At 54.8% G+C, this 123,149-nt stretch overlaps 8 protein-coding genes and 1 gene segment (V, D, J or C); 6 read left to right on the top strand and 3 right to left on the bottom strand.

Annotated features, from left to right (window-relative positions):
• The window catches only part of LOC121171871, a 7,410-nt gene extending 3,610 nt beyond the window's left edge, over positions 1–3,800 (top strand). Inside the window, 1 exon segment of the C gene segment in view lies at positions 3,759–3,800. Within this exon segment, the coding sequence occupies positions 3,759–3,800 (42 nt within the window).
• A 25,713-nt stretch (positions 3,801–29,513) lies between these two features.
• Positions 29,514–31,118, bottom strand: VPREB3 (V-set pre-B cell surrogate light chain 3). Of its 2 annotated transcripts, none has more exons than XM_041003670.1 (2): positions 30,993–31,118; positions 29,514–29,986 (listed from the first exon to the last, which is right to left on the bottom strand). In XM_041003670.1, exons 1-2 carry the CDS (start codon positions 31,033–31,035, stop codon positions 29,670–29,672), a joined length of 360 nt encoding a protein of 119 aa, XP_040859604.1. In that variant the 5' UTR covers positions 31,036–31,118; the 3' UTR covers positions 29,514–29,669. The 2 variants fall into 2 exon arrangements, with proteins under 2 accessions (XP_040859604.1, XP_040859603.1); XM_041003669.1 differs by having other exon boundaries at positions 29,514–29,971; positions 30,990–31,117.
• Positions 31,119–33,444: 2,326 nt separating this feature from the next.
• Positions 33,445–34,864, top strand: CUNH22orf15 (chromosome unknown C22orf15 homolog). Of its 4 annotated transcripts, none has more exons than XM_041003621.1 (5): positions 33,445–33,469; positions 33,926–34,012; positions 34,097–34,234; positions 34,441–34,515; positions 34,600–34,864. In XM_041003621.1, exons 1-5 carry the CDS (start codon positions 33,445–33,447, stop codon positions 34,767–34,769), a joined length of 495 nt encoding a protein of 164 aa, XP_040859555.1. In that variant the 3' UTR covers positions 34,770–34,864. The 4 variants fall into 4 exon arrangements, with proteins under 4 accessions (XP_040859555.1, XP_040859557.1, XP_040859554.1 ...); XM_041003623.1 differs by having other exon boundaries at positions 34,097–34,238; positions 34,443–34,515; positions 34,600–34,747; XM_041003620.1 differs by having other exon boundaries at positions 34,097–34,243; positions 34,435–34,864.
• A 644-nt stretch (positions 34,865–35,508) lies between these two features.
• Positions 35,509–37,285, bottom strand: CHCHD10 (coiled-coil-helix-coiled-coil-helix domain containing 10). Its single transcript, XM_041003624.1, has 4 exons — positions 37,196–37,285; positions 36,686–36,899; positions 35,852–35,999; positions 35,509–35,726 (listed from the first exon to the last, which is right to left on the bottom strand). Exons 1-4 carry the CDS (start codon positions 37,234–37,236, stop codon positions 35,707–35,709), a joined length of 423 nt encoding a protein of 140 aa, XP_040859558.1. The 5' UTR covers positions 37,237–37,285; the 3' UTR covers positions 35,509–35,706.
• Positions 37,286–40,934: 3,649 nt separating this feature from the next.
• On the top strand, positions 40,935–49,821 carry MMP11 (matrix metallopeptidase 11). The gene is made up of 8 exons (XM_041003746.1): positions 40,935–41,056; positions 45,262–45,491; positions 46,250–46,393; positions 46,477–46,610; positions 46,731–46,972; positions 47,073–47,292; positions 47,955–48,212; positions 48,973–49,821. The coding sequence occupies exons 1-8, from the start codon at positions 40,949–40,951 to the stop codon at positions 49,104–49,106; spliced, it is 1,470 nt and encodes a 489-aa protein (XP_040859680.1). The 5' UTR covers positions 40,935–40,948; the 3' UTR covers positions 49,107–49,821.
• A 2,012-nt stretch (positions 49,822–51,833) lies between these two features.
• Positions 51,834–87,273, top strand: SMARCB1 (SWI/SNF related, matrix associated, actin dependent regulator of chromatin, subfamily b, member 1). 2 transcript variants are annotated; one of them, XM_041003530.1, is made up of 9 exons: positions 51,834–52,112; positions 56,695–56,806; positions 58,552–58,681; positions 62,684–62,821; positions 65,079–65,206; positions 75,319–75,485; positions 79,491–79,681; positions 86,526–86,657; positions 86,895–87,273. In XM_041003530.1, the coding sequence occupies exons 1-9, from the start codon at positions 52,020–52,022 to the stop codon at positions 86,932–86,934; spliced, it is 1,131 nt and encodes a 376-aa protein (XP_040859464.1). In that variant the 5' UTR covers positions 51,834–52,019; the 3' UTR covers positions 86,935–87,273. The 2 variants fall into 2 exon arrangements, with proteins under 2 accessions (XP_040859464.1, XP_040859463.1); XM_041003529.1 differs by having other exon boundaries at positions 51,876–52,112; positions 56,695–56,833.
• A 325-nt stretch (positions 87,274–87,598) lies between these two features.
• Positions 87,599–90,445, bottom strand: DERL3 (derlin 3). 4 transcript variants are annotated; one of them, XM_041003531.1, is made up of 7 exons: positions 90,297–90,445; positions 90,125–90,190; positions 89,966–90,039; positions 89,754–89,847; positions 89,284–89,479; positions 89,076–89,166; positions 87,599–88,978 (listed from the first exon to the last, which is right to left on the bottom strand). In XM_041003531.1, the coding sequence occupies exons 1-7, from the start codon at positions 90,387–90,389 to the stop codon at positions 88,879–88,881; spliced, it is 714 nt and encodes a 237-aa protein (XP_040859465.1). In that variant the 5' UTR covers positions 90,390–90,445; the 3' UTR covers positions 87,599–88,878. The 4 variants fall into 4 exon arrangements, with proteins under 4 accessions (XP_040859465.1, XP_040859468.1, XP_040859466.1 ...); XM_041003534.1 differs by having other exon boundaries at positions 89,284–89,356; XM_041003532.1 differs by having other exon boundaries at positions 90,125–90,187.
• A 6,987-nt stretch (positions 90,446–97,432) lies between these two features.
• SLC2A11 (solute carrier family 2 member 11) lies at positions 97,433–109,488 on the top strand. Of its 2 annotated transcripts, none has more exons than XM_041003666.1 (12): positions 97,433–97,657; positions 99,127–99,219; positions 100,601–100,761; positions 102,534–102,658; positions 104,640–104,769; positions 105,227–105,375; positions 107,219–107,406; positions 107,483–107,593; positions 107,850–107,951; positions 108,043–108,118; positions 108,285–108,412; positions 108,594–109,488. In XM_041003666.1, the coding sequence occupies exons 1-12, from the start codon at positions 97,616–97,618 to the stop codon at positions 108,792–108,794; spliced, it is 1,506 nt and encodes a 501-aa protein (XP_040859600.1). In that variant the 5' UTR covers positions 97,433–97,615; the 3' UTR covers positions 108,795–109,488. The 2 variants fall into 2 exon arrangements, with proteins under 2 accessions (XP_040859600.1, XP_040859601.1); XM_041003667.1 differs by having other exon boundaries at positions 97,433–97,663.
• Positions 109,489–117,418: 7,930 nt separating this feature from the next.
• MIF (macrophage migration inhibitory factor) lies at positions 117,419–118,229 on the top strand. Its single transcript, XM_041003668.1, has 3 exons — positions 117,419–117,634; positions 117,806–117,978; positions 118,056–118,229. The coding sequence occupies exons 1-3, from the start codon at positions 117,527–117,529 to the stop codon at positions 118,120–118,122; spliced, it is 348 nt and encodes a 115-aa protein (XP_040859602.1). The 5' UTR covers positions 117,419–117,526; the 3' UTR covers positions 118,123–118,229.
• Positions 118,230–123,149: the final 4,920 nt, after the last annotated feature.

Here is a 123,149-nt window from a genome sequence, read left to right as displayed (position 1 = left end):
GGCAGGCAGGTGCAGGTATCTCTGCAGACCACAACTTCTCTCCCACAAAGGTCATGGACAGACCCTCTGGTGATGTGACACTAGGCAGAGGATACCAAGAAAGACTGTAAGATAAGAAAAAGCCACGGTCAGACAGACAGACTACACTCCTCCAAAGGCCCTACCATCACAAGAGAGGCTCTAGACTCAGTTTGGGTGCAAATGGAACCTGGCGGGAAGGGAGGCCTCCTCATACTCAGAGTAGGGGGTGAACCAACAGCACAGCAGTGCTTGAGACGTAGGCTGAGGGACCCCGAATATGTCAGGAGGAGGCAAAACTAGAGTGTGGCTCAGCTGTCTGTGTGGAACACCAAGACCCAGAGGAGCAGGGATGGGAAGGGTGCAGGCTCAGCAGTGAGCAGGACGCTTGGCAGCTGTGTGAGGCACAGCAAGCCTCCTTGTCATCTCTTCATAGACATTCAAACTCAGAGAAGCCCTGCCCAGGCCGTACCTCACACAGAGAGGCCAAGGGCACCCAGGAAGACACTAAGCCCTTGACCTACTGCCACATCTGCCACCTCACCAGTCAGCTCCCAGTTGCCTCCTCGGTCACTGTGTTCCTGCCCTCGTCTAAGGAGGTCAAAGCTGACAGGGCCACCATGATGTGTCTCATCAACGACTTCTGACCGGGGCAGGTGACAGTGGCCTGGATGGCACCACCATCACCCAGGGTGTGGATACCACCAGGCCTTCCAAACAGAGCAACTGCAAGTACACAGCCAGCAGCTTCCTAACTCTGTGAGATGCTCAGTGGAAATCCTACAGCAGTGTCACCCTCTAGGTCAGGCATGAGGATCAAGTCTGAGGGAAGAGCGCAGCCCCCACACAAAATACTTAGAGCCCCCACCCCGGTCCAGCCCCGGGGACCAGGAGCTGCAGGATCTGAGCAGGGTCTCACCTTGTACCTTCCCTACTCCTGAAATCCTGCCATTCCCTCTGCACCCAATAAACTCTCAATAAATATCCTCACATCAATCAGAAAAATGGTCTTGGTTCTCATTTATTCATGTGCTTTCCATTCTGAATTTCACCATGTAGACAAACATGGTGAAACATGACCCAAACATGTCTTCTGGTTTTTCCCCCCTCTAAATCACTCCATCTCAATTTCCTTGCCTACCTACAAGTGCAGTGACCAGGTCCATGGAAGCACCCAGAAGTTTGTTCTAAAACAAAAAAATAGAACCGACAACCATGCTGGCACACTGGTATTCTTAATAATAATAATAAAAAAAAAAACTTGGCATTTACCAAGCCCAGAATGCCCACCAGCTATTGGCTGTTTTTCTCCCAGCAGTATAACACTTGCGTACTACAAGGCAACCTAGGGCAACATGGCTCCTATGCTAGGAATGAGACTGTGCAGGCAGGGATGTCTCAGGGCTGGCCCAGATGCCATCCTGGGCCACTTAGGACATGTCACAGTGCTGGTGACCCTCATGATCCATGAGAAGGGCTTGGCCTGGTCCCAACCCTGTCTCATCATATGCCCTGGGCTGAGGCAGGTATCTGAATCAGATGGGGGAGGGACTGTGGCTTCCTCGACCAGAAAACTAGAGCCCAGAATAGCCATGGGTGCACAGGGTGCTAGGGCCCCGGGGGAGGGGCAAGTGGCTGTCTGAGGCCCTGGAACCTCCTAGACAGTAAGGTGGCTGCTAGGGCCCTGGGGGAGGGACAAGTGGCTGCTTCAGGCCCTGGAATTTCCCAGACAACATGATGGCTGCTAGGGCCCTGGGGGAGGAGAGGAGCTGGAACATCTTACTGAGCTGAGCTTGTAACTCTACCATCTGGCCTAGCCTCCGTAGGAGTGCCTGGGCAGGGGACCTCCTCATCCTTCACTCCACAGCATTCACTAAGCCGCAATAGCAGTGGGGAGGGAAGCTCTAGCCCTAGTCTGTACTTCCCGATGTCAAGGTCCAAAACTAAGTTGTTTATCCAGCTAGGAAACACATGCTTTGGGGTACAAATGGCATTGTCATAGTCTACTACAGTGCCCACAGGCTTAGTGACATGGCTAGATGACAGTCACATCACTCAGGGTGGACTCTCCTTCACCCCTCGCTCCTGACACACCAACTCCTTCTCCAGGGTGTGTCCCCCTGAGCCCAGTCCCATGTCCCCTTGCCCCATCTCCAGAGCACAGAATCCTCAGTGTCTCACCTGAATCCTTGGCTCTCCCCACAATATACCAGAGGCCCTGAAGGAGCCACATGCCGTGGCTCCTGAAAGAGATAAGTGCGTGCAAGGGTTTAAAATGTATTTATTTGACTAAAGGGCAGACAGAGAGACAGACTGAAGCTAGCAGTCACCATGGGGATCCTGATCTCATATGATTCCATTCGGAAACCCCAGGAATGAGCTGACTCATCCCATCTCACAGAGGTCATTTCTCACTCAGCAATAGCAGGGTGTGCAGGGGATCGTGGAAGTGCAGGGTTCTGGGAAGCCCTTGCCCCTGGGGAAAATACAGGTACTAGGGACAGTGTCTCGGTACCATCAGGAAGGAAACCAGGGAGTGGGCGACTCTGTAGCAGTATCCCAGAACTGGAGTCATCAGAGGTCCCCATGTCTACCCTGGGGACAAGCCAGCAGATGGTTAAGATGATGTCCGCCACCCTACCCAAAGAACCTCCAGCTGGTCCCACAAAGGCTACCCCTGTGGTAGTGACCCCTCTTCCTGTGGTTGCATCAGCAATCACCCAATCTCATCTGCAAATCCCTCTTCCTCCTTGTCCCAGACAATGTCTCCCAGACATCCACTGTATCAGATGCTGTGTGAGATCCTGTGGTTCCCACAGGTGCTCCCAGCCAGGGCAGTCTCCGCCTGCACAGGGAAAATCTGGGCCTTCTGACCAAAGAAATCATAGAGGAGAAAGTGGCCATCTGGCCCTAGTCACAGGTCACATGGGGCACTTAGAGCCTCAGATACACCATTTTCTGAACCCACCACTCCTCCCCTGGAGAAAAGGAAAAGCAAAGGCCAGGCTGTGATCTGGGCTCCCAACAGAGGCTGAAAGGGCTGTGTGGCCCCAGACAGCCAAGCAGCTCCCAAGCAGTGGCTTCTGGGCCTGAGGATCGGGTAGGACAGCTGCAGGTACAGAGGACCCAGACCAGTCAGGTTAGCCCATGATCAGATCAATTCAGTCCCAGTATAGACCACGACCTAGAATGGCTGGACCCCAGTACACATGCTGCCTAGAGCAAAGTCACAGGTTCAGACCTCTTTCCTAAACAAATGCTACAGGCTGGCTATATGGTGTGGCTGACAGGGCAGGCACAGCCCAGACGGGAGCACTGGCAGTCTGTGAGAATGAAGAACTTCTGGCCAGGAGGCCATGGTCTAGCAGCTGCAGACAGCTGGGGGCCAAGAACCATGACTCTAGGACAGGACCTGGGGGATGCTGAAATTCAGCCTCAGTTTACCCCCTGTGCAGCCATTCCCTGGACAGCAAGGAGGTCCAGGCACACAGAAAATGAAGACTTGGTTAATCACTGTTGACATTGGTCTATTCCAGCCACAGGTGGCCTCAGGTCAGTCTCTAAACCCTACAACCTTCTTCCTGCAAGCCCTGGCACCCTTGCCCCAGTGCAGCTGGCTGGGTGAAACCAAAAGTCCTTGAGGCCAGAAACAGCTGGGGAAGTCCCACTTGGTCCCAAGCCTAGCACCAGGTGCATCCCTCTCCCTCTGTTTCCTGAAGTTTCCATGAGCTCAGCTGGAGAAAGAGTCCTTGTGCCAGTATCAAGGCTACTCAAGCCCCTAAGCCCAGACCTTTGCCAAACAAAGTCTTGAGGTCATGATCAATGGGCAATTTGTTCATGACCCTGTTTCAGCACTCTCCAGGAACTGTTCTAAATGCTGTCAATCACCTCATGCTACCAGGCGTTTGGAGCTTGGAGGAGCCCTAGGGGACAGGAAGCAACCCTGTGGGTTCCACCCAACCTGTTGCTCCCAGATCTTACTCTTCTGGGGGAAGGAGGAGGGTATAAAGAGACCCTCATTATTGTTGCCCTGGAGAACAAGAAGACTAGATATACAGCTGTCCGCCAGGAGTTCCCTCCCTACCAGGGGACCCATCCCACTTGGGAACTCATGCACCCATTCTTCCAGGAGGCCTGGCCCAGACAGGGCCCTTAACTTCCTGAGTGCCACGTCAAGCAGGACTGGCCCAACCATGGCCACCACAAGGCCTGGAACCTGCCTGTTTCTTCACTGTGGGAAGAGGCAGAGGGGAAGATTGACACTGGGATATCTTGACTCAAGGTGGATCAAGATACTGAGGCCAAAGGGAAGGAAAGAGTCGTAAAGGGCAGGGCAACACAGTGAGATATGCTGTCCCTGCCCACTGGGTGGCCAGATTCCCCTGTCACCTCCCTCTACTCACACCCTATCCTCCACTGAGAATAAAAGGTCCCAGGATATTCCTGGGCTCTGGGTCCCAATGGGAGTTGAAGGGGCAAGCAGGTATCAGACACTGGGCATCATTGTACGTGACAAGTCCCTTCCTCCTGGTGAGACTTTACCAGCTCACTCTCAGGGACACCAGTCCATAGCTTCCCCTAGCCATTTTGGGAGCTCTGGTCTGATCTGACCTGCCATACATGACCATCGCACAAGTCACCTGGTTTGTGAGATGGCAAGTGTCACACGCACATGCTAAGACAAGGTCCTCCCCTCCACCTTCCCCCCCGCCCACCTTCCTCCCTACACGCCCACCTGTGGGCCTGGACTTGCCATGGTGAGTGAACTTCCTATTACTGTTGGCCAGTGAGTGCACACAACCTCAGCCCAAGCCAGGTGCCAGGATAAGGCCAGCTTGGGGGAGGCTTACCCCTGCCCAGTTCAGAGCTCAATGCTGCAGATGGGATCGAAGACAAAGATGAAGATCTGGAGGTTTCTGCATGACTGGCAAACGTGTCCAACAGGGCCAGGAGCTGGCAGCAAGCAGAGGCAGCAAGGAGATTCGCAGGGGTTCAGCAAGAGAAAAGGCACAGAGAAGTAACTACAGCAAGCCTTCTCTGCACAAGGCTGCAGCCAGGGCACTCAGGCCCCCATTAATGCAGCTAACTCTTCTGCCTCCAAGACCCCAGACTCCTGTCTCTCACAACACCTGGCCTGTCCTGATGCCCCCTCAGAGTGGGCAGTGGTTCATGCCGTGGTTGGACACCGCTTGGGACACTCACACCCCATGTTGAACACCTGGGTTTAAGTACCAGCTCCAGTTTCAGCCCCCTGCCAATGCATGGCCTGTGAAGTAACAGTAAAGGCTTAAGTCCATGAGGTTCTGCCACACACATGAGAGACACAGATCAGGTTCCAGGCTCCAGCTTCAGCCTAACCCAGCCCTGGCCTGTTACAGATCTCATTTGGAAAACGAACCAGAGAATCCCAATCTCTCTCTCTCTCTCTCTCTCTCTCTCTCTCTCTGACTTTCAAATAAACAGATACATGTATATATACTTTCAAAAGTCCTTAGACTCTTGTCTGTGGGTAGGGCCTGCTGTGAGCCCGACCTCTGCCAGGCAGAAGACAAGAGAGGAGGAAGTCGGGACCTGCTGTGGGGAAGAAGATTTAAAGACAGCAGAGCTGAGGGAAGAAGAGAGGACACTGGGAGGCAGGCCCGGGCAAGGGCCTAGAGGACGTCCTGGAGCTCTCCAGGCCATGGCAGTGCACACAGGCTGAGCTGGGTCAGTGAGTCTCAGTATCCCAAGACCAGGGACTCAGCAAAGAGGGCAGGACAGGACAGGGCCCAGTGAGTGTAAGGTCAAGAGTAGTGGCTCCAAAGGCCTCCAAACTGGCCAGATCTGAGATTCCTGTGATGGGACACTACTGAGTGACCTTATTTTTATACCTTTTATCAAATATGAGGATGTATGTGATTGTTCCATTTTACAGGTAAGGAAAAGAGAGGCTCATAGCAGTTAAACACCAGAAAGCAAGAGAAAGCCAGCTGCTGAGTGTCAGGACTCACAGCCCAGAGCTTCCTACTGAAGAATGGGACAAACTGAGGCCAGGAGAGGACAGAACCCACATGAGCTCACATGGGGTTCACCTAACTTGAAACACAGGGCTCCCCACCGGGTGCTGAACAAGCTCATGTGAAGAGACCTCCCACCATCCTTTCATAGGTACATAGAGGTACAAAAGGAAGCCCCAAAGACATACATCATACAGAGCCAGGACTACAAACTCAGGGCAACCACTTCCCAGGGCAGCCATGGGGTGAGCACCCAGCCAAGGGTTGGTGACAGGGCAGGAGTATCCAGAGTGTTGTCCTTCCTGGAGGAGAGTCTGCTGTGGAAGCCCAGACCTCAGGGTCAGATGGGGAAGGTCCCCACCCACACCCAGCCAGTACAGGCTTTGACCTTGGGTGATGAATTCCCCTCTCTGGGCCTCAGTTACTCCTCTGCACAAGAGGGTGATGGCACCAACTGCTCCCCGACAGGGTGAGTTTTGGGTTAGTTGAAATGATATCTACGGTGTGCCTGGCCCATGAGGACCCCCAGCATCCACACCTGGCCAGCCTGCCTAGGGACCTGTCTTGTGATTCTGGGCAATTCCCGTCCGCTCTCTGCATACCAAGGAGAAGCTGTGTGAAGAGCCCCAAGGGTCCATCACCTGGGAAATCACAGGCTTCCTGGAAGACAGAGCTTACCAAGGAAGTCTGGGTGGCCATCAAGGTCTGGGGTGGTGGTAGGATGGGGGCGATTCCAGGGGAAGGAGTCTCCTCCCCCAGCTCTGGTGGGTCCGCCTACAGCTGGCAGCCCCTGGAAATCCCCAGGCTAAAGTTAGCCCCAAGTTGGCTGAAACCAAAACCTGGGGTGACAAAAGTAGAGCATGAAGGGGAAGAGAAACCAAGTCCAAGGCCACTAGGGCGTGTGGGACGGGTCACAAACAGGACCAGGTGTGACTTGCAACGGGGCAGGGGCAGTTTCAGGGCTGAAATCGGATGTTTGTGCAGCTCACAGGTGGGGACAGCAGAGCCCCACCCTTGTCCCATCCCACCTCTCCCCAGCCCTGGGTCTGTGCCTGATGCTGCCCCCTAGCTGCCTCCCGGCCCTTTGAGTGCTAGCCTAGGTCCTGGTATCCCAGAAGGCCCCACCTGCAGGAATCTCAGTGGGGCCGGTGTTGTGAACCATATCACAGTGCCCGATTGCAAGCAGGTCCCCAGGAAGGGGGGCCCAGACTCACAACCTTGTCTTGGCAGAAAGGAAGGGCATGGGTGAGTTAGCAAAGGCACCCTCCCCTTCTGAGACCTGTGAAGCTGAGGGGCCTCAAGAAAATATGGTCGAGCCTTCCAGACATTCCTGCATTTGTCCTTTGTCTACTGTCTGGGAAGATATTTCCTTTTGACCCAGAAACACTGCTCATAGAAAGTGACTGTGGTTTGGTGCGTGTGGGTGCATGGCCAGCATACAAGTCCAGAGGTTACACGGTTACTAGAATCCACACATCTCCAAGCTGCCTTCCATAAGGGCGACAATCAGATATCCACATTAGGGGACAGTGGGACACAGGCAGGTGACAAGAGACGAATCCATCCTTACATAAGGGCATGATTCCATGCAGATAAAAGTCGGGAAGAATCCACACGAACCCTCCAACAAGGATTCACTCCTGTGGTGTGAGATCAATATTTGCTTTACATTCTTGATGCCTTTGTATGTCTTCTGATTTTTTCAGAAGAGCTATATTAGTTTTAAAAACATAAAAATAATAAACTGATGAAAGACACAAGATCTGGAATAAGCACCATGGCACACAAGCTAATCCTTTGCCTACAGCACTGACATTCCATATGGGCCCTAGTTCATGTCCTGGCTTCTACACTTCCCATCCAGTTCCCTTCTTGTTTCTGGGAAAGCAGCAGAGGACGGCTCAAGTCCTTGGGACCCTGCACCCGTGTGGGAGACCCAGAAGAAGTTCTTGGCTCTTGGATTTGAATGGGCTCTGCTCCAGCCATTGTGGCCATTTGGGGAGTGAGCCGGCGGATGGAAAATTTCTGTCTTTCCTTTTGTCTATATATCTGCCTTTCAAATAGAAGTAAATAAATCTTTGGAAAGAAAAGACACAGATGCTGGGGTAGACACTGTGAGGAGAGTACCTGGGATTGAGTCCCATCTCTGTCCCGGATTCCCATCTCCCTGTTCATATGCCAGGGTTGGCAGCAGATGGTGGCTCAGGCACTGAGCTCCTTCCACCCATGTGGGAAACCCTGATGCAGCTCCTGGTTCCTGGCTCCAGGCTGCTCAGTTCCAATGACTGGCATTTGAGAGCAAACCCAAGGACAGAAATGAAAAATCTGTGTGTGTGTGTGTCCCTCCCTCCCTGTCTTTCAAATATTTTTGAAGAGGAAAGAAAGACATGCAAGGCCCTCAAAATGCAGTGGCTAAGAAAACGTGCATGGCATTTAACAAGGCTAGGAAAGGATTTATCCCAAAGAGCTCACGGGGCAAGAGGTGACACGTGATGCTACCATGTAGTTCAGCAGTTAAGATCTCACTGGGGACACTTGCATCCCATACTGGAGTTTCTGGTTCAAGTCCCAGTTCCTTCCCTTTTGATCCAGCTTCCTGTTAATGCACACCTTGGGAGGCTGAGGAAGATAGGCCCAGTACTTGGGTGCCTGCCACCCACACAGGAAATCCAGATTAACCCTTGGGCTCCTGGTTTCAACGCAGCCACCCAGCCTTGGCTGTTTCAGGAATCTGGGGAGTAAATAAACAGATGGAAGATCTCCTCTCTTTTTCTTTCTTTCTCTCTCCCTACCACCCCTAAACTCTCTCTCATTCCCTCTCTCTCTCCCTTTCTTCCCTCTGTGTAACTCTTTCAAATAAATAAATCTTTACCAAAAAAAAAAAAAAATTAATCTGGTACCTAATCTCTGTTCTCCTGTTCTGATGTTGCTAATATTAAAAGCAACCTCACAAGTTTTGCTAAAATGAATTGTTGATATGTGGTCTGACCTTGAAGTGCATGTATTGGGACCGGGCTCCTCGGCTGCTGATGCCAGTGGACCAGCACACCCAGGTGCACACAGGGAACATGACGGCCAGCCAGTTCAGCTAGGCCAGCAGGGGACATCAACTGCCTCTTCAGAGGATAAAGGGCAAAACAGTTTGGGCAATTCTCCCGGCCAAACTTTGCAGCATGTCCCTGGGTCTGTGGACGTATTAAGGCAGTCTTGGTCAGCCAACAGACCTTGGAAAGAATGACGAAACTAACAATATCTCAGAACTATCAAAACCACTCAAGTAGCAGCACTCTCAGTACATTCTTCTCCGAATCAGGGTCTCTAAGGTGTCATCAAATGACCGTCCCAACCCCGCGTGCTGTGTAGTTTGAGAGCAAGGGGTAGCCCCATCTCCCTCCTCCCCTGCAGACACAGGAAGAAAAAAGAAACTGAAGCATTTGTCTCACCCACCTTCCTGGGTACCTGAACTTCCCCACCCTTGCCAGAGGCCTCCTCTCAATATTTTAAAAAAGAAAATTAACATTTTTAAATAAAATAAAATTGAAAAAAAAAGGAGGAATTCCTGAGAAAATCGCAGCAATTCCTGCAATGACCAGGAAATCACTCTATATGGACCTTTTGCGTATTATAATTGCTCATTATACAGTGACTTGTATGCACAAGGATAATTCCAAAGGTTTTCCTAAACGTGGAGTTAAAACATAAACTTATTTTGATGCCAAAAAAAGTTGAAATCCACACCATTATAAAAAAAAATCCTCAAAAGGCTCATGAAAAACACATATTATGAAAAAATGCATGGCTTTCAACATTCTTGCACTAGTATACTTGTCTTCTAATTCCATTTTTCTACAACTGCTTGAAGCACCCTTGTAGCCATCATTGCTTATGATCATAAAAATTCTGATTTACGGGTACTCTGCATCTGTGGTTACTACTACATATTTCTTCTACGAGCAATGTGAAGACACTGCGCCTTGCTTGTTCACCTCTCACCTTCTCCTCAGAAAAACCTAAGTCTGTAACCTAATTCTGAGTGTCTGACACCAAACCTAGAAGGGCAGGTACTCACCAGCCACCCCCTCAGTCTGGTTGCCTCCTACCCTCCTCGCCCCTCCAAGACCCTCCTTAACAAAGGAAAAGCTGGAGGGAGGACAGGCAGCTCAATTGCCTAATCCTCCCCTTGCAAGTGCCAGGATCCCATATGAGTACAGGTTCATGTCCTGGCTGCTACATTTCCCATCCAGCAGCTCCCTGCTGGTCCTGCTTGTGGCCTGGGAAAGCAACAGAGGACGGCCCAAAGCCTTGGGACCCTGCCCGCACGGGAGATTCAAAGGAGCTCCTGGCTCCTGGCTTTGGATCCACTCAGCTCTAGCTGTTTTTGCCACCTGGGGAGTGAACCAGCAGATGGAAGGTCTTTCTGTATCTCCTTCACTCCGTAAATCTAACCTGCATTTCCAATAAAAATTAATGCAACTTCAAAAAAATAAATAAATAAAAGGAAGAGTTGTGGCTGGGGCAGTGGCTCAACAGGCTTGCAGCATCCCATATGTGTGCCAGGACAGGAAACCAATAGGGACCGCCATTTGAATGGAACATGTGGATTGAGGAGGGTGGATTTCAATTTCAACTTTTACACTTTCCAGTGTTGTTATAAGAGGATTTTAATGATAGCTTGGGGAAACAAAGAGGTCATAGCTAGGCACAAAAACATTTCTACCTATTCTCCCAAGAGACCTGCAGCTGTGGAACTTGTAAGCTTGTGTTAACACCACCACCACCACCAACAACAACAACAAAAAGCCCAAACACAAGTGTGACATGGAGTCAGCCGCAAAAGGGATTGCTGAGTCCGGGAAAGAGTGACCTCCTGCCTCAGGGCCGTCCTGCCAAAGAGGGTCTCGATGCTTCTAAGGTGCCCACACTCCTGGCACGGGAGGGGAGGGCAGGGCGTTAGGGGAGATGATGTGGCTACGGGCTTGAGCTCAGGGTAAAGGAAGATCACCTTGTTTGTTGTCTGACTTCCTTTTAAAATATTGTTTATTGGTCTTGGTCTGTTGCTTCAAAATAATAACTGCTCGCTGTAAACAACGTGAAAAGTACAGAAAAACAAACAGGAGGGAAGCGACGCACCTCTCATCCTTCACTGCTTATAACCTAAGAGGTTTCCTCCTAGCTCAGATGCAAACTGTGAAAAGTACACAGATTGCATGTTTGAAAAACAGCAACAGCAGCAGCAATAGTTGCACAACACTGTAAGTACACCAAGTGCCACAGAACCACATGCTTTCAAATGGTGAATTCGGCTGCATGTGAATGTTACCCCACTGACTCCCAGGCCATGGGCGCGACCAGGACCTCGGGAACCCCTCAAAGCATCGTGGTTTTCCTCTTCCTTCTCGTCCTGCCTCCACTGTGTGTGCCCTTAGCCTGTTTTTTAAGGTAGCCTGGCTGTGAACTTCATGGAGACCTCGGTACTTTCTCCACTCAGTGCCCCTGGTGATGGCTTACACTGCTCCTCCTCCCCGCCAGTCAACAGGTTCACCGTGTGGAAGTACCACCACCACCCCACTGTCCACTCTGCTGCTGGCTGACCCATCAGCCGTCCTCTGGGGTCCTGGCACTGTGCCATTCCTTGTCTCACTTTGTTTTTGCACGAAATGGAGCCAGTTTAATTTTTTCCTGATCATTGAGAGCAATACAAACAGCTCTTGTATAAAAAAGTACAGGAAGCAAAGTTTCCAGGCTGGAGGTTTGTGCTGGTTCTGACTCGTGTCCACACGCTTCAAGACTCAAGCTTCTACTTCACACGGACAGCAGAGTGACTTTGACCAATAGATGACAGGAGACAGACAGGGACTGCTTGCTTTGCGGCTTAGCCACACATCATCCAGGAGCACGTAACATCCCTTGGGATCACACTCCGGCAGGTCCAGCCCAGACCGCACTGCTCAGCAGGACGCCAACACCCCTCCCTCAGCTTTCCCAGGAGCCCAGGCCCCACAACCCACTTTGTCAGGACCCTCTCCACCCCACAAGGGTCAAAGGTCACGTCTATGGAAACACGTTACAGACAGATTTCCAGACAGATGAGCACACCCTGCCCCAAGGCCCATAGCACCCTTGAACCCAAGGAAAGGGCATCACACAGACGCAGATGGACAGACGTTCCGCCCAATTGTCCCACCCCAACCCCAGCTCCGCTCTGAGGGGTGATGTCCTCAGATGATCTCAGCTCTCTTGGGAGCAGAGCATTATAAGTACCGGATCCAGGCACTGGGTCACCATGCACTACGTAAGGGCGTCATCTAGAGCAGGAAGGTCACTGACCTCGCCCGTGTTCACAGGTAGCACACAGCAGTGGCCGCACTGCTTTCCTGACCCACACAATCCAAATCTTCCACACAAGTGCCCCCCACATCATGCTGTCCTGTTCACATTCACATGGGCGCAGCATCCTCACCCACCCCGGCAGACACCCCCAAGTCCTGACAGCAGAGCGCAGCGCCCTCTAGTGCCGCTAGCGGCTGCTACAGTTCCTTCCGCGGCCTCCACCCTCTTACTAACAATCCCCAGGAGAGTTTATTAGAACCCTGGGATGCAGTCTGGGAAGAAAACGATCTTCTTTCACATGATGGACAGGACCTGGACAAGAACACACAGCAGGGGAGGCGGGGGAGCCCTGGACCCCAACCCCCTGTCAGACCTCCCACCATCTCCCAGCGGCTCTGAGCATTCTTGTTCCTGCTAATTCCAGCTCTCAAGGCCTCCCCAGAGCCTAAAGGCCTCTTCCCGAGGGACCTGTGCATCCACATCTCCCCTACACACGGGGTACGTGGTCCCCTAGAAGCAAAGAAGGTACCTGGGGTCAAGGGGCAGGGATTTCCACTTTACCCGAACTACAATCACTCAGCAGAGACTCATCAGCTTTATGAAAAGCCCACGGCCCCTCCGGCAGCCATACCTACCTAACCCTGCAACTGTGCTCACTCGGGTGCTGCCATTCCAGCTGGGAACAGGAATTCATTCTGCCCCGCCACCCAGATGTCCCCCTTTGCCCTGGCCTCTTGTGACCCTGACCCTGGGCTCCGAGCCTGGCTCTCCACAGTGTCACCCATAGATCCCTCATTCATCCCACTTCTGTCCCCACTCACTGGAGCCCTACCAAGAGAACAGAGACCCCTGTTGGCCAAAGAGGGAACAGCAATCCCCGGGACAACACTGGGTTACCAAAGGAAGGGAGTCAAGGAAAGTGGGCAGTAATCCTTGCCACCACCCCCAACCCGACCCTGGGCCCTCAAGGACAAAGGAAGCTCTGCTCTCCCTACCCAGGGCTCTCTCCCCATCACCTGCTGTCCCTCCCTACCCTACCTCCTTCCCAGTGCACAGCTGTGCAGAAACAGGGCTTGGGTTGTAACCATAGCAGAGTCCCTTCACTGGGGACAGCATGGGCTCAGATCTCAAGCTTGGAGCATGTGAGAAATTCACAGAGCATGAGGGAGGGCATGACCTTGAAGCCGCCCCGATGAAAGGAAAGCAGGAAGATACTCCTCTTTGCCATCAAGGGGATCTGACCTCCTCTGAATTAGAATCAGTACCCAGACGTCACCTCCCACCCATCCCCCCCAAAACAGAGTGCAGGAATTCTGCACACAGAATCAGCTTCCAGGGAATTGACCAATCCATTGGGGAAGAACTGGCATCTTGGCCATGTTGAGTCAACCCATGAACAACCTCTGACTTTCCCGCTAACAGGTTTTAGTAACTCTCGATGAGGGCGTTCAGTTTTCTCCATAAACAACTTGGACATCACCGTACAGCAATTCCTAGGTATTCGACGCTTTCATAGGGTCTCATATACAACGCTGTGATAAACGCCTTCATAAAACAAGGCACTGCTTACTCCACAGCACTGTTCTGTTCTCAAGGAATTTGCATAACAGTGACATTTCTTGCCAGGGAAGCTCTCTGAGCCAGTTTTCTTTTCCGTGGGGAGATTGTTGACACCGACTCAATGTCAGTGGGAGACCTGACATGCTTCAACATCCTTTTTTTTTCACTGCTTTTAAAATGATTTGTTTTATTTAGTAGGGAGAAAAGAAGGGAAGGAATGAGGAAGAGAGGGAGGAAGGGAGGAAGGAGGAGAGATGGGAGAGATTGCGGGAAGGTGGGAGGGAGGGAGTGCGGGGAGTAGTTCTTCCATCCACTGGTTCACTCTTGAAATGGCTGCAAAAGCCAGGACTGAACAAAGCTGAAGACAGGAAGTATTCAAGTCAACCAACGCAGTGGGCAATGCACGCTTAAAGCCAGTAAGCCTTACAGAGTCTGCTGCCCTCTGGTGGGGCTGTAGGAAAGGACACCCCAATCAGCATCGGAGAACTGCAGCAGACAGGGAGCTCTAACACACAGTCTTTGCCAATTCCTTTTTCCTTTTAAAAACTTATTTGGAAGGGCCCAGTGCAATGGCTCAATGCCTAAATCCTCACCTAGCAAGAGCTGGGATCCCATATGGGTGCCAATGTACGCCCTGGCTGCTACGCTTCCTATCCAGCTCCCTGCTGTGGCAAAGCAGTAGAAAAAGCTTGTGGGAAAACAGCAGAAGATGCCTCAAAGTGTTAGGACCCTGTACCTACATGGGAGACCTGGAAGAGGTTCCAGACTCCTGGCTTCAGACTGGCTCAGCTCCAGCTGTTGCAGTCACTTGGGGAGGTAAGCAGCAAATGGGAGATCTTTTTCTCCGTCTCTCCCGCTCTTCACAAATCTGATATGCCTTCCCAGTAAAAAAGAAATAAATACATATATTTTTTTAATTGGTGGATGGGCAGGCCAGCGCAATAGTGTAGTGACTAAATCCTCACCTTACACATCCCAGAATCCCATATGGGTGTCAGTTCATGTCCCAGCTGCTCCACTTCCCGTCCAGCTCCCTGCTTGTGGCCTGGGAAAGCAGTCGAGGATGGCCCAAAGCCTTAGGACCCTGCACCATGTGGGAGACCCGGAAGAAGCTTCTGGCTCCTAGCTTTAGATCAGCTCAGCTCCAGCCACTGGAACCACTACTGGAGTGAACCATCAGACGGAAGATCTTTCTCTTCGTGTCTCCTTCTCCCCATAAATCTGCTTTTTCAATAAAAATAAATCTTTCTTTAAAATTTTTTTTTTTTTAATCTGGGCGGCAGACACAGAAAGAGGCAGACAGACATGGTGAGCCCTCTCCATCTGCTGGTTCACTCCCCAAGTGCCTTCAACCGCAGAGGTGGAAGGCAGGAACTCACTCAGATCTCCCATGTGGGTGTCAGGATTCAGCCACTTGAGCCTTGCTGCCTCCTGGGGTCTGCGTTGGCAGGAAGCTGGAATCACAAGGCAGAGCTGAGAATCAAATCCAGGAGTCCCAACATGGGATGCGGCCATCTCAGCACCTGCCCGCCACGTTCCCCAGTTTTCACAGTTTACTTACTCTCCCGGTGGCTGATTTCAAGCTCCCACGGTGCCCACTGAGCAGAACGGGGAGAGATGCCTCGGCCTCCGGTTCCTGGGAGACGGTGCAAGGGGGCCCTGCAGGGACTAAGGTCCTCCGGCCACCCTCCTGCACTGCCCCCTGCTGACGGACAACCCGGGTTCCCTGCGCTTCTCCACAAACGACAGCGACACCTGGTGGCCAAGCCAGGCACCCCCAGCCCACGTAGAGAAGGGCTCCGTGTTGAGGGAAGGTGCAGGAATGACACTTCCCCACTTCCCTCTTCTCCCTGAGGCAATCCCGGCCCTTTGGCTTCCAGGGAAGACACAGAGCCCAGGCAGTGTCCACAGGCGTCTCTCACAGCCCTCCTCCCTAGAGTTTGAGCTGGACTGGCTCTAGCGACTGGAGCAACAGGGCACCACTGTCTGCCTGCAGACCCACTGTCCACCACCTGGCTGTGCACTTTATCAAGTCTTTGAACTAACGATTTCTGACTTCAGGGACAGCTATGCATAAAATGGACATGAACTCTGATCCTTAGGGATTCCTGATCATGCTTTCAAAACTCATCATCCCTCAATAAGGGTTAGGACTTTTCATTTAGAAAACCTTGTGGAAAGCGGGAAGACAACAGAGCCTGCAGAAAGCAAAGCCAAGATTCTAGAACAAATGACTACCACAGGTAGAACACTGGGTTTTTTGGTTTTTTTTTTTTGGTTTTTGGTTTTGGTTTTTTTTTTTCTAAATATTTCTCCCCAGTTAAGCTAAACAGACCACAAAATTCAACTTGGGTATCCAAGATCATGAGCTTTTGTTGGGTCACAAAGACAATAAGCCTGTCCTCCCTTGAATCTCAGTGACAGACTGAGTCTACCATCTTCCTTTCAATGAGCAGGAAATGTTGCTCCCAACACAAAGAACACAGGGTGGGAGAGTAGCCATAACATTTGCATGGGCTGAGGTGGAGGGTCTCATACAATCTATCGCTCACAGACTGAGAAGGCCCCAGAGAGGAGCAGGCAGGGAGAGAAGCCCAAATATAAAGAACATCCTGAGATGGGGCAGGGTGGGATTCTCTCACTTCCTCCCGGCTTCCTCCAAAGCAGCTGAAGTCCTGCAACCAGAGATAGGGAAACCATGGGTAAAACCCTGTTCCCTCCAGACAAATGAGAAGAGGAACTCGGTGTATCAAAGAAGAGGTCATACCTGTTTTTGCTCCTTTCCCACCACTGACAAAGCTGCCCTAACCCTCAGCAGTGGCACCGGGACCTAACCTTGAAAACTACTTATTTTACTGCCTGAAGGAACAGTAAGAATTGTGTTGCCCGAGGACTAGGAGGAAACTCTTAGTGTTCCTGTGTTGTTTCCCTCACAGGTGGTCTTCCTGTGGGACTGCAAACAGCTCAGTGGGATAAACACCCGTGAGAGGACCAGAGGAGAGGGGCCCTGGTCAGGCCAGAACTGTGCCAGGGAGAGAGCAGCAGGGGATGATCAGAATCTGCAGAGGAACCGGCATGCACTGTGGGCTCTCCCTGAGCTGCACATGCAAGGGCCACACCAAGGGACAGGAAAGGCCTTGACAGCTGAGCCATCCGGAACCCAAGCCCTTGACATCCAGGAGACTCCCGCAGGGTACAAGGTCCACGTGGATGCAACTCTTTGAAAATGTGTTGGAAACTGCATTGAGAGTGCACCAGCTGGGGACAGGAGGCAGCACAATGGGCAGTTGGATCTGGGCTTTGTGGGTCACTTCACAAAACAACAGAAAAGGAAACATTCTTCTGAGGCTTTCCACAGTCTTACCACGCTGCCCAGGATACCATGAAAATGTACACACGCAACACACAGACGGATCAGTTCCCCACGTGGAGGAATGATGAGACAGCATCTCCTCCAACCATCATCCAAGGGAAGGCAAAAGCTTCAGAAATTAATAGGGAAAAAATCCTGAGCAGAGAAAGACAAGGGCAAGATCACGGCTGAATGCGGAACATTCAAACAGAAATGCAATGTGCGGATTCAGTTCCAGGAGGGAGGAGAAAGGGGAAAGACCTGATGATGGCGGTTAACAGAGGAGTGCAAGCAGGAGAACAAAGGGAGAAGGAAGAAGCTTCACCACGTGACTGCAGCCTAGAGATGTGTGAGTTCTAACTCTGCGGAGGATGAAGGAGGGAGCGGGTAGTGAAGGACAAAGTATTGAAGGCAGACGATGGCCGTGAACATCATCCTTTTAGACAGACAGCCCCAAGCAGCGCAGAAGTCTCACACGGACACCTGAACAATCCACAAGAAAGAAGAAAAATCTGGAAGTCACCCAGAGCCACAGATATGCTCTTAACAACGAACGGGATCCAATTCTCATCAGAAAATACTGAGGTCAGAATAGGTTGGGACCCTGTCCCCCAAGTGTGGGAAGACCGCCCTAGGATTCTCCAGGCAGCCAAGACACCGTGAAGAGTGATGGAGATGAAGGAACACTGAGAGAAACCATCATGAGACACTCGCCATCAACACAGGAGTGTGTGGGATCAATTCCTCAGGCTGAAGTGAAGTGCCACACCAGGGAAGGCTGGTACTCAGAATCAAGGAGGAGCAAGGGAAACCAAGTCTTTAGTCACTGTGCCCTGGGCTGCACTGTCCTTCCTCCAGGCCCTAACAGGCCCCTGATCTGAGAAACAAACTGTAGAGCACAGTCTCCGAGGGTGGTGAGCCATTCACAGAAAGGCTGCACCAGGAGGAACATTCAACACGGAGCAAGAAAGGTTGGGCCTGAGGTTTCTCTCCTCCACTGCCTGCAGAAAGAGGGACTCCAATTAGAGTGGGAAAGCATCAGGATGCACAGTGCTACCTCCAGGACAACTGAAAGACAAAGGCAAATTCAAGAAAAGCTGCATCCCCTCAGGACCTACAACATGAACCGGAGCAGCGCCAAGATGCCACAAGGGAAACTGGCAGGAATGGGATCTCGGGTCATATGGACCCCCTTGGGTCATATGCCTGGCCCCCACCTCAGCTGCCAGCCCAGCAGGCTCTGACGGGCTCCTGCCTTTCTGTTCTGAGGGACTCTCCTCAGTGTTCCCAGCCAGGGCAGGAGGACACACAGAGGCTGACCCTAATGCTGCCACCTTCTGCGGGACCTGCTTGTCAGGAAGACTACTCCCCAGCATTCCCCGACCTGAGCTGTGGCCCGGGCCCTGCTTAAGTGTTGATGGGATGTGGTCCTACCAGGAGCCCACGGCACTAAAGGCAAACACCCTCCACCCTCTGCAGGAAACTGACATGGTACGTCCAGAGGGGATCCGCAGCCTTTACTGACAGCACTTTCTTATCATTTGCGGGCGGGCCACCCCATGACATCTGTGTCTCACACCATTCTTGGCCTGGGCCCTGGGCGTGCCCGCTGCTTAGGAACCAGTCTCTGTGATGCGGTTCTGTGACCCGTACCACTCTGTGATCCAAGTTCCGTAGTTGCGCCTGGCATTCTGTACTTAGCGTTTCTCTGCGGCAAGCAGCTGAAGGCTAAGGCTCTGTGTCCCATAACTGTGGGAAACCTTTCTTTGAGTTTATCTCAAATACATTGTGTGGGGGGGTAAAATTTACTCCTCTCACCACACCCCAGTAATGGGGGGTGGCCACCGGCCAAAAGGGCTCATGTGCCCAGGTCGGGGTCACGCTTGCTTCTCTGGCCGCAGACCAAATGGTCAATGGCCAAACCATCGGAGGGTTTTAAGGATACAGCAACGATCCCAGAGACCCTCTCTCAAAAAACCCTGTCCTTTCCTCAAATCGCTGAGCGCCATCCTGGCCCTGCTCATTTCCATCTGTGGGCCCAGGAAGAGACACCTCATCAGGTGCTCAGGCGTAGGGAGCACAGGGAAAAAGACCACTCCGCCATCGCAACAGCCAGGTACCTGGGGCCAGGGATTAAAACAAAAACCTTGTAGGAGAGGGGGTCCTGCAGGATAACTCTGTGGGGGAGGGGGTCCTGCAGGGGAGCTCTGTGGGGAACGGGGTGCTGAAGAGGAGTTCCATGGGGAAGGGGGTCCTGCAGGGGAGCTCTGTATTCACACAGCAGGGGAAGCCGCTGGCCCAGGACACCAGACTCCCGTAAGTACTGGGCTGAGTCCCAATTGCTCAGCCTCTGATCCAGCTCCTTGCTCTGTTCCTGGGAAGGCTGACAAAGAGGGCTCAAGTACTTAGGCCTCTGCCACCCAGGTGGAAGACCCTGGAGTTCCAGTCTCCTGGCGTCAGTCTGGCCCAGTGCTGGCCTTGCAGCCATTAGGGGAGGGAGCCAGTGGATAAAGAAAATCCCTCTCTTACTCTTGGCCTCTGAATTCTAACTGCCTATCAAAAAATATAAGTCTTTAAATCCAAAAAGAAAGCTCTGTGGGTGAGGTCAAGGTCATCGTGGACAGAGTACCCAGCCCTCCTGTCCCCTGTGCCTTCTGCAGGAACTGTTCCTCCAACACCCGCTCCTTTGGGGCCCAGTCGCCCCGGGAAGCGGAGAAGGCAAGCCTGCACAACTGATGGCGCAAAGTGCCTTCCATCCAAGGAAGAGCAAATGGATGATGTGGAGCCCATGGACACCTCGTCACCTCCAACAGAAGATCTCTGGGAGGCGATGGACACGTCGCCTCCGTACATGGAAGAGGATGAGGCGATGGATACGTCCCCCCCATTCATTGAGGATGCAGAGGAGCCAATGGATACAAGTCCATACGTCATGGATATGGACGAGGCAATGGACACAACACCACCACCTGAGCCTCAGCGCACTCCACCTGCTGGCTTCTGGGCGAGTTTTACACCTGCCCTTTCTGCTCATCCATGGACCTTGAGATCCGATTCCCCAGAACCCATGGATGTTGACCCTCCCGTGTGACCTGCCCTGCCTTCCCCAAACCCACCCCACCCCACCCCACCCCACCCAGTAGCATGCTACATCTCCTCCCTCTGGCCAACTACTTTTCAGCTGGCTCCTCATCACATGATACTGCAAACCGTGTACATATTAAAGCCACTGGGCTCTCTTGTTCTTTTGTATATCTCTGTGTTCCGTAGACTGAGTGGTGCACTGGTTTGAGTGAGTGCTGACCAGCAAGGAAACTGATCTTATGGGCCCATTTCCTCTGGTGAAGCTAACCGAGGCTGGTGAGGTGAACAACTCACAGCTGTGATGACTGGCACCTGAGCAGGAAGGCTGTGGCTGGAACTGAAGCCACGGGGGCCAGGACGCAGGGAGACCAGGACAGGAGGAGATAGCAGGGTTCATCCTTGCTGTGGGAGCTGCCACTTCTCACCTCCTGCCTGACCTCCAGCCACACACGTCACCCACTGCACACCCCAGGAGTCTACACCCCACACATGCACACGTTCTGTCTTGGGGAAATCCCTACACACATCACAGCCAGAGAGGATGGAGCTGGCATCCAAGCTCACAGGCCGGGATGGACAGGGAAAGAAAGCTCCCGCTGCTCAGTGACCAAGGGCAGCTTTCATCCTAGGGCGTCCCTCATGCCTGAGGACTTGGGGCATTCTTCTTAAAGGGAGGAGGGCTTACTGAGTATCTCTCTTGCATTTGGTTCAGGAAAAACTGTAAGAGACTATTTGCCAGGGAAGCAAGAAAAGTTAGATTTCCATTATTCAAAAAAAAAAAAAAAGACTAAAGGAGTAGAGCTGCTTAAGCTGCCAGTTTTAACACTAGCATCCTATACAAGTACCAGTTGTCACTGCTCCACTTCCAATCCAGCTCCCTGCTGTTATGCCACGTAAGAAGTATAAGATGATCCAAGTGTTTCAGCCCCTACCACTCACATGGGACACCAGGATGGAGCCCCTGGCCCCTGGCTCAGCCCTGGCTGTTGCAAACATTTGGGGAGTGAACCAAGAGATAAAAGTTCTCTTGCCAGGCCCAGCACAAAGGCTTAATTAGCTAATCCTCTTCAAGTGCTGGGATCCCATATGGGCGCCGGTTCTAATCCCGGTGGCTCCACTTCCCATCCAGCTCCCTGCTTGTGGCCTGGGAAAGCAGTAGAGGACAGCCCAGGGCCTTGGGACCCTGCACCCACGTGGGAGACCCAGAGGAAGCTCCTGACTCTTGGCTTTAGATTGGCTCAGCCCCATTGTGGCCACCTGGGGAGTGAACCAGTGAATGGAAGATTTTTCTCTATGTTTCTCCTTCTCTCTGTAAATCTCATCTCCTTTTCCAATAAATAATAAATAATTTTTAAAAGAGAAAAAAGAAGAGAGAGAGGGAGGGTGAGAGGAAGAAAGAAAACTCAGCCTCTACCTACAGAATAATGTTGGCTCAGTCATTTTACTCTGCTGTCTATGTTCACCGACTTCTGATTCTTCTCAACTGACCACTAAGACACACTGCACCTGCTGCTCAGCAACTGAACTAGAATTGTAGGAACTGCCCTAAGTCTCATAATTCAAGCAGAATTAACACAGCCAGTGACTTTGTTAGGAGGTATCAAAAGCTGTAACATGGATGTAGTTGCCGGCAGCCTTCTTCCACCTTGTGGAAACAGAGCCAAAGGTCACTTCTCTCTTCCATAAGACCTGGGGTCTGGGGGCTCACACCAGGGTCTACTGGAGTGGACCTGGGGCTTGCACACATGATTCGGTCCATGGGCAGTGGGAAAGGAGGAAGGGAAAGACCTCACACTGGTGTGGAATGCTGCTGTGCCCGGCCTGGGGTCTCGCATTCGTACTGGCCTCCAAGGCGGACAGAGGAGTAAGGTCCCAGGCCAGCATGTATGCCCAGAGGACCAGATCTGGGGCCCTGTTTATGAACTTGGGTCTCTAGTGGATGGGCAGAGCTCCAGGCATCAGCTCACCACCCCACCAAGAGACTGGGAAGACCAGGCTGGGGAACCCACGTGCTCAGGGGCGCAGAGACTGTAAATTGATCAGGGAAAGTTGTATGGAAAGTGTAGGAGAGAGGACTACTGAGGGAGTGTGCCACAGGTGAGGAACGACTTCTGGGGGACTTCCACCAATAAGGCCACTGTACCTGTGCCTAAGCCAGAGAACTGAGACTGAGCAGTTTGGGGGACCTTTCTGGGTCAGACCAACGTACCCACCAACATGGGAGACCTGAGCCAGGCATCAGTCACCACCCACGGGCACATACTAAAATTAAGGCTGTGTCCTACCTGTAAGGGTTAGATCACAGTGCTCGCCAGTGAGTATTGGAACTGGGGACAGGTGACACTAGGTTGAGCCGTGACACTAACCACGCAAGAGAACCAGGTCTGGGGAAGAGTCAGTCTATGTGAGATCACCCTGTGGAACTGCAATAGTCACTGGTTTGTTCAAGAGCTGGGGCTAGTGACGGACTGAGCAGGGAGTTAACAAGGAACCTCAGACACTTATGGATACTGCAGTTGGGAACAGACAAGGCTGGTCCAGGCTGCAGCACCCATATGCTCACCCAAGAATAGTGTGGGGCGTGCTATGCATGACATCCACCAGCACACACAAAGGCCAAGACAGAGTGGGGACAGGCTATGTCGAATAAGGCCATACCACCTGCTAGCACATATGAGATCTGGATCGGGAATGTCCTAGTGGGGGAACTTGGGGAATCCCCATGGTGGGCTATTGCTCCTGTTGGTGACCACGTGATTCAGGCCTGGGTATTAGTCAGGCTGGGCAAGGCAGCTCCATTTGTCAACAAGTGTGTGGGCTGGTTTGGGGGGAGATAGACTGGACAGAACCGGGCTGGACCAAATCTTAGCTACACTAGCATTTGTAGAAGCCAGAATGGAGTGCAGGCCACCCTGGGCTAGCCCAGCATGGTCTAAATGAAGACCAGGGATGGGAAAAAGTGAGCAGGGCTAGGTTGCAGCACCCACTAGTGACAGCTGGGATTGGGTGTGGGCCAGGCATCCAGTAGCAAAGGCCAAGATGGGGAATGGACTATGCCAGGCTGAGTTAGAGAAACCACTGGCACTTGCAAGATCTGTGGGTAGTGCCAGGCCTAGTTGGGGAACTCAGTGGAGACCCCACTCAGCTGCGGTTCCTACTGGTAAATGTGAGAGTTGGAATGGGGGTGGCAAACTGAGGTGGGCATGACTGCAGTATCCCTCAGGATGGGTGTGGACTAAGACTGAGGTATGCCAAACTAGGCTAGGCTCTAGCACCTGCTGGTGCTCACACAAGCCGGGATGGGTATAGAACAGCCTGAGCTAGGTCTCTGTACCCACTGAACCATGCAAGAGCTGGATCTGGGGGTGGACCAAGCAAGGCTGGGCTGGAGTACCCAACAACAGTAAGAGCTGGAACGGGTGTATGCTGGTCAGGCAAGACTGCTGTACCTGCTAGGACAGGAAGTGGCTCAAGTCAGACTGGGCCAAGGACCCACCAGTGAGTGCAAGATCTGCCACTGGGAGGTGATCCAATAGAGGAGCTTGGGGAACTCCTCTATCAGGATGTAGCCTCTGCAAGTGAGTGCAAAAGCCAGGACTGGGAGCAGCCTACACCAGGCCAGGTTGAAATACCTGCCAGCAAACATGTGGCTCATGTCAGAGCAGGCCAGGCTCGGCCAGCTCATTGTACTCACTGGTAGATGTGAGAACTGGCAGAATGGAGTGTGCAGGATAGGGCGAGTTGGGCCACAATACCAGCCATTTCAAATTAGAGCTGGGATTGAGGACTGGGTAGACTGGGCAAGGTTGCAGCACCCACCAGCATGAGCTGGAACTAGGGGCAAGCAAGGCTAGGTCAGGCTGCAGCACCCACCAGCAAATGTCCAGGTGAGACAAGTCATGCCAGACTGGGCCACAGCACCCACCAGCACATATAAAAGCCAGGACAGGGAGCGAGCCCAGTAGGAGGGCAGCAAGGACCCCCCTTCTAGGACACTGCTCCCACAGCATAAGAACTGGGACCAGAGCAGCTCAGGCTAGGTAGGGCTGCAATACCTGTTGGCCTTCATGTGAACTGGGTTAGGGAGAGAGCCAGGCAGGTTGAGCTAACCAACTACACCCACTGATGCATTCATGAGCCACAGTAAGGGCAGGCTGGTTGGACTTGATGGCAAGTGATGAGAATGGGTACAACTGAGCCAGACCCCAAACTAGCTGGCACACACAGGAGTCAAGTCTGAGGTCACCTCTGGTGAGGTTTCTTTGGGGTCCTACTGGACCTTCGATTCAGATCTCCAACCATGGGGAAAATCATAGGATCTGTGGTCTGGCCATGCAGTGCATGTGTCAGAATTGGGTCTCCTCGGTTGCTGAAAACGGTGCAGTGGATGGCATGCCCATGTACATGGGCACTATGGCAGTTCACTGGGGCCTGCAGAGGACATCCAGTATCATAGCAGAGGATGGAGGGCAGAACAAAAGGCCAAATATCCCAGCCAAGCATTAACAGCAAGTATTTGGGCGAATGCAGACCATAAGGTGGATTATATCAGCCAACGGACCTTGGAAGGATTTCCTCATCCACCCTTGGAGCTCCAAGATCAGCAGCATTTCAGAGCTATCAAGAACCCTTGGGGACCCTGGGATGACATGAGGTGGCTGTCCCCCATCCCTGGATGCTGGATGCAGCTTCTCCCCTTCTCTCCCTCTTCACCCGGATACAGGAAGAGGAAAAAGAAAACTGGAAACAATGGTCTCATCCACTCTCCCCTAGTCCTTTCCCTCCCTAATCAGTGGTCCACATGGGCATGCATCCTTCTCAACTATGTAAATATCACTAAAAATAAAATTGGAAAAAAATTAAAATCAAATAAGAAAAAAAATTGCATTGCTTTGTGAAGGAAGTGTATTTCATCCCACATACAATAAAATATAATAATCTAATAAAACAAAAAATTAAAAGCTGTAATATATCTGTCATTGCTCAAACATAATCTACTCAATCTCTCACTGCTCAAAATCATCTACTTTATGCCAATTATAACTGGAAGCTTTTGTCAATGAGCAGTCACCTTAATAATCAGAATAGAACATTTCCTTGAACAAGTACTGTGGGCTTGTGATGACTCTGTTTCCATTACTTGATTCCTCTACAGCAGAAGCTGGCATGGGATCAGCATGGACAGCCTCCCCAACCCTACAAGCCATCGAGAACATGCAAGAGCTCCCACGGATTGAACCATCTTTTCATTTTCTCATCAATTCTTGAGGTCATTAATCAACACGATTATTAATATTCAACCACTTGCAATACCCAAATATACACAATTTTTTGTATATGAGCAATATTAGTTATTTGCACTCTCTTCCAATATGAGCAGTGGCAATTACAATACTCTTAACAGACTAAACCCAAACACCATGTTATTTAACCAGGTTGGAAGAAGACACCCAAGTTCACACCAACACAATATTCTGATCTTTGGGCCACCCCAAAACGTGTATTATTATCTTACTGGATGCTGAAACAATAACCTACACTGGAGTATATTATTTTGGGTGGGGGGAACCATTTGTATAAGCAGGAATAATATGAGGTCAGCCATACATTTTCAGGATTTATAGTCTGAGCGCACCATATATTTAGAACAGAAATGAACACCAGGCCTCTGAACACGCTGCACAGCAGCTACCAAAGTTACTGTGAGTCCCGCAGGAATGAAGGCATTTATATACCTACACGGAGATAGCATCAAATGATCTCCAGCCCATTACAAACCGTGGGTTTTATCTTCCCATTTAAAAAAGTAAGAGGTGTAACAGGAATGATGGTAACCAGCGCCTCACTAAATCTCATTCTTCATGACACACAAGATGAAAATATTTTTCCATTAGGCCAGAAACTCCACTCTCAATCAAGGAAGAATCGCTCCTGGGTTCCCATGAGTCTCAAGATTTATATTCAATCCTACCTGAGTTAGAATTTACTTTACAAGGCCCACCACAGTAGCCTAGCAGCTAAACTTGTCACCTTGAACGCCTCGGGGTCCCATATGGGCACCCCACTTCCCATCCAGCTCCCTGCTTGTGGCCTGGGAAAGCAGTCAAAAACAGCCCAAAGCCTTGGGACCCAGCAACTGCGTGGGAGACTCAGAAGAGGCTCCAGGCTCCTGGCTTCAGATTGGCTCAGCTCCAGGCACTGCGGCCACCGGGGGAGTGAACCAGCAGACGGAAGCTCTTTCTCTCTGTCTCTCCTCCTCTCTGTATATCTGACTTTCCAACCAAACAAAAAAAAAAAAATCTTTTTAAAATTCCCCAAACTTAACATGACACCACAACACTCCACTGATAATAACCCAAACTGTTACAAATAGGAGACGCTCTTGAAGAAAACCTTACAGTAAAGCACACCACAAAATAGTACTTTTTTTTTAAGTAACAAAAAGGAAAGTTTTAAGGGACACTATAAAAAGCATAGGTCACAATTCTCAAATGTTAGTTAATCATGAGCAAGGACAGGAAAAAAAAATCCTCATTTAGTTCAACAACGGGAATGGATGACAGCCAGACAGCACCAGGCGGAGAAGACCTCACACAACTGAAGGCCCATCCCAAGGACACCTGGTAAGTCTTCACTAAAAAAACTCCTCAACTTCCCGAATGACTTTCCCATCTCCCATCCTCCAGGAACAGAGCACCCCAAGCCCCCTCGTGACACACTCCAAGACTGACAGCAGAACTCGCCAGGCCTTGAGGAGAAGGGAAGATGGACACGGGGTGGACCCCCTCGCTCTCCTCCCCTCACACACCTCCACACCGCTGCCCTTTCTCCGCTCGGCCGTCTCCGGGTTCTGGAATTCAAGCCTGGCGCTCCAGCCGTGCTCCAGGAGAACACAGCAGCGCCAACGGAGCAGCCCGTCTAGAACCTCGGGATTCAAACACAGGCTTCTGAGAGAGTCGTTTTGATTGGATCAAACAGAAAGACACCGACCAAGCCGACTTCATCTTGAGACTGCGCCTGCGCGGCCACCACTGTGAGAATGTTCTGTTGGTCCTGAGGAGAGGCGAGCTGCGTGCACCTGCGCAGTGATGCGGATGCGGCGAGAACGCATCACTGAGGCCTGGCTGCCTGAAGAGGGTGCCCGTGCCCCCAGACGGCTGCGGGTGCAAGATCCTGGTGCAAGCCCAGGCTCCGGGGGCCGAGAGCGCCCCCAGGAGGCCCCTGGCAATGCCACCCTGACCTGAACCCCTCCCAAAAGCAACCCTTGCCCCTGGGGAGCTCAGAACCTGGATGTGACACACAGCGCCCCGGGGGTCTGGGGAGAGGGTCATGAAATGTCCGTTCAGAGCTGAAGCAGCAGTAGGAACCAAGCAGCAGATAAAGGACACATTTTATGCAAGAACACGACAGGCTGCTAGCCCCTATGGCCTGCCCTGGTTTCCTGTCCATTTCCATCCACTTAGTCATGACAGGTAGCCGTGATTTCTCTGTAGCTTCATTCTCATCTTCCACAGACTGGAATCTCAAAGGGCCAGTTCCAAGACGCAGTAGGCTGATAATGCGCCCCCTGGCAGCCTTCACCCTAACCCAAGACAACTCTTCCCTTGGTTTGTGGTTCTGTGGAGGATGTGGCGGCTCCAACCGCTTTCACTTTTCAGGGTGCCACTGGCATTGGGGAGCACAGTGTCCCACGGTGACCAGCTGCAGCACCGCTCTCTCACTCCTGGAATTCAGGAAGCTGGAAGAGCAAGGGAGGCCCGGGGTAGTGGGGGTAGTGCAAAGTGAGCCAGCCTGGCTGAGGGCAGTGATTCCGGGAAGTGGCAATTTAAAGACTGCCAAGATACTTCCTCTGGTTTGGGTGGATTATCTAAATCCTATGGTGACTGGATTGCCACCAGAGAGCGCGCTAGACCTGCGGTGGTGTTGCCAAGTCTGCGGAAGAGCAAAGCCAAAGGTTTCTAAGTCTGCACTGGCAAGGACAACTAGACCAGCAGCAAACCTGCAGGTGCACCGGGAGCCGCTGGGCAGACGCGGAGCCCCTCCAGACTTCCCGGGAGGTCCGGAGTCCACCCTGGGGACCGGCGGCCAGCAGGTGTCGGTCCCGCCGGGGGGACGTGGCCCGGGATGGGGCGAGGCGGGGCGAGGCCTCTCACCGGGGCGGGAATGGGGCGAGGCCGCTCACCGGGGCGGGAATGGGGCCGGGATGGAGCGAGGCCGCTCACCGGGGCGGCTCACCGGGGCGGGGATGGGGCAGTGGGCGGGACGGAGCCACCCTGGCACCGCTCCAACCCGCGGCCGCCCCGGCCCCTCACTCCGCCGCCCGGAGCCCACCCTGAGTCCCGCCCCCGGCCACTTCCGGGACCGCTCTAGGCGTCGCGGAGGCCCCGGCGTCTCTGTGGTCCTCGGCTCCTGCCTCGTCTCCTGGCTGACGGTGAAACGGAGCGGTACCGGGCCGGAGGGTAAATGAGGCCGGGAAGGACGGGAGTGGCTGACGCCGTAGGCACACCGGGGCTCATGGGTCTTGGGAACCGTCACCCCCTAATTCCAAAACTATTTCTGGGTCGGCCTGTGCTCCCCGCCCCCACAGAGGCAAAGATGAGAGGAAGGAGTTGGTGGGAAGAGCCCGGAGGTGGCTGAGGGTGCAGATGAAACCCCCCAACACTGCGCCTCTGAGGGGCCGGCACTTGGGGTCCGTCAGAGAGAGCCACGTTGCACAGCGACCACCCCTCCCCTTGGGCTCCTAGTGCCTCGTGGCAGCCCAACCTGTGGAGGCGCCTCTCTGGGGACCACTACATTCCATAGCGTCAGGTGCCTCTGAGTGACACCCGGCTGCTGCACGCCCCGCCGGTGCACCCCATCCACCAGTGCACACCTGCCTCCTTGCCCCCATCAGGGTGCAGCTGAACCGTGGGTGGCAACTCCAAGCCTGTGCTCCTTGGGGACCAGTTGCCGCTGACCCGAGTGAGCGTTGGACCACAACCAGCCACGCAGAGCCAAGGGGCGGGGCAGCTGCACCTGCTTCCTTCTCCCAATAGCTCCTCCCACCCCCACCACAGACGAGGTGTGGCCCTGCCTCACTCCAAGGGTCTCAGGTGCTTCCTGCAAGACAGACATCTCGAGTCTCCACCTTCACACTTCCCAGACGGACCCCAGGAACCTTTGCAGCCAACATCTCTCAGTAGCCCTCATAACTCACTACTTGTTGGCATGTGGCATAGGATGGACCCATTTTACAGAGGAGGGAAAATGAGGCCCAGGAGAGGGATTGAAGGCAGGGTAGACGCAGGAGGCAGTCAGGAGGCGCTCCCCTTCCACCCGCCCCCAGGGGTTCAGTAGTAGCCCACAGAGCAAAAGTAGTCCGCATCGTCTTCGGGCTGCACGGGATTGATGGTGAGGATGCAAGCGTTATGAACCGGGTCCTTGGTTGCCGAGAACCGGTCAGGAACGTCCTCGTGCCGCCCGTGGTCCTCCTCTGAGCGATAGTAGAGCAGGTAGCGGGGGGAGCTGCCTGGACGCTGCTGGTACCAGGACACGGTGTAGTCTCCGATGGGTGCCTCCGGAGGGTTGAGTGTGCAGGACAGCTGAGCCGCTTGGCCCGGGAAGACCAGCAGGGCATCAGGCTGGGCCAGGGCTGGCGGGGAGACCGAGAAACAGATGCACTCAGGCTTGCACCTCACTGCATCCCTCCTGTCCTTTGCCTTATGAAGGCTTGGCCAGACCCCAAGATTCTCCAAAGGGTTCGTGGCTCAGTTCTCTGTGTGGCGTCCTTGCTTCTTAAGAGACTTAAAAGAGACCTTCTCTATGACCCTGTTACCCCTTTGTGAGTGAGGGGTCTGGAGTAAGTGACCCATACTCCTCAGATCCCCAAGAACACATACTCAGCATGTGGCACTGTTGGCCTGCAGGTCCTCCTGCTCTCCTCCCCTCTCCCTGCAGACCCTTTATCCCTCAGTCTCATAGCTCTTCCAAAGCAGCCCCAGGAACCCGCTGGGTTGTGCCACGGATCAGCTCAGTGCCTGGGTTGCCTCAAGGCCTGGTAGGGTACGGCCTAGCCCACACCAACTTCCCTGTGAAATATGAAGAAGGTAGGGGCTGGCAGTGTGGCACAGCTGATTCAGCAGCTGCTCGCAATGCCCACACACCACCATACTGAGTGCCAGTTCAGGCCCTGACTGCTCTACTTCCAAGGCAGCTCTCCACTAATGCGCCTGGGAAAGCAGCAGAAGATGGGTCAAGAGTTTGAGCACCTGCCACCCATACGAGGAGTCCCAGGTGAAGCTCCTGGTTCCTGGCTTTCTCCTACCCCACCACTGGCAGTTGTGGCTATCTGGGCAGTAAGCCAGTGGTTAGAAGATCGATCTCTATATATGTGATATATACAATCTTCGGATAAATATTTTTTAAATATAACCAGATAGAAGCTTGAGTGCCTTTTCTGTCATTACCATTCAAATAAATAAATGAACTTTAGGGAAAAAAATGACCAGAGGGCTACAGTGACTTGGAGTAGATATCCTCTCCTAATTACCACCCCTCCCATGACCCCTCTCCCTGTCCCTACCTACTTGCTTTGAAGGGGTCTTACAAGGCCAATGCCAGCTCCTGTCTTCCCTCACCCCACCCCCAGGGAAGGGCCAGGGAAGGCTCACCTGCCAGGAAGGTCCCCATCAGGAGGACCAGGCTCAGACAGGCCATGGTCAGAGGCAAGACGGCAGGCAGCAGGTGGGGGGACTCCTTCTGCTGAGCTTCTCCAGGTACTGCCAGACACTGAGCTGATGAGGCCACTGGACCATAACAGGCCATGCAAATCAACCGCTGACTGAGAGAGGAGGGCTGGGACGGGGCCAATGGCCAGGGTCCTGGCCCCTCAGGGCCCCTTCCAGAAATGAAGGCCGGAAGTCCTCACGTGAAGTGACAGTAGGGGAGGAGGTGAAATTTGCTTTTTTTGTTGTTGTTGTTTAGCTAACATTAGTGTGAGAAAATTACACAAAGCATGTATGAGTACATACGCGTACTTCATGCACACACATGCACATACCTGCCACTCTTACACAGACCGGGTGTTAAGACATTTCCAACTCCTCAGAAGCCCCCTTCCCCTTCGCCACCAAGCAGTTTCTGAGTCAATGACCGCCCCCACCCCTTCAGCCCCCAAGGGAGCCATCTCTCTGCCTTTTCTAGCCTTATATGCTTTGTTGCCTGCCCTTGAACTTCAAATAGAAGTGGCAGGACAACTTCTTCCTTTCTGCTGCCTTCTTTTGAGCAGCACAGTGAGAGTCAGCCACACGTGCAGTAATACCTCACTCACGCTCAAAGCTCTGTCACCACTGGCTAGCCCGCAGTCCTGTTATTAGCTGTGTGGATGCTTTCAGGTCTGGCCATTGCGGATGTAACGGCTGTAACTGCTGTGTGCCTCATGGCCAGTGTCTTGAGCGTAGTCTTGTCCTTCTCTAAGAACAGACATCCAGTAGAAGAACTGCCAGGGCATAGGGACCACATGTGCTTTGCAGAGAGGGCCAGGGTCCTTGGGCCATCTCTGTGGTGCTGAGGGTGAGCCCCTTACACAGCGGGATGCTGCCTTCTGCAGCTCAGGCTCCGGGTTTGTAAGGACTCCAGTATCTGGGCTCCTGCATCCACGTGGTAGAACTGGAAGAAGCTCCTGGCTTCTGCTTTCAAACTGGCCCAGCCTCGGCCATTGCATCCATTTGGGGAGTGAACTAGCGAAGGAAAGACCTCTTTCTCTCTCCTTCTCTCTGTGACTTGGTTTCTGAAATCTTAAAAAAAAAAAAAAAAAAGCAGGTGACGGCTCCAGTACTGCAGCCCGGTGAGACCAAGGCTGAGTGCCTGCGCCCAGTTTTGGGTGTTGGGGCCATTTTGAAAATGATCCAAAGGATGAGCATTTTCTCCTTCTCTATCACTCTTTCTCCTTCTTTCAAAGATTTATCGTATTTCTTATTGGAAAGGCAGATATACAGAGAGAAGCAGATATGGAAAGATCTTCTATCTGCTGGTTCAGTCCCCAAGTGGCCGCCAACAGCCAGAACTGAGCCAACCCAAATCGGGAGCCATAAACTTCTTTTGGGTCTCCTATGTAGGTGCAGGGTCCCAAGGCTTTGAGCCATCCTCCACTGCTCTCCCAGGCCACAAGCAGAGAGCTGGATGGGAACTGGGGCAGCCGGAACATGAACCGACAACCATATGGGATGCTGGCAGATATAAGATGAAGATTTAGCCACTAGGCTATCACACCCAGCACTAAAATCAATATGCTTTTTAAATCAGCACAGGAAAAAGCAAAAACAAAGTTCTTTAAAAAGTGATAATAATAAAATCAAGGCCTGACATGACGGTGACAAAAGTTCTCCCTTGCACACACTGGGTCCCATATGGGCACTGGTTCTAATCCCACCTGCTCCACTTCCCATCCAGCTCCCTGCTTGTGGCCTGGAAAAGCAGTCGAGGACAGCCCAAAGCCTTGGAACCCTGCACTCATGTGGACCCTGCATTCACGTGGGAGACCTGGAAGACGCTCCTGGCTTTAGCTTCAAACTGGCCCAGCTCTAGCTGTTTTGGCCACCTGAGGAATAAACCAGCAAATGGTAGATCTCTTTTTCCTTCTCTTTGTACATCTGCCTTTCAAATAACTTTTTTTAAAAATTTTAATCTTAAAAAGTAAACATTAAGAGCAAATTTTGTTACATGTAAATTATAAACCCGACTAGCAAGAAAAAAAAAAAAACAAAAAGAAGCCAACTGGGGTGACAACAGCGAGGTGGTAGCCTGGAGTTGGGTGACAGGCAGAGGTCAGGTCTAGACATTACTGGATCTGCTGGTTCCCTGCTTCCAAAGCTCGTTACCAGGATACCAGAGTCAAAGCATTTCCTGTCTGGTCATCTCAGCGTCTGCCAGTGCTATGGAGACCAGCTTGGGAGCTGGGGGAGGAGGCCAGGATGCCGGCACCAGCTGCAGGGACTAAGGAAGGTAGGTAGAGCAGAGCCCACCCATTCAGGCATCCAACCTCCACTTTCCTGTGTGAAGCTAAGCCTCGGGTCCTTCCTGGGTGGGGGAAGAGAGCTTCCTCCCTCCTCCACTCCCGTCACAGCCATGTTCATCACAGTGATGTTTGGAGGTATGGTGGGGAGCTGGGGTTTCTTGTTCCAGTGGGTGGTGGGCTGCTGGAGGGCGGGTGGTAGTGGAAAGCGGAATTAGTTCAGGGAATGGGGGGCTTCCTTCTTGGGGAGGAGCCAGCAAGTACCCTAAGTGAGCCTTCTCTGAGCTCTCCCGCCATTCAGGTGATCCCGGGCTTCCGCTGGCACACTCGCAGCTCTAATTGGTTGCCTTGGGAAGTGTGCCACCACAGGTGGGAAGCTGGGTGGAGCCAGAGGTGCACCAGGAAGGGCAGCGTGGGACCCAGTGACCCTTCCACCTCCACCTCCGACATCTCCCAAGCAGTCTGAGCCATTGTGCCTGGGCACAGTCCCAGCCCCATAGCTCAGACTGCAGCCCCAGGGAAGGGAGTGGTTAGGGTTCTTGATTGGGGAAAAACAGGTGAGCCCTCCTACCTATCTCAGTCCTTTCCCTGCAGCTGGCTGCCAGGAGCTGGTGAACATCTGGTGCAGCCTAGTGACCCTTAATGCCCACCTGAGGCAGAGAGGACAACTGCCCCCAGATGGTGAGGAGCCAGGAAGTGGGCTGCAGCAGGGCTAGGGGCTCTGAGCCCCGGGAGGACCTCTCTCCATGCAATGCCTGCCCACAGCAACCATTGCCCTCCTGGCTGAGGATGGCAACCTGGTGAGCCTGGAGGAAGGCCTGGAGGAGGGGACTTCCCCTGCCCCCAGCATGGGCAGCTCCCTGCTGCAGGAGCGAGGGACCTATGTCCTGGTGCAGGTCATCAGTAAGTGGGATGCAAGAACTCCCCTCTTGGGAGGAGGGGGCTGGATCTGTGGTCCTTAGCTAGGGCTTAATCCTAATCCTTCCCTACCCAGTGCCCCGCCCCTTCCCATCCTGAGCTATGCCTTGCCCAGCCAACATGTCCAAAGAGGTGAGGTTGGGGTCATTAGGCCAGTTGGACTCCTTCATGTGCTCTCCACTCCCCCACAGAGGGGGAAGGCGGGGCCCCCACCCGCTATGAATCCCTCCTGGAGAACTTGGATGAGCGCTATCCGGAGCTGGCAGGTGAGTGTCTGGGTTGTGCCTGGTGGGAGGGTGAGAACTTCTCCTCAGGCCCCCTCGTCCAGGAGGACTTCCCGGATCTTCCAGAGGAGCTGCGCAGGCTGTCAGGCCTCCCTGCCACAGGCAATGGCACCCAGAGGAGGCGCATGAGCACCCGGCATGGTGGTGGTGGCGGTGGTAGCAGAGGCCAGCACCGGGAGCAAGGCCCCAATTCCAGGCCCAGGAGGACAGGCTCTCTGCCATCCAGGACGCGCTAGCTGGGGTTAGGAGCCAGGTATGGGAGAGGACAGGGACACCTGGGGAGACACGTGAGCTGAGAAGAGATGCACCCCAATGCCAACTGCTACCCCCATCCACCCCAAGCCAGAAAATGGGTCCCCTCTTCCTGGTCGGAGCCTTGGCATCCTCAGAGCATGGCAGTGCTTAGGTGTGGAGGGGGACCTGGCACATAGCCGGTACTCAACGACCAGTGCAATGTGTACGAGGATTTAATCAGTCAGTGCTTCTGTTCCAGCAGACCCCACGCAGACCCTGTGACCCGGTACACCTCAGCCAGGCTGCCAGGCGGCCAAGCTGGACTCGCACCGAAAGGGGTTTGCCATGACCTCTGCCTTGTGTGACCTGGCAGCCAGGCAAGATTCCTCCTGCACAATCTGCACTTACTGAGAAGTTGCATCACAAGAGGGGGTGGGGGAGAGGAGCAAGGTCCTAGCCAGGAGGACATGTCGAGGGCAGAGAAGGGGATCCTGAGGGGAGAGACAAGGAGGAGAAAGGAGGTGTGGGGGTATCCCTGACAGCTGAGTGTCATCTGCCAATGTCTCACCACCCACTTTGCACTGGCGCTTGGTTACCCATGGTACAAATGACAATAGGGCTCCCCCCACCCCCACCACCCATGACACCTGCTAAGGGGAACATCCCCCCAACCAAGGGACATCTCCTCTCTTCCTCATCAGTGGTCCCAGCAGACAAGATAGTGAGAAAGCACGCAGCCAGTTACAGTCTAAAATAAACTCTTTTCATTGCACATTCATGTCTCGGACTATCGTGGGTAAAAGAAACCCCTCCTTCACTGCCCATCCCAGGGACATGGTGGGTACAATCTGGCATCGTGATCCAGCTGTCGGTGAGATGGTTGGGGATTCAGGGATGTGGCCCAGGAGCCATCTCAGAGCTGGCCTAGGGTCTGCCTCTTCATGGCAGGGAGCTCAGACCTGCAGGGGGGAGGGAGGGAGGGATGGAACAAGGCAGGTGTGAGTGGGCAAGCACAGGTGCTGGAGGTTTTTGCCCCCTACCCTCCCGCTCCCTTCCCCCAGGGGGTCAGGGTCTGCCCACTCACCATGGTTATACTTGCATTGCTTCAGGGCCTCGCTGAAGCCCTCGCACAAGGACAGGTCACTCTGAGTGGTGGAACAATCCAGAAACTGTTTAATCTCATAGGAGCAGGGCCCCATCTGCAGGGGCTGCGGAGCAGCACGGGCCGGGGCCTGGGGGGTACAGTCCAAGAGGCAGCAGGATCAGTTCTGGGATGGTAGTTGAGGAGAATCCAAAAGCTGGGGAGCTGCCTGTCCCCTCCCCTAGGCAGCTGTTCCTTCTATGAAATAGAGTGAGCCAGCAGCCGCCTCCACAACCTTGCCCCCACTGCCTCTTCAAGGGTATGTAGGAGGGAGGAAGAGATGGTTCTAGAAAAGCCTACTTCTCTACCCACACAAATTCCTGCAGCTTTCCTGGTTCAGTGGCATTCAAGACTCCTGATCCAACCTGGAAGCCCCATCTGGTTCACAGGACTGCGGTGGGGGAGGGAGGGTCATGGACGCAGGTCATCACACAACAGGTCTGGTTCCAGGTTGCCAGCCCTTTGCCCTTGAGCCCAAGGCTGCAGTGCAGGGAGGATAAGGGCTTAGGAAATTCAACATATCTCCCCCTACTTGACCTTGTCAGTCTCTCTGGGCCTGAGTTGCTAAAGGACTGACTGCTGTCCACTCCTAGAAGCCTAGGAGGTCTGGCTTTCAGGGGAGGGGCTGGGAGAGCCTGCCTGTGAGAACAAACCAACTCGGCAGGCAGAGGCAGGGCCAGCCATGGACAAAGTCCTAGACTAACTGGGGCACACCTCACTGGACACCGCAGTGCTCCGTAGATGACCTTGAGTTTCTCTGAGCCCACCGCCGCTCACCTGCTGCACGACAGGTTGGGCCGGCTCTGAGCTTCCCCCGCTGAAGGCTCCGGTCAGCGCACTGCCCACCACGTGCCCCACAGCCGAGCCCACGGCGACCCCCGCCGCCGTAGATGCCATCTGCGCCATGAGGCCCGGCTGGCCCGACGGGGCCGCGGCCGGGGCAGCAGCGGAGGGCGGCGGGTGCGCAGGTGGGTGCGCGGCGGCTGGACGGCTGTGGGGATGGCGGAGGGACAGGGAAAACAAAGTTGATCCTCCAGGTCAAAGGCCGGATGGGTTTGTAACCCTTCTTCCATACTCCCCCGCAAAAGGTGCGAGTCCCCCCTCCAGTCCTAGGCACATGGTGGCTGCACCCCTGCCCTTCCCCGCCCCCATCCCTGTCAAGATGGCGCAGTAGCAACCAAGGTCATTCTAAGCGTTGCCCTTGCGCGGAGTGTCCGAGCTGCCCAAGCCCCCTGCTCCCTCCCCACGGCTCGCCTGCCCCGGACACCCCCCCACACACACACACACCTGGCTGGCCTGGCGGCCATGCTGCGGCTTCCCCGGGGCATGGCGGCGGGACGTAGTCAGGGAGACGCAGAGACGGTGACGGTCGCAGAGGATCTGCCTGGAGGACGCGGGCAGCGGCGCAGGTCCCCGCGGGCGCACGGGGCGGAACTGGGGCGGACCTCGGGGACACGCCCCGGGGAGGAGGCGCCTCGGTGCCCGGTGGCAGGTCCTGCGTCCCCGGCGCCCTTCCCGATCTCCCGGACTCCGAGGCTCGGGGTCCACCGTGCCTGGGCGCTGGGGATGGAGGCCAGTACCGCCAAGCAGCACGGACTCCAGCGAGGACGACGGGGCCCACTCCTTGTAAGCATCATTGTGGAGCAGGGCAAGGGGCTGTCGCGAGGTGACTAGGGGTCTGACCAGCCTCTGCCTGCATGTCTCACGTCCCCGCCCCCGTCCCACTGCCTCCCTCCCAACGCACCCGCGTGGCTTCGGAATCTACACCAGACTAAAACCTGGAAGAGCCGCCCTGGGGAAGGACCCCAAGAGTGGACTTCCACGACTCTCCTCTTCCCTTTTCGCATCAAAATCGGCCGCTGGCTTCCGCGGCTTGGGCAAGCACAAGCAATGATATAATTGATATTTTTACCCTTAAACAATCTCCCCACATGGGTGCAGGAGCGCAAACACTTGAACCATCTTCTACTGCTTTTCCCAGGTGCGTTAGCAGGGAATGGATGGGAAGTGGAGTAGCCAGGACAAGAACCTGTCCTGGTTGCCTGTGTCCCATGTGGCGGCTCTGACAAATATATCATGACACTGACCCAAAGCTCATGAGTTCTTAAGCAACATGGCTAAGATGACAGTGAAACAAGCAATGAAAAGCATAATTTAGGGTCTGGCATGGTAAGCTAATGGCTAAAGTCCTCGCCTTGTACACACCAGGATCCCATACGGTCACTGGTTCATGTCGCGGCTGTTCCACTTCCCATCCTAACTCCCTGCTTGTGGCCTGGGAAAACAGTGGAGGACGGTCCAAAGCCTTGGGACTCTGCACCCGTGTGGGAGACCCAGAAAAGGCTCTTGGATCCTGCTGGGGTCCGTGCAGTGGGTGTGGATGACACAAAGGTGTGAAGAGAACAACTCCCCTGTTAGAGGAGCTTCCAGCTGTTTGGGAAGGCCCAGATGACGTCTTTCCAACCACCTTGTCAGTCTCACCCCGTTTTGCATGGACACTCAACCACCCCGCTAGGAATTCTGTAACCTATTGAGGCATTGCTGTTTGCCCCTGTGAGATGGGTTTGCCACTGATGTGAGCTTGGGAGTGAATGTTGCTGATAATGTCTCGGTGAGTGGGGCCTTCAACTACACACAGGAGTACAATTTATTGTATGCGTAGCCATTGCCCCGGAATCTGGCTCAGACATGTAGCACACCTTCTAGAAAAGTGCTTGACAAATATCCTAAATATTAGTGAACGTGACAGGGGTATGAGCTGAAATTGCTATGGCAATAAATACAGTTACTGTGATCTTAAAGGCTGGCCTGTTTTTGCAATTTCTTTGGAGCATAGGAAATGTAGCTGTTTTAGCCTCTTATGGAATTTTTGGCTACAAGAATTAAAGGATGCTTTTATTAATATTATGGAGATACATGTTTAATTGTTGCTTGATTGTTTATGGAGTTATAGAGCCTGTAATTGTAGGAGGGTTTAATATTTGAAATGTTCGCCTTGGATTTTTACATGTTTTCCCTTGCAACATTTTTCTCCCATTAAATGATGGGCAAGTTGTGGAAATAGAAATAAGGAAGAATGTATTACTGATTAGCAAGTAATCGCGTGTGCTTTGGCCTTGGAGTCCTGGCTGTCACCCAGTGGCTACTACTGAAGAATGAACAATGGCTTGCTTTGAAGAAAATGATTATGATAACTTACAGAATTATCTTTAAGAGCACCTGGTTGACCATGAAGTAAAAAATGAAATAATCAAACATCCGTGCATACCCACTTAGTCATGAAAGTAAAAACAGGTCAAACGATTGTGCAGAGGCTTGTGATGTGTCTGAGCAAATAAAAAGGACAGCTTCTTCTTGAGCTGTTACAAGAGGGCACCAAGAGACAGCGTCTGTGGCTTTTCCTTTCTCCGATGCCTCACACCCTTCTCGAGCTCCGAAATCAGTTGGAGCTGAACTCCGGCAGGCTCCCAGCTTCGGATCTGCTCAGCTCTGGCCATTACGGCCACTTGGGGAGTGAATCATCAGACAGAAGAGCTTCCTCTCTGTCTCTCCTCCTCTCTGTGTACCTGACTTTCCAATAAAAGACAAAGTTCCAATAAAGTGACTCACTGATGCTGGTGTTATCACATAGGAGGTTAAGCCTCCTCCAGCAATGTCAGCATTCCCATATGAGTTCTGGGTGGAATCCTGGCTGCTCCACTTCCAATTCAGCTCACTGTTAATGCGCCTGGGAAAGCAGCGGAGGATGGCCCAAGCCCACGGGTCCCTGTCATCCAAGGGGGAGACCAAGATGGAGCTTCATGCTTTTGGCTCCCACCTGGCTCAGTTCTTCATCTTTGTGACTACTTGGGGGAGTGAACCAGCGTATACAAGGAGATGGATGAACTCTCTCTTCTTTTGAGACTCTGTCTTTTAAATAAATGCATACATCTTTAAAATTACAAAGAAAAAAAAAAACCCTGAAAATTAAAAGGAGATAAATTAAGTCACTTCTTAAATAGACTGGCATGTCTAAGTGTTGAAGCTTTCTGTTGTCTTTCCCAGACTAGTCCTCTAGGGGTCTCTGTGGAGTCTTCCTTTAGGATGCCCAGGCTGGGGTGCCTGCTCTTGGCAGCAGCTCAGGACCCAGCCTGACAGCATGGGAGCTACAGCCAGAATCTCGAGTCCGGAGGGCTATGGGAGACAGGGGTCGAGACCACTTGGTGGCGGAGGGAAAGCTCCCCACGTCACAAGGATGTCCCACAGGACTGGAGAGAAATTCCTTCAGGGTGCCTCTCCTTCCACCCCTGCCTCCTCCCTCTCCCCGCTGGGCCCTCCCTGGCTAGGGGACAGCTTATGACCTCCGCTGTCCCCACTCCCATGCTTCTCAAAGACTGCACAGCCAGCACCCTTCTCCCAGCCATCCACTGAATGTCCTGCTGGTGTGGGAGAAAGTCTGGCCTCTCTCTCCAGGAGTCTCAACCTTCCCATCTGTGAGCTGGCTAGGATTCTGCTCCTAACCTCTGCCAGCCAGCAGTTTTCCCTGGAATAACTTTTCCACCCCTTTTTGTTGTGAAGGAACCTGATTCTGACGAGTGGGCAAGCCTGCTCCCCCCGGCCGAGACCACCTGTCACAGGCTCGCAGCAGGTCAGAGGTCAGGTCACTAAGGAGACCCAACCCCAGGCCCTTTTTCAACATAGGGGGGAGGGCAGCGAGTTGGGGGAGGCTTGAAGCCCGATTCCTATATCTGCAAGGTTAAGGCTGACTCCCTACGCCCCTTACACACCTCCCACCCCGGTCCAGCGGGGAAACTGAGGCTGCAGGTGGCCACAGCTGGCACGATCACCTAGCAGCCGGCTTCAGCAGGCAGTACCCTGTCGTCAGCTCCCGACCCCTTGGGGCCGGCCAGTCTGGGGCCCCACCTCCCCCACCCTGGCGTTGGCGGCCACGGGGAGAACAAAAGGCGGCGGGGGGCGGGGCCGGGCGGACCGGAGGCGGGGCGGAGGCTATAAGGGGCGGCGGCCCCGCGCGGCCCAGCAGGCCCAGCAGCCCCGGGGCGGATGGCTCGGGCCGCCCGGCTTCGCAGCGCGTCCCTGCGCGCCCTCCTGCTCCCACTATTGCTGCTACTGCTGCTGCCGCCGCCGCTGCTGGCCCGGGCCCGGCCGCCGGTGAGTGTCCGTCGCCGGCCGGCTGCACCTTGCCCAGCACGCAGCTGGGCCCAGCGGGAGATCAGGACCCACGGTGTTGGGGGGATGGGGTGCGCTCAGGGTAGACTGGCGCAGCTGCTACCCAAAACGCTTTCTTTCTGAGCCGCGTGTGTATGAATAGGGGCGGTTGGCGTGAGAGATAGTGAGCTTCCCATCACCAGCGGTGTGCAAGTTGGAGGCTGCACGAGGGGATCGCTAGGGCTGGGGCGCAGGCGGGGGTGGGAGCGCTGCACCCACGCCCCCTTCCCAGCTTGGGATCCTACGCGCGGATGCACCCCCGCTGTGATGCGGGAGTGTGCGGTTGGCGAGATCGGACTGGGGAGTGGCTTACAGGGCCCCCTATTCATCACAGGGACAAAGCCGGGCAGGGCGCAGGTTCAGCCTCCAGGTGTGTGGCACGGAAAGCCGGAGAGCGCGGCTCCTGGTGTGGGAGGGACCTGGAGCAGGGAGGAGCCAGGTGCTGACCCGGTCGCCTCCCTAGGCACCTGCAAGTGGCAGAGTAGGGAAACTTAGCACTCCCACTAGAGCCTTAGATTGAGACAGTGTGAGTGCAGTGTGTGTGTGTGTGTGTGTGTGTGTGTGTGTGTGTGTGTGTGTGTGTGTGTGTGTGTGTGTGTGAGCACGCACGTGTGACATGAGGTGGGGGGCAGAAGGCAGGGGTGACTTCGAGTGGGAAATTGAGACCCTCCCGTGGTTAAGGAAGGGATGGAACAAAGTGTCTGCCCTGCGGGAAAGCCAGGTAAGAGAAAGTGGCAAAATGAAGTGAGGAGGGATTGTCCCCAGGGATGGAGTGACAACCGCACCCTCGTGCCACCTGGGGCTTCAAATGCCAGTTACACAGGGCAGCCAACTTTGTCTCTGTGGTTAGAGACACTCGGCCAGCTAGCTCAGTGGGAGAGTGAGGGCTTTGATAGGCCTCCTGATAGGAATCCTGATGAGGCTGTCCAGTTACACTGGCCATCCTCTGGGCCAGCCCGGCCTGGGCTGGGCTATGAAAGTAGAATGGGATTGGATGGGTGGGGGGTAGAGCTGATGAGGGGTACCTCAAGCTAGAGGCTCTCTTGATCCCCTAGAATCTGGCTGCAGGCAGCGGTGGGGAGGATGCAGGGGGCGGGAGAACAGCACAGCCAGGGAAGCAGTGAAACCCCATACCTTCAGGAACCCGGGGAGGTTGGGGTTCAGGGCCCTGTAACCACAGGGGTGAGCCCTCTTCTGGCTCCATCTGCAGCAGGGGGAGGGGAGGACAACGGTGCCTACTGCTGGGCATGGAGGACTTACCCAAGTAGATGCCAAGCACCCTGGAGACACCCTGACACCTGTAGTTGCCACTTTGACACTTGGGTGGAGCCCAGTGCCAGGGCTAAGGGCCAGATCGCGGGGTGTTGCCTGTCACCCTGCAGCCATACGGGGAGCATCTGGGGTCGCCTCCGACATGTTTATTTCTGAGCTGCCGTCAGCAGGGCGGGAGAGCTCTGTAAATATTTATCCGTCCTAGCTCCCGGGCTTTCAGGGCTGTTGAGAGGCTCGCCACCACCCTGGGGCGCTGCCTCTCCTGGGAGCCGGCAGGGGGAGGAGTGGCCAGGGGACTGTTAGCTGGAAGTGGAGGGAAGGCGATAAGCCTGCCTGCACACTGGCTGTATGACATGGGCAGGTGGTTTGCCATCTCTGAATGATCCCAACTCCCTCACAGCCTAACACAGGCGCTCTCTCAGGGTCACCTCTCAGGAGAGCAGAAGGCGCTGCTGGCTAATTGATAATTACTGGTAATTATGGTTGATGGTACCCCATTGCCCGCACAGAAGGATGGGTCTAGCCTGGCCCCTCACCCAGGAGTCTCCCGGGCTAGCCTCGTGTTGGCCCTCCTCGCTTATCTCCCTCCTGGGTGTCTCCTATCTTCAGCACTGGAAGTTGGCCCAGAGGCTGACCTCAAACCTCTGAGCTCTGCCAGGAGGCTGGCTTGAGGGAGAAATTCCTCGACCAGGGGCAGGTGGGGCTGAGCCCGTCAGGCACCTACTTAGCACAGGGCAGGCCCAGCAAGGCTAGTGGCCAAGGAGGAGGAGGAGAAGGGAATGCCCTGGAAGCACCTCCCAGGAATGTGATTTTGGAGATTAGCCAAGGGAGGTGGCATGGAGAGGGTGTTGGTGGGAAGGATGAGGCCCTGGTCCAGACCTAGCACAGAGCTAATTTGCTGTGTGACCCTGGGCAACGTCCTTGATCTCTCTGGGCTCTGTTTCCTACTCTAGGAAATGGGATGAGGATGGCTACTTCCCGAGGTAGTCTATGTCCCTCACCGAATCCCCAAATCCTGGAAAAACCATGCACAAACCCACTTTGGGAATCGGCTTCAGCCCAAGCCTTGCGGGTCGGCCATCTATCTGATAGGCTCCAAGCCAGAAGAGAATGACATCCATGGGCTCAGGGAATGTGGAACAGACCGAGGCCCACAGCTGTTCAAAAGATGGGCTTAAAGCCAACCATTCGAATTACACTATACTGTCCTGCAAGTGCTGCGATCCAGGGGTCTGCCCATGGACTGAAAAGGAGGGTGAGGGTATGTGCAGGAGTGTCCGTGACCCACACCTACCCACACCTCGCTTGCAGGGGTGGGAGGGAGCATAAAAGAGAGGAGATTCTCCTCTTGGGCACATCCAGAGCCAGCAGGTTCTGGGGTTTTGTGGGGGGGAGGGATGCTCTCTGGAGAATACAGCTCTATCCTTCCCCAAAGGGTCCCCACCCCTGCTGGGGCTGTAAGTAGGAGGGAGAGTGTGCAAAAAGGAGGGGCAGACCCACCAGGTCTTTGCACATGCGTAGTGTCCCACCCTGGATCTGCATGGAAGTTCAAGACCCTGCCCACAGAGTGCCTGGGAGGAGCAGGTGCTTGACGATTCCTCCTTGTTCTTGTTCTGTCACCATCATGAGGCCAGCCTGGGATAGCTCAACTCCTAAAGCACGCAGCAGAGTTAACAGGCAGGGAGCGGGTTGCCTGCCAGTGGTGGCGTGCAGAAGGTACTTTGCAGGCTTCTGGGCTGCACTTGCTCATCTGAGAAATGGGCATGATGAGTTGGCGGGTTGCAACTGGTTGGCGGGTTGTAACGGGGTGGGGGTGGGAGCCTGCAGATTGGCAACCTGCTTAGTAACAGTCCAGAATCAGATGAAGCCAAAACCTGTTCTGTCTGGGAAGAGACATGGGGGGAACTTGCACGCCAAGGAGTCCCCAAGTCCCCCAACCAGACAGCCCCTCCAGAGTGGAGTGTTCTAAAGTTCTGGAGTCTACTTGGCTCTGGGCTCCCCAAGGAACACAAGTTGCAGGGATCGGAATCCTGGGAGGGCCGCCAGAGGCTGGGGGTGGGGCCCTTCTCCCAGGCTTCTGCCCCCAAATATAGCCTTGGGGAGGCTGCAGCTGCCCAGATAGGACAGTCCCTGACCCGAGCAGATGCCCAACCCCTCTGCACACAGGAAAGAGGCTTGGCTTTCGTCACTGCTTCTCCCCCCCCCATTTCCCCAGTCCCTTGAGGTTTGTCAGGGACTCCAGGGTCCTCGCAAGTGATCTTGAGGGCTCTGGCAGACTGTCTGAGCTGCTTCTTCATGTATATCCAGCTCTGCTCCCTGGCACCTGCAGGGGGCGGGAAGCTGTGCTGCAGGTCAAGAGGGGCCTTTCCGGTCCATGTTGGGACTGCAACAGGTCCCCAGACTGGTCCTTCCCTCCCTGTCTGTGTGAAGAAGAAGGGAGAAGCTATCACCCTGTTAAGACAGGTGAGGCCCCCAGGCTAGGTGCAGGGGCTGCAGCCCCGCCTCCCTACAAGAAGTGGGCGGGGCATCCTGAGCCTTTTCCCTGTACTGGCGGAGGGTAACCCACTGTGCTGACCTAGCTGTGCCTAAGCTTAGCGGAGATGAGTTTACCAGAGGGCGATGTGGGGGAACAGAATGAAATTGACTTATATCCTCTCTTTGAGGAGCCTATTCTTGGGTGTGTACGGACAGTACAGTCTGGGATTCAGGGTGTCGTGATGCCCATTCTCAGGATTTTCCCCTCCTAAACCTCACTGGCCCATGTGATGCCAGTGACGATGCTATCCCAGGGTCCCTGCAGGAGGGGCCGGAGGTGGCCTGATGCTTTGAGGAGGTCTAAGGCTAGACCAAACCCTCACGTTCTCTCTCCTGCCCAGGACGCCCACCATCGTCACCCTGGGAGGAGAGAGCCCCAGCCTTGGCACGCAGCTCTACACGGTAGCCTGGCTCCCGTGCCTGCTGCCAGGGAGAGCACCCAGCCTTCTGGCAGCCCCAGGCCTCCTCGCTGTGGTGTGCCAGACCCACCAGATGGGTTGAATGCCCGTAACCGACAGAAGCGGTTTGTGCTGTCCGGCGGGCGCTGGGAGAAGACGGATCTCACCTATAGGTAGGGAACGGACAGGGGTCATGGGACTCTGTGTGCCTGCCACCCTCACACCTGCTTCTTGAGGTGTGAGGCATCAGGGAAGATCTACTGCTCCCTGTGCCTTGGACCACCTCTCCCCACTCACAACCCACCAGCTACCTTGAGAGCCTAGCTTAGGCAAAAACCTGGCCTGTTAACTGGCTGGCCTGTGTCACCACCAACGGTCTCAACATTTGCCTGGGGACAGACACATGTTCAGCCACTCAAGTGGCCTTTAGTGTTGACATTGGCAAGGACCAGGCCCTGGGGACTCCAAGGTATGTGAGACATAGTCCGACCTCCTAGAAGTATGAATTGCTCAAATGCGGTATTGCATTTTGGGCATGAGGTGAGCAGGGTTAGGTGACACTGGAAGAAGCTGGGCAGCTGGTGACAAAACCGACACTTAAATAGTCCACGAGAAAGGACAGTCTGGTGTCATACTGCATTGCAGCCCAAGCTCTAAGGAGGGGGGCCTAAGGTGTTTTCTGGGTGAGGCTCAAGGGGCCACCAGACCTCCACGATGAATAGCGCCACCCAGTGTAGAACACGGTCTCACAATTTTGGTCCTATATTCTCTGCACCAAATGTATACACCAAAGTCTACACAAGGCACTACAGCTGAGTTCCACAGCACACCTGGCTGTGAGCCTAGAGTCAACCAGACACCCACAGAGTATCAGAGAAGCCTCGAACAAGACCTGGACCTTTCCACCTGCCTTCTCCCTGTTCCCCCTCAGGATCCTGCGTTTCCCATGGCAGCTGGTGCGGGAGCAGGTACGGCAGACCGTGGCAGAAGCCCTCCAGGTATGGAGCGAGGTGACACCACTCACCTTCACTGAGGTGCACGAGGGCCGTGCCGACATCATGATCGACTTCACCAGGTGACCCGGCAGCCTGAGACCCCCTCCAGACTCAAGCCCTGCCTGACAACAGCCACTGATTCTGCCCCCTCATCCACCTACAGGTACTGGCATGGGGACAATTTGCCCTTTGATGGGCCCGGGGGCATCCTGGCTCATGCCTTCTTTCCCAAGACCCACCGAGAAGGGGACGTCCACTTCGACTATGACGAGACCTGGACCATTGGGGACAACGAGGGTATGGGCTGGGAAGCCGAGAGGGAGAGCTGGAGATGACTGGGAATGGGATTTACTGGGGTCTGGGCTTGTGGCAGGAGGTATATACCAAGGGGTTTCCTGACTCACTTGCCTTTTCCAGGCACGGATCTGCTGCAGGTGGCAGCCCATGAATTTGGCCATGTACTGGGGCTGCAGCACACAACCGCAGCTAAGGCGCTGATGTCCCCTTTCTATTCCTTCCGATACCCGCTGAGCCTCAGCCCAGATGACCGCAGGGGCATCCAGTACTTGTATGGGCGGCCCCAGCCAGCCCCCACCTCCAAGACCCCTGCTCTGGGCCCCCGGGCTGGGATGGATACCAATGAGATTGCTCCGTTGGAGGTGAGGCTCAAGAAGGGGGGCGCCCTGCCTCTAGCCCCCTGCCCCCTGCTGGACTCTGACTGCAGCTTAGGTTCCTCCCCCGTCTCCTGACTGCCCGCAGCCAGAAGCTCCCGTAGACGCCTGCGAGGCCTCCTTCTTTGATGCAGCAGCCACCATCCGAGGAGAGCTGTTCTTCTTCAAAGCGGGTTTCGTGTGGCGGCTGCGCGGGGGCCGGCTGCAGCCAGGCTACCCTGCTCTGGCCTCTCGCCACTGGCAGGGACTGCCCAGCCCTGTGGACGCGGCCTTTGAGGATGCTCAGGGTCACATTTGGTTCTTCCAAGGTGAGGACAGGGTTGGGATGGGGAAAGGTCTGGTTCAAGAGGCTTCTCAGAGCCAGGCAGGTCATGGCCAAGCGTAAGGGACAGCCAGATGTATCCCAGCAACACTTCTGGCAGGGAACAAGCCCCCCTCCCTTTTCCTCTTCTTGAAGGCTTGGGTCAGGGGAGACTGGTGTCTACTCTTGGGGACAGCTGGGAAGTCCCCAGCAGAGGTGGCTCTGGAAGTCAAGGTCATATAGGAGGGCTGGGGCTGGCGCATTCAACCCTCAAAGTCACCACACGGGCCAAGACATTCATTTGAGGACATAGCTCCGGAGACCTTTGTGTTCTGTGGTGGCCAGGGACTTCCTGCAGCAGGATGGGCAGGGGCCTGGGGAATGGCTTGCAGGCCCCTGCCACAGGCAGCCAAGTGCCAGGGGAGGGAAGTGGCAGTCTCGGCAGCCTTCGGTTGACGCCAGCTACCCAGCCACGAGGTACTTTGAGGTCAGCTGGGTCCAGCTCATTCCTGTGGGTTTCTGCCTCCCCCTGGGGGCGGCACTGCTGAGCAGGCATCCTTGGCTCCGTATGTTTTGCCAACTAGGAAACAGAGGTTTGTAGTGTCCATAGTGGTGCCTGGCATGGCTGTGCTGGCCAGGCAACTCCTCTCCCCAACCTCTTTCTGGCAGGTGCTCAGTACTGGGTGTACGACGGTGAAAAACCAGTCCTGGGTCCTGCATCCCTCTCTGAGCTGGGCCTGTTGGAATCCCAAATCCATGCCGCCTTGGTCTGGGGTTCCAAGAAGAACAAAGTCTACTTTTTCCGTGGCGGGGACTACTGGCGTTTCTACCCAACCACCCGGCGTGTGGAAAGCCCTGTGCCCCGCCGGGCTACGGACTGGCGAGGTGTGCCCTCAGAGATTGATGCTGCCTTCCAGGATGCCGATGGTATGTTGGGCATGGAGCCGGGGCTGGGGACAGTCGCAGTGGTGTCTGGGTCCGCTGGGTGGGGGGGACCTCAGGAGGAGCCCCGTTCTTTACCATAGGTTTGGAGGTCTGGCATCTTTCCCATGTGTTCCTTCCTCTCCTTGGACATGTCCTGTATATCCAGGATCATGGATGAGGGTCTCTCTCACCCAGACCTCTTGGTCTCAGCCAAAGTCCGATGTTGCCCGGGGCACAGCCGCTAGTGCCTTACATTCCTCCTCATGCAGTTCTCGGATGAGCCCCCTGACACTGCACCTGCTACGAGCCCAGTTTCTAGAGACGCAGAGACTTGGACAATGAGGTCCCTCACTGGGGATGGTCAGGCAGACAGAAAGGGATGAGGTGGGTAGAGCTAGAACTCCCACCTGGTGTTGGGGAAACCTGCTTCTTGTTATTATTGAGTCACCTGGCTTTGCTCAGGGGCCAGGGCAGGACTCTCAGACCAGAATTCTTTTCCCTGTAAACCCTCTTTTACCCCCCATTGGGGGGTTCCTTGAGGTTTGGGGTGATTGCCACATGGGGTCTTTCACTAGACCAGACTCTAGACAGGAGGCTTCTGGGAGCAGGAAGGGATTGTGAGGAAGGTTCGAGAAGAAGGTCAGCTGTCCTTGGAGCCTGCAGGTGTCCAGAGAACTCAGCAGTGGCCACAGCCTGCCTGCCCAGTCCTACCCCATGCCCATTCCCTGGGCTCAGGGCCGCAGTTTAACTTCTCTTCCTCCAGGCTATGCCTACTTCCTGCGTGGCCGCCTCTATTGGAAGTTCGATCCTGTGAAGGTAAAGGCAGTGGAGGGCTTCCCCCGTCTGGTGAGCTCCGACTTCTTCGACTGTGCCGAGCCTGCCAACACTTTCCGCTGACCCCAGCCAGCCTGGATGGCCCTGGAGGTTGCTGACTCCTGCCAGGTTGCTGACATTGGAACGCTTCGGTGGTCATCTGTGGCTCTGGGCGCCAAGCACAGGATGGCACCCTCAGTATCCTCAGGGGTGTAGTCACCTCGACAACCGCAGGGAGGGCCACGCGGGTCGTGGTCACCTACCAGCAACTGACTGTCTCAGACTGGGTAGGGAAGGGGGTGGTATTACTTGAGGGGTGAGGGCAGTCCTAGGGCAGACCTGTCCCACCTGTGCAGGTCATGGTCAACCCTGGCTGTCCTCCCCCTGTACCTGCAACCCTCAGGGTAGGACTTCAGCCAGGCTGGGGGATCTGAGGCATCCTCCTAGCCCTGCTGTGAGGTTTCTGTGAGGCACTGTACCAGAACAGGGATGCTAGGGGTTCCCCAGGGCCTTCCTCTCACCTTCCGGAAGGACCACAGCACCAGAGGCCTTTCCTAGAGCTCTGGGTTGGTGCTTGGACCTGGTTGGCTTCCGGCTAGTGACCCTCAGAACCCTACTCCCTGGGAGGCAGATCCAGAGGTCCCTCTACCTGCTGCTGGGTGGGGACGGGAGTAGGATTCCTCCTGCCAGAGATTTTGGGCCTGGCAACCCCAACATACCTCAATCCTGACCCTGGGAGCGGGGCCAGATCCCCAGTTCCCTCGTTCCGTTCCAGCACTGGTGTTCTCCAAAGCCATGTAAATGCTTGTACAGTGTGTACAGAGCCTTTTTTTTTTTTTACTGAATGGTTATTAAACATGGTTATTTTCTATCTGCCTGCCTGGTCTCTCTTTTGTAACTGTGCAGCCAGGGAGCAGGGAACAGGGGAGGGTCTGGCTCAGGGGCCTCTCCTGGGTTACTTCTCCATCTTAACACCTACGGTGGCTTCTTAACTGGTTCCCGCCCCCTCCCCAGTTCAGCACTAGAGGGATGGTCATTTTATCTGATCTTGCCAACGCGCCTGTCCCTATCCTGAAATCTTTGGTTTCCCATCATTGCGGGGAAAGGTCCAGGAACAGAACCCACTGCTCCGAGGCCTCTCTTTTCTTTTTAAGATTTATTTTTATTGGAAAGTCAGATATATAGAGAGAGGAAGAGAGACAGAGAGGAAGACCTTCCGTCTGATGATTCACTCCCCAAGTGACCACCAACAGCCGGTGCTGAGCCGATCTGAAGCCAGGAGCCAGGAACTTCCTCCTCTGGGTCTTCCACACATGTGCAGGATCTCAAGGCCTTGGGTCGTCCTCGACTGCTTTCCCAGGCCACAAGCAGGGACCTGGATGGGAAGTGGGGCTGCTGGGATTAGAACTGGTGCCCACATGGGATCCCGGCGTGTGCAAGGCGAGGACTTTAACCGTTAGGCCACCGTGCCGGGCCCTTCGTGGCCTTTCTTAACTCCACAGTGGCAGTTAAGCTCCCAGCCACACCTGCGTCTGCTCCAAAATTGTACCTGCCATTTGAAACTGCAGTTTTATCAGACTGAACCATATGGAATTATGCAATGGTCAGTACTGGGGTTTTTCTTTCCATTAAAAAAAAAAAAAGCATCGGGACCTGACACTGTGGTTTGGTGGGCTAATCCTCTATCTGCAAGCACCAGGATCCCATATAGGTGACAGTTTGTGTCCTGGCTGTTCTACTTCCCATGCAACTCCCTGTTTATATCCTGGGAAAACAGTCAAGGATGGCCCAAAGTCTTGGGATCCTGCCCCCACGTGGGAGACCCAGAAGAAGCTCAATGGATAGAAGATCTTTCTCTGTCTCCCTTTCTCTATAAATCTGCCTTTCCAATAAAAAAATATATATATTTTTTACAACGGTATTGGAAAGGCAGAGATCTTCCATCTGTTGGTTCACTTTCCCTCAAATGCTTACAACAGCTGAGGCTGGGCAGGGCTGAAGCCAGGAGCCAGGAAGGAGTTCTACCCTGCTCTCCCACACGCATGGCAGAACCCCATGCACTGGAGCCCATCTCAGGATGTGCATTAGTAGGACGTTGCAATTAGCAGAGCCAGGAGGTAGGACTCCAGCCGAGCCACTGTGCCAAACACCTGCCCCTTCCGTGGGTTGTTCTGAATCCGCTACATTGTTCAGCCAGCTCTTCTCTGCAGTGCTGGTCCCGGCTGGCTCCAGGCTCTAGGTGCCGTGGAGCAATAGCAGGTCAGGGCTGGTCTTGCAGAGTGCGGAGTTCAGCAGCTCAGGGAGAAGGCATCGCTCCCTTCCAAGGCCCATCTGATGTGCCAGCCAAACCAAACAGCACCTGGGCCTGTGAACACTGCCAAATCTCTGAGTTTTCGCTCGTGCCAGCCCCCACCCAGTGTTGTCATTTCTACCCGTGCCCAAAGCCGCAGGCGCAGCTGTGAGCTTGGAACTGGGTTTATGGGCTTCAGGGTGGGCTGACCAGACAGACCATTCAGGGGAGCTGCGTCCTTCTGCTGGGACACCGAGCCTTAGTTCATTCCTTCCCTCCTGGGCTCTGTTCCAGGCCTGGCCGTGAGACTTGCAAAGTCACTGCGTGAGTCAAGGCCTCAGTGGCTATTTCTGTCCGTGAGAAGATTTGCTGTGGACCACGACTTTAGGAGGCAGCCCGGGAAGCCAGAGAAATGGGGCTGTGGTTCCTTTAAGGGGGTCGGTGGGGGCGCGCGCGGCCTTTTGTCTGCGCGGCGGCGCGCGCGTCGGCGTCAGCGTCAGCCCCCGCGCAGGCGCACTGAGGGCGGCCTGGTCGTCGACGGCGGCGGCGGCGGCGTCCGAGGAGCCCGGTGCTGTGGTGGCCACGCGCGCCCGGCCCGCCCTTCGCCTCTTGGCCTCCGCTGCCCCTCGGCTTGGCGCGCCCGGGCCCCGCCCCAGGCCTCGCGATTCCTCGCAGCCCGGCTCCGGCCGCCCTCTTCCGCCGCCGCGATGATGATGATGGCGCTGAGCAAGACCTTCGGGCAGAAGCCCGTCAAGTTCCAGCTGGAGGACGACGGCGAGTTCTACATGATCGGCTCCGAGGTAGCCCGCGGTGCGGCCTCGGCCTCTCCGACCCTGCGGGCGCCCCGGGCGCCGGGAGCGCGCGTCTCCATTCATAGCGGCGGGCGGGAGCGCGCGCGGGGCGGGGCGGGGCCTGGCAGGGGCGGGGCTTGGCTGGGGCAGGCAAACGGGGGCGGGGCCAGTTGGGATAGGGCCTTGACGGGGCGGGGGCGGGGCTTGGCCAGGCTGAGGGTGGAGCTTGACCAGGGGCGGGCCCACAGGAGGCGGGGCTTAGCTAGGGCAGCCACTTGGGGCGGGCGTGCTGGGGCGAGGCTGACCCCTGTGACCACCTAGCACAGTTCCCAAGTCGTGGGGGTCGAGAAGCGACGCTGGTAGTGACGGGGTTGATGGCCGCTGCAGCCTGGAGCAGAAAAGGGGGCACTCGAGGGGCTGCACTCCTTGCTGCCCTGGGACCTCTTTGAGCAATAAGGGTTTTCAGTGCATTCCTCCCACCGCCACCCACCCATCCCTTGCTAAGATACAGGCATCTCCTGCTCCTAGACCTGGCCCTCACCTTTTGTGTTTCTTGCTCCTGAAATGGGCAGTGGAGACTTGTTTTCGCTTGTTTTTTTATCAATGGAAAAGGGGGTTTGTTTTTGCATGGACAAGACCCCAGTGTTCGATCTTGCAGCAGTTTCAAAGCAGTTGACAACTTAGGATAGCGGTGGGCGGGGCTTGGCTGGGGCAGGCAAACGGGGGCTTTAATACAGGGGCTTTAATCGTTATGTACAAACAGCAAAGCTTTCTTTGAAGCAGCTGATCATCCCACTCTTCAAGGATGGGATTTGTACTAAGTATGTTGATTATTATTATTATTATTATTATTGGAAAGGCAGATTTACAGAGAGAGAAGGAGAGACATCTTACAAAAAGATATTACAAATGCTGATTCACTCCCCTATGATCACAGCGACCAGAGTTACATTGATCCAAGGCAAGGAGCCTGGGGTTTTTTTCTGGGTTTCCTATATGGTGCAGGGGCCTAAGGACTTGGGTAATTCTCTACTGCTTCCTCAGCAGGGAGCTGGGAGGGAAATGGAGCAGCCAGGACTTCAACTCACGCCCATTTGGGATGCTACTGCACCAGGTGGAGGCTTAACTTACTAAGCCATGGCACTGGCCCCCAGTATATAGAGTTTCTACGGGTTGTCTCAGTCTAGTCTGTTTTGGGAGACATTCCTGCTAATTTCTATATATTTTTTTCCTTAAGATTCATTTATTGGGCCTGGCGCAGTAGCCTAACAGCTAAAGTTCACACCTTGTGCACACTAGGATCCCATGTGGGAGAGAGACAGAAAGGAAAGGAGAAGGATACCCACCCACTGGGTCACTCCCCAAATAGCCACAGTGGCGGGGCTGGGTTAGATGGAAGGCAGGAGCCTGGAGCTCCATCCTGGGGTGGCAGGGCCCCAGGCACTTGGACCGTCTTCCCCTGCTTTTCCAGGTGGGTTACTAGGGAGCTTGGTCAGAAGGAGAGCAGCCAGGTTTTTTTTTTTTTTTTTTTTAAATCTTAACAAAATTATGATAATCAACTTAATCAACTCTTTCACAATATTCGTTTTCTTGAAACCAGAAAGCGGCTGGTTGTTGAGCCAGAGTTTATAAGAGGGGGTATTGAGGGTGACGGCTGAATCTGCTAGACCACAGGGCCAGCCGCACAGTGAGTGCTGTTTTGGTGATATGAGATAAGGCAGGTAGCTAGACAGGGCCACAACTCCCCACCCTGTGTAATCCTATCTGCATGTCAGTCAAGTAGCCCCTCTCCCAGGATGTATCTACCTGGAATCAAGCAGACACTCCCCTTTCCAACCTCTGAAGAGGCTGGCATCTCTAGCACACCTCTTTCTTTCTCTCCCTCACTCCCCCTCTCCCTCTCTCTCTCCCCTCTCTCTTTCTCCCTTTCTCCCCTTCTCCCCCTCTCACCTCTTTCTGCAAATGAGCCTGAGACCAGGTGCTGAGGCACCATGCCTGCATGCCTTCTTCCTCGGGCCCACTCCGTTCCTGAGCTGCCCACCTGTGTGCTTTCCACACCTTCTTCATAAGCCTTATCACTTTGTGCGTCATACTGTACTTGTGGCCGCACTTACTTAGAATGCCTCTCTGGGTCAAAGGCCAGACCCACAGCGTTGCTCGCCAGCAGCTCCTGGCACAGCATTGCATGAATGGGCCCCGTTCCTTTCCCTTGGAAAACGGGCAGCATATTCAGAGAGGTGGGCCGGCCACAGCAGCACCCTGGGTGCCTTGGGAGGCAGCCGTGGTTGCTGTGTGTGTCACCCTTCTCCCAGCATCGGCTAGCAGCACTTTTCACCAAGCCAGGCTCACAGGGCCAGGAGGAACCTAAGAAATCCCTAGATCCAGCAGCTTTGCTTTACATTTGGGGACTCCGGGGCCAAAGAGGCCAAGGCTGGGACAGGGAGAAGCCAGGAAGGGAGGTCCCAGAGCCTCATGCTCTGAGGTGTCGTAGTGTCCCAGGACTCTGCAGGACCAGATAGGCAAGGGACAGGGGCAGGGCTGTCAGTTCCTTTCTTTCCTTTATTTTGATTTATTTGAAAAGGCAGGTAGAGCTCAAAAGAGAACTCTTCCATCTCTGGTCCACTCTGCAGTTGGTCACGACTGCTGGGATGGGCCAGCAGAAGGCAGGAGCCTGGAATTCCGGCTGCGTTTTTGGTATGGGTTGAGTGAGCCAAGCACTTAAGCCGTCACCTGCTGCCTTCTATCGTGTGCACCTACAGAGATCTGGGAGCAGAGCTGGGACCCAAACCCACAGGTGAAACTTGGGACGCAGGTGTCTCAAGTGGCATATTTTTTGTAAGGATTTATGTGTTTTTTAAAGATTTTTAAATGACCGCTATAGCCGTTGCTGCGCCAATCTGAAGCCAAGAGCTAGGAGCCTCCGCCAGGTCTCCCACGTGGGTCAGGGTCCCAAGGCTTTGGGCCATCCTTGACTGCTTTCCCAGGCCACAAGCAGGGAGCTGGATGGGAAGTGGAGCTGCTGGGATTAGAATCTGGCGCCCATATCGGGTCCTGGCGTGTTCAAGGCGAGGACTTTAGCTGCTAGCCACTGCACCAAGCCCAGGATTTATTTATTTTTATTGGAAAGTCAGGTATACAGAGAGGAAGAAAGACAGAGAGGAAGATCTTCCGTCCATTGGTTTACTCCCCAAGTGGCCACAATTGCTGGAGCTGTGCCGATCTGGAGCCAGGAGCCAGGAGCCAGGAGCCAGGAGCCAGGAGCTTCTTCCAAGTCTCCCATGTGGGTGCAGGGTCCTAAGGCTTTGGGCCATCCTCCACTGCTCTCCCAGGCCACAGGCAGGGAGCTGGATGGAAAGTGGAGCAACCAGGACATGAACCAGTTCCCAGAAGGGATCCCGGTGCTTTCAGGTAGATTAGCCAATTGAGCCATTATACCATACCCAAGGTAGTCTTTTCTCTTTCTTAAGTTTTATTTATCTATTTTAAATACAAGGGATAAAAAAAAAAAGAGAGAGATATCAAATATCTCCAGTGGCCGCAACAGCAGGGGCTAGGCCTGGCCTGGCTGAAACAAGGAACCTGGAACTACAATTGAAATCTGCTGCCTGGGTGTCGGAGCCCACCTTCCCTTGCTTCCGCAGGCACATTAGTGGGGAGCTGAATGAGAAACCAAATAGCCAAGACTCAGAAACTGAATGCTCACAGGTGCTCACAGGTGATGCTGGTATCACAGGCGCGGGTGTAACCGCTCCGTGACAGTGCTGGCCCTGAGAAGTAGCCTTCTGTAGGGTCAGATTCAGAATTACTTTTGACAAACGAGTCAAGAGACTCAAAATGGGGAAATGATTGCAGGCACACATAGAGCCAGCGCCGGTCACCTAGTCCTGATGGGCCATGCGACTGTCAAGGGATCAATGTGGAAAGTCACTGAGATGACGGCATGTTAGTATCAACACTTGAGGACTAGTTTTCTCTTCATTAAGAAAGTTCAACTTCCATTATTGGCTACAGGCAGATTGAAGCTATTGTGTGGGGAAGTAATGATTTATATGGCAGTCTGGTGATTGCCAATCAGTGCTTTTTAAGTTCTGGAAAATTCCTTTGGTTTCCCTGGTTTGAGTTTTGTTACTAAACAAAGCCCAGGCTGTAGGGGAAAATTATGCTGCATCTGTCGAGAATTAAAAGCTCCCTTTTCGGTGTTTATGACATCGTAAAAATATCAAAGTCGTCTTCCTAAGATAAAAGAAGGTCGCAGAAGCCTCACATTTCTGGAAAGTGCCAGAGAGCCCGAGTCCAACATTCAATCACTGAGAACTCCTGGCTGACCTGGGGCAGAGGGGCTTCTGAGTGAGCCCTTCCTTGCAACCCGCGGCCAGGCCTTTCGGAACATGGATGCACAGATGTGGGCCAGATGTGCGCTGCAGTTGACCTCTTGGTGTCAGCAGAAATGTGTTTTACTGTTGCCAAGAGCCGGACGCCTAGGGGCCACGTCATGGTCCAGGTTTGTCGCTGGGCTGCTTGCTGCGCCAGGAACCTCCCCTTCCGTGCAAGGCCGCGACCCTCATAATGAGCCTTCTTGCTTTACTCATAGGTGGGAAACTACCTCCGTATGTTCCGAGGTTCTCTGTACAAGAGATACCCCTCGCTCTGGAGGCGGCTAGCCACTGTGGAAGAAAGGAAGAAAATAGTTGCATCGTCACATGGTAAAAAAACAAAACCTAACACTAAGGGTGCGTCTTCACGAGGGTTTGTAAACCTGTTTCAAAACCACTCGCTTCTGTCATGAAGTTAAAGCGTTTTCACCCCAGAGTGTCTTCACAGCAGCGTGAGTCCGAGCGGGGCAGGACGGGTGTCTCCGGGTGGGGCAGGCCGCCCTGCGGGAGCTCAGGGGCACCTCCAGGAGCTGTGGGCAGTCTGTCCTTATGAGGCATCCCCCTGGCTGGTGGGCAGGGACCAGTGGGGACAGCATGTGCGGGGGCCAGGCCAGGCTGGGGCAGATAGCAGGTGCCGTGAAGACACGTTGGTGTCAAAACGTTTTAGGAAATGCTGCGATGCTCTGCCATCTGCCGTGGGCGTGTCGCCACAACCATCCTCCATGCAGCCCGAGTGGCGGGTGGAGGCTGCCGCTCCCACTCCCCTCTGGGGCTTTCACTGCTTGCTTCTCAGAGCACATCCATCTCATAGCACTACATCCTGGCAGCCAGTGTGCCCGGGCATGTGTGTGCATGTCCCTGCTCGTCGTGGCCCGCCATGTGCTTGGGGCTTGGCTGCGTGTGCCCCCCCGACTGAGTGAGACCAGCGTGTTTGGGGCCGTGGCAGCTCTGTGCAGGACGGAACAATGCTCTCCAGGGAGACGTTCCCACGGGGACATTTGTGTTTGTGGACACAGTCCCTTTTGGCAGGTGGCAACACTGCTTCACACTTAACAGTGGCGTCTTAGAGAGAGCTGCCCTGGGCCTAGGTGTGTTGTGTGTGTGTGAGAGAGAGAGAGACTGCGCATGCATATATGGTGCTACGTGGTCTGCCCTGTGTGGTTGTGTGCATAGGAGCTGCTGTGGTTTAGTCCACTGTGGACAGAAAGTAGTGGTTCTTTTAACGCAGGAGCCGGAGCTGCTGTTGGATGTGCAATTCGCCCACTTAGAGCGTTTCCCATGTGCCCGCCTCCTGCCTGGTGGGGCACGAGTCCCTCCCACAGTACCTGTCCACCTTGGCTTTTTCCCCTCTGCAAGTCCCTGGGCGAAGTCTTGGCATCTTTCCCGCCCTGTGCTTTGGGGAGGACCTTTCCCACAACTGCTTGATTCCTCTAGGAGGAGACAGGGGTTCCTTAAAAGAGCTAGGGATCAAGCGGCCCCCCACTCACACCTCTTCTCTCCCCTTAACCCCGTGTCCACACTAGCTCGGGCACAGGAAGTCCTGTTTGGCATGAAGCAGCTCTTTCCAATTCTCTGGGCTCTTGTTTTAAAAGAAAAGTCGTTTCCATCTCTCATTCCATCGCCCACCTCGCTTCGTGTTGTTGTGGATCGTGGTGGTGTCAGACCTCTTCCCACTGGGGTGTCCCTCTGGAGCCTTCCCTTCCCCAGCCCTGAGCAAGGACCCAAGAACACATATCCTGGAGTCTCGAGTCCCCATTGGCTGTGCCATGCTGGTGCTGTGGCTGCTGCTGTGGCTGCTGCTGCCGCCTCCACCCCCACCCTGAGGGCTTGCTCTGCACCAAGCCAGTGGTCTGGCAGTAGTCTAGTCCAAGTTCATGCCCACGGGACCTACCCAATAAAACCTTCGGGCCAGGTTGCCCTTTTGGAAGAGGCCAACATTCGGCAGTAGTAAGTTTGACACCTTGCTTTTCCCACCTCCCGCATGTGAGGACCTTGATGTGCTGGATCCGACTGGCTTGCTGCTACTTGGCACCTGCCACCAGCACAGTGACCGAGTGCCTCCTCTCCACTTACAGATCATGGGTACACGACCCTCGCCACCAGCGTGACTCTGTTAAAAGCCTCAGAGGTAGAAGAGATCCTGGATGGCAACGATGAGAAGTACAAGGCCGTGTCCATCAGCACGGAGCCCCCCACCTACCTCAGGTAACGCACACCTGGCTGGCCGTGGTCCTAGGATCCACACCCACACGGATTTTTCTCAGACTTGAGAATTGCTTGGTGTGAAGTTGAACTGGAGTACTTTCTAACACTTGGCAAGTGCTGTCAGCTGGGTTTCTGAGTTCTCTTCTGTAGCTTAGGAATTCCTAAGAAACCTAAGCCGACTCCCACATCCTGGAGAATAGTCAGGAATGCTTTGAAAGTGGACCTAATTTTGTTAGGAAACATGCAGCCTCGGATCAACTCACCCAAGCATCAGCAATAGTTTTGAGTGAATAAAAAGCTCGAAAGAGAGGGGGGAAATGATAGAGATAACCATATAGGTGGATAGATAGATAAATAGGTAGATAGATAGATTTGTGATTTCTTCGTCTACCAACTCACTCTTCAAATGCCTGCTGATAGGCTGGGCTGAAGCTAGGAACTCATGGGTCTCAGGGCTCAGAGACTTGGGCCGTTCTCCACTGCCTTCCCAGGAGCATTAGTGAAAGCTGACTGTGAAGTGGAGTAGCTGGACTCAACCCCCTAGCCCTCTGTGCTGCAGTGCCTAACCCTCTATAGATCATTGGGTCTTTTGTAAAACACAATATTATCAAAAAATTTTTGTTTTGTCTTCTGGCTCATTAATTTCATTTTAAAATTTTTCTTGTTATTTTTAAAGATTTATTTATTTTTTATTACAAAGTCAGATATACAGAGAGGAGGAGAGACAGAGAGGAAGATCTTCTATCCAATGATTCACTCCCCAAGTGAGTGCAACGGCTGGAGCAGAGCCAATCCAAAGCCAGGAGCCAGGACTTCCTCCAGGTTGACCATGTACATGGTCCCAAGGCTTTGGGCTGTCCTCAACTGCTTTCCCAGGCCACAAGCAGGGAGCTGGATGGGAAGTGGAGCTGCCAGGATTAGAACCGGCACCCATATTGGATCCCGGCACGTTCAAGGCGAGGACTTTAGCCACTAGGCCACGGCACACTGAGCCCTCATTAATTTTACTTTTTTTTTTTTTTTTTTTTTTGAATATTATCCAGGATACCCAGAAATGTGACCGCTTATTTATCAGTCGTTTCTGTTCTTTTTTTTTTTTTTTTTTTTTTTTTTAAAGATTTATTTTTATTATTTTTTCATTGGAAAGGCGGATATACAGAGAGAGGAGAGACAGAGAGGAAGATCTTCCGTCCGATGATTCACTCCCCAAGTGAGCGCAACGGGCCGATACTATGCCGATCCGAAGCCAGGAGCCTCTTCCGGGTCTCCCACGCGGGTGCAGGGTCCCAAAGCCTTGGGCCGTCCTCGACTGCCTTCCCAGGCCACAGGCAGGGAGCTGGAAGGGAAGCGGGGCTGCCAGGATTAGAACCGGCGCCCATATGGGATCCCGGGCGTGCTAGGCGAGGACCTTTAACCACTTGCGCCACCGCGCCGGGCCCCAATTTTACTTTTTTAAAAAAGATTTATTTATTTGAAAGGCAAAGTTAAGAAAGAGGAAGAGACAAAGAAGGAAATATTCCATTTACTGATTTCCTCTCTAGAGGGCCACAATAACTAGAGCTAGGTCAGGCCAAAACCACCGAAACTCCATCCAGGTCTCCCACATGGGTAGTAGGGGCCCAAGCACTTGGGTCATCCTCTGCTGCTCTCCCAGGCGCATATTAGCAGGGAACTGGGTAGGAAGGGGAGCATTTGGGACTTGAATTGGCAATTACATGGGATGCTGGTGTCCCTGGTGGCTGCTTAACTCACTGTGCCACATATATCCTGAAGAGATCACTGAAAAACAAAATGAATAAACCCTTGAAAGGTTGTGGATAATAATGGAGCTATGCTGCCACCTCAGTGTCCAGCCTTAAGGAGAGGCCAGGTAGGTGATGATGCAGCCATTTGAACCTGGATGTGTAAGGCAAACCCTTACACATGGGGTCTTCAGAAAGTTCATAGAGAATGTGTGTTACATATATATTTTTTTAAATGCATAGATTTCATTTGCAGCAAAATAAGTTTACCTCTTTAATCCATTCTCCAGGAACTGGAGTTTCTTTGTGTTATCATTTTTAAATTTTTATTATTATTGTTATTGTTAATTGGAAAGTCAGATTTACAGAGAAAAGGAGATACAGAGAAAAAGATCTTCCTTCCTCTGGTTCACTCCCTGAAATGGCTACAGTGACTTGAGCTGAGCCGATCCAAAGCCAGGAGGCAGGAGTTTCCAGGTCTCCCATGTCAGTGCAGGGTCCCAAGGCTTTGGGCCATCCTCTGCTGCCTTTCCCAGGCCACAAGCAGGGAGCTAGAAGGGAAGTGGAGCAGCCGGGATACCAACTGGTATCCATATGGGCTGCCAGTGCTGCAAGGCAGAGGATTTAGCCATTAAACCATCTCCCTGGCCCGGTTTCCTATATTATCGTTAGGCAGCCTCTGCAGCCACCTGGGGCATACGCAGTACGAGGTTGTACCTTGTGCTTCCATCACTGAAGAAAGCAGACTTTTCTGGGCCCAAGAGCCAGGGTGCGCTGGGGGAGGTTGGGGAGGGTGGTTGTTGGGAGTGATGTGGTTGTGGAAGTCATTTCTTCCCAGATGCTTTGAACTATGCTCTGTTTTGATGACTTCCCCGTGAGCAGGGTGGCCTATAGCCAGCCCAGCTGGCACCCTCAACGTGTGCTCTGCAGATTCTCGCCTCCCCTTACCCACGGGGCATGAGCTGAGGACAGAAGGAAGGCTAGAGCCTCAAGGAAAGCTGTGGAAGGAAATTAGTCACATGTGGACATCCTTTTTTTTAAAAAAAAAAAAAAAAAAAAAACACTGTTTCTTAGTTTGTCTCAGCTCAGCTCCTTTTATGGGGCAGAGTTTTTTTCATGATTGGGTCCATGAGGATCAGCTGAGGGAGGAGAGTCCAGCTGAGGCAGGACCAGGAGGGATGGCCCAGGTTGGAGGGAAGCACCTGGAGCTGGCTGCCTGCTGCTCTGGCAGCCCCTGCCCCACCTCAGGGCTCTTGGGAGGATCCTGGCAAAAGCAGGGAGGTGGGCTTTCTGGGGTTCTGTGCTCCTCAGGAGCTCCTGGGAGCTGTCATGGCGCTGGCCCCGTTCAGCCTCTGAGATGGGAGAGCTTGGCAGAGGTGAGCGAAGGCTTGCTCCCGTGAGATGGGGCAGGAGTGCGGATCTCGATGGTTAGGCCCCCTGGAGGACAGCCAGGCAGGAAAGAGGAGGTGTCGGGGACCTGAGCCCAGCTGCGCCAGAACCTTCCATGGAAGTTGTTTAGAATGCACATTCCTGGGTGCTACCCCAGTCCCGAGGGGAGTCAGTTGGTCTGGGTGGGACTCAGGAGTTCACTCCTAAAGCTGTTGTTCTCTGGGTGGGTTGATGTGGTCAGGGCTGGGAACCAGCAGCCCAGCAAGCAGCTCTTTGTCATTCTTGGGCAGTGGTGGAGGGCAGAGGCACAGCAGGTCAGGGCCTGCCTGAGTCCTGGGCCCGGCAGCTCCTTTTCTAAGTCTGAGGCCGCTTGCACCACATCTTGATCATGGGTGGGGAGAGAAGGGATTTACAGCACCCATTGTGGCTGCGACTAAAGCAAGTATTCTGTCCTGATGTTGGGGTTGCCTTCACCTCACCCCTGAGACCTGCACGAGGAAGAACAAGGAACTACTTGAGGCAGGAACTGAGAACTGGATTGGCAAGCCCCAAATCCCCGCTGTAGCCTGTCTGTCTGAGCTGGTGGTTCCTAATGCCAGCCGTATCACACACTCCCGTCTTTCCCTTCAAACCTCCAAGCTACCTGCTGAGGAGTCACACCCTCGGGGAGCACTGGGCCATGCCTGAAACCCTCCCTGCCCTTCTCCTTGCCCTGGCACCAATAGGTGCTGGAGAGGCCTGTGGGGTGCACCCCTGTAGTGTCTGTGGGGCACACACATTCTTTAAGGACTGGAGCTGGCAGGGGCTCAGCAGGAGTCTGCTAAGCCAGCCTTACAGGCTCACCCTGGAACATTTTCCCATGTCTTTGCAGGGAACAGAAAGCCAAAAGGAACAGCCAGTGGGTGCCCACCCTGCCCAACAGTTCCCACCACCTGGACGCCGTGCCATGCTCCACCACCATCAACAGGAACCGCATGGGCCGGGACAAGAAGAGGACCTTCCCCCTCTGGTGAGCCCACACAGCTGCTCTCTGGGTTCCAGCACATTTTGTCTCCTTCCCAAAAGGCCCCTCTGCTTTGACCCGGGGTTCCCCTCAACACTACGCAGCTACCTCCTCTTTAAATGCTGTCTTCCTGGACTTTCCCCAGCTTCCCCAGCCCTGCCTGCTTTCCCTCGCTATCCTGTCCTCAGTTTGAAATGCCCTCCATGGGACCCCCACCATGTCCATTTCTTGGAGCTACGGGAACAGGCCCTGTCAAGCCAGGTGGCTATGAGTAGGACAGACCACGTGATTGCAGTTCTAGGGCCCGGAAGCCCATGTAAGCCTCACGGGGCTGATCGTCAGGTGTGGCAAAGGCTTCAGGGCAGGTCCCCTTCTTGCTGCCTCTGCTCTGGTGGCTGCAGCACTCTGTCCCTGGGCACATGATCTCCTAGTGTATGGAATCTCCCCGTCTTCTGTAGGACACTGCGATGTGATCTGGGGCCCACAGGGCTCATCTCTGATGCCCGCTTACTTAATCACCTCTGTACAGGCCTGTTGAGTGCCATTTGAGGCTGTGGTTGTAGGTTTTAGGGGTACAGATATCAGCGTCTCCGAGGGCCATTCTTGAGCTCCTGCCTCTGCAGCCTGGGTCTCCCCCAGCCACAACCCTTACCTCCTTGGCTACATGCTGGCTGGCCGCTTGCTTTAATCCTGTCCTTCTCTCAGGCCGGAAGCCCAGAGCTCCCTCTCAACTCCTTCCTTTTTCTCCTGCCACAAGCCAGTCTTGGCAAATTCTTTCTTTTTTCTTTCTTGCCCTTTCCTTCTTTTTTTAGATTTATCTACTTGTATTTGAAAGGCAGATTTACAGAGAATATGAGAGAGAGAGATATCTTCCATCTGCTGGTTCACTCCTCAAATGGCCACAATGGCCAGAGCTGAATCAATCCAAAGCCAGAAGTCAGGAGCTTCATCCGGATCTCCCATGTGGGTGCAGGGTCCCAAGGACTTGAGAGCCATCCTCTACTGCCTTTCCCAGACCCATCAGCATGGAGCTGGATGGAATGTGGAGCAGCTGGAACGTGAACTGGCACCCATATGGGATGCCTGTGCCTCAGGCAGAGAATTATCCTGATGTTGGCAAATTCCTACTTGCCCAGCATTCTGAGTCTCTGGGCTTGGACCAGCTCCCTACCTGGCTTGACCAGCTCTGAGTCTTGGCAGCAGTCCCAGCTGTGTATCGCCTACCTTCCCGCGTCTTCAGCATGGCAGCCAGCTCTCTTTATCCTGGGCAGTGCCAGCCAGCCACTTCACACAGAATTCCCCAGCCTTCCTGCACACTCGGCCAAAGCTGAGCTTGCGGGGCTGGGAGCATACGAGCTCTAGCGTGCTCACCAGCATGGTGCACAGCAGCCTCCTCCCTGCTGTGGGGGCCTCAAGCCACCGACGCTGTGGACCCACACCTTGTGCCGGAGCTCGCTGCTCCATGGCTTGTCCTGTCTGTCTCTCTTCTCCTTTCCCTTCTCCCTCCCTCGCTCCCTCTCCCATCTCCTTTCAGGTGTCACTTACTGTCCCATTTAGAAGGAAATTTTGTCTCTGCATCCTTGTCCCCTCCTCAGTCTCACCTCTTAGAGTGCTTACACCTGCTACCAGGTGTAGTGTCCCCTCCCTGTTGGGTTGTCCCCTCCCTGTTGGGTTGTCACCTGCTTCCCAGGCTCTCCCAGGGCAAGGCAACCCTCAGCCATCTCTTTAGTCTCCCCTGCCTGATTGCACCAGCTCTTCCCTCATTGTCTTCCTTCGCTGGCTATCTCCCTGGGTTGCACGGTCCCAAGGCTGGGATCTGCGGCCTGAGACAGGCAGCCGTCAGCTCCAGCATCTCCTCTCTGCAGACACCCTTCTGCTTTCCCACAGCCTGCTGTGAATGTCCTGCCTACTGTGGGCCTGACATCACCTCTGATGTACTTCCGGGTCTTGTTCTGCTGCCCAGGTTAGCACTTCCATCTCTCCCCCATGCATCTGTGAAGCACGTGGCCCTGCCCCGATGCAGTGCTGTCTACTGGTCAGGCGGCTCTTGTCATGTGGTCTCTCCCTTTCGCTCCGTGAGACTGTGGCCTCGAGGCCCTCAGTGGCCTCAGCTGGTAGCTGACAGGTGTGTGTCAGAGGTGTAGCCTTTCCCCTCCAGCCCGATTCGCAGTGACCTGCCAAGCAGAGAGGGAGGTGGACAGCCCCCATCCTTAGGACCCTGCCTCTGGTGTGGCCTGTGACGTTTTTGCTGTTCCACTTTCAGCTTTGATGACCATGACCCAGCTGTGATCCACGAGAACGCGTCCCAGCCCGAGGTGCTGGTCCCCATCCGCCTGGATATGGAGATTGACGGGCAGAAGTTGCGGGACGCCTTCACCTGGAATATGAACGGTATGTGGGCATGGGGCTCTGCCGGCCGACTGCATGGCCTGGGTTGCAGTGTGTGTCTGGGTTCAGTCCCAGCTCTGCCTCTGTTGTCTGTATGCCGAGTCTGTGCCTTAGTGCCTTTCCTGCTGCTGTACCACAACACCCAAGGCTTTGTAAGGGATAAAGAGGTTCATTGTAGCTCCTGGGTCCTGGCAGCTGGGAAGATCAAGGTCATATTGCTGCATCGTGGCTGCTTTAGCTCAGGGCAGAGGGCGGATGGGAGTGTGTGAGGCAGTGAGGATAGAGTTGCCTCCTAGCAACCTGCTCTTGGGCTAACTGCACCAGCCCCATGAGAGTGGAGCCCTATGCGAACCAGGCATTAATCCATTGGTGAGGCTCTGTCACCGTGACCCAGCCCCCTCCCAAGGCAGCTGCACATGGGGACGAGGCTCCAGGGGGACAGACCTCATTTAGGTCTCAGCAGCAAACTGTGGACTTCCGGTTCCTTCCCTCTGGGAGATCGGGTGGCCCACAGGGCCTAACACTTGATGACAGCAAAGGTGTTGTTCAGACTGGTCCAGCGCCTGCCCTGGTCATCCTGCCCTTCCGGCCTGATGCCTGCTGTGTGCTCGGGCCTCTGCCCCTGCTCTCCCTCGTCTTTCCCTCAGGCATCTTCAGTTTCTAAGTTCAGAGTCAGATGCCATCTCTTCCAGTCCCTCCTGGGCTTCCAGAGTCTGAACAGAGCTCTCTGCGGTGGATGTAGACAGACAGACTGGAGCATGCGTGCTGCAAAGTGCCGCTAAAGAGGGGGAGGATGCGTTCATTCAGTCATTCATTCATTCATTCACCTGAGAGACAGAGAGCTCCCATTCTGTGGTCCCTGCCTGAATCCTGCTGTGGCTGAGGCAGGGCGGAACTGAAGCTGCAAACTCCATCTGGGGCTCCCATGTGAGTGGCAGGGACCCAAGTTCTTACGCACACACTTGCTGCCTCCCAGGGTGCAAATTAGCAGGAAGCAGTAATGAGAAGCAGAGCGGGGGCGCAGACCTGGCCCTCTGATGTGGGATGGAAGCATCTTCTAGCCGAGCATCTTAATTGTGAGGCCAGATGCTTAGCTTGCGTGTGTTAATTTTCTTCCTAACTGTCAGATTTTTTTTTCGAGAGATGTATTGTTTGTATTTAGACGATGTGACTATTATTTTAAGTGAATAAAAAGATTTTTTTTAAAGATTTATTTTATTTGGAAGGCAGAGGGATAGGGAGAATCAGAGAGATCTTCCATGCACTGGTTCGTTCCCCAGATGGCCATACCAGTCAGGGCTGGGCCAGGCCAAAGGCCCAGGAGCCAGGAACTCCAGGCTGGTGTCACACGTGGATGGCAGGAGCCCAGACGCATGGCCCTTTGCTGCTGCTTTCTCTGTCTTCCTCCCTCTGTAACTCTGACTTTCAACTACATCTTAACAAAATAAAAAAGAAACGGAGTAGCTGGGACCCCAGATGATGGTCAGGTGTGGGAAGTCAGTGTTGCAGGTAACTGCTTAACATACTGTGCCACAACACCAGTCCCTGAATAAAATCTGCAGCATTTCATTGATATTTCAGTTTGGCCTTTTAAGGAAAGGGGAGTCACTTCCAGGGGAATGGGTATTTAATGTGGTTGAAACAAACTATGAGCTATTATTTTTTTTAAGAAGCACTAATTTTTTTAAGATTTATTTTATTTTTATTGGTAAGTCAGATATACAGGGAGGAAAGACATAGAGGAAGATCCTCTGTCCACTGATTCCCTCCCCAAGTGGCCACAGTGGCTGGAGTTGAGCTGATCCGAAGCCAGGAACCTCCCCCCAGGTCTCCCACACCGGTGCAGGGTCCCAAAGGCTTCGGACTGTCCTTGACTGCCTTCCTAGGCCACAAGCAGGGAACTGGATGGGAAGCGGGGCTGCCGGGATTAGAACTGGTGCCCATATAGGGTCCTGGTGCGTGCAAGGTGGGGACTTTAGCCACTGGGCCACCGCGCCAGGCCCATCTTCCTGGTTTCTTTGGTCTTCATAATTAGTGCAGAATTGTCTGTTGAGTCAAAGTGCCTTGCTTTGCAACTCCTCCCTCTGCTGCAGACATCTCCTCCCTCTGCTGCAGACAACTCCTCCCTCTGCTGCAGACATCTCCTCCCTCTGCTGCAGACAACTCCTCCCTCTGCTGCAGACAACTCAACTCCCCCCTCTGCTGCAGACATCTCCTCCCTCTGCTGCAGACATCTCCTCCCTCTGCTGCAGACATCTCCTCCCTCTGCTGCAGACAACTCCTCCCTCTGCTGCAGACAACTCCTCCCTCTGCTGCAGACAACTCCTCCCTCTGCTGCAGACATCTCCGTGGCAGAGAACACATTTTCCTCTGACCTGTTTTCTTCCAGAGGAAGCCCAATGTGAATGTGGCTGCCTCAAGTTTTCTGGAAGGATCTGACTGCCTCCTTTGGTCATTCCCAGGCACTTGGCATGCCAGGGCTTTGGTTCATGGACCTCTGCCAGCTCTGGGCACAAGGGCCGGCAGCGAAGGGTGTTCTCCAGGGCCAGGTTTTGCAGTGGAGGGGGGTCATTGGTGATGGAGGATGCTCCTCCATGGAATGACGTGCTACCTGCTCCCATTGCGATTTCTCATTTACCCTGGCTGCCTGCAGTCTGGCTGTTCATCAGTTCATCTCTCTGCCTCTACATTTCAGCCTCCCAGCCTAGGACCTGATTTATTGCCACCAGCTTTCTGTAACACGTAGGCAGGACCCGGCCGCTATGCAGTGTCTGCCATCATGGAGCACAGGGCCTGAGTTGTGTGAATGGAATCAGCTTCTGGGTTGTCTTGCTCCCTTTCTTTCCACAACACACCGAGTTGCTACTATTTATTTCGACCCCACCCTGTTCAAGAAGGGAGATCAGGCAGCTTAAAGTAGAACACTTCAACATGACCAAAGCAGCAAAGAAAATGTGGTTTAAGAAAAACTGCATAAAGGGGAAAACCCACAAGCTGGGAGCATAAAAGCACTCTGCTGCCTCTTCCCAGCTGGGTGGGCGTGGCTGTCTGCCTTTTAGATCCATGCAGGGGGACACGAGGGTTCCACAGTCTCCTGGGTGGTCAAGGTTAGCCCAGGGACTAGCGACTGGGCCAGCAGTTAAGATGCCCACTGCCGTGTTGGAGTGTCTGGGTTCAAGTGTGGGCTCTGGCTGCCAATTCCAGTTTTCTGCTAATGGGGACCCTGGGAGGCAGCAAGGATGGCTGAAGTATTTGGGTCCCTGCCACCCACGTGGGAGACATGGGTGGAGTATCTGACTCCCAGCCTCAGCCTGTCCTGGCCCCAGCATGTGGGGGCTCTCTGTCTCTTTGTCTGATTCTGTCTCTGCTTGGCAAGAGTTAAAAAAAAAAAAATCAAGTTCTGAAAGATTCACATTTTCTTCCAGTCTTCTAGTTCATTTGTCTAGGTATATAGTATTTAAGAACACTTTTGTAGTAATGAAGATGAGGCCTGTCCTTGAACTTCATGTAAAATACAACCAGCAGTAGATGTATGTTAGTTGCAAACCTGTAGAGACTGAAATAGGGCTGTGCAAACTCTTCCTCAGCCCTGGGTGGTATTGAATACACGTAAGAGCTGTGACTCTAACAAGGTCCAGCGGTAGCCTAGCGGCTAAGGTCCTCAGCTAGTATGCGCTGGGATCCCATATGGTCACCGGTTCTAATCCCGGCAGCTCCACTTCCCATCCAGCTCCCTGGGAAAGCAGTCGAGGACAGCCCAAAGCTTTGGGATCCTGCACCCATGTGGGAGACTTGGAAGCAGCTCATGGCTCCTGGCTCCAGATCGGCTCAACTCCGGCTATTGTGGTCACTTGGGGAGTGAATCATCAGACAGATCTTCTTCTCTGTCTCTCCTCTCTGTACATCTGTCTTACCAATAAAAATAAATAAATCTTTTTTCAAAATTTGAAAAATAGAGAGGGTAAACCACATTGGTTTACTTTTCAAATGCCCAGAGCAGCCGGGGCTGGGCCAGGGTGAAACCAGAAGCCCAATATTGAATCTAAGTCTCCTATATGGGTGACAGGGACCCGAGTCTTTGAGCTGCCTTCCAGGTTGTAAATGAATAGGAAGCTGGAATTGGGAGCAGAAGTTGGAATTGGAGCAGTGGCTGGACTCAGACCTGGACCCTTGCATATGATAGATAGGCACCCCAAGCAGAGAGGAGGAGAGAAAAAGATCTTCCTTCCACTGGTTCACTCCCCAAATGGCTACAACAGCTGGAACTGAGCCCATCCAAATCAGGAGCCAGGAGCTTCCTCCAGGGTCCCAAGGCTTTGGGCCGTCCTCTACTGTTTTCCCAAGCCACAAGCAGGGAACTGGATGGGAAGTGAAGTGACCAAGATACAAACCGGCACCCATATGGGATCCTGGTGCTTGAAGGTAAGGAGGATTAGCTAATTGAGCCTTTGCACCAGGTTCTGTGTGAGTGAGTGAGTGAGTGAGTGTGTGAGTGAGTGTGTGAGTGAGTTGTGTGTGTTTTATTTGAAAGGCCAAAGGATAAAGAAGGAAAGACTGAGATCTTCCATCCACTGATTTACTCCCCACATCCCAGCAACAGTTGGGACTGGGACAGGCTGCAGCCAGTGGCTAGGCACCTGAGCGCCGCTGGGTCTCCATGCAGTAGTACCTGTGCTGCCCTCCGCCATCCTCCCTGGTGCATTAGCAGAAAGCTGGATTCCAACTGAAGCCAGGACTGCAAAATGGAGCTCTGATAAGAGATATGGTGTGCAGGTGACAGCTTAGCACACTGCCCTTAAGTAATCTTAAAGGTTGTTTTTATTTGTTTGAAAGGCATAATTGCAGAGAGGGACAGAGGGGGACCTTCTGTTTGCTGGTTTACTCCCAGATAGCTGCAACAGCTGGACTGGCTGGGCCAGGCTGAAGCCAGGAGCCCAGAGTTTCTTTTCTTTCTTTCTTTCTTTCTTTCTTTCTTTCTTTCTTTCTTTCTTTCTTTCTTTCTTTCTTTCTTTCTTTCTTTCTTTCTTTTCTTTCTTTTCTTTCTTTTCTTTGTCTTTCTTACCTATTTTATTTTTCTGGGAGAAGATCTTCCATCTTCCATCTTCCATTCACTCCCCAAGTGGCTGCAGTGTCTTCAGCTGTGCTGATCCGATGCCAGGAGCCTGGAGCCTCTTCTGGGTCTCCCATGTAGGTGCAGAGTCCCGAGGTTTTAGGCTATCCTTGACTGCTTTCCCAGGCCACAAGCAGGGAGCTGGATGGGAAGAGGGGCCGCAGGGATTAGAACCGGTGACCATATGGGATCCTGGGGCATGCAAGACAAAGACTTTAGCCATTAGACTATGGCACCAGGCCCCCCAGAATTTCATCACTCCTCCCACATGGGTCGCAGGACTTGGGTCATCTTCCAATGCTTTCCCAGGTACATTAGCAGGGAAATGGATCGTTAGCAAAGCATCTGGGGTTTGAACTGGTTCTCATTCAGGATGCTGGTACCACAGGCAGTAGCTCAACCCACTGAGATGGTGGCCCCATCTCAGATCATCTTAAAAGTGGCATGAGTGACTTTAGGGAGTTAAAGGTGTACAGCACATGGGTTGAGCAGTATGGACAGTATGTGCCATGCAGCCTTTCATCAGCATAAAGCTGTGTCTCAGGAAAGCCCTTGGCTGATGTCTTTAAGGCTGTCTTTTTCTGGAAAGGCTCTTCAAGCAGGTAACCCCGTCAGCCAGGCTAAGTGAAGAAAAGCTGGGTTACCTGATTGGTACAGGGATGCTACCTTTTTGAAGGAGTCCCCTCAGGGATGGATGTGGGATCTGCTCCTGTTCACAGGCAGTGGGGTATCAGTTTCTAGAGGTCCACACTGCAGGACATGGCCACAGCTATCCACCATTTTACTTTTGGGACTCTTAAAAGGATTCCAAGTAGGGGTGGGCAGTTCGCCTCACAGTTGGGATGCTAGCTGAGATGCCACGTGCCCTGTATCTGACTATCTGGATTTACTGCAGCTGCTGATGTAGACTGTGGGAAGTAGCAGGTAATGGCTCCAATATCAGGCTCCCTGTCACTCATACGGGAGCCCTGGATCGAGTCCTGACCCTGCTTTCAGCCAGCCTCATTCTACTCAGCCATTGTAGGCATTTGCAGCAGAACCAGTAGAGGGGGATGCATACTCTTTCTGAAATACAAGTTTTTATTTTTTTTTTTCACCAAATAGCCTGTTCAGGAGGCTGAGTGAACCCCAACAGAAGTCCAAAACAGTCCGCAGCAAGACACGTTGAAAACTGAACACAGCAATAACCCCAGGGGCAGCCAGAGAAAGCCGACACCTTAGGCATAGGGATAACCTTTTTCCATCTTTGTACTTTCAACCTACTTAATTTATACCTGAATGAGTTTCTTGTAGCTGCTGTATAGTTGGGAACATAGAAAACTATGCTAAGTGTCCTTCCACTGTCAAACATCATTTGGCAAACCCAAGAAGAGAAGGAAAGCTGTTGTACCTGTTCCTGTGTTTGCACACTTTTGCCCCTTCTGGATACTCCGGAGTTCCTTTGATGCACCCCCTGGTGAGCACTGTGTTAGGGCCTGCAGCTGTCTGCAGAGTGTTCCTGAAGGAGTCCTTTCCTGGGATGTGGGATGCTTTGTTACTGGCCTTTGCTTTCAGCACTGAACAACAGCAGGCCACGTGTGCTTCCCTCGGGCAAACCGTGGCTCTCACTTCCTGTGCCTCAGCAGCCGGCAGTGCTTTCCCAAAGAGGCCCGTGTGGAGGCGAAGCCACGTTCACAGGGAGTCCACAGGACAGCTCAGGAAATGCCTCTCTCCTCTTCCTTCGGGATGAGTTGGTGGCAGCAGTCTCAAGGGGGATGTGGTTGTGCTATAAATTTAGTTGTTTTGTTTCCTGAATGCTGTTTTGGACAATACTGGAGCAGTGTTTCCTAATGTTTGGTCAGAAGATGTTTTGTGGAAGCCTTGTTTGGAAATTACCTCCTATCTAATTAGTTTAAAAAGTGCTATGGATAAATCAGCATGCAGTTCTCAAAGAAAAAAAAAAAGGTTCAACTAGCCTACATGGAGACAGAAACAAACAAACAAAAAAAAAAAACAGAGAACTAAGAAAACAGGAAAAGCAGAAAGCAAACATAAGAAGGCAGACTTCAACCCTGACATGAATAATTACCAGTTAAAAGAGGTTTGCAGAAAAGATGACCAGACGTGACCTAACCGTTATCCACAGGAGACTTTTCAATTATAATGAAATAAGTAGGTTGAGAGGAACAAAGTGGTACATCATGCAAATATGGGATCACATAAAACCGGCTTAAAAGTATTTACTGGAAACAAAGAGGAGCATTAAATGCTAATAAAAGGGTAGAATCAGTCAGCGAGAAAGCAGCAATCCTAAATATAGCTGCAATACACAGCAGAACTGGAAATATGTAAAACAAAACTAAACTGAAAGAAGAAACAGATCTACAATCAGAGAGGAGATCTCAGCTTTCTCCCCATAAGTGATAAAACAGTTGGACGGAAAATCAGAAAGATGATGGAAGAAGTCGCCAGCACCGTTGCTAAGAAACATCTGATTGGCATTTATAGAACATTCCAGCACAGCTGAATATGCGTCCATCTCGAGCGCCTCTGGAACAGCATGCATAAGCTGCATGACAGGCCATAAACGAGCCAAGAAATATGAGTGAATGGAAACCATACCGAGTGTGTTCTGCGGCCACAGTGGACCCACATACCTGGGAGCTGAGCAGCACACTCCCAAATAACTCGCAGTTCAAAGAGGAAGTTGGAAAAACTACTTGGACCCACATGAAAAGGGGGCTATGTCAGGATTTGGGGAGGATGGTCTACAGAGCCAGTGTATACATTAGATTTTTCCAATTTAAATCTTTCCTTTTTTTTCTCTGACAGTCACTAATCTTTTTACTGTCATGACTTGGTAACTCATTTTTTTTTTCAAATTTAAATCTTCATTTTACTTTTATTTAAATTTTAAAGAAAATCTAAATAAACAGGGGAAAAAATACCATGTTAATAGATCCAAAGATTTAGGTTGTCAAGCCTCCCCAAACTGACATACAAGTTTAATGCTGTTTGCTATGAAAATTTAATTCCTGTGACTTTGCCAGTATTCTTGTAGTTATAAAAAGATGATTTTAATGTTGATATGGAAAGACCATGGGGAACAGTGGAAAACTAGACTTCAGCAAAGTGAACAGCAAAACACAGTTAAAAAGATGGAAAGATGAGCTATAGATAGAGGGAAGTATTTTGAAACCACATAATCTGAAAAATTGATTTAAAAATGTAACACTACGGGCCTGGTGTGGTAGCCTAGCGGCTGAAGTCTTTGCCTTGCACACACTGGGATCTGGTTTAATCCCAGAGGCCCCGCTTCCCATCCAGCTCTCTGCTTGTGGCCTGGGAAAGCAGTCGAGGATGGCCCAAAGCCTTGGGACCCTGAACCCGCGTGGGAGACCCGGAAGAGGCTTCTGGCGCCTGGCTTTGGATTGGCTCCTGGCTTCATTGCAGTCACTTGGGGAGTGAACCAGCAAATGGAAGATCTTTCTGTCTCTCCTTCTCTTTGTAAATCTGCCTTCCTATTACAAATAAATCTTAAAAATATATGTGTATAATAATGCTAATAGGTGGTGTTTGGCCTGGCAGTTAGGGTGCCAATCCCACATTGTAAGTGCCTGGATTGAAATCCCAACTCCAGCTTTTTAATATTGCAGACCAGGGAAGGTAGTAGGTGGTGGCCCGGGAACCTGGGTCCCTGCCACCCACTTGGAGAGCTGGGCCGAGTTCTTGACCCTTGGCTTTATCCTAGCACAATCCCAGCTATGGTGAATGTTTGAGAAGTGAACATATGGAATCTCTGTTTATCTCTCTCTGCCACTCCAATAAATAAAAATGTACTTTTAACGTGTAAATAGTGCCCTGGGCAATGTATTCATAGGATGCTTAGCCTGAGCACTTGAGATTCCTGCCACAAACTGCAAAATCCCTTGCCTTCAGCTGCTTGGTGAGTTCTTGCTCACAGCCCGGATTGCAGGTGTGCTGGCATCTAGCCTGTCTTTCTGGCAGAGAAAACAGTGTGGGGCTTATTATATCCTAAACAGACCTGGCTCTTGGGCGTGCCTCCTTTTTAAAGGCAGAGAGAGAAGGAGAAAGGGGGAGATCTTCCACCCACTGGCTTATTCCCCAAATGCCCACAGTAGCCAGGAAGGACTTGGCCCTGCTGAAGTCAAAATCCCCATCTCCCTGGCAGGTAGCAGAGGCCCAAGTCCTTGAACCAGCTTCCACCCGCTTCCTGGGGGTATGAATTAACAGGAAGCTGGATCGAAGCAGAATAGCCAGGACTCCCCAGGTACTGTGGGGTGGTATGTCCACATCCCAAGCAGGAACTTACTGACTGGGCCACATGCTCACCATAGGCCTGGCTGTTGATGAGGGAGTCATGTCATGTGCCCGTAGGGGGTTCTTTCTTGGCTTTCTCTAGTCTGTGGCTCATCCCCACATGGCATCTTACCAGTCAGGTCTGGGTTGCTGGGCTGAATACAGGAGAAAAACAGCTGACAGAGGGGAGCTTGCCTGCACTCTGGCCAGCTGCCCACCATCCCATGACTCGCGCCTGATGTGGTTGTGCTTCCAGGGTCTGGATCTCTGTCACCTTGTCAAGTTGCAGATGGCTCTCTGGCCCCGGGCACCGTCTTGCTCAATGAGACCCACCGTGTTGCTGGGCTCCATGCCATCGCAGGTGGCCCCAGCTCAGCAGGGGAGGAGAAGATGGCCACGGTTCACCAGCTCTGTGAGGCCTTGGCTTCTGTTTTCCTGAACATTAGAGCTAGACCCTGCTGCCACCCAGCTCCAGCCATGAGGGCACTGAGTGGGCCACAGAGGACCTGACACAGGGGACCGTGACCAGTGCCCCAGATATAGAGGAGGAGCTATGTGTTAGATGAGGGGGGCCATCGTGTTTGCCCACGTGTCCGTTCTGCATCCAGGGGCTTAGCAAAGAAGGAAGAAGTGGGGACGCGAGGCCAGACTGGCCATGGTGGGGTCAGTTGCCGTTGATCACTGACGCGCTCTGCTCTCGTTTCAGAGAAGCTGATGACCCCAGAGATGTTCTCAGAGATCCTCTGTGATGATCTGGACTTGAACCCGCTGACGTTCGTACCAGCCATCGCCTCTGCCATCAGACAGCAAATCGAATCCTACCCGACGGACAGCATCCTAGAGGACCAGTCAGATCAGCGTGTCATCATCAAGGTGGGCAGCTCCTGTCCCTTCTCTGGGGACCTCTGCGCGCTGGACTAGGGAAGTGGGGAGTGTCGTGGTGCTGTGCGGGTCCCCCAAGGCCCACGGAGACCTGTGCTGTGGGGTTGGAAGCCTTCACTCACAGCTCTCCTCTCCTCCTCTGGGGCAGTGGGCCTACTTGTCAGAGGAAGAGATCACACTCTGGGCAGGTTCAGGGGATGCCACTGTGGCACTGCCAGGCACTGAGCCAAGCCTGTGGGAGGGAGAGCAGGTGAAGGCAGCGGTGGGCACAGGAGGGATGCACACAGCACAGTGGGCAGCCTGTCACCATCTTTCCAGGAACACCCTAATGCAAAATGACGTCATCCACTCATCCTGCAGTGGACGCCTGGGTTGCTTCCATCTCTCCGCTGTTGTGAACAGTGCTGCCAGTGTGGCTGTGCACGTATCTGGGAGGAGGATTGCTGTGTCACATGATGACTCTTGGGGAACCCCCGGACCTCCCCCATTGCAGCTGCACCATTTTACCAACGGTGCACACGGCCTCTAGTTGGTCTGTCCATGTGCATGCACCTGCCCGTGCCCACACCCTGCAGAATCTGCATGCTCATCTGTGCACACATGAGCAGCAGGGAGGCACAGAGACAGGGCTCCCTTCTGTTGGTTCATCCCACCAAATGCCTGCAACAGGCAGGGCTAGGCCAGGCTGAAGTCGGGAACCAGGGATTCGGTTGAGGTCTGCTTTGTGGGTGTCAGGGACCCAATTGCTTAAAACATAACTACTGCCTTGCAGGGTGTGCACAAGCAGGAGCAGGGCATGACTGTGTCCCCAAGCACAGCCTCCCGGGCCCTAGCGGACAGCTCTGGGAGCTTCGCCGTGGGTGCCTTGTCTTGTGCTATAGCTGGGTTGAGAAAGCCAGGGTTACCATGGTTCCAAGTGGCTGGACTGGGCCGCAGGAGAGGCCCTTGGGAGTCTGACCACCCAGCTTCCCTGCCAGTTTCCTCAGAACTGAGCACCAATTTCTTCATTATCTTGAACGAGGCTCATGGGGTAGCAGGTTCAGATTCTGCCGGATTGGGGCCCCCGCCTGCTCCCCATGCACAAGCTTCCTTCATGGCTGATGACATACCCAGGATCCCCACCTGTGGGATGGCATCAGCTGGTAGCTGGGTGCATATTGTGCCCAGCTTGAGTTTTCTGCTGTACCGTCTGGCTCAGCAGCATTGGTGTTTTCCAATGCCGAGAGCTCACCAGACACAGCTGGTTCCAGGAAGCTTGTGCTGCTGGGGTCTGGGCTGTATTTCCCAGGGACCCTGTGGGATGTGACCCCAGGGACAGCATCCCATCTTATAGGTGAAAAACCAAATGTCATACTGAAGGCCCCCCTTATGAAGAGGGCTCTGAAGAACAGCTGGGTGTCCCCGTGATGTCATTCTTTTTTTTTTTCATTGTTATTTGATTTGAAACAGAGAGAGAGAAACAAAACAAAACACATGAACATATGAACCTGCTGGTTCACGCCTGCAACAGCCAGGGCTGGGCCAGGCAAAAGATAGGCATCTGGAACTCAGTCTGGTCTCCCATGTGGGTGGCAGGGAGCCAAGTACCTGAGCCATCACCTGCTGCCGCCAGGATACACAGTAACAGGAAACTAGATAAGAAGCGGAGGATGTGGGATGTGGGTGCCCCCAAGCAGTGATGGAAGCCTCTGCATCCAATGCCTGCCCTGTGACCTTGTTCTCTGGCGGCTCTGTCCTCACTGTGGTGGATACAGGACAATGGAGCCGTGGCAGCATCTGCCTCCGTGGAAAGTAGCACCTTGGGTAGGAGCAGCCTCTTGGCAACACCGTGACCAAATCCTAGGCCTGACTGCTGTGGCCTGTGGTCTCTTTGAGCAGCTGAGAACTTTGTGCTGCCAAGATGTGAGCCATCAGCCTCCATGGCCCTGGCCAGGCCCTTTCTGCGGGGAGCACACAGGTTTGTGGGGGACTGGTTGAGGCCTTGCTTCTGAGCCTGCCCACACTGCAGCCACTCCTCCTCATGCCCTCAGTGGCAGCCAGTGCCTCTCCTGCCCAGTGTTTCCCATAGAAGCCAAGCCCTTCCAACAGCCTGCGGGACCCCCAGCGTGGTCTCCAGCTCCCTTGCTGCTCTCACCTCCTCGCCTGATCTCCACCCTGGACTGCCTGGGTGCCAGGCCTCACTCCTCAGGCCCTCACACTGCTCTGTGTGAAGGGAACCACAGGCCAGCTCTCTGGGCACGTTCAGCCCTTCCTATGGCCTCCCGCCTGTAGAGTCAATGTCCCACTTCCTGGCCCTCCCTGGCTTCCCTTCCCCGGTCTCAGTGAAGTCTGCATGCCCTGTGCCCATTCCCACGCACCTCACTCAGCACCTGCCAGGATGCCTTGTGGAGTGTTTGTCTGCTTCCGCCTCTCCTGGTGTGCCCACAGGCTGTGTTTTTGAATAAAGGAATGCTCTAGTGACCACATGGCAGGGGATGGGCAGCACAACCCATGAGCCTAGGCAGAAAAGACTGTTGGGTGTCAGCTACCCGGGTGGGCCTGTTGGGTCCTGCCTAGGGTGTTCCCAGGGCCTGCCTGCTGCCGCACGTTCTTTCCTGGGCCCAGTGCCCATGTGGTTTACCCGGCATGCCATTCCAAGTGGGAAGAGGAAGCTTCTCCAAGTCAGTTCCAAAGACCCGGGCGAAGCTCCAAGTGTGAGCGTGCAGAGGGATGGAGGGGACCCCTGGGACCGCTGCACCCCAGTGTGTGCTGTGAACCCCACCCCTCAGCCTCTTCCCTGTGCCCTAGGCTCATGGCCACCACTCCTTGTTGCCTGCCTGAAGCAGAAGCCCCGGGGCTGTGCCAAGGATGTCTGGTTTGAGATGGAAAATGAGTGGACAAAGGGCCATGGCCATGCCGCAGTCCTGCACACTGTGAAGACAGCAGGGGTGGAGTGGAGGGGGTAGGTGGGCAAGTAGGGCCACGGTGAGGAGACTTGGAGGAAGCTGATTGTGCCCAGGTGAGGGGAAGAACATTCTTATAGTTGGAAACAGATCTAGAAGGCTCAGGAGCAGAGCGCTTCCTGACATGAGCCGGGTTGCAGGCCCTTGTTTCCCTGATGTAGGCAGAAATCCTGAGGAGTTTACCAAAAGCCGTGCCCAGTTCACCACGTTGCTGCCCACCTGCCACTCTGGCTCTCAACTACCTAGTGGTCCCATGCACCACCAGCAGCATGCTGTGGGCAGCGGTACATGGATCTGTTCCAGCTCACACAGCAGGCAGATGACCTAACAGATGGGATGCTGGGACCCCAAAGGGTCCGTCCCATGTGAGTCATGATTGTGGTTCAGCACAGGTACAGCTGACCAGAGAGTGAGGAATCGAGGTGGTTCCCCATAGGGGGTATGGGCATGGGTGGGAGCTGCTGGGGGCAGGCAGTGTCCCACCCAGGCCAGGGTGCTGGTTTCCCATGTGGCCACTTGCGACAATGCCATGAGTACACATGAACTGGGCCTCTGTGTCACCTGCTAACAGGAGTGTACTTGGAAGTGGGAGAGGAAGGGAGCTGGCCTATGCCGATACTGCTCTCCCCCTTGCATCTGGCCTGTCGCCTGACCAGATTGGCATAGATGGGGGCACCTGTAGGAACATGCTGGAGAAATGATTAGGGGAGGGATGTAGACAATGGCCTCAGATGGGAGTCCAGAGACGTCTGTGATGAGGAACACCTGAGCGGAGCCCTGCCTGGCAAAGTCACAGAACAATGCCAGACAGTAGGGGTGAAGGACAGGAAAGCCAGGCCTCACCCAGTATGGGGGCTGGGACTCCTGACGCATGACTGCCCAGCCCTAACCCAGAACCCCTCATAGCCGCCAGGAGGTCTGTGGAGCCAGCTCTGGGCAGATAGGAAGTTAGGACAAGGACCAGTCCTAGCTCAGCTCTTTCCACCTGCTTGCTGCCTCTCTGGGCTGTTCGCAGTGCTACCTGCTCTGACCCCAATTCTGGTCCCTTCTCTAGCTGAACATCCACGTGGGAAACATCTCCCTGGTGGACCAGTTTGAGTGGGACATGTCAGAGAAGGAGAACTCGCCGGAGAAGTTTGCCCTGAAGCTGTGCTCGGAGCTGGGGCTGGGCGGGGAGTTCGTCACCACCATTGCCTACAGTATCCGGGGACAGCTGAGCTGGCATCAGAAGACCTACGCCTTCAGGTAGGACCGGGCATGAGCCTTCACTCTTTCTCCCTGTCCTGCCAAACCACTTTGGGGACACCTCTTCAGGAGCAGTAACAGCTTGGGACTTTGCCAGGCTGGCTGTGGTCTCAGCGGGCTAAGGAGGTGGCGTTTGGAAGCAGCCACCTTGCACACATTCGGTGCCCAATGTGACCCTGAAGTCTTGTCCCAGGTGCGGTTCCTGAGCTCTTGCCCATACTGTCCAGCCAGGGGGCTCCCTCTGGTCGGTCTGCCTTCCACTTTAGACATGGACCTCCCCAGGGGCCAGGGACTCCACTAGCAGCCCCATTCTGCCAGAGCGGCCCCACCTTGGTTGTACAGGAACATCTGCTGTGACTGTGCCCCCCAGCACCCTGTCCTGAGTATCAGGAAGGGAGGCCATTTCCCCTGTTCACCACCGCCAGCATCAGGCAGGCTGTGTAGTCCAGGTGGGACCACCACACTCCAATCTAGAGCTCTTTGCTGCTGGGCATGAGGGTGGGCCATGGGGAGGCCTCCCCAGTCCAGCAGGAGGTGGGAGCTTGTGTTCCCTGAGGGCTGCACGGGCTGGAAGGCCTGTGGTTTGGACCCCTGGTTTCCAAGATCCTTTCTTATTGGGTGGGTGTAGTGCAGGATGCGTCCATCAGAAAGGGATGTTGGGAGTGCGTCTACCCTTCAGACTGTGCTCACGTCCGCCCTCCGGGGTGCCGCTGAGGCGCAAGGCCAGAGGTCTTTTTGGGGACAATGTGCGGAACTCGTTAGCGGGGTGCTCGGCTCTGTTGTTTCCCAGACAGGGCTTCCCGTAAATCTGAGCAAGGGAGCAGGAATGAGGGCACACCCACCAGCAGCTGCAGAGCCCCGGGCTTGGAAAGCAGCCGAGTCCCTCAGGGCTCACGGCTGCCCCACTGAGCTGGCACTTCCAGCACCTGCCACCTGTGACGACCCCTGCCAGCAGCTGTCCTGACCAGCTCCACATGGGCCAACCCAGAGAGCTGCGGTGGCCCACCTGTGGGTATACCTGGGCAGACTCGGGGCTGCCAGCCCCAAGAGCCTGTGGACAATGAGATCACACAGGTTCCCCCTGCCGCCTGAAGCTAGACACAGCGTGGTGACTTACAGCTAGCTCTGCAGCAGTCAGCCTTGCCAGTCAGGGCTCAGGAGGTGACAGCCCTGCAGCCACATAGCAGATTCTGCTGGCGTCCCTTCCCTCCACCAGCCCTTGGCAGGGTGCTCTCCGCTGTGACTTCCCGGTGACCCAGGCTGGCAGCCTAAATTCCTTGCCAAGCTCCCGGCTGTCTGCTGTTGGCTCCAGAGCAGGCTCGCCTTGAGAGTCTCCAGTGGTGGCAGGCCAGGACTTCCAGACAGACCCTGCCTTGATCTTGGCGACCCCTTAATGAACTCCAGCTGTGCGAGCTGGAAGCGGCACCAACCCTGCTCCCTGCTGTGGTCCCCAGCGCTGAGAGGACAGATTTCAGGTCCTTGCGATGAAAGGCGAGGCCATCCCTGACTACCGCTGCCAGGCAATAGAGGTGGCCCGGGAGCCCCTTCTCACCTCTGGAGGGACATCTGAGTCGTCCCTGTTGACCAGGTAATGTGGACTCTGTACACAGGTTCCTGCCAGTTTCGTGCACTGGAAGAGAACTGGCAGGGAAAGTCTGGGGACCCGAGGATCCAAGGCCAGGTCACACCAGACAGCACAGTCCAGACACAGAACTGGGGCTCCCTACAGTGAGGCAAGGCAGGACTGGGCCCTGAGTCCCCTGACCTTGGCCTGTGTCCTTATTGTGCCGCCCCACCCTGTGGGATGTAGGGTAAGGTCCTTCTTAACTGTCTGTGCAGGGAGACCATTGTCAGCCTTTCTCTGTATTCTGCAGGTCCTGAAGCAAAGGGACTGCTGAGCCCCAGGGCCAGGTCCACACAGCGGGACCAGGGCGTGGCACTTGCTGCCTCACGCCAATTCTGCATCTCTGTCACTCCGCCTTATGAGCGCTCTGAACTTGGACGCATGAGTTGTGTTTGTCTTACCCTAGCCAAGTGCCTGGCTGCCCCACCCTCCCCCCTTGGTGGCAGGTGCACTGGAGTGTGTGACTAGCACAGCGGCGACCGAAAGCTGCTGCTCACAGGGTGCGTGTGAGCAGAACCATAGTTCCCTCTTGTCAGGGAAATCAAGGCAGGAAGGAGGATGGGCAGAAATGGGGTATGATGACGGGGCATGATGGGCAAACCAGATGGGGGAGACTGATCAGGGGCTCCTTGAGGACAGCTAAACCAAAGCAGTACGCAGAGATGTCCTAAACCAGTGGAGTGGGGGCAGAGAAGCCTGCCAGGGCAAGCCTGTGCTGAGCCGAGCCAGTGATGGGGGCTCTTGCCCTTCCTGTGAGGAGAGGTAACCCAGCTGAGTTCCTGCCACCTCCTCCAGGCCAGCCCTGTGCCCTGGGTCAGGGAGGCAGCAGAGGAGACAGCTCCCCGACTGATAGAACAGACAGACACCAGTCCATGGTCCCAGGCCCATGGACACGTATGGGGCATTGTGGAAGTAGGGGTGAGGCTTGCCAGGGGCCTGGGGTGGGAAGGGCCAAAGGGTGCTAAGACAGGGCGGGCAGGTGCTCAGGGTAGGAAGATGGACATTGCCTGACCCAGGGAGAGTGGAAGTGGCCCAGCATCCGGGAGCTTGGCAGCTGGACCCCACTGGGGCCAGATGGTGTCCCTGTGATGGTCCACCATCAGGATCTGGTTCCAGGACACTGGACTGTGACGTCACAGGTGCCTCACAAAGCCCTGCCCTCCAGCCTTGACCTGAGGCTAGGTTTTATTTGTTTTTGTAACAGATTTCTTGAGCTCAAGTTCTCAGATCATGCAACACCCATCTAAAGCATGCCACTCTGGGGGCTGCCCTTGTGGCATAGCTGGTTAAGCCACTGCCTGTGTTGCTGGCACCCCACATAAGCATCGGTTTGGGTCCTGGCTGCTCCCTGCCAGTGCACCTAGAAAAGCAGTGGCAGAAGACCCAAGCACGTGGTCCCCTGCCACTCATGTGATGGAGCTTTAGCCTCGCTCAGCTCTGGTCATAGCAGGCACCTGGGAAGTGAACCAGTAGATGGAAGATCTCTTGTTGTCTTTTCCCTTCTAACTCTTTCACATAAATAGATTTTTAAAAATAAAAATGTAAAAAGTGTATTCCATTCTGTTGGAGTCATAGCCATCATCAGCAGTCAGTTTTAGGTTTTTTCATTTTAATTTATTTGAAAGTTCAGAGATAAGAGATCTTTCCACTGGTTCACTCCCCAAATGCCTGCAACAGTTAGACCAAAACTGGAGATGGACTCAGAAGCTGTAGACATTTCAGACTGCCGTGCTTTTAAGGAACCTCTGAATTCTAGCAGCAATCAGAACTGTCCTTTTTAGTGGCTGAATAGTATTCCACCATGTGGTTATTTCTGCCAGTTTGTCAGCTGACAGGCCTCGGGTTTGCTTGCACTTTGTTGGCTGCTGGAAATGCTGCTGCCGAGAGCATTCCTATGCAGGGTTTTGCTTAAACACCCGTTTCAGTTCCCTCAGGTACATGGCTAGGGGCAGAGCTGCTGGGTCAGAGGCTAACTCTGTGTTTGGATTTTTTGTTTTTAAGATTTATGTATTTATTTTGGAAGTCAGAATTATAGAGGGGTCTTCTCTCTGGTTCGCTCCTAGATGGTTGACCCAGGGCTGGATCAGGCCAAAGCCTGAGACACGTGCTTCCATGTGGGTCTTCCATGTGGGAGGCAGGGGCCCAGACACATGAGTCACCTTCCGTTGCTTTTCCAGGCCATTGGCAGGGAACTGGATCAGAAGTGGAGCAGCTGGGATATGAACTGATGCCCACGTAGGATGCTGGCATTACATACAGCAGCTTAACCCCTCTACGCCACAAAACCAGCTCCAGAATTTGTCTTTTCCTCTTTAAGATATATTTGAGGGCCCGGCATGGTAACCTAGTGGCTAAAGTCCTCACCTTGCACACACCAGGATCCCATATGGGCACCGGTTCATATCCTGGCTGCTCCACTTCCCATCCAGCTCCCTGCTTGTGGCCTGGGAAAGCAATGGAGGACGGCCCAAAGCCTTGGGACCCTGCACCCACATGGGAGACCCAGAAGGTCCTGGCTCCTGGATTTGGATCAGCTCAGCTCTGGCCTCTGCAGCCACTTGGGGTGTAAACCAGCAAATGGAAGATCTTCCTCTCTGTGTTATATAGCTTTCCAATTAAAAAAATATTAAATATATATATATAAAGTGATAGATGAGAGAGATCTATCTTCTACTGGTTTTCTCCTCATGCACCTGTAAGGCCAAAGACCGCGGCCCAGAGCTCCTCTGCCTGAGTGACAGGGACACCGGCCTTTGGGCCATCATCTGCTGCCTCCCAGCTGCACTCGCAGGCATCTTAAGTCAGAAGCAGAGCTCCCCCAGGACTTCCCAAGGTGCGGCTTAACCTACTGCACAACCACCACCCCCTTTCTCCTCTCGCCAACCCAACCTTGTAGCTACTCTCCACCACGTCCCATCCCCCCAGCGGGTGAGGTGTGCAGCCCTCTGGAACCCCATCACACTTGGCATTCAGGACCTGGGCAGTCCCAGCCACCTGAAGGGCCTACACTGGTACTCAAGAGCGGTTTTTCATTTGCATTTCCTTGACGATGGGTGATAGTGAGCTTCTTACTGCTTCCTGGACGCTGCTGGTAACTTCTCCGGAGAAAAGGGTCTTGGAATCCTTTGCCCCACTTTCACAGGGTTATTTGTCGGGAGCTGTGAGAGTTCCTTGTGAGCAAAGATTGTAGACATGGGGCCTTGCCAGGGGTGATTTGTAAATATCTGCTCACAGCCTACAGAGGCTGTCTTAGCGCTCTCTGACACGTTCAGAGCAGGACCGTGTTTGATTTTTGGTGTAACTTAGGTTACCTAGTGTCCGGTTTGCCAAGGGTGCATTCAGAGTGGGTTCACACTGTTGCCACCTCCAAGTCCTGCAGTCCCAGCCCTGTGTGCAAAGTGCTGCTGCTTCCCCACGCGCTGGACCTGGCCCCCAGTTGACCACGTTAGGCACAAGACCTGGCAAGCATCGATTGCAGACAGAAGGCCAGGGGTGTCCTGTTTTTCCTCCTTGGTTTCAGCGTTGGGCGGCCTTGGGCAGGTCACGTCCCCTTTAGAGCTCTGCCTTCTTCAGCGATCCAGAGAGTTCCCTTGCTTGGTCTATCACGAAAGGACAGTGATGCTGACTTGAAGCAGGCAGTCCCAGCAGGGGTCCTCTCCCAGTCCCCAGGACCGTCAGGACAGCACTTTGCCTGCACGGCCCCTCCTCCGCTCCTCACATACCCCTCCCCGCTCCAACCTGAGCAGACGCCTGCTGGCTCCAGGCCCATTCCTAGGCCTGGCTGGAGCCATTCTTATTTTAGAACAGCCCGCTGGAGTGGAATCTTCCCAGAGTCTAGGGGAGGTAAACAAAGGGGCCTATGGGGCCTGCTAGCCAGCTCTTGTGTAAACGCAGAGGAAAACATGTTTTGCTCCCCTTTGCCTGGACCCAGCTCGGCGCCTGCTCACATCTGCCCCCTTCTTCCTCCTGCTCCGCCCCCTCCCCCGGCTGGGCGCCCCCAAGGTGAGGAGTGATGTTTGGGGTCTGTGGCTGCACCATTCCTGGCTTGCCAAATGCAGCTGCCGGGGAGGGGTCAGCCCTGGGGGAGCCAGGGGTGGGGTGCTGCCCAGTCGCAGCCAGGCCTCTGAATCACCAGCACAAGCTCCAGCTTCCAGACACAGCCCTGGAGGCCGAGCTTCCGCAGGTCAGGCTGACAGATGTGAGGGACCCAGGGTAGGGATAGCTCCAGGCTACCTGCAGTGTCCCCCAACGTCCCAGGCCACAGGGAGCAGCACTGACCAAGCCAGCCTTGCCTGGCCAGCCAAGCTGGCATAGGCCCTTGGCTGCCAGTGCCTGCCAGCTAAGGCTGTTAGGAGCTGGGCTCTGCCCTCAGACCTGGTTGTCCAGCCAGCCCATGTGGTGACCTTGGCATCAGCTGCAGGGAGACCATGGGTAAAGACCTCACCCTCAACAGATGGCCACAGGGAGCCCCCACCCCTCCAGAGCTAATGGAGCATGTAGAACTGGGTGGCATTTCCCTGAGGAGATGAGCTGAGTGGACAGAGTCAGGCTGGGAGGCCTTCTCCCTGGCTGGGCTGTGTGGTTGGCACTAGAGTCGCCCTGCCTTACAGAGGCGGGACTGACCAGAGCCCTGGGGCCCAGCAGTGTCCGTAATGGCAGCCTCCTCCTCAAGCATCCTGTTCCTTAAAAGCCAAGCCCTGCAGTGGCAGTAGCTTAGCTCCACTTCTTCCTCCCCCAGCACCCCCAGACCCCCCTGGCCAGGGAGCGGTGCCCTGGCCACAGCCTGAAGTCTCAGACCTGGCAGCACGATATGGCTTCTGGGGGCCAGCCCCTCTTCTGGCCTGTGTTGTTCTTAGACTTGCCCTGGCCTGCAGGTTCCACCTCCAGCTGTGCTGCTGTGCCAGGGGGCACCCTACACGTGCTCACCGGGTGCAGAGTGGATTTAGCCAGGAAGCCAGGTACCCCTGATGCTGGAGAAGTTGACCCCTTTGTCCTCCAGTTCCCTGGACATTGAGGGACAGGAGCTGCCCTCATTGTCCCTATCAGCTATGCTGGAGCCTTGCCTTAGCTCGTGGCTGGCCCAGGGGGAGCGCAGGCGGGAGCCAAGCAGAGCCTATGCCTTCCCGCCATGTCTAGCTACTGGGTTCTGCCTGCTGAGAGGTGCAGGGAGATGACTGCTGGGTACTGCAATCATTCCCATCACTGCCTTCCCTCCCCCAGCGAGAACCCCCTGCCCACGGTGGAGATTGCCATCCGGAACACAGGCGACGCTGACCAGTGGTGCCCGCTGCTGGAGACCCTGACCGATGCCGAGATGGAGAAGAAGATCCGCGACCAGGACAGGAACACAAGGTACCACAGCCCCGGCCCTGCCCATGGGCACCCTGCTTCCTGGGCTGGGGCAGGTGCCTGCTTCCCCACGGCCCTCAGTCTCAAGTCAGACCAGGCCCCAGGGTTCCCAGAGAGATGGGCTCAGAGAGGGCTGGGGGTGTGTTCCACTAGGTGCCCACACCTGGCACCCTGGAGAGCCCGTGGGAGGGAGGGTGGCCACCCTGGGCTCACAGTGCTTCCCTTGGGCTCCCCCTGCAGGCGGATGCGGCGTCTGGCCAACACTGCCCCAGCATGGTGACCCTCCTGCCACCATCAGCTCCCGCGGAGCAGCAGCAAGGTGCAAGATCAAGATCGGACCACTCCCCTTCCTCTTCTGGCTGCAGGGGAGAGGTGGGGCTGGCCTGGTGTCACCCAAAGGAACTGGGCGGGGGCAGGGGGCCTCTGACTCACCCTCCCCCACCACACATTCCACTTGCTGAGCCCCAGTCCTGTCGCACCACCCTACCCCTTAGTCCCTACCCCGACGTCTGGGGTCAGGAAGAAGCCTTTTGGGTTGTGTTTTGTTTTTGTATAGGAGCCCCAGGCAGGGCTAACAATACTTTTCAAATAAAAGGTCATATTCAAGTTCTTCAAAACAGTACCATAAAAAGAGTAGGAGACAAGACCCCAGGGTGAGGCCTGAGCAAAGCCCAGGCCCATTCCTGCCTGGGCAAGCGGGGGTTCTGGGACTCCGCTGTTAGCCACCTCAGTACCCAACAGGGTCCCATCCCTGCTTCTCCCTGGGCATCCTTGTTTCCGTCCTACCACTGGAGGGCACCTGATCACAGAGGGGCGGTGAGGGGATGGAGAAAAAGCTGGGCTGGTGTGTCTGTCCTCCCCCAGCCCTCTGTCCAGCCTTTGGAAGGGGCCCCTGACTCTCCTGCTAGCTCTGGGCGGCCCCAGCTCTGCTCTGCCCAGGGAAGCTGCTGCTGTTTGGGGCCACTACTTGACCTTGTGGAGGCTGGGGTTCCTTGTAGCACTGTGGGGACAGCACCAGCCTGGGCACAGCAGGGCCTGACGATACGTGCTCTGGCCTTGCTCCCCGGGCAGCTCCTTCCTCCTGGGAGGGCTGGGAGGACGACGGCCCCTGCTGGCTCAGGGCTGGATGTGCCAGTTATTCTCCCAGGTCTCCACCCCCCGGCAAGAGTTTTTTAGTCCCCACGACCTTGTGGACGATATGGAAGCATCTGTGAGGGCAGCTCAGTGCCATTACCTGGCTGGCAAGTCCTTCCTTGCCAGGGCAGGCGTAGAACTGAGCAGGGCTTGGGACTGTGAGTGGCCAGCAGGCCTGGCTGTAAGAGCTGGGGGCTCCCAGGAGCCGACCCTGGAGCCCGTTGTTCTTGGGTCTCCTGTCACAGAGTGGAGTCACCGCAGTCCCACAGTGAGGGGACAGCCAGGCCTCCCAGGCCGGGGAAGTCTGCTCAGGGTATGATTGGGGGCCAGCTCTGTGTCCTTCCCCACCCCACCTGGTGGGATGGAGGGAAGCCCTGCCTGCCTTTTTTCCCCAGGCCCATGCATTCAGAGTACTGGCAGCCTGCATGCCAAAGGAAGCAGGTGCTCCATGAGGTTTCCCTGCAGAGCGAAGTCAGTCTGCAGCATCGGCAGGCCTGGAACACCCAGGAAGGCTGGTCAGGGTGCTGGATGCACATGCCACGGAAAAGAAGAGGGAGCTGTGAGCAGTGGTGGCAACAGGTCCCAGCTAAGCTGGCAAGGCCGGGGCTGTCTCCCTGTGCCAGTCACGGGACTTAGCAGGTGAAAAGTCAAGGCCCTGAGGTCACAAATGGGAAGACCCAGTCCCGGTCTTCCTCTGCACCTGACCCCATGGGGCCTCCTTCGCCAGCTGGACATGTGCCAGGGTTGCTGATGGGCACCAACGTGAAGGATCCATGATAGGCAGGGCATCTGCAGATGGAGTGCTTGGGAGCGCCCGGTCCTGCCCAGCCAGCTCACTTGGAGGCAGGAGTAGAGGCCCAGAGTGGGTAGGCTTGCCTGATGCTCCAGCCCTGTACTGCTGGGCTGGTGTAAGCCATGAGCTCTGAGTTCTGCTGAGCCCCATGGGCAGTGTTTCTGTTCTCCATGTCCCCTCCATCCTACCCTCTCCCGTGAGGCTCAGAGGGCAGGTGGAGCTGAGGCTGCAGGTCATTGTTTATTTGGGTGGGTTTGGCTCAAGCCGTTGCTCAGCTGCTGGCACCTGCCGGTGGGCTCACTGCTGCTGCGGGGGTGGAGCCTGTGGGGGTCCTGCCTGCTCCTCAGGGAGGGGCAGATAATTGGGGTCCTCCTCAGGGGTATCCAGTAGCAGTTTCCTGCAGGAAGGGGCCGACAGGTCTGCAATGGGGTAGGGAGCCCCTGGAGGCTCAGGAGGGGATGGGGAGGGGATGGGGCCGCATGTCTAACACTCACAGGAAGCCAGGCGTCAGCAGCAGCCGCTTGCCTCCTGGCTGGTTGGGAAAGACATCCTCCAGGAAGTAATAGATGTGGCCCACAGCGATCCCTGTGGGAGACAGAGAGCCTGGACCCACCTCTGCAGCAGGGAGCAGGCCCCAGAGAGGGATGGGCCTGGGAAGGCTGGGCAGCCCGCATGGGGCTGGGCGGGCAGGCAGGCTCTCACCAAGCAGGTCCACGAGGATGGAGTTGCCCAGCAGCATCGAGAAGCCCATGAGCGCCCAGGGCAGGAATGGCGCCTGGAAGGTGAGCAGGCCAAAGAAGTTGACCCTCACTTGTGGGCTGCGGCGGCTCCAGACGTACACCAGCATAGCAGTGAGCGCCTGGCCTAGGAAGAACAAGCTGCCCAGCAGTCCCAGCAGCTGGGCCTGAGTCAAGGTGTCGGTGGGGTGCAGGCCTTGCCCAGGCTCTGGACCCCAGACTTCCTGGGCAATCCTTGCCCCATTACCCACTACATCTGCCCTGCAGCCTAGCAACCCAGACTCAGGGCTCCCCTGGCTTATCCTGCACATCCGGACTCAGGCAGCCAGGCCGGTGGAGCCTGAGCTGGTGGGACACCTCTGCCCTGCTCCCGCGCTGGTGCCAGACCCCAAGGCTAACATGGGCCCCACCCAGAGGTGCCCAGAAGAAGGATACGGTCATAAGGAAGCCACCGAAGAGGAACATGAAGACAAAATCAGCCGTGCGGCCCCGGAAGGAGCCCTCCTCCAGCATGCGGCAGTAGCGGAACCTGCGGCAGCCGCGGTATAGGAAGAAGCGCCAGGGAGCACGACATGGAGGTCCCGGTGTCCCCGCTCCCGGCCGCCCCTAGCTGCCCCCCAGCCCGGGTCCGGGGCGGCGCAGGATACACGAAGAGCATGTGGAAGAAGAAGCTGAACCCCAGGGGTCCGAAGAAGAGGAAGTTGGTGACGAGCCTCCAGACCTGCGGGGAGGGGGGGGGGCAGGCGGTCAGGCAGGGTCAGTGTGGAGGGGTGGGAAGGCGACATGCAGGGGTGAGGCGGCCTCACCTGCAGCTTCCGGAACACGAGATGCGGGTTGAAGTAGAGCTGGAAGGGACTCAGGAGTTCCAGCTGCTGTAGAGCCAGGCGCATGTCAGGGGGCGTCGCGGGGTGACCCTCCCCACGTCCCCGGGTGACCCTCCCCACGTCCCCGGCCCGCCCACCCAGCGGGTCCGCTCACCACGGCGGCCGTGGTGAGGATGCAGGCTGCAGTGTAGGCCCGCGTCACCGCCGGCACCTGCAAGAACTCGGCTGTCAACCCCCGCCACGCCATTGAACCTCCTGGAGGCACACGTGGCCGGCCTGGAAGCGCGCTCTTTAACCGGCCGCCGAGCCCCGCCTCGCTGCTCTGCTCGGGCAATCCGCGCAGGACGTCCGGGCTGGAGGGCGGGTCGCTGGGCTCCTTAGCCAGTGGAAAGAAGATGAGGGAGATCGGGGGGCGGACGAAGGGAGTAGGCGGCCGAGGCTGGGGCCCAATGAGCGGGTCCCAGGGTAGAGCACGTGGCGGTTGTTGTGGCTGCGGTGGCGGCGCGGGAGAAGCGTGGCCAATGGCGAAGCCCCACGGCGTCCGCGGGACGGGGGCGGGACAAAGGATGGGAGGGGAGCCGGTAGGTAGTGGGTGCAGCAGGTGCACAGGCGGGGGCGGGGCAAAGGATGCGGAGTGGCGGCCGAGCTGCAGCAGGCGCAACTGGGGCAGCTGGGGCAGCAGGGACAGCAGGGGCCGCAGGGGCCGCAGGGGCCGCAGGGGCAGCTGGGGCAGCAGGGGCAGCAGGGGCAGCAGGGGCAGCTGGGGCAGCAGGGGCAGCTGGGGCAGTAGGGGCCGCAGGGGCAGCAGGGGCAGCAGGGGCCGCAGGGGCAGCAGGTGGGGGCGACCACTGAGGGTCGTGCGGGAAGACGACTCTGGCGGCCCAGGGGGGAAGGCCGGTCCTCTGTGCAGGTCGTGGGCACCTTTGACTCCTGACTTTGGGAACCTCTGGCTCTGGAAGCTGAAGGAAATGCCAGGCTGGAGAGGACCTCTTCCTGGCGGGAGAGAGGGCCTTCATTCATTCTGTTCATTCATTCGTTCAGCGATGGGGAGCCCTGTGCTCGGTGGTGTCGAGACCAAGGAGCCGCCAGATGCTGCCCCTTGCCGTCCATCGGGGCCACAGACCGGCCTGTGCTGATGGCAAGAGGTGCCAAGTGCAGGCTGGAATGGGTGTGGACAGGGGGCCTCCCCGGCCAGTGGTACATGGGTTGGTCTTGGGAGCCTCTGGGAGAGGCTGTTTGATTGCTGTGTTTTTTTTTTTTTTTGTTTTTGTTTTTTGTTTTGTTTTTAGTTAATACAAAGATTTGTTATTATTTGAAAGGCTGAAATACGGAGACAAGAAAACACAGAGGTCTTTCATCCATCAGCCCACTCCCCAAATGGCTGCAGCAGTTGGAGCTGAGCTGAATTGGTGCAAAACTAGGAGCCAGAAGCTTCTTCCAGGTCTCCCAGGCAGGTGCAGGGTCCCGAGGAATTAGGCCGTCCTCCACTGCTTCTCGGACCTCAAGCAGGGAGCTGGATGGGAAGTGGAGCTGCCGGGATTAGAACCAGCGCCTATATGGGATCCCTGTGCATTCAAGGCAAAGACCTTAGCTGCTAGGCCACTGCACTGGACCCAAAATGTTTTTAAATTATTTTATTTTTATTGGAAAGTCATATATAGAGAGAGGAGGAGAGACAGAGAGGAAGATCTTCATCCATTGATTCATTCCCCAAGTGGCTATAACAGCTGGAGCTGTGCCGATCTGAAGCCAGGAACCAGGAGCTTCTTGTGGGTCTTCCACGCGGGTGCAGGGTCCCAAGCCTTAGGGGCATCTTCAGCTGCCCTGGCCACAAGCAGGGAGCTGGGTAGAAAGCGGGGCTGATGGATGCGAACCGGCACCCATATGGGATCCTGGTGCATGCAAAGCAAGAACTTTAGCTGCTAGACTATTGCACCAGGCCCAAGTTTTTAAATTATTTTGGAAGAGCAACACAGAGCAGACAGAACTCCTGGCCACTGCCATGGCAGGAGCAGAAGCCAGGAGCTGAGGACTCAGTCCAAGCCTCCACTGAGGCAGGCCCGAAAATCCGTCTTTCAAGACTCAGTGCGATGGCTCAGTGGTGTAAGCACTGGGATCCCATATGGGACACAGAAGAGGCTCCTGGCTTCTGCCTCCTGGCTTTACAGTAGCCTGATTCTGGTGGTTGTGGTGGACGGAAGATATCTCTTTCTTTCTAATTTTGCCTTTCAGAGGAATAGGGAAATCTTTAGAGAAAGAGGGGGATCTACTCAGGCAGATTTCTCATTACTCTTTGGGGAGCAGGCAGAGAGAGCCCCACCACACACACACCTCAGCAAAGCTAGCCAGGGTCCTGCTGGAAAGGCAGTGGCCAGGCAGGCAGTGGGGTGGAAAGCCAGGGCCTGGGTCCAGGGCCTGCAGGTGCCAGGCCAGGCTGGGAGGTCGGGTTTCACTTAAAGACCCCAGCCTGCTCAGCCTCCACTACGCAGGGTCAGGCCGGGGCTGCCACGGGGAGGGGCTGTTTGTCTCCCCTTGGATTGGGGGCTCGATAAGGTTGGCGCCAGGGACCAGGGCTGAGACACATTCCTGGGAGGCCGGGGCTCAGGGTGGGGAGGGACGGGCACGTGGGGGTGCAGGCAGCAGCAGGGTGGGCCCCACAGTGGCTGCTCCAGCACCAGGACACCCCCAGAGGGGGAAACTGAGGCCCAGGTTCAGCCATTTGAGAGACATCAATCAGGTCCACCAATTTCCAGAGCCTGGGGGGACAGACCTGAGCACCCCAGATTCAGGCCTTAGCTCTCTGGCTCATTGATCCATAGTCATTCATCAACCAGGTTCTTTCTTTCTTTCTTTCTTCCTTCCTTCCTTTCTTTTTTAAAGATTTAGTCTTATTGGAAAGGCAGATCAAATTTATAGAGAGAAGACAGGAGGATCTTCTGTTCACTGATTCACTCCTCAAATGGCCACAACAGCTGCAGCTGAGCTGATCCAAAGCTAGGAGCCTCTTCTGGGTCTCCCACGCAGGTGCAGGATCCCAAGGCAGGTGCAGCTTTGGGCTGTCCTCCACTGCTTTCCCAGGCCACAAGCAGGGAGCTAGATGGGAAGTGGAGCAGCTGGGACATGAACCGGTGCTCATATGGGATCTCAGTATTTGTAATGTGAGGAGTTAACCACTGAGCCATTGTGCTGGGCCCATTCCTTGGTTTTCTTGCTTTGTTTTGTTGACTGGAAGGCAGGCAGTGGAAATACCCTCCCTTCAGGAAGCCTTCCCTGATTGCCTTAGAAAAGATCAGAGCATGAACTGCCTGGGCACTGGCTGGGCAGCTGCCTGCCCCTGTGCCCACTGTGGGTGCCCCCTTTGGCAGGCCCCCAGGGAGCGGGTGAGATTCCCCACCGGCTGGTGGGTAGGCTCTGCAGCAGCTCTGGCCAGCCTCTCCTGGGAGCAGCTGTGTCCTCTGTGGGCCCTTTCTGTCTGGGTCGTGCGGATATTTTTAGCATTGAATCCGGAAGCTCCACAGCAGCAGCTGCTCACAGCCCTGGTACAAGAGCAACAGAGCCGTGTGGAGGCCTAGGCCCCAAGTAGAACCTGGACCTGCCAGGACTCAGCTAGCCCTGGGTAGGGCAGGCAGGGGAGGGAGTCCAAGGGAGCAAGGAGGCAGAACAGGGCAGGGAGGAAAAGGGGTTGTGCCAAGGCCCTGAGGACACCTGGAGGGACAGCTCAAGACGGCAGGGAGGGGTGGGGGGGGGGGAGAAGGAGAGATGGCAGCATAGTGAGATAGGTGGATGCACAGACTCAGCAGAACTGGGTGCGCTGGGGCGTTCTGCCCCAAGGTTTCAGGCTTGGAGCAGTAGAGCGAGGCAGCAGTTTCTGCAGACTGAGCACAGAGGAAGCCAGTGAGTCCCCACTGTGGCCAGAACCACAGACCTCACAGCACTCAGTTCAGAGCGGGATGGCTCTGGCCCATGTCATACCTGCCACTGCTCCCCATGGCGGCCTGGGATCCCTGTGGCCCTTGGTGTCAGCTGCAGTGTGAGGCACATGGATGTGTGAAGACCAAGAATGGGCCCAGGACTGGATCTGCAGTAGGAGCTGCCTACTCCCTGTACTACATGCCTCGTTGTTCCTGTCAAGAAAATGGGCAGGTTAGAAAAGTCATCTGTCAACAACATGGAGGTTGGGCTCTGTTCTACCAAGGGGAGGGGGCACCGAGGACCTAAGGGTGTGGGGCCCTGCCTGCAAACTAATATGCCTCCACTCTCGACTCCCCCAGGCCAGGCTGCTCAGTGTTGGGGGTGGGGGCCCTGGTGAGGTCCACGCTGGACCAGGAGGAGCAGAAGGCGTGTTGGGCAGGGCCAGTGACTGTAGCTAAGGGTGGAAACAAGGAAGGACCCCGTGCTGCCTTTGGCCAAGGCATAGAGCGTCCCCCCCACCTTCTCCAAGGTGTAAGGAGGTGACAGCATCTCCCACTCTTACTGGACGAACCCAAATCTCAGCTCCACCTTGTGAGGAAGGTTAGTACTGCAGGGGTAAGCAGGCGGGGTGGGAGACCCTACATCCTACTGAGGTGGCTTTGGTCTTCGTCTTCCCTGCTGCCACACAGACCGCTAAGCAGTGCTCCCTGCTGGCTTTGCAGGGCTGGTGCAAGACAAGTGGGTTCAGGTCTCCCACACAGGTGCAGGATCCCAAGGCTTTGGTCGGTCCTCCACTGCTTTCCCAGGCCACAAGCAGGGAGCTGGATGGGAAGCAGGGCTGCCAGGTTTAGAAGTGATGCCCATATCGGATCCCGGTGTGCAAGGCGAGCACTTTAGGCCATTGTGCCGGGCCAGACAGGTCATGTTTGATTTGTGAGATTGTCGCTTGAAGATTTCCACATAACTAGTAATCTCTAATGGAGCCTCTGACTACACCTTGTGAGTGACCCAATAGATGGGAGACACGGGGCCGCTCTGGGCCCTGGCGCCTTCGAGCATGTTCCAGTCCTGCACAAGGCTTTTCTCCTTGGGCCTGAGCGTGGAGAGCTCCTCCTGAGGGAGAGTGGAAGAGGAACTGAACAGGTTTCACAGTGAGCTCGGGAACCAGTCCCCAGCTCCAGGGGCGCAGTTGGGCCAAGCGACAGGCAAACTTCTGATTGTGTGAAACTGCTAACAGCTCACTCTTCCTTCTTGTGGAGTCTTAGTTACATATAAAAACAACAAACTTGGTCCCAGTGTGGTAGCCTCGTGACTAAATTCTCACCTTGCAACTGCCAGGACCTCTTAAGGGGCACCAGTTCATGTCCTGGCAGCTCCACTTTCCATCCAGCTCCCTGCTTGGAGCCTAGGAAGGCAGTCGAGGACAGTCCAAAGCCTTGGAATTCTGCACCTGCGTGGGAGACCCAGAAGAAACTCCAGGCTCCTGGCTTCAGATCTGCTCAACTCTGGCTGTTGTGACCACTTGGGGAGTGAACCAGCACGTGGAAGATCTTTCTGTCTCTCCTTTTTGTAAATCTGACTTTCCAATAATAATTTTTAAAAATCTTAAGCAGACTTTTTAAAAAAGTTTACTTATTTTTATTGGAAAGACAAGTTTTACAAAAAGAGAGAAAATGGTTTTCCATCCACTAGTTCACTCTACACCTGGCTGCAATGGCTGAAGCTGAGCTGATCTGAAGCCAGGAGTCAGGAGCTTCTTGTGGCTCTCCCTCATGGGTTCAGAGTCCCAAGGCTTTGGGCCCTCCTCTACTGATTTCTCAGACCACAAGCAAGGAGCCAAATGTGAAAGGGAGCAGCCAGGACACAAACCAGCACCCATATGGGATCCCAGCGCTTGGAGATGGATTATCAGTGAGCCATTGCACCAGCCCCTCATTTCTCATTTCTAGGAAACAAATATAACTTATTGGGTTTTGATTGTTATCTCACCTTTTCATGAAGTTGTTAACGCTTGGGCACCTCATGAAAATGGATTCTAAATTTGTTACTCATGTTCCGGCTTTTAGCAGATTAGGTGCAGTTCATGTTGTCATTGACAATACTCTGGTTTGACTTGGGCCTCGGCATCCACAGGCGCATCAGCTCAAAATGTCACTGAGCACTTATTCTCTGCCTTTTCTGTCTCAGGGCGCCCCCTACAGATTAGAACATGCAATGACCTGGCGCCTCCCAGCAGAAACTGTCCAAAAATTGTACAAACCCCACGTCTCTCCTGTTAGAGGCATTCCTTATATTCCACAAGTTACTGTTGAATGCGCACATTTGACATTACAGCATCAGTTAGCGAGGCTAGCACCATGGTATAGGAGGATAAACTATCCTCTACAGCGCCGGCTTACTGTATGTGCACTGGTTCAAATCCCAACTGCTCCACTTCCCATCCAGCTCCCTGCTTGTGGCCTGGAAAAGGCAGCAGAGGATGACCCAACAACTTGAGACCCTGCACCTGCATGGGAAACCAGAAGAGACTCCTGGCTTTGGATTGGCTCAGCTCTGGCCATTGTGGTCACTTAGGGAGTAAACCAGTGAATGGAAGATCTTTCCATCTGTCCTCTCTGTAAATCTGTCTTTCCAATAAAAATAAATGATTAAAAAAAAAACTCTTTAAAACATACAGTAAAATATCCTTTCATGATAAGTACTATTTCACTTGTATTTTTTCCTTTCTTTAAAACGCCTTGTGTTTCTAGAAGTTCCATCGAGTTCAGAGCAAGCATGACCAATAGCTGGCCTCCAGCTTGCACCTGCCCTAGCGTCCCACTTCCTCTGCAGCGGTGGTCACCAAGGCCGCATTGTCACGGGATGAGAAATTTTCAAGACTCCATCGTGCTATCTTGTGCAGACAGGCCTGTATCTGGAAGTACCCTCTGTTCCCAGATAAAAAGTTTCTGTAAGTAAAACTAAAATTAAGGCCATTTCATGAGAAACTGACCAGTACGAGCCTGCCCTGCCTGTTTCCGCCTTAGAAAGCCCTGCAAGTTACAGTTAGGGGCTGTTCCTCCTGCAAGCTCAGAATTTCAACAAAGACCCTTAATTAGATTAATCCGGCTGCCGTGGTCCTATCTCGCTCTACTCCCAGAACTGCATCCGGGCGAGGGAGCTTTCTGCAAGGCCTTGTCCCTGCGCTCCAGCAGGCCCGCTGGACTCTGCTTCCTGTCCTCTGGGCGCCCTCGCCCTTCCTGCAAGGCCTGCCCGGGCTGCCCCGAGAGCCGCGAGTCACGGCCCCGCGCCGGCGAGCGCTGCAGAGACCGGGGCGTCGGCCCGGCTCTGGTCCTCGGGCGTGGGGCCGGAGGGAGCCGGGACCAGGCCGGGTCCAGGCCGGGAGTCCGGGGAGGACTCGGGGGAAGCGGCGACCCCCGTCGCCAGCCAGGAGCAGGTGCACGGGGCCGGGGCGGGACCAACTCTGACCAGAGCTCACTTCCGGCCTGCAGAGACGAGCCCGGGCACAAGCGACTAAAGAGCGGGCGCCTGTTCAAGCCTGGGAGCTGCGGGAAGGGCAGCATGGAGGACGTGCAGCAGCCGCCCTCACGGCCTCGGACCCAGGTGACCGCCCCACCGGCCTCCCCTCCCACGCTGTGCGCCTGCGCGTGCGCCTCCCGAGTGCGGCCTGTGTGTGCCCCATTGCGCCTGCGCCTCGGTCTCCCCTCGCCTGACCGCCCCCCACCAGGACTCTGTACGCATGCGTGTCCGCTTCTGGCTGGAAGATGCACCGCGCACGCGCTGTCTTTCCGTTCCAGAACCGCGGCACGGTGCGATCTTCAGCGCGCATGCGCCCGGTTTGCTGCGCGCCCGCCTAGCGGCCAAGACCTTTTTTATTTGTTTGTTTGTTTGTTTGTTTGCTTACAGCCAAGGTCTTTTTTAAAGACTAGGGCCCAGAACCCGCAGGCCCCTATTCAGAGTGCTCTTTGCCCTCCTGTGATTCCGGGAAAGGGTGTTTATGAGAGATTGCGGGCTGGCGTGCATCATGCGCCTTCACACTCGAAGGTGAAGGAAGGCCACGATGTTCACGGACAGTGGGCGTGAACAGACGTCCACAGACGGCTGCGAGCTTGTTGACTGCCCGAGGCCGAGAGAGGCAGTGGATCCCCGAGCAGGGCAGCTCTGGCAGCTAGCGTTTCCCAGGTCCACTTCTGTCCTCCACACCTCCATCAGCTCTGACCCGGCCTATACCCCCGTGGAAGGGACAGAGGCAGCCAAAGACACCCATCCTGCCCACCATGCCCGTGAGTTCTGCAGCCTGGGCCGGTGTCTCTGGAAGACTTGGCACAGCACCCTGCTTTCCAAATCCCGCACTCCTCCCTCCCCTGCTTTGTGTCTGCATGGCACCAGTGCTGTGTGAATATCCTGTATTGCTCCTTACTCGTTGGCCTGGGAGGATTTGTGGGTCCTGTCTCTTGTCAACTCCCCAACATCTAGAGCAGTAGGTTAATTGCCCATGGAAGGGAGACAAAACATCTCTGTTCGCTAAACTAACAAACCAGCGTTGTAGGTGACTAGGCACCTGGTCACCTCCTTGGCTTGCAGAATTTCCGCTTCTCTAAGCTCCTGGAGGAACAGGTTGGTGGGAAGGAACAGGGGGAGCACAACTTAGATTTTTCAACCTATGTGTGAAGAATGTTTTCCAGTAGGGGAGTCCTGGAGGGGAATCCAGGAGCTGCTGTCCCATGTGTGGGGCTGAGTTTCACACCACTGGGGTCCCATGCCACACCAGGCCTGGTCAGGCCAGCCATAGTCAAGCCAAGAGGAACCAGGACAGCTCTCCGAGTGAGGATGGAGTAGGGTCCGGGACTCAGAACAGTATAATGAGGTTCCTAAGCCACCCAGAAGCCTTGTGGCCCAAGGGTCTCTCCCTCCCTTGGTCTCCATGTCCCTGCCTTTGCAGTGCAGACAACATGGGTTCTTGGCTCAGATAGTCTGGGATACTGTGGGTGCTGCATCTGGCCCTGGGAAGGCAGGGCAGGGCGGGTTGCCATGGGTAACCATGACTCCTCCCCCTCTCTCTTGGAATTCAGGGCAAGGTCCTGCTCCTGACCGTATTGTCGGCTGGTATTGGTGGGACATTTCAGTTTGGCTACAACCTTTCCATCATCAATGCCCCGACCTTGGTAGGTATTGTTCATGCCCCAGAATCACTGCACCGAGCAGGTGCGGAGGGAAGGCTGACCAGTGGCCCATGGCCAACCCAACATCACACTGAGTGGTGCTTTCTCTGGCCCTTTATCTTGGCGCTAAGCTCCCAACCCCCTCGGAATTAGCTTAGTGATCCCTGACAGCTTTTGTTCTTTGTAATGAGTCTTTTGGGAACCCTGAGTTTAAGGATGCTAATGAGTTTGGGGCTGGAGCCCTAGGAGGCCTCAGGTTGGAGGCCGGGTTGGAGGGCCAGAACTTCCAGCTGGGGGTGGGGGTGGGGGTGGGAGGCAGTTCTTCCAAGAGATCCTCTGGGAAATGAAACGAGACTGAAGATGAAGCTATGAAAATTCTGGAATCTCTGCCAGGTGTCACACAGCAGGTTAAGCCACTGCCGGCATCCCACATTGGAGTTCTAGTTCAAGATCTGGCTGCTCCACTTCTGATCCACTTCCCTGACAATGGCCTGGGAAAGCAGCAGAGGATGGTCTAAGTCCTTGGGCCCTGCACCCATGTAGGAGGCACAGAAGAGGCTTCTGGCTCCTGGCTTCAGGCTGGCCCAGGCTGGCTGTTGTGACCATTTGGGGAGTGAATCAGCAAATCAAAGATATTCCTTTCCTCTGCCCCAACCCCTTGCCCTTCCTTTTCTTCCTTCCCTTCCCTTCTTTCTTTATTTTATTATTTTTTTGAAGGATTTATTTTCTTTTTATTGCAAAGTCACATATGCAGAGAGGAGAGACAGAGAGGAAGATCTTCTGTCCGATGATTCACTCCCCAAGTGACTGTAGCGGCTGGAGCTGCGCTGATCCGAAGTCAGGGTCCAGGAACTTCCTTCGTGTCTCCCACCTGGATGCAGGAACCCAAGGCGTTGGGCCATCCTCAACTACTTTCCGAGGCCACAAGCAGGGAGCTGGATGGGAATCAGGGCTGCTGGGATTAGAACCAGTGCCCATATGGGATCCTGGCATGTTAAAGGCAAGAACTTCAGCCACTAGGCTACTGCACCGAGCCCTCTCTTCTCTTTCCCTCCTCTCCCGCCTTTCCCTTCCCCTTCCCTCGCCTCTCCACTCCCCTCCTCTTTCCCTATGTCCTCCTCTTCCTCTCTGTCACTTTGCCTTTCCCCTATGCAAATCTTTAAACAAACAAGCTAGCAGAAGTCTTGGAGCACAAGCTGCTGTTGAGCTTCCAGGTGCTCCCTGGGTGGAGCCGAAACCAAGATGATGCCTCAAGAAGTCCCAGGCTTACAGCCAGGGCTCGCAGCTGGCATCTGCAGTGGGGGGGAGGGGTCATGGAGGCCCCCTTTTCCTCCCCCCTTCCCATCACTGGCCCTAGGATACTGACTGGCCTCTCTGTCTGCAGTACATCCAGGAATTCACCAATGAGACATGGCTGGCGCGCACTGGTGAGCCCCTGGCTGGCCACCTGATCCTGCTGGTGTGGTCTCTCATTGTGTCCCTGTACCCCCTGGGAGGCCTCGTGGGGGCACTGCTGGCAGGACACCTGGCCATTGCCCTGGGAAGGTAAGGTTCTTCCTGGTGGCCCCGAGCAGACTAGACTGAAAGGCGTTGTGTCCTGGGAGGCACAGCAGGTGCACGGCCCACACCTGCTCCCTGCCCAGCCTCTGGATCTAGCCACAGCCTTCCTGGGAGAGTCCCATTTTCAGGGGGCATTTGGGAAAGGAACAGTTTCTCAAGAGAGGAAGGGTGGTGGGCAGGGTGGCAGACTCGTTCCAGTTGCCCTCTGACCTTAAAGGAGTATTTCCCCATCCCCGTGCCCCATTTCCTTCCTCCGATGTTGTTTTGGGATAGCAAACCTGGTTGGTATCAACGTTTTTAACAACTGGGGCTAATATTACGGTACAACAGGGCGATGCTGGCATCCCATATGGGCATCTGTTTCAAGCCTGGCCACTCTGCTTCCAGTCCAGCTCCCTGCTAATGCACCTGGGAAAGCAGCCAAGGGTGGTCCAAGTGGTGGCGTGCCTGTGCACACCTGGGACACCCAAAAGAAGCTCCTGGCCCTTTGGAAAATGAATCAGTAAACAGAAGTAAAAACTCTCTTCTCTGCCTTCCTCTCCCACACTATTACTCTGCTTTCCAAATCTTTCTTTCTTTTTATTTAAAGATTTATTTATTTTGGGCCCAGCAGCATGGCCTAGTGGCTAAAAGTCCTCGCCTTGAACGCACCGGGATCCCATATGGGCACTGGTTCTAGTCCCGGGAGCTCCACTTCCTATCCAGCTCTCTGCTTGTGGCCTGGGAAGGCAAGATCAAGGAAGATTTTTTTTTTTTAATTTTTATTACAACGTCAGATATACAGAGAGGAGGAGAGACAGAGAGGAAGATCTTCCATCCGATGATTCACTCCCCAAGTGGTTGCAACAGCCAATGCTGTGCCGATCCAGAGCCAGGAGCCAGGAACTTACTCCAGGTTTCGCACACAGGTGCAGGGTCCCAAGGCTTTGGGCCGTCCTCCACTGCTTTCCCAGGCCACAAGCAGGGAGCTGGATGGGAAGTGGAGCTGCCAAGATTAGAACTGGTGCCCATATGGGATCCTGGCATGTTAAAGGCGAGAACTTTAGCCACTAGGCCACACTGCCAGGCCCCATTGAGGATTCTGTCATCTCAGCTGTGGGTCAGGTGCAGAGTGTGTTGTGGGCAGTGCCAGGGTTGGAGTGGGAAGGTCCTCCCCAGGCAAGCCACGGTGAACCCAGACCTACTAGCTGTGATGGTCATGGCCATTCCAGTGCAGAGCTCTGATGTCTGGAAACAGGTCACACACATCCCAGACAAACGCCACACACATATCACAGACACACACAGCGCAGATACACCACACAGGTACCACACACACACATGCCACACACGGCACAGGTGTATATACCAGACACACACACCCATCTCAGAGGCACGTTCCACACATTCATACAAACACTGCACACCCATGTCACATACATACATGTGTACCACACATACTCACATACACCACAGGCACACATTGTGTACACATCACACACATGCACACACACGCGCTGTGCAACACACCACACTCATGTGCATCGTGCACACTACACACATACTACAGACACATACCACACACTGCACAGGCACGCCCATCACGCACACGCACACACACCTCACATTATACACATGGACCATGCCGTATTCACCACACACACAGGTCACACAGCACAACACACCCACAGGTCTGTGTGATCGGGGCCAGCTGGAGCTGCACAGAGGGGTCTGCTCTGGTCTGAACCTGGTCCTCCCTCCCTGCGTGCCCTGCACAGGAAGAAGTCGCTGCTGGTGAATGACGCCTGCGTGGTGGCTGCCGCTGTCCTGTTTGGCTTCAGCCGCAGAGTGGGCTCCTTCGAGATGATTCTGCTGGGCAGACTGCTCGTGGGAGTCGGTGCAGGTACCGAGCCACACACCCAGTTCATGCCTTCACTCCCTTTCTTTTTTTCCTTCATTTCTTCTCTTCATTTATTGGGTTCATCTTTCATTTATACACACCTTGTGGCAGTTTGTTGTTTTCTTATTTCTCAAAATGATTAAAAGTAGTTGATCTTAAGCGTCTCATCCAGAGGCTGCTGACAAAATGGCTAATTTTCCACCTCCAAGTGCCTGCATCCCATATGGGCATTGGTTTGTGTCCCAGCTGCTTTGTTTCCCATTGAGCTCCCTGCTTGTGGCCTGGGAAAGCATGGAGGATGCCCCAAAGCCTTTGGGCCCTATACCCATATGGGAGACCCGAAAGAGACTCCTGGCTTCATTTTTTTTTTTTAAGATTTATTTTTATTGAAAAGTCTGATTTACAGAGAGAAAGTTCTTTCATCTGCTGGTTCACTCCCCAAGTGGCCACCAACAGCCAGAACTGAGCCGATCTGAAGCCAAGAGCCAGGAGCTTCTTCCAGGTCTCCCGTGTGGGCCCAGGGTCCCAAGGCTTTGGGCCTTCCTCAACTGCTTTCCCAGGCCACAAGCAGAGAGCTGGATGGGAAGTAGGGCAGCCAGGATATGAACTGGTGCCCATATGGGTTCTTGGCGTATGCAAGGCGAGGACTTCAGCTGCTAGGCTACTACACCAGGCCCAGTTCCTGGCTTCAGATTGGCTCAGCTCTGGCCATTGCGGCCACTTGAAGAATGAACCAGCAGATGGAAGATTTTCTTTTTTTTTTTTAAAGATTTATTTTTATTATTTTGTTACTGGAAATGCGGATATACAGAGAGGAGAGACAGAGAGGAAGATCTTCCATCCGATGATTCACTCCCCAAGTGAGCCGCAACGGCCGGTACTATGCCGATCCGAAGCCAGGAGCCTCTTCCGGGTCTCCCACGCGGGTGTAGGGTCCCAAAGCTTTGGGCCATCCTGGACTGTTTTCCCGGGCCACAGGCAGGGAGCTGGAAGGGAAGCGGGGCTGCCAGGATTAGAACCGGCGCCCATATGGGATCCCGAGTGCAAGGCGAGGACCTTTAACCACTGCGCCACCGTGCCGGGCCCATGATGGAAGATTTCATTTCTGTCTCTCCTTCTCTTTGTGGGTCTTCCTTTCCAATAAAATAAATAAATCTTTAGAAGTAAAATGCATTTTAAAAGCATATAAGCATAGAGAAAGAGATACAGAAAGAAAGAATCTTATGTCTGTTGATTCACTCCCCACATGGCTGCAAAGACCAAAGCTAAGTTGATCCTAAGCCAGGAACCCGGAGCTTCTTCAGGGTCTCCTACACGGGTGCAGAGTCCCAAGGCCTTGGGCCGTCCTCGACTGCTTTCCCAGCCACCAGCAGGATGCTGGATGGGAAGTGGAGCATCTGGGATACGAACTGGCACCCCTATGGGATCCCATTGCATGCAAGGAAAGGATTTAGCTACTAGGTTATAATGCCGGGCTCACACAGTGGGTTTTTAAAAAAGATTTATTTATATTGCAAAGACAGAGTTACAGAAAAGTGAAGGAGAGAGATTGCAATCTTCCATCTACTGGTTCACTCCCCACATGGCTGCAGTGGCCTGTTGGATCGGTCCAAAGCCAAGAGTTTCTTCCAGTTCTCCCACATGGATACAGGAGCTGAAGCACTTGAATCATCATCCTCCACTGCTTTCCCAGGCACATTAATTAGCAGGAAACTGAATCAGAAAGGAGCAGCAAGTACTGGAACCAACAGCCATGTGGGATGCGAGCCCCCCAGGCAGAGGCTTAGCCTCAATAAACATTTGGGAAAAAAGGTGGGGGGGGGGAGATCATTTGTTGGAGACTTCAGTTGGCTCTTAGTGGGGGAGTCACAGAGAGTACCCAGTGAGAGAGTGGCCCTGGGAGGCTAGCGCACAGCCGGGCAGGGCCTAGGTGGCTCCCAGGGAGGCTGGGCTGCTGCCACACCCGCTCTGTGCACCTGTGCAGGGCTGAGTATGAACGTCCAGCCCATGTACCTGGGGGAGAGCGCTCCCAAGGAACTCCGAGGAGCCACGGCCATGTCCTCAGCCATCTTCACAGCCTTGGGGATCGTGATGGGACAAGTGGTGGGACTCAGGTAAGCGTCCTTCTCCTTGGGGCACTAAGTGTCTCAGGGAGGTCGAAAAAAATTCTTTCTTTACTGGACATTAAGTTGATTAAGTCATTGCATCTTGTTTTTAAGATTTACTTAGCTAGTTGAAAGGCAAAGTCACAGAGAGGGAGAAAGAAAGAGAGAGCTTTCTCCCATTGATTCAATGCCCAGATGACTGTAATGGTCAGAGCTGTGCCAGGCTTTAGCCAGAATCCAGGAGCTGCTTCTGGGTCTCAAAACAGGGGAGGGGGCCAAATGGAGACCCCTGGAGAGGCGAGCTGTAGGGAGGCAGTGAGCAGAGGCTGTACCTTGCTGGTACAGAAATAATGGAGGGCATAGCAGGTCCTGTGCCAGCAGCCTAGCAGGTGGGTAAGGAGTAGGGGCAGGGACGAGGGCTGTGGCATGGAAGCACCCGGGCCAGCCTCTGCCCTGCCTCCTGCAGACAACTCCTGGGGGGCCAGCAGGCCTGGCCCCTGCTGCTGGCTAGCTGCGTGGTACCTGGCCTCCTGCAGCTCATCTCCCTGCCCTTGCTGCCCGAGAGCCCCCGCTACCTCCTCATTGACCGTGGAGACACCAAGGCCTGCTTGGCAGGTGAGTCCCTGCTCTTGGAAACTGCCCCCTCCCAGATTGCCCTTGACCAAGAGGGGAGTACCTCTCCACGGCATCTAGGTTCCTGTTTCCTTGGTGTCCTTGTCAGGGCATCGCCACTGTGGTCCTGGTACCTCAAGGTCATGACCTGGTGCATACATTCCAGAAGCTTCTGTATTGGAGACGGGGGTGGGGAGGCAGGGGGATGGGAGGTGTGGGGAGGAGTGGGGAGGTGGCTGTCCTTGAATGTTGGTCGGTGAGTAGCTCCAACCCAGCTGCTGCCATCCAGGGATCCCAGCCAACGAGCCACAGCTGCATCATGTGCCAGACCTCACCACCTGACACCTAATGGGCAATGGGCATCTTTTATCAGTCAACTGTGAGCGCAGTAAGGATGCCCAAGGAACACTGTGAACTCTCTGGCCCAAGACATGAATCATTAACTGCATCTTCGACTCATTGACTCTCTGGGCTGGCTGCTGGGTTCTGCTGATTTCAGCTGGGCATGGTGGCTCTGCTCGTGGTTCCCCAGTCCAGCCTGCTCTAGACTGGTGCCATTCAGCTCTGCTGTCCTGGTTTTTCCTTCTCTCTCCCCTTTGGGACCAGGAGGCTAGCTTAGGAATGTTGTTGCGATGGTGGTGGCAGGGCACAAGAAATCAAATCCAGTGGTGCAAACGCTTTCTACAGCTTGGTCCCGTGTGTCCGTTAGTATCACGTGGGCACATGGGACTCAGGCAATTGTTCCGAAGTTAGGAGGAAAGATGGGGACCCTTGATTATTGTGCCACCATGACCGATGATGACTCCCACTTGCCAAGTATGCCCATACCCACCTAAAGATACCCGAGTTGTTATCCAGTCATGGTATTGAACTTGATTTCAATTTTAGGAGCATGTTAAATCTATACATGCCTTTTTAAAATTGGTTTGAGAGGTGAAGAGAGAGGGAGACCGACCACTGGAGACCCTCAAAGACCTGTGATGGCCAGGGCTAGACCAAGCCAAAGCCAGGAGAAGAGAGAGAATCTTCTATTTGCCTGTTCACTCCTCAAATGGCCACAACAGCCAGGCTGAGGCCAGGCCTAAGCCAGGAGCCTGGAGCCTCTTACTGGCCATGTCCTGGGTATGATCTTTGCTCTCAGGCTGTGACTTAAATTTGAGACACTTAAGCTAATGAGAAAAAGGTTTTGTTCTTTTAACTAAGCCAACAATTTTTGGAACATGCTCCATTCAGTCAGACTTTGTTCCTTCTGAATCTGCTTACAAACAAGCTACTTTATTGAACTGCTGTCTGATGTCATTCTTACAGGAAGGCTAGAAATCCCCTAGAATGTTCTAAGTCCATTAGGTCTCCCCTCCTTCCCTTGCTCCCTTCCCTCTTTCCCTTTTCCCCTCCCTCCTTCCTCCCCTGCTTCCCTCCCTCCCTGTTGATGTACTCCATAGATGGGTTTCTACTGCCTAAGTGTCCCCCCCTACCTGGTCTCAGAACCAATGCTACCAGTGAGGGTGCTTCAAAAAGCTCCTGGCAGGGCAGACACCGCAGGGCGCCGCGGTTAAGTCGCTGTTTGAGGTGACTACAGCATCTCAGACTGGAAGCCTGAATTCCCTGTTTGCAAACCAGCTTCCTGCTAATACACAACCCGGGAAGCAGAAGGTGATGGCTCTGAGTACTTGGGTTCCTGCCATTCCTGTGTGCAAGACTCAGACTGGGTTCCAGGCCCCTGGTTTTGATGGGACAGCCCCTAGATGTGACCGAGCCTGGGAGTCCATCTTTGTGTGTCCTGGGGGGAGGGCAGGGCAGCGCACGGGGCTGGGGACAGTGGAGCCAAAGGCCCCGTTCACTTCAGCGCTGCAGAGGCTGCGGGGTACCCGGGATGTGGCGCGGGAGCTGGCTGAGCTGCAGCGAGAGCGGGCCGCCTGCGGGAACGACGGCCCGCGGCGTGCGTGGCAGTTGTTCAGCGACCGGGCACTGCGGAGGCAAGTGATGAGCCTAGTGGTGCTGGGCAGCGCCATGGAGCTGTGCGGTAACGACTCGGTAAGGTGCAGAGCGCGGGCAGCGGGTGCAGGCCGAGCACGGGGCGCGAGGCTGAGCCCCTGCCCGCTCGCCGCAGGTGTACGCCTATGCGTCCTCGGTGTTCCGCGCCGCGGGAATGCCCGACGACAAGATTGCTTATGCCCTGGTGGGCACCGGCGCCTGTGAGCTGCTGGCTTCAGTCCTGAGCGTGAGTCCCCCACCCGCACTCTGCGACCCAGCCCTTTCCACCCCAGCTAGCAAGCACTGCTTGAGCAACTGCTGTTTACTGCCGTGGTGAGAAGGGGAGCTGAATGAGGCCAGTGGCTGGCATTGTCCCTGACCTCGATTTCCAAACAAAAAGCTGTTCCCTCTCCTCCTCTCCGTGTCTTCTACCCTCCCCCTTGTATGCCTTCTCCTCCTCCTCTGCCGGGTGTGTTTCTGAACGCTCCTGGCTTCTTTTGCAGTGTGTGGTGGTGGAGAGGGTAGGCCGGCGCCTCCTGCTCATAGGGGGTTACAGCCTCATGACCTGCAGTGGAAGTGTCTTCACGGTTGCCCTGTGCCTGCAGGTAGCTCAGGAGGAGGGGAGTGGCTGGGGGTCCCCCCAGGGCAAGGGGTGGGTGGGTGCTACTGGGCCTCACCTTACCCCACCCTTGGTAGGACACCTACCCCTGGATGCCCTACCTAGCCGTGTCCTGCGTCTTCAGTTTCATTCTCAGCTTTGGCATTGGCCCTGGTGAGTGGACCCAGCTGCGGGTGCCTATGTGAGCCACTGCCCCGGGGAGTAGCTTCGGGAGAACAAGCATGGGAATGTGCCCCTGCCAGAGTGGGCACAGGTGCCGGAGAGCAGGGTGGGTGCCTGGATTGGCTGGGCTCCTAGCTCCTGTGCCCACTTCTTGCAGCTGGAGTGACGGGGATTCTGGCCACAGAACTGTTTGACCAGACAACGCGGCCTGCTGCCTATGTGATCTGTGGGGTGCTCATGTGGGCCATGCTCTTCCTTGTGGGGCTCGGGTTCCCCTTCCTCATGGTAAGATGATCCCAGCGTGCCCATGCAGACCTGGGAGGTGGTGGTGGTGGTAGAGATTGGAGTAGGGGGTGGTCTGAGGAGAAAGGCCACACCCTCAGTGTTGTCACCAGGCCTCACAGCAGCAGCCCAAGGGACACACACCAAGGTGCCCCAGGTCTCTAGCTCTCTCTCACCTGCACAGGAGGCCTTGTCCAACTTCCTCTATGTCCCTTTCCTCTGCATCTGCGTGTGTGGCGCTGTCTACACCGGCTTCTTCCTTCCTGAGACCAAAGGCAAGACCTTCCTGGAGATCTCCCAGGAGCTGCACAGACTCAACTTCCCTGGGCAGGCCCAGGGCCCCACATGGATAGGCCCCCACATTGTCCAGTCCACGGAGCTCTAGCTCGGCAGGCACAACCCAGGATGTGTGACTGGTGATATGGAGGAGGGGTTAAGCCAAGCCAGTGGCTACCCTTTCCTTTGCCTCCTGCTCCCTGGCGCCTTGACTGTGTGCAATCACCTTCTCCTGCATTTGACGTGTTTAGTGAACATCTACTGTGCATGATCATGAGGCCAAGTGCTCAGGACCCCCTGGAAAGCCAGGGAGCTGCGTTGCAGATCTAAAGGCAGTTAAATGGGAGTTGAGGACAGGTGGCAGTGAGCAAGTGCAGCAGCAAGGCCTGCCCCTGCCTGGAGAGCACGGGATCTGTCTTCTAAATGTGTCATTTGAATGCAATTGTCTCCACTGAATTTTGCACTTGGCTAAGTTTGGGGCATGGCCATGATACACCTCCACCATCAGGCTAGCACCTTCCCAGTTGCCCTGAAAGTACCTCCTGTTCCTGGCTGGCAGTGTGACCACTCCATCCCCCAGCCCCCGGGAGCCCAGGCTTTGCTTCCATACCACCTTGGGCTGGACTTCCCTGCCTGGTTGACAGACACAGATCCAGGACGTGTGAGTGCTATATATGTCTGGCCTTTTGAGATACATGCCTGTGGCTGTGTGTTAGGATGTATTTCTCTGTGTGAGAGGTCTGTTTACCTGCTGGTGGACATGTGGGTCTCTTCGGATCCTTGGCCGTCACAAATAAAATGAATCATGGCGTCACAAATGGCAGTGTAGATGTTTTTTGTTGCTTTGTGTCTTGGTCTCTCCAGGTGGCGGAGACACAACTACCATCAAACAAGCTGATTTATAAACAGGAAATTTATTCCTCATGGTTCTGGAGGTTGGGAAATCCAAGTGCAAAATGCTGGTGGATCAGCTTGGGGAGGGCTTGCTCCTTGGTCACAGTTGGCTGCCACCTCATCATGTGCTTCCTTGTGAAGGGACAACAGAATCCTCGGGGGTCTCTTATTTACTTGAAAGGCAGAATAACACAGAAGAGACATACAGATCTTCCATCTGCTGGTTGACTCCCCCAAATATGTGCAATAGCCAGGGCAGGGCCAGGATGAATCAGGAGTTTCTTCTAGGTCTCTCACCCAGAAGGTGGGAGGGTGCAGGGACCCAAGGATTTGGGCCATCCTCTGCTAAGTTTCCTAGGTATATTAGCAGGGAGCTGGATTAGAAGTGGAGCAGAATACAGAACTTCCAGCAGCCACCGGCTGCTGGGAACACCTGGGCCAGGCCGGAGTCCATGTTTGGGGCCCTGGCTCTAGCCACCATGACCACATGGTAAGCTGGGCCCGGGCCTGTCTGGGCACAAGAGGCTTCTGCTTTCCTGGTGAGTATGCTGGGAGGGGATCTCTTGGGAACAAGGCGGGCCTAGGCTCCACCCTCCACCAACATCATGTGGCAGGTGGGACCAGGGGAGTGCAATCTTGGGGTCTGGGTACACAGAACTTCCAGCAATCCAGGCCGGGTCGGACTCCATGCTTGGCACCCTGGCTCCAGCCACTACAACCATGCAGTAAGCTGGGCCCCAGTGGCCAGTGCACCATTTGGTGCCAGGCTCTGCCTGCTGGATGTCTGGCAGAAAGCTCTGGGGTCTCGGGGGTGTGGAATTGCTGCCTAGGTATGTCCATGTTGAGGCCACTATGCATGTAGGTGAGGAATCAATCCTGAGGGACTCCCAATGACAGGGTAACTTTTCCTTGAAGGCAAGTAAGGGTGCTGAGACCAGCTGGTTTGGGAGAGACCAGACGATCTGTATGGGTCAGACTGATATACCAGCCCACTTGTGAGTCCTGTGTAGAACTTATTATCACCGAACAATGCTGACCACCACACACCAGTCCATGTGAAAGCTAAGACTGAGGGCTTGTCTAGCAGAGCTAGATCCTAGTACCCAATGGAGATAGAAAGATGGATCAGAGAATGGGTTACATTAGGCAGGGCCATGACACTAACCAGCCCACAAGAGAACCATGCCCGGGGGTAGATTCTGTGGGGGATGTGAGGGCCAAACCCAGTGGAAATACTAGTCCCCCTGGTTAGCTTAAGAGTTGGGGTGGTGATGGGCTGAGCTAGGTGTGACCATGGAACCTGCCATCACTCATGGGTAAAGGAACCAATAACAGTCTGGGCAGGTCAAGGCAGCAGCACCCAATTGGCATCCTTAAACAGGGTGTGGGGTGGGCTGGGCTGTAACGTTAACCAGCTCATACAAGGCCAAAATGGAAAGGCAGATTATGACGGTCACTGGCCTAACAACCACTGGCATTATGAGATCTGGGTCTGGGAGTGGGTCAAGTGGGGGAGCTTGGGAAACTCCCCTAGTGGGTCACAACTCTCACTGATGATCACATGGCCCAGGCCTGGGGTTACGCAAGCTGGTCAAAGTAGCTCCAATACCTGGCTAATGTGTGGGTAGGTTATGGAAGAGGGCAAACCAGACAGGGCCGAGCAAACCTTAGCTCACAAGCAAGAACAGGAATCAGGCTGGAGCACAGGTCATGCAGGACTAGACTCTTATACCTACTGGTCTACTAGGTATAAGCCACAGATCTAAGAAAAACGCCAAGTCAGGTGAGGGGCTATGCTAAGCTGGGTCAGAGCAACCACTGGCATGCATGTGAACTATGGCTGGAAACATGCCTGACTGGGGAGCTAAGAGGACACCCGCTGGGTGGGGTTCCCACTGGTGAGTGTGGGGGCTGGAGTGGGGGCTGTGTTCTGGTCTGGATATGGCTGCAGTGTCCCTTGGCACAAGTGTGGACTGGGACTGGGCGCACCAAGCCAGGCTAGACTCCAGCACCATCTGGTGCTCTGGAGGTCCAGTATAGGTGTAGGACAGACTAAGTTAGGTCTCTGCCCCTACTGAGCCATGTGTGAGCCATGTCTTGGTATGGATGAGCCTTGGCTAGGCTGAAACATCCAACAGTAAGAACCAGAATGGGTTGAAGGTTAGTCAGGAAAGGCCACTGTTCCTGCCAGGACAGGAGGAAGACTAAGTAGGGCTGGCTCATGGACCCATTGGCATGCGCGAGATCTGGCATTGGGAGAGGTTCTGATGGAGGAGCCTGGGCAACTCCTCTGTCAGAACACAGTCCCAGCAGGTGAGTGCAAGAATCATGATAGGGGGCCCGGCGGCGTGGCCTAGTGGCTAACGTCCTCACCTTGAACACTCCAGGATCCCATATGGGCACCGCTTCTAATCCTGGCAGCTCCACTTCCCATCCAGCTCCCTGCTTGTGGCCTGGGAAAGCAGTCGAGGACGGCCCAAAGCTTTGGGATCCTGCACTCGTGTGGGAGACCCAAAAGAAGCTCTGGCTCCTGGCTTCAGATCAGCTCAGCTCCATTTAGAAGGTGAACCAGTGGGTGGAAAAAGTTATCTCTCCTTCTCTCCTTCTCTCCGTAAATCTGCCTTTCCACTAAGAATAAATTTAAAACAAGACAATTGTCCCACCCCTCCTCAGGGAGCCAGGCAGGCCTCAGGTAGCACCCAAGTCAGGGCTTCACCACATACACCGTGGTCCCCTGATCCCTAGTCCAGGCCAGCCCTCACATTTGTCAGGACTAGCCCTGGCCAGCTTCCCTTGGGAGTGAAGGGTGGGCTTGGTTGCAAGTCCTTACTGTCCAGGCAGCCCCCTGAAGGGAAGAAATGGGGGGTATGAGTTCAAGAGAGCTGGGCTGGTGGCTGAAGCATCATGCTGGGCCCATGTGTCTAAGTCAGAGCCTGCCATCCAGCACCACGCATCCAAGAAGATCCAAGGAGCGGTAGCCATGAGTCCACCTGCCCAGCCGCCAGACCTGAATGACTGCCCTAAAGCATTGGGCAGTGCTTCTCCAACCTGGATCCCTTCCTCCCTCCTCCCTCCAGGCCTATCAAGGATCCCAGGAAATTCGTACCTTTGCTGGTAGAAATGTGGGTCACTGTGGTTTGTCCAAGGTCATTGAAGTGAAAGAGCCAGGATCAGGCCTGGAGCGTACTGGACAAACTCAGCCTTGGGCTTTGCTGCTTAGCCCTGGATCACCCTGCATGCTGTCTCCAGACACTGGTGGTGGGCACGTGGGGTGCGATGGGCAGGAATCCAGAATGTGGTCAGGCCTTGTACTTTTGTGCTTCCCAGAGGCCACCCAAGGGGCTGGGCCAGTGTTCCAGGAAGGAGAGACTGGGAAGCCTTGTGGGGTCGCGCGCCACCCATTTTCTGGCTTTGTTCCTCAGACATAGGGGTTATTAAAGATCAAGGAGACCCAGATGCTCAGAGACAGGGACCCTGAGGGGCAGCCCAAAATTCCCTTCCAGTTGCCCTAGCAGTATAGACGCATTCAAGGGCCAGATGCCAACCTCTCACCCATTTAGCTCTGTGGCAAACCCACAGCATGTACATCCATATGTGCACACAGGGTATAGGCACTGAGGCATACACACAGAACGTGCATCACACATGCACATGTGCTCTTACAGTACATCCATATGTGCACACATAGCATATGTATTCACATACATCAACATACATCCACCCATGAATGCATCCATGGCTGTCTGCCAGTGCTGCATCCTGGGTGCTTGGCTGCAGCTGGTGCTATCCGGGGTGGGCAGGTGGCCTTCTGGAGGCCACAGGTGCTGCTGAGTGGAGCAGCCACTGAGGGAAGAGGCTGGAAGGAAGCTCAAGAGCCCAGTTGCCTCTGTGGCTAGTGGGAGGGCCCGAGGTCCAGGCTGAGGCCCCAGATTCCTCCACTTCTCTCTGATGCCCAGTGTCACTCATCCCAACTGTGTGCAGATGCTCCAACAGGGGCGGTTTGTGTGCTGCAGAACTCAGCATACTACGCTGCCTTCAAGTTAGGCAATGGCAGGTGGCTCAGGACTCTCCTGGTGCAGCCCCTGGAGCAGTCCCTCAGGCCAGGGGACAGTAGCTCAGGTGGGGAAATGCACTCTCGCTCTGCCTCAGTGTCCACCACCAGGGTCTTCATCCCACCATCTACTTCCTACTGTGGGCCACTTGACTGTCCCACAGTGGGGTTAGGTGGCATCGACTTGAGCCCAACTGTGTGCTGGCCCTTGGCACTTGTCCCATTTCATCTTCACACCTGTCTGTGGGAAAGAACCTGCTGCCTCTTGGGTAAAGGCACCATCTCGCTCCAAGAAGGTAAGTAACTCCGTGCAGGACACCCTGCTGGTTCTTCCCACTTGCAGCGTGCTGTAGGGGAGAAGCGAGTGTACCTGCAGGGTCTCCACGGGGTCTCTGCAGTGTGAGTACCTGGCGTACAGTTTTGCAGTCTTTATGTAGAGGGGGGCTGCTCCTAGCCACAGGTGGGGGCCATGCACTCCCCCAAGCCTCCTACCACAAGTACACATGCTGCAACTTTTGCCACACTCAAATGCCCTGGTCACCGACACGGGACCTGGGGACTGGATGTGGCTCTGGGTGCTGTGTGCCGTGGGAGGAAGCAAGCATGCTCTCACTCCTAGTCATTCTTGCTGCAACATGGGTTACTTAAAACCTGCTCACAACCAGAGAATTTCTGCCCTACCCCATGGGATCTGCTGGACACTTGTGGAGGCTTGTCCTCCTCCTGCCCATAGTACGTGATACCCAAGAACATCCCTGCCCCAGCCTCAAGTCGCACCTGGACCACACCTGAGAAACACTACCAAGGCCAGGCATTGGGACAGTGGTTAAGAAGCTGCTTAGGACACACCTGGATCCCTTAGCCGAGCAGCCAGGCACAAGTGCCGACTCCGCTGCCCAGTCCAGTTTCCTGCCGGTGTGCACCCTGGGAAGACAGCCAGGATGGCATCCCAGCCAAGAGGTCTCCACAGGCATGGCTGCTGGATGCCCAAGCCACCATCCTGCACCACGCTCCACCCACCCTCCATCTCCACACAGGCCACACCCCTGCCCTGGAGCCACACTTGGTCCCTGGTTCAGAGCAAACAGGCTCTGGCTGCTGTTGCCAAGGGTAGGGGCCACCTTAAGTGCCAACAGCCTGGGGTACGGGAGCCCCTGGTCACCATAGCATGTCTGAATGCCCAGACATGCCAGGTGCTCCTACAATAAATCCTCATAAATCAAGTGGCTTAAAACAACGCATTTATTGTCTCACAGCTTTCAGCATCCGACATGAAGCAATTTGATCCTCTGCTCCATGTGGTTCCCCCCAGGTGTGAGGGTCAGCTAAGCTGAAGGACTTGCTTTCAAGTTCATTCGGGTTGTCGGCAGAATTCAGTTTCTTGTGGCTCAACAGATTCTCTGGGCCCCTCTCCAGGCAGGGCACCCCAGCCCTCCTTCCCGCTTTAGCTGCTGCACCTGACTCCAGGCGGATAAAATTCTCATTTGTAAGGACGTCACCCGATCAGACAAGTCCACCCGGACACTCCACAGTAACCCAGTCAATAGTCTGCAAGCCTAAATACATCTGCTAAGTACCTTCCGCTAAGGTAGGGCTGTCTTTGGATGCCACTTGCTTCAGCACACAGCAACAGACAAAATGACTGTACCCAGCTTCTTGGCCCTCATTGCCTAGGCAGAAAGCATTAAAGTCCCAGGCAGAAATGAAGGCCAGGACAAGGTGCTAGGCACACGTTGGGAACTGGTTTAAGTTAGGGGCTCTCCTAAGCTTCCCAAGGCATAGGAGGTCCTGCTGTGTGGCCTGTACCAAACAGCTCAGAATGAGGCCTGAGCCTGGAGTTGGGAGCATGGCACTGAAGGACAGAGAACAAGGGTGGGTGAAGGGACAAGTCCCATGGGGCCATTGCAAGGGTACTGCCTTTCACAGCAGGGACTGCCACCAGCCTCTGGGCCACCGGTTCCCTATTCCTACCTCAAGGTAAGGTAGACACTGTTATAGAAGAGGTGGGGCAGGGAAGCCTCATCACCAGATCAGATCACCAGGTCATTCATTATAGGAAGAGGCAGGAGTGGGAGTCCGGCACTACAGCTTGCCACTTAGAACACTCACCCCAGAGTGCCTTGTTCTTGCCCAGGCTTCTCCATTTTTAATTCAACCTCCTGCTCATGCATGTCCCCTGGAAAGCAGTAGGTGATGGCTCAAGTACTTGAATTCCTGCTGCCTATGTGGGAGACTTAGATGGAGTCCCTGGCTCCTGGCTCCGGCCTGGACCATCTGGTAGGAGGTGGTACACCAAAAGACAGTAGATCTCTGCCTTTCAAACAAAAATGAAAGTTCAATAAAGAGATGAGGCTGACTGGGGAGTGCAGATGGGGATGGGGGGGGGAGATGCTGAGACGTGCCACTGAGGCTATCCTGCCAGAGCAGCACTGATAGTGATACGGTGGCTTCTAGGCCTGCCTAGTGTTGCTGTTGGGGCTCCCCTTGGCACCCACATCCACCATCAGAGAGGAGAAGCCACCAGGCACTGGCTCTTCCATCTTCTGCCTGTCCTCACTCCTAAGTCACTCTGCTTCCACGTCATTGGATGGTCCAAGTCAGTGGCTGGAGCTGCTGTCCTGGAAGCAGAAATTCCTTCCCCAAAGCTAAGTCCACCATGAGTCAATATGAAGGTCTAAGGCCAAACGAGAGGCCTGTTAGTGCACACACGACGGTGAGGACAGAGGGACAAGAGTGGAAGGAGGCACATTCCACTGACTGGCAGTCCACGAGGGGCCCTGCAAGGTCACGGCCAAGGCTTCCTAAGTGGATTGCACCTGCCACACACAGAGAGAATCTTCTCTGTGGCTTGAACACTTGGCCACAGGCACTCTGCCTTAAGGGGCCTGGGGAGGTGGGCTTGTAGAGATCAGCACCCTGGCCCTGAGCCTGACCTCAGAAAGCAGGAGGCGTGGACATTCTGCTGTTTGAGGGAAGGGCCTGTGGGCTCACCCATGCCCCATCGCCAGGGAAGCCCAGTCCGTAACCCCTGGCCCCCTCTCCCTGCTTGTGCCACAGCTATCTTTACTCACTCACTCACCTAGTCTTCAGTAATGGTCTCAGATAGCCATACGCCCTCCAGATTACCACGAGTGCAAGACACAGAAAACCCAGGGCTCCACACTAGGCAGCCCTGGTGGGCCTGACCAAGGCCGGGAGAGAACCCTGCGGAGCTGAAGTTGCCTGAGGCCTAGGGAAGCAGAGCTGGGCACCTTGGGCCCACAGAGATGTGTTACCCTTACCTTGTTCCTCCGGCCCCCCTCCCCCAGCCGCCATCAATCTTGAAAGCTGGGGGGCACAAGAAAGGCACTGGAAGGCGACAGGGCTGGGGCAAGCCCTTTCCACCCGCAGCGAGTGCATAGCCACCACCCCCCCACCCCCGCAAACTCTCCCCCTCCGTCTGACAGCCAAGCTCAAGTGTGCTGGGCTGAGGCCCTGGGAACTCGCGGGACCCACAAGAGCGGGGAGAGAACTGAGCAAAGCTTTAGCTATTCGCCGGGTAGCTCAGAGGGGGTCAGGGCCGCCCCACGCCCACTTCTGGCAAGGCGACTCCAAGGATGCATCAGTCTAAGTAAAAGGGCTCCTAAAGCAGGAGCTGATCGAAAGGTCGGGCAGGCGGGTTGCTGTCCTGTGGATCGGCTCTGACTCTGTGCGCACGGCCCGAGCCGCCTGGGACACCGGGAGGCGCCCGGCTCGCACCGCCCCGGACCGGCCTGCGCGGGGCGGAGCCTCGGCCGGCAGGCACGTAGACACGGGGGCGGGCCCGGGCGGAAGTCACGTAGCTCAGGTCCGCCACTCCTCTCGCGGCGCCTAGTGCTCTCAGTTCGTCGCTGCAGCCCCACAGTGCAAGAGCCAACATGCCGATGTTCGTCGTGAACACCAACGTGCCCCGCGCCTCCGTGCCGGACGGGCTCCTGTCCGAGCTCACCCAGCAGCTGGCGCAGGCCACGGGCAAGCCGGCGCAGGTTTGCCGGGAGAGGGACAGGAAGAGGGGGTGGCCGCCGAAGTGGTCCCAGGCTGGAGGGTGGAGCGGACGCGGGGCGATGGAGGGGCGGGCGTGGACCCGGGGGCGGTGGGCGCCCGGCGCGCAGGGCTCCAGGTCGCCGGGCTGAGCTGACCGCGCCCCTCCCCCGCAGTACATCGCCGTGCACGTGGTCCCGGACCAGCTCATGGCGTTCGGCGGCACCAGCGAGCCTTGCGCGCTCTGCAGCCTGCACAGCATCGGCAAAATAGGCGGCGCGCAGAACCGCACCTATAGCAAGCTGCTTTGCGGCCTGCTGGCCGAGCGCCTGCGGATCAGCCCAGACAGGTACGTGGGGCCGCCGCGAGGCGGGAGGGCGCCCTGGGGCCACGCAGTCTACTGAGCCCGCCTTTCACCCCGTGCAGGATCTACATCAACTACTACGACATGAGCGCGGCCAACGTGGGCTGGAACGGCTCTACCTTCGCCTGAGGGCCACCCTAGCTTTGCCGCTGCCCTGCACCCTTCATCAGCAGTGTTCCCTGCCCACTCTCCGCCCCCGCTCCCAAATCGGGAGAAATAAAACGGTTCAGAGACCACAGCTGCCTCGAGAAGCTTCCCTGACTTACACAGAGAAAGCTGAAGGGGTGGGATCAGGGCCAGGCGGGGTGGGGTGGAGGGAGGGTGTCCTCCGGCTCTTGTTCCCCCTCCCCAGGATGCAACAATCAAATACCCACCAGAGCCCCCCAGCCAGGCGCGCCCTATTGCTCTCTCAGTGTGGAGGCCCTGCTCTGCCACTAGTGCAGGTAAAAGCTGTGTGTGGGAGTGGGAGGGTGGTTGGGCTCAGGCTCTGACCGTGGAGGCCCCCAACCTAGGGCTGACTTCATTCCCACATTCTCCCCCTGCATTGCCCAAGGAGGGAAAAGTTCTACAAATGTATTCTGAAACTCGAGGACAGCTGCAGATACAGCAGTCTTCCACCTCCCCACCTCCTGCCCCCAGCACACACCTGGCCTGTGCTGCTGTCCCCACCCCCCAACCCACTACTTCAGTTCCCTGGGAGGACCCCAAGCCCCTGGGTTCCTTTAAGAAGTGTCCGGCCTGAGGCAGCCCAGTCAAGAACAAAGGGAGGGACACACACTCCATTTGGTGGGATGAAACATTGCCCGGTTTGAGACTGGCAAAATGAAGGCAGTCCCCATCTTTTAAAAAATAGAAATGGACAGACTTCCCAGTGTGACCTGGGCTCCCCCAGCCTCCTGCAGGGGGCGTTGAGCGGAGGGTGCAGAAGGCACCTGTTAGTTATTTAAAAAGAGTTAGAGTTCTAGTTCTAGGTCATACGATATTACGATACTTTACGTGCAGCTAATTCCCGCAACCTGGTTCTTTACCGTGAGCTGAAAATACCAGACGCAACGACATATCTTGGGAAGTTTATTCCAGTGGGGCAGGAAAAGGGGAGGGGAAAGGGAAGGGAGGGAGGGAGGCCAGAAGGAGAGAGAGAGGGGAAGAGCAAGGAAGAGGAGGCCAAGAAGGGGAGAGAGAGAACGGCACCTGGGGGCCTTTTTTGTCTGCCAGGTGTGGGGGGTTTTTGGAGGGATTGAGGGCAGGCCCCAGGGGATTGGTTCCTGTAGGTGAATGCCTGGGGATGATTGGTGAGTGGGCGGGTTTGGGGAAGGGGCTGGGAAATTGGGGGTGGGATTCTCAGGTGGAATGCCAGGTTACATCTGATTGGTGGATGGCTCGACTGGCGCAAATTCCGTGAGCTGTGAGGAAGAAGAAATGGCGCAGGGTCCAGGGTGGGATATTGGAATAAGTCCTTACAGCACCGACCTTGGCTCCCTGCAGGGGGCCTTGCCTTCCCCAGGTCTTTGGCTTCCACTCCACAGTGTGAGAGCCAGCAGCCTTTGGGCCCACACCAGCCACAGGTCTGGTCCGTAGTCAGGTGGGGGCTGGTGCTCCCAGGACCCTCTCTGCTCCCACCCTGTTCAGTCTGGGCACAGTCCCACTTTCTGTAGAGTGTGACTTGTTCTTTCACTAGAATGTAAGTGGGATTTTCAGGGACTAGGAGTGGAGGATTGGGGGCAGCTCCCAGCTGCCTGTGAGAAAGAACAAGAACGAGTCAGCCCTGTGCATGCAAAGAGACCCATTTGGGGACAATTACCTGGCAGGGCAGGTAGCCAGCTTGGGACATCCAGCTCAGGCTGGAAGCAGGGAACAAGGCAAGGGCAACCTCAGAACTCTCCAGACATCAGCAACCCCTTCCCATCCCAGCCAGGTCTTAGGGCCGCACCCTCCCTGCCACTGTTTTAGTCTCAGCAGTGTCAATCTTGAGAATTCCCCTCTCTCACACCCACCCAGTCTTGCACTTGCATCTCTAGGGTTTTTGTCCAGATGATCAGGTGGAGTTCAGGGAGTCTGGAAGGATCCGGAGCCAATGCTACTTTCACTTTGTGGAGGGAGGTTGCACTTATCCACTCTGGTGGTCTCTGGAGCAGATCTCTGGTGGTCTGTGCTCCCTAGCCCAGCACCTCTCTGCTGCTCCCCTTCTGTCATGAGGGCTGTGCATGGGCCCTGCGAGACTCACAAGTACTCCTCAGCTGTGAGGAGACTGGGGGGCCTCTGCTTTGGATCTGGCTATGCTCACCCCAAACTTCCATTCCCAGCTCAGATCCCTTAATTTTGCCTTCAGGTTTGGCCCTGTGTGGGCACCCAGCACTCTACCCCCGACAGAGAACAGTGCATAGAAGCCTCTAGTTTAACTGCCTCATTTCACTGATGAGGGGAAGAGGGCTCATGTGAGGGGTAAGCTTAGCAACTGGGAGAGGTGCCCCGCTCCCCCGCAATACACAGCCCTGAGTCCTTCCAGCCAGGTGGAGAACTGGCAAGAAGACCAACCACAAAAAAGGGGTCTTTTGTTTTATTCCTGGAACCCTGGCCCTGCCCAGCCATACCCTCCACCTTCCAGCCTCTGGACCTCTCGCCCCTCCACTAGCCCTTGCTCGTCCCCTCTGCAGATACCAATGACTTTGATACACACACACACCCCAGGCCTTCCCTACTCCCTCCGCCCCAGCAACCTTTGAAAGGGCAGCAGAAAACACTGCTAAGTAGTAGCTGGGATATGGAGCAGGATGCGGTGTGAACACAGAATGTCCTTATTGTCTCATTGCTTCCCTGGGGTGTCTCACCTGTCCACCTCCCCTCCCCCAGCTGTCCTCAAGCTGCGCCTTTGAGGACACCCACCTACTCAGTCCCACACAGTTATTCAGACCCAGGCACACCCATGCCTTCCTTGGGAATCTTCCCCAAGGCTGCCTGGCCCGTTTCACTGCTCCTGGGGACAGCCAGAAGTGGCAGCTCCAGCTCTGTGACTGTGGACTGGTGGCCCGGGGACCCCTTTGGTACCTGGTCCTTTCATTGGGAAAGCTAGCAGCAGCGTAGGCTCCTTGTGGGCACCCCATGGTCCGTTCCCCCAGCCCTTCGTCACTTGGTGGCCTGGATCCAGCCACGTGGAGCTCAAGTCCCCTCACTTGGCCTTCATGTGCTTCCAAATGTGAAGTGATGGGATGCATCACTGTCCAACGAGGGGATATTTCACATCCTGAGGCACTTAATCTGTGGTGTGCCTACTCGGGAGTCGCCTGCCCCCAGGAGGCACTGCTGGTCCTAACACAGCACACAGGCAGGACCAGGGCAGGTTGGGGGAAGGGAGAGGCACTTGGAGGCTGGGACTGTGCGCACAGGAGACCCCTCCAACCCAAATGCACACCCTGAGGAGCTGGCAAAGTCAAGTGATGGCAACACCCCATTGCCTCCAAAACAGTAGATAAAAATACTCAAGTGCCTGTCCTTCAGGCCCCTGGGGGGAGCAGGAGGCAGCAGTGACAAAATCCCTTCCCCAGCCCACAAGGATCCCTGGCCTAGTGGGACAGAAGGCAAGCCCAGCTGACATCTCGCACCCCATGCATGCCAAACAGGTCAGCAAACCAAAAAGTTACAAGAGACAGGTCAGTCACTGGCCTGGTGTCTCGGCCCTGGTGCTCGCTAGGAATCAGGGTGGGCCTTGATTCCGTATTGTTAGGATTCGTCCCATCCCCTCAACACTAAGGCTTTTTCCAGCCAGTTGAGCTGAATCCCACCTTGCGTGCTAAGTGGAAACTCCACCCCAGGGGGTTGGTTCCAAGGTCAAGGGTGACCTGTGCTGTTCCAATATAACCACTGGCAAGTCCTGGAGGAGGGCCTCTCTGAACCCAGGCTTGGCCTGGTTGGCATCTAACCTGGGATATACTTGTCTCTCAGCCAGAGGACTTGTGTATGTTCATTTGGACACCTTTTCGTAAGTGACTAAGCCAGATCCTTGGCCCGTTCCTCCGTTTCTGCTGGTTTGTGTTTGAGCACTCTTGTCAATCTGCAGATTGTTTCCTGCCCTTCCTTCTCCCGCCTGGCATGTCACAAGGGCTTGTGACTGTGTGTGCATGTCTGCATGGTGTCATACTCCAGGTTTGGCCATTCCACAGAGGTACGCCCTCTGCCCTGAGCCCCGCCCCCGCAAGACTTCAACAGGCTCATGAGGGCTTTTTGCTTTGGATCTGGGCTGAGTTCAGGCTCCCTCTGGGGGGCGGCAGGTGCAATCTGTGGAGTCATCTGTAAAGTATCGTATCTCCCCACTAAGGAGTCACCACGTCTGTCCCAAACCAAATCCCTCCTTGAACTTGGGTCAGCTTTGGAGCTCTGGCTTGTGCTCCACCATTATGCCTTCCTCCATGTCACTTGTGCCAGATGGAGCAACATGGCAAACAACGTCCCCCACCGACTCTGACCCTGGACCTGGACGTGGACCCATCCTTGATGTGGGAAGCTGGGGGAGGCATCCATTCATCACTTTGACAGTTTTCCTAATTCAGCTCATTCTGAAGGGTTGGAGTCCCTCAGCCCTTCCCTCCCACTACTCCCACCTTCCAGTCTCCCCACCTGCCCCTCTGTCCCCCAGCTCCTCCCACCCCATCCAGTTCTCCTCCAGGCCAACTAAGTTGACTAGGCTGTGAATCCAGGGGTCTCAGATGTCGCTCAGATGACACGCGCATCTTCCATGCCAAAGGGCTTGGCAAATTCCCAAGACGTCCCTGGCCCATGAGTCCACCCTACCCTTAGAGTAGGTGTGCATTTCAAGGCATTTTGCTCCATCCTGGAAGACCAAGCCAGACAGGGAAGGCCATCAAGAAACCAGGGCCCTCACTTAGAGCTTGGCTGCCACTCTGGCAAGGACTTCTGCTACTTCTCTGAGAGAAAACCTGACTCTTAGGGGTGAGGCTGACCTCTTCCGATCCCTGCTCATCAGTGGAATAGAAGATCTTCCTGATGGAAGGAAACACCCATTTCCTTCTTGTTTATAGCACAAGTACCTGGCTCTGGGATTACATCCTTTTGGTTCATTCTTAACGTTTTGCAAGAAACCATCCCATCCCACCCCACCCTCCCTTCAACCCCTAGCGCGGAAACCGGGAGGGAAAGAGAAG

This window comes from Ochotona curzoniae, unplaced genomic scaffold (assembly GCF_017591425.1).
Source record: "Ochotona curzoniae isolate NIBS_2020 unplaced genomic scaffold, NIBS_Ocur_1.0 scaffold_274, whole genome shotgun sequence".
Classification (NCBI taxonomy): Eukaryota; Metazoa; Chordata; class Mammalia; order Lagomorpha; family Ochotonidae; genus Ochotona; species Ochotona curzoniae.
This window is presented reverse-complemented; position numbering and strand designations above follow the sequence as displayed.

Excerpts from the sequence above, each read along its gene's own strand:
- VPREB3 (XM_041003670.1), bottom strand. The coding sequence starts at position 31,035 with ATGGCCTGTCTGAGCCTGGTCCTCCTGATGGGGACCTTCCTGG. Across the intron at positions 29,987-30,992 it reads CCTGATGGGGACCTTCCTGG|CGGTCTCCCCGCCAGCCCTG; the intron begins CAGGTGAGCCTT and ends GCATCTGTTTCT.
- CUNH22orf15 (XM_041003620.1), top strand. The coding sequence starts at position 33,445 with ATGTTCATCACAGTGATGTTTGGAG. Across the intron at positions 33,470-33,925 it reads CATCACAGTGATGTTTGGAG|CTGGCTGCCAGGAGCTGGTG; the intron begins GTATGGTGGGGA and ends CTTTCCCTGCAG. Across the intron at positions 34,013-34,096 it reads AGGACAACTGCCCCCAGATG|CAACCATTGCCCTCCTGGCT; the intron begins GTGAGGAGCCAG and ends GCCTGCCCACAG.
- CHCHD10 (XM_041003624.1), bottom strand. The coding sequence starts at position 37,236 with ATGCCCCGGGGAAGCCGCAGCATGGCCGCCAGGCCAGCCAG. Across the intron at positions 36,900-37,195 it reads ATGGCCGCCAGGCCAGCCAG|CCGTCCAGCCGCCGCGCACC; the intron begins GTGTGTGTGTGT and ends CCATCCCCACAG. Across the intron at positions 35,727-35,851 it reads GCAATGCAAGTATAACCATG|GTCTGAGCTCCCTGCCATGA; the intron begins GTGAGTGGGCAG and ends TCCCCCCTGCAG.
- MMP11 (XM_041003746.1), top strand. The coding sequence starts at position 40,949 with ATGGCTCGGGCCGCCCGGCTTCGCAGCGCGTCCCTGCGCGCCCTCCTG. Across the intron at positions 46,394-46,476 it reads ATCATGATCGACTTCACCAG|GTACTGGCATGGGGACAATT; the intron begins GTGACCCGGCAG and ends ATCCACCTACAG. Across the intron at positions 46,973-47,072 it reads ATGAGATTGCTCCGTTGGAG|CCAGAAGCTCCCGTAGACGC; the intron begins GTGAGGCTCAAG and ends GACTGCCCGCAG.
- SMARCB1 (XM_041003529.1), top strand. The coding sequence starts at position 52,020 with ATGATGATGATGGCGCTGAGCAAGACCTTCGGGCAGAAGCCCGTCAAG. Across the intron at positions 62,822-65,078 it reads AAGAGGACCTTCCCCCTCTG|CTTTGATGACCATGACCCAG; the intron begins GTGAGCCCACAC and ends TTCCACTTTCAG. Across the intron at positions 65,207-75,318 it reads CTTCACCTGGAATATGAACG|AGAAGCTGATGACCCCAGAG; the intron begins GTATGTGGGCAT and ends CTCTCGTTTCAG.
- DERL3 (XM_041003531.1), bottom strand. The coding sequence starts at position 90,389 with ATGGCGTGGCGGGGGTTGACAGCCGAGTTCTTGCAGGTGCCGGCGGTG. Across the intron at positions 89,848-89,965 it reads TTCTTCCACATGCTCTTCGT|GTTCCGCTACTGCCGCATGC; the intron begins GTATCCTGCGCC and ends CGGCTGCCGCAG. Across the intron at positions 89,167-89,283 it reads CATCCTCGTGGACCTGCTTG|GGATCGCTGTGGGCCACATC; the intron begins GTGAGAGCCTGC and ends TGTCTCCCACAG.
- SLC2A11 (XM_041003667.1), top strand. The coding sequence starts at position 97,616 with ATGGAGGACGTGCAGCAGCCGCCCTCACGGCCTCGGACCCAGGTGACC. Across the intron at positions 107,952-108,042 it reads CGGTTGCCCTGTGCCTGCAG|GACACCTACCCCTGGATGCC; the intron begins GTAGCTCAGGAG and ends CACCCTTGGTAG. Across the intron at positions 108,119-108,284 it reads CAGCTTTGGCATTGGCCCTG|CTGGAGTGACGGGGATTCTG; the intron begins GTGAGTGGACCC and ends CACTTCTTGCAG.
- MIF (XM_041003668.1), top strand. The coding sequence starts at position 117,527 with ATGCCGATGTTCGTCGTGAACACCAACGTGCCCCGCGCCTCCGTGCCG. Across the intron at positions 117,635-117,805 it reads CCACGGGCAAGCCGGCGCAG|TACATCGCCGTGCACGTGGT; the intron begins GTTTGCCGGGAG and ends CCTCCCCCGCAG. Across the intron at positions 117,979-118,055 it reads CTGCGGATCAGCCCAGACAG|GATCTACATCAACTACTACG; the intron begins GTACGTGGGGCC and ends CACCCCGTGCAG.